The sequence below is a fragment of the Anas platyrhynchos genome, chromosome 6 (genome assembly GCF_047663525.1).
Source record: "Anas platyrhynchos isolate ZD024472 breed Pekin duck chromosome 6, IASCAAS_PekinDuck_T2T, whole genome shotgun sequence".
Classification (NCBI taxonomy): domain Eukaryota; kingdom Metazoa; phylum Chordata; class Aves; order Anseriformes; family Anatidae; genus Anas; species Anas platyrhynchos.
In genome coordinates this window covers 3,320,333-3,464,511 of record NC_092592.1, presented here as the reverse complement: position 1 = coordinate 3,464,511, position 144,179 = coordinate 3,320,333, and the positions used below count along the sequence as shown (strand labels likewise).

The window sequence follows — 144,179 nt, the reverse complement described above, 5'->3', positions numbered from 1 at the left end:
GTAAACACACTAGTCCTTCTCTGAGAATGTGTTGGGAACAGCCCTGAGCAGGAAGCACCTCTCCTATGAAGACAGGCTGAGGGAGTTGGGGTTGTTGAGCCTAAAGAAGAGAAGGGTCTGGGGGGACCTTACAGTGGCCTTCCATTACCTAAATGGGGCCTACAGTAAAGCTGGGAAGAGACTCTTTATCAGGCAGTACAGTGAAGGGGACACGGGGTAATGGTTTCAAATTTAAAAAAAAAGGTACATTTAGATTAGGTACTAGGAAGAAATTATTTATTCTAATGGTGGTGAGGCACTGGAACAGGTTGCTCTAAGAAGCTGTGGATGGGATGCCCCTGGAAGTGCCCAAGACCAGGTTGGATGGGGCTTTGAGCAACCTAGTCCAGCAGAGGGTATCCCAGCCCATGGTAGGGGATCAAACATGATGATCTTTAAGGTCCCTTCCAATACAAACCATTCTATGTTGATAAGACAGGTGGAAAATTTAACCCCTTAACTAATACTCTTAAGCGTTGAGTTTGGCTCCTAAATTCACTAGGAGAATATGGGAACAAACAAACAAACAGACAGAGAGACAAACAAACAAAAAAAAACAAAACCAAACAAACAAAAAAACCCTTTGAACAGTCTTTCTTGCCATTTCACTTTAGCTGCAGTGACTCTGAATCTAAGCATAGTCCTGTAAGAGTTAGGAGGAGGTGGGAAGGAATAAATAAAGGAGCAATAAACAAGATAGCACTTTACCCTGAAATTAATTCAGATCCTATGAAAGAACAACCTTCATGTGACAGACTTCTGGGTGCCATAAAAAGGTGGTTGTTAGAATATTACAACAAATTTCCATAAGACTAGAAGCTTTGTGCTATCTCATTAACATGGCTAAAAAAGTAAATATCAGTCCTGCAGAGGTTTTAAAAAATATTAAACAACAATAACAAGGAAGCTATGTTTCAAAAGAAAAAGCCAACCTTTTTTTTTTTTTTTCTGTGAAACAGATGCTAAGCTTTCCAACAAAATTTACTCAAAGAAAACAACCTTTTTGTTTTGAAAATTAATGTATTAAATGCTCTTTTAAGGTTTTAGAAAATAAATACTTAGTGATCAACAACATATTTCCAACATATGGCTTAATTAAATCAAATTGATTTGTAATCTTACAAAGATACTAAGGAATAAAACTAGCTCCTTAGCATTTAGAAAGGTCGCTCTTTTTTCCCCTGATTAAAACTCATAATTAAATTACAGCAGCTATGTTTTTCATCAAGGAAGTAGTTAAATTACTAATTTTATATAAATACATTACATGCTAGCTCAATAAATTAGAAAGAACAAGGATAATCCGGTTAGAATCCAATTCAGAGGAAACTGTGGGCGGATGGCCATTTACATGAGAAAGCACAGGATAAATAAGGTTCATAAATTATTCACAGCTCACCAACAAAATTTAGGGCATCAAATCTTTTTAGAAATTAAATGAGAACTGCTGGCAGAGTGATTCAATTTATTCCCCCTGAAGGGAGAGAAAAAATAATTTCCAATCTTCTAATAATTCTGATTTCTTTATTTTGTCAAAATTACCCTAAAAAGGAACCAGTGACACATCACACTGTCACCAGTACTGGTATTAACCGTCTTGCTACAGTTCCGATGTTTCAAGGCAGATAACATAAGATTTTTTTGATTAAGTCTTTCATTTAATTAATGAATAAAAATGGCTGGTATTCCATTTTCTGTGTGAGTTACTCACATTAAATGGAATTTGGCCAATTCAAAAGCCAAATTTTTTTTGCAGCTTTAGAAAACTGCTGGTAGTGAAGTAACAGTCTGCAACCCTGTCAGAAAAGCAGTCTGTGGTGTGCATCAGAACATTCTAACAAGCTGGTTTTTAAGCTGTTCCTAAATCTTCCTCTGTTCAGGATCTGAATCTACCACTATTATACTATGTGAAAAGTTCCAAATTTAGGTGTTATCTTAAAACAGAGTAGGGCTTTTCACCTCCAGAATCTTTTTTTTTTCTTCTTTCAAAAGACGAAGAGCAAGACTTTGCTCTCCCTCCTTCCAGCTAAGCTAAGGTTCTTGCTTCTTGTGCCGCAATAAAAGTTATGATGTAATCCTTATTTTTCCACATATACTATCAAGGCTTTATTAAATTAAATCTTATGATTAATATGGCAGTTACAGAAAGGAAGCTGCTGTCATCATACAAGGAAGCATTTCCAGAACCATTACTCTCTTCCTCCCTGCCCTGCCTTCTTTAAGCCTTTTCCTTCTTCATGCCCACACTGTTTACAGAATCTGTCTTCAATGGCTAGTTAAAGCCAAGAAATATCTAAAAGGGAACGAATTGTACCTGCTTCTTCAATGCCTGAAGAAGGTGCAAAGTTCTGCAAAATCTGTGAAGTGTGAAGTATAGGAAGGTATTTGAAGCACAAAATCTGTCATGAAAATGAAACAGGCTGAAAAGGCTTTGCTATTTTGAGGCACCTCACAGGACTAGTCAGATTAGTGAGTTAGTTCTGCACAGAAGCCGTTTGATTTGTTTAGAATGTAGTAATTTCTTACCGTATTTACAGTACCCCCAAACCATGTATCTCTTCTCTTTCTTTTAGGAGGTAAATAATGGACAGAGAAAAATGGCTTCTCCTTTCCCGTACAAACTAAGCCTGGGCCATAAAAACAAAAACAACCACAGATTTTACAAGTTTCTGAAGTTGTGTATTTTTAATGTATTTGTTGTATCTGCACATACGGATTCAGTATTTATGTACTTGCAGACTGTTATGGTTTAATTTGACACTTCTCATCTTTCAAGTGGAAAATTTTTAATGATGTGTAAAAGTCAAACATAAAATTGTGAACAGGATGGGTTTTTTGTTGTTTGCTTTTTTGTTGTTGTTTGTTTGTTTTTGCAATCATTTTTAAGCATGTTTCTTGAAAGAATCTTCCCTTAGTCCTACCCATACTTAAAAAGGTTTTTCTATTTGTCAGTGTTTGCTTCATTTAAACAAGCTGGTACCTTGATTTTCTAGTGCACTTCAGCACACTGAAGTCATTCTGACTTCAAAAACTAATCTACCTGCCTGTCTATTTCATGAGTAATTAGTTACCAACTACTTTTATTAAGAAGCAAAACAAAACAAAACAAAATGTAATGTGTGCAATGAAGTGACCTGGATTGTTTTCTGATAGATAATCTATGCAAGTAGATTGAGGACAGTATCTACCCTAGACCTCCACTGTAGAAGAGCAAACTTGGCTAAGATACAGGCCTATGGCACCAGGTTTCATATTGGTCTATGCAGATTATGAGGTATTTTATCCTACAGAAATAAATTACTGTTCTAAATCTTCAGAGTACAGAAGAACAGATCGGAGTGCAGTTTTGTTACATTCAACAATAAGCAGCCCCATATCATTTTAGAGCATCTAACAAGTTTTTCCACCCTCAGCCTTTGACAAAGATTTCATTTTACAGACTTTTTACCTGTTGAAATCTTTTGGATACAGAACCAATGACTTGATTGATTCTTCTACTGATTTCTTGTGTAAGTTCATCCTTTGTATAACAGGAATAAAAAAAGATGAAGCACATAAGAATTCAGCCTCACCTTCACAACCAAAGTAGATTGTTTGCTGACTCTCAATGTCCAATCTGGACTGTGTGGATATTTGCCAGGCTAGACTTAAACAGCAGAATATGAAACGTCATAAACTCATATTCTGTTTCAATTTTTCCTCTTCTCAAAAGACTGACAGCAGAAGGTGGTCAAAATAATGGTATTTAACATGATCGAATGATTGCATCTGAACTTCCCAGCTAACCTTCTAAAGGGGCTAGTGCAATCTTTGGTTTGGGGCAGAATACAGAAAAAATAAATAAATTTTATTGAAAATTATCAGTGCACTTATGCTGCAGTCACTAACCTTTCAGATAACTGAAAACCCTTTCCAAATTGTGGAAACTACGTTAAAATACTTGAAGTCTTCACGGATTCTTGCCTGCTAGCTGTCTTAATCTCTGCTAATACAACTGTATACTTCTATACTACTAGCCCTGCTATGGAATGTGACAAATTAGTATTTTAATTTGGGACAGTCACAATAGCAGCTTCCACTGGCTATATGTATATTTGGTAATCATCATTTTCAACTCAGATAACAAGAACTGGAAAAAGAGTCAACCGCTCTGAGCAACCATATATTCATGATATGTCCATCCCTGGAGATATTAAAACTTGACTGGACAATTCACTTAACAAGCCAATCTAAACTGATCTGGCTTTGAATATGACAGTTAACAAGATGTCTTTCAGAGACCAAATTATATAATTCTGATTTCTGTTTTGTACAAGTCCAAGCAAACATTCCCAGCAAAGACATAATTTTTTCCACTTACAGGTTTGGTACTATAGAAATGGACTGTAGGAGCACACATATTGATGTGATGGAAATATAGAAGTTCCTGCATTGTGCCTTGAATTGGTGTTACAGCAAGACCACAGGGACAGACTCTGAAGAGTTGAAGACTTCTAACAGTATATAAAGGCAGTTCTCAGTGCTTTTGTATTCTAACATATGATGTTTGGATAGATATTATTTCCTCTCTTCATTTTCAAAATGCATCATTTTTCTCTACTCCTGCACAGAATTTGATACAACATGGATTTTAAGATATTTTATCTGCTGTATCCCAAACAAAAATTAATTTATTCTTTTCCATGGGTAGAGAAGGAAGGAGATGACACTGGCCTAAAGCACTTGACTTTGCCCTGCATCATGTAATATTTCAAAATGATGCAATAGGAATTTTCTTCAGATGGAATCATTCTGTCATCAATGGTCTTAGCCTCAGATGTATCATAGCATCTATCTTCAGTTCTCAAAAATGTCCATGTAATCTCAATGGAACAATGATCCTTGAATCACAGAATAGCAGGTGAGACTGGATACAAAAGAGCCTTTCAGCTTGTGCTCACCAAAAATGTTATGACTATATTTCACAAAGCCATCTTCATCACTTCTTTCCTATTATGTCCATCTCTAGCCTCTACCACGCCCACAACTCTTCCTCTTACTACCACAAACTCCGTTTTGAAGCCAGCCTATTCTATCTGATCACAACTGATAAGCACTGGCTGTTGATACTTGTCTCAGCTCAGCACAATGAGAAGCCAATGACAAGATAAAAACAGATCTGTTCGAGAAGCAACTCAGATGATCTTCCAGTGGTACAAACTACAACTAAATATACACTCTTCCTTCAGCTGGAAAGACAAAATATATGAGCCAACCCTTGACAATCATAAACATGAGCTTTGAACTCGGCAACCAACACTACCCTATTAGCTTGCATATCAAACACATTTCCAGGGGTTCATAGACAGAGATCAGAAAGCCAGTCTAATAAATATAGTTCTTGCCTTTGAAGTTGGAAGTGTTGAGGCCTACTTTGATTTATTTTTGCTAACAGAAACTGCACACATAGTTGAAAGGGAATAGTTAAATAGTCAATAGCTGTGATTTTGCCATAGCACACACTCGTTCAAGTTATGGCCTATTTTATGCTACTACCGGTTCAAAATAATTTAAATAGCTCTGACTAATTTAAACAAAGCAACAATAACACAGGCAAAAAAAAAAGCCCTCTCAGATGCCATTAGTATTTATGTAAGGTATCCTTCAGCTAGTGTATGTATTTTGATAAATAGATTCTTCATTTAGTTAAAAGAAATATTAGGGTACCCCAGTAAAACAATCCAAAAGTGAAACCATGAATTTGCAAAGTTGCTTTAGAATTTGACATTTCTGCTATTGGATTTCAAAACATATGTGGTATTTGACAACAATAAAACAAAATTAAAAGACCTTATAGTATACTGGGAATTACGCACTTATGATTGTATATATTCTAGAAAACAGCTTTATTTGTTGTTTTCATAACTACATACATTTATAAAACAACAGCAGAGAATCAGGAGGTAAGTACTGATATAAATATTTAGGTGTATCTCTTTAAATACAAAGCAATTAGCCTTGATAATAATTTTGTTCTTCTGTCATATGTGAAATGTTGACTAAGATAATGGATGTCATTCCCATATGAATCATTATACTTACATATTTACAGAGGAGAAAGTTTCTTTGTTTTAGAGATAAAAACACTAAATTGTGATCCTACTTGCTTAGTCTTTGCGTTGAATTTAATCGGAAAATTTTGTCTGACAATTCCAGATATTTAATACACATACAGCTGAGGAGCAAAAAAGTAAATAAACAAACAAACAAAAATCTGTAAGATCACTAGAACTACTAGTATAATACACAAAACAAAAAGTTTAAATATAGTTTTAGGATGAACAAGTAGATGTTTTAAATGAGTACATTTGGATGTCGGCATTCACACTGATCAGTTTAAAATGGCTTCTGTCAGAGAGGTAGAGATAATTGAGCTTTCTTTAGCTGGCAATCTTGAATCTGAGTATTAGTCACTTTTTCATTTCCAAAGTCATTCTTAGGGAGAAAAAAAAATGTTTTTTTTTTTATTTATATATTCAGCTGTTCGAGACATTTATGCATTAATATAGAAATTAATGCGTTAATATGGAAAAAGCATTATGTTTCAGACTGAATATGTGTATGGAGAAAAAGAAATAGGAAGTTTTTATGATTAGAATAATCAGCTACAATGAAAATAAAATCTGTAACTAAAAGAAACCAGCAGAAATCTTTGAAAATTGCTACGTAAACTGGTCTGGATGGATAAGTCTGTATGCACAATTAGCAAGAGGGCAAAGTTCTGATATGGACATTTACTGACTTGCTTCATGGAAACGCTTCTTCTGAAGAAGAAGCCAGCATACTCTCTTGTGTTAGAAAGGGCCAACTGCAGTGGGCTGTTTGACACCTATAGCAGTAACACTTTGGTATAAACATAAGCCATCAAGCCAATAGCAACAAAAAAAGTTAAAAATTCACAGGAGATAGTATATGCAACCAGTGCTTTGATGTGAATTTTTAGTTTTAAGGCCACAGTAGCTGATAAAATGTTAACAACAGAGCTATATGATACAGCTTGTAGAGTAACCTGGATAGGAATAATCATATTTTATGACACCTCTCCATCCCCACTACCTCTGGAATATTGGGTAATCCAGAAAGTATTAAGAGACCCATTTGAATTTCCTCTCTGTCACAGTGAAAATCACAAGGTACTAATAAATATTATATCACAGCCACCCACTATAAGTGTTACTATAACCCAAGGCACTGTATGTCCTTCTCTACTAGCACCATAAATAACAGATTATGACACTCTAGGGAAGGTGGGTGGTTATTTTCAGTTATAAGCAGGATCCATGTTCAAAGAACAGATTACAGATAATTATGTGTGCATTTATCTCTATTAATTATTCATTAATAATTATGCATGTTTATGTCTCCTGTCAGCTCAGCCAGCAAATCACTGTTTTGAAGACAGTCTCATCATAAGACAGCTGGAAGCAAAATGAAGGCTTACACTCCATCTTTCAATAAACAGACACTATGCATTTTGTAGAACCTAGATATCTTCTAAATCAAAGTGTGTTCTACCTTACTAAAGTTTCACCTTCACCTTGTAAAATGCAAAAAGCTGAAACAGGAATACGACCAAAAACTTATATGCTTTCCTGATATTTAAAAAATAAAACATCAACATACATGTATATGCAAAATAATAACTACCAAACAAACAAACAAACAAAAACACTTATTATGAATATTTGAAAGGGTCAAGCCAAAGAATTACTAGAACTTGACAAAACAGTAACAGTCCACAGTCACTTTACTGCAGAGTACTGAATTTCTTTTTAGATATCACTGAAAAGGAATGAAAAGGAATGAAGGGTACATCTGTCTTTTTCCTGTTGGAAAGAACAGAATTTTTTTTGAGCCATAATTACTAGAAATGAGCAACAAAAAGGGAACAGGTCCTTCATATCACTCCCACAGTCATCTATGCCACAGAACCACAAGTTCCAAGTCTGTGCTTACCAGCAGTAGCTGTAATGATAATCAGCCTCAGAATATTGCTGTGTCAGGACAGAACTGAAAATACGATGATTCATCAAATCATGAAAAAGTTCACTGCTCTGTCAAGAGAATGTCACAAGATTTCACTGTTACATACTTTCCCATCTACTTCAATTATAATGTACATTTTAAAAATAATCTAGTTTATATTAATTAATACTAATTAAATATAAACACTTTACCAAATCAGAGCTATTGCTAGATAAATTTATTACATAAAATAAAGTGTAGGCACTTTGTAGGTACTGAAATCTCTAAATCTTGTTAACAGTATGCACTGAGCATGTATGGTGAATGTGTAACAGGAAACTCTGTACCACAGCATGCCAGAAGATGAAGCATCTTATCTGCACAGTCCCTTCTCAGGACACTTCCCCAGCTGGCTCCAAAGGCAGAGTTGCTCATGGAACTGCCACCTAGGCTGGCCATGACAAGGTGCATGTGGAAAGATAATTGGGAAGTCCCAACATGCTAGTCTTGTGATTTCACCACTGAATTAGACAGTGAGAATCTGCTCTACAATTGTGCACTTCAAGCTTTATCTTTTAAAACTAATCTGAATGAGGTAGGCTTTTGTTTTTATATTACCCCATCAGCTGAAAAGAGTTTGATTCTATCATGCTGTCCTAACTTGGAAAACCTTACCTCTGCAGTCATTTACACAGAATAAGCAGATTCACTCTGCACAGACATCAACTGACATGATAGTTCAGTCTCATTTCTCAACTTTTTTTGCTGGAAACAGTCTCTTTGTACTGTTGAAGAAAATTCCCCTGGAATATACTACTCAATTTTATTCAAATGTACTGTTACTTTTCAAGCATTTCCAGATAAACATACCTTCATTTTAAAAACAGCAACATAGTAACACAGAACACACAAAAGAGGAAGCCGGTGCGTAAAGGACAGATGCCTTCGGTTATAAACCGAAATGATAAAGTTATGGGAAAAAAAAATCCAACTTGCAATGCTCTCTTCTTTACTCCACACCAATACATGTATAACTAATTAAAAGGGAAATTTATTATTTCTGTAGCTTCATTTCTTCTACTCTGTTACCACAGAATTTTGTTTTACTTCTGTTATTAACAAAAATGCTTAAGAATAGCAGTATTTATTATACAAATACTGTTGCTTAGTGCATTTTCTAATACATTTACATTAATTAGGAGGAATTTATGCTTGCACAGAAAATTCTTTTTCTTTTTCTTCATTTTCTCCTTTTTCTTCATTTCCAGGAAGTTTCTTGATCTTTGATTTAAAGTCAAAATCTTAAAAGTTTTGGCTCTCCTCATCAAATCATCATCATCATCTAGAAGAAACTGAGAACCATAGCTTGCTTTAGTTTTTTGAAAACATTTTGGGGAAGGAATGGAATAACAATCATTAAATATTTGTAGTCATCAATATAAAAATAAGCTTTGTTTCTGCTTCATTTCTCTCAGTCATTCTTCACGAATCTTCACCCATCACCACCACAACTAATACTTCATACTAACAGCATCTGCTTAGCATATTCTTTTCTATAAACTTCTTGTGGAAAGCTTTACCTGAACCTTGTTATGTAACTTAACATCAACTTTTCCTCACAAGTCCATTTAATGACATTATTACTTGCAGTCTTGGAAGCAGAAGGCAATCTAATCCTTGTCTTTCGGTTCTACGCAGTATTTTCCCCAGTGAACAACTAGTCTGAGTACAACGATTTACAAATACTGAGCTAGTGTCTTCCTACACCTCCCAATTTGTCTCAGAAACTATCCTTTCTGAAGGTCTTATTGCCTGGCATAGGACGCTGGTGCAATTGCTAGGCCATCCCTTGTGAAAGCAGTAACTAATGCTCTTCTTTTAAGAAACGCAGCATTCCTCTGAGTTAATAAATACAACTTACCTTGCCTGAAATTCCCTTCTTTTAACTATTCTTGCCATCTTCTCCCAAGTCTGTAAAGCAACAGAGGCCATAAGTGAAGGAAGAAGAGGATAAAACATGGATGGAAACACAAATGGCAGTCACACACTGTGCAAGCAGAGATGCACTTTTCACACTGTGGGAGGCCTCAGTAGCTGTTCAAACAGCAGGGTCTGAGTAAATCTCAGCTAGTCTGCCATGAAGAGAGTTATTACTCCCATTTCCAGGGAATTATAGGCTACCTGGTATAAGAGACTAAGAAGCAAAAGAGGATGATGTCTCGAACTCTCAGCAGAAAAGGTTGTAGCCACATTTTAAATTGGCTTAGAAAAGAGCATCCTGCAAAAGCAGGAGAGCACTGTTCCAGGGCCAGCCTCCTGGAAACCATCTGAGACATCTCTGCAGCTGTGGTCCTGGCAGTGGGCAGAAGGGAAGGCCTTAGCAACACCTTTCTCCAAAGACCTTTCTAAAAGGTTCTGCACATGCAAAGTAATGGCTACTGGCTTATTAATGTGGTTATAGCTTGTTTTGTGATTACCTGAAATACATGAATACGGATATGCATGAGATTTTATGCCAGACCTCCACAAATCCACAAATGAGTTCACTGTGAACTTCTACAGAAGAATTTTTTTTCTTCTAATAGAGAAAATAGTTTACTAAAAATAAATTTAACTGGAAAATACATTACGCTTCTGAAGATCTAGCATGTTGGAACTTTGGATTTCCTGTCAAATGTCATTGAAGCATGAAACAGTAAGATTTGAATCCTGTTTTAATTGAAAATATTGCTACAATTTCAACCAGGAAGCTGCTAACAAAGCTTTCATAATAAAGATTTTAAAACAAAATTGTTTGTTTCTAAACTCTACACATGCACTCAGTTTTATTTTGACTGAAAATGTAATTATATTCTTAAAGGCAAGAATTATATTCTCTTAAAACTGAGACTACTGCTGAATTATGCCAGTTATACAGCCATTTCAAATTCATATTGAGCTTTTTTTTTTAAGAGAAAATAAATACTTCCAAACAATCCTTTGCTTCAGAAAATATAAGCATCCTTTCATGATAAATTTGTGTGTGTGTGCATGTACAAACACGTATCTGCATGAAAAAATAATTCTTCCCACAGTACTTGTCTTCAAGAATCTCACTGATCAATCCCTTATTCTATCATCCCTTATTCTATCATGGCAGCAACTAGGAATTAGTTTTGTGCCTTGCAGTAGATGGCACCTTTTGTGTTAATCATGCTACAAAGCTTAAATTTTATAGCTAATAACTAAAATTCAACAATGTGAGGGATATGCTAAAGGCCACTTCAAACTTCAGAATAGCAAATCTATTTTCTGCTCATGGTTAAGTGTATTTACATTTCTGGAGGCCTGAATAAAGAGGTCCTATTTACACAAAGGGTCAGCCATTCTTGAATTCTGCATATTGAATGGCATATTTTCTTTTGTCACTCATGGTATGGGTACAGGACAAACAACTCAAGTTCAGGATTTCTACAGATATTCTTTACTTTTTGCAATGTGGAGGTGTGTCATTTCTCTGTTGTTAATGTTTTTAATTCAACAACCTTCTTAGCAAAGAGGGAGTTGTTACATAAAATACAAGGACAGCAGTAACATGAAACTACTTAAATTTACAACTGAATTATGTTGTGATATTATTGCACACAGACATGAATTCAAGCAAGAAAATGAAACATTTAATAAAGCAAGATGAATAAAAAATAAAAATAAAAATAAAAATAAAAATAAAAATAAAAATAAAAATAAAAATAAAAATAAAAATAAAAATAAAAATAAAAATAAAAATAAAATTTGCAACTTGTCATGACCACACTTGCACTTCCTCTCAAATCACTTTTGAAACCTGTTTTCATAACTTAACCAAGACTCTAATCTTGACTTCCAAAGCTTGAAGTCATTTTAAAAAATAACCAACAAATCAAACAATGAACAAACAATTCACAAGAATCAACTCACTTAGTTTGCTACACTGTCCTGGGTTCAAATGATATGACTGAGTTTGGGGAATTACACATCCAATATTGGTATACTACAATTTGAACTTTTGAATTTTTTGAATTTTTGATTTTTTTTCGTTTATTATTATTATTATTATTATTATTCCTATGGCTTCACAAAGATGGAAACAATTTCGTTTCAAGGGAAAAAAAAAAGTTTTTCTAGTTAGAAAACATTCTGGTTTAGGCCACTTACTTATTCACATTACACTAAAAGGGACCTCAGCATTTCACATGCTTCATTTCTCAGCACTATGACAGGAAAAGCTGTATCTCTAGATAGTCCTGACAATGATATTTCTAGAATTCTGGTAGGAAAAACTCTAAAAACTCATGGACACATGTAGCCCATTCCTGTATGATTCCATTACTTTTATATATATATTTTTTTCTCCTGAAGTGTTGTCTGAAGTTCTTTCTTTCAGTTTATATCTGTTACATATCTTAAAATACATTGCCCAAATCTGAAATGGACACCTTTCTCTGTGTAGCAGACTTTTTTATGGTCAAATATCTATGTTTCTAAATATTCAGAGTTTTTCTAAACTTCTTGGACTAAGCAGCTGCAATTCATTCACTTGTACCTAGCAGATAAAGATTTCTAGATCTCTGATCATGTTCATTTGTAGCTTTTGAGACACTGGGGATCAACTATCTGGGGGCTTGGCCAGAGTAATTCAGTTAAAATTCAAAGCTGAACTTTGAAAAAAAGCAATGCTGAGCACTTCCATTACCAGGGCTATAGCCCTGTTCATTCATCAGAGAAACAAATTTGCTAAACATTCCTTCTCTCAGTTAGTTTTTTTCTCTAGTTAGTTTGTTATTAAGCAGATAAATAAACAAATCTAATTCTTGTATATTATTCTAGCACTGGCAATTAAATAATTTCTTTCACATTTTTGTGTTTTGTTTTGTGTTTTTTTTTTGTTGTTGTTGTTGTTGCTGTTCTCAAAATCATGTTATTTTAAGTACATTCCATTTGTTCTATTTTTCCTATTTTTGTCACTTTGTTGACTTCTTGATTAGACAAGTCTGTCGCTAAAAATGAAGTTCTCAAGCCATCCACCTTTCTTGTTCTTGCTGTACAAAAGTTGACCTACAGTCTGCAGTATCGAATGTTTTATTTTCTACTTTCTAGTTAGGGATTAAATTCTAGACCTCCTGCTCTTAAATTATCTCTGAACAGAATGATCACTCTGGCGTTATTCTCATACAGCACATTTCTGAGTTCCTTGAAATCACCTGTAACCCCTGATGACTCTCATGGAAAAGCATGTTTATGTGTTAAAATATGTATGCTCAGAGACAGCTAGATAAAGAAGCGCACTTTATCATGCAACCTTAAATCTGTGTGTGTGTGGTGGTTCTACTGTGCTAGGCAGCCAAACACCACAACCGCTCTCTCACCCCACCCCCCCAATACAGTGTGCAACAGTGTTATCCACCTTTTCTAGGATGCATAACTTACGAGCATCACCTGCTATTAACAAGTAAGCAAACACTTTCAAGCTTGACATTTCTTACAAATTGCTATAATTGTCTCATACGCAGAAACAGAGCAAAACCTGCCTCAGTTGTTCTGTTCATGCTCTCTAATACAACAAAACAAACTAACCAAGCATTTAATTTTACCATTTAACAAATACACTACTTACAAACACAGAGACCACAATACTGGCTTGTGAAATCAAACCCGATCTCCTGCTTGATTATTTACGTTTCAAAATCTGTCTTCCCTACTGAGACTCTACAGAGAGGTTCAAGTCATTGCAAGTTCTAGTGGAGACAATTGCCTATTCATTTGAAACCACATAAGCATATTTCATCTATACAGCTAAAAAAAACCCACCCATGAGATGGTAAGGTCTTGCGGTTTTATTACAGGGCTGCCTATGAATCAGTCGCTATACAGACAAAAAAGTTTCAAAAGTCTTTTATTATCTCTGAATCAGAAGTGATCCAAGAATCAGCATTTTCTCATTTATCTTCCTTCACTGAACATAATCAGGAATCCTCACTGATCAACAGAATTATTTTGCATAGGTTGGCACATCTGGAAAAAATGGACTGCATCACTCTTCATGCTGATAAATATTTTAAATTACAAACAAACTTTGATTATCATACTTATCCACTTATCCAAAGCATAGAGAAGCATAACTAGAAACATGGGAAAATGATATGCATAAAAGCAACAGACAAATGCAGCAAGCATAATTTAGGTGATTTAAAATGTAAGGATTTGGACCTAAGAAATATTCTGCCAAAAGTCTGTAAAATTTGGTTTTATTATTTACTGAACTATAAAATACAAAGTTTAGAAATGTAAATTTTGCACAGTGCAGATGACACACGATGTGAAAGTAAGCAAGTCACTATCACATTCCTTCAGAGACTGATGACGTCTAGTTGCATGATAAATGTGCCTTAGGGAGGCTGTGGTAAGCTCTCATAGGACTAACACGAAGATCAGTGTTTGCCTTGTGGCGAGCAGGTGTTGGAATAATTCGTTAAGTTTTCCTTTAAGAGCACTGTGTAAAAACAATAAGGCTATGCAAAGGAATAGTAAATGTTGTGAAATAAAAGGAAGCTGATTATGCTAGGTGAAAGGCCACAATCTCCTTTAAGCACCTGCAAGAACAACTGCAAAAATGCTGATGTTTATAAAGTAGCCTGCTGGGACTATAATGAAGATGTCAAAACCTCAGGCGGGCAGCCTTTCTTTAGTCCCCTTAAACCATCTGTGGATAATGTGTGGAGGGGGGGATGATCTCACAAACCATGTAATCACAAATTTCGTGTCTTTTAGTCTCTTAAAACAAATATAAAAACAAAGATCAAAGCCACCATCTAGACTGTGCTGATTGACTTTTTGAAGAACAGCCCAAAGCTAGCATAAGCAAGCACTCAGAGTTCTAAACAATCAGTATCAAAAAAGACTAAACAAGAACATGTTTATCTACCAAATATCTTCTTGTATCCTTTTTCTGTTTAAATCTTCAGCCAGCTGGACATTCAATTTATTGAAAGCATGCCTTCATTTACTAAGAACATGAGTATATTCTTATGGATATGAAAATATATATTTATAGACAAAGTAGAGAGAAAATACATATTAAGCTGTACATAAAATGAGGCAAATGGCTGAGAAAATATCTACTCAGGCAATGCATCAGCTGGTTATCTTTATTTTTTCTTTTTTTTCTTTCTTTTTTTTTTTTTTAAATGGGAAGTTTTTATTACAACTTATTACATAGCTTGTAAAGTAATGTAAAATCTCTGATGTAAAGTCTTATATTTCATATTGAAATGCAAAGAACCTGGAATTAAAACTACCACTTAAAGATGATATTTTTATGGAAACTTGAATCCTATCACTGTTTTTGATTCGAAGTGTTCTGAATCATTATTTCTCATAATTACATGCAAATTAACATCTCATATGAACACATGGATTTCTATTTTATTTCATTAAGAGACAGAAAATAGCAATCACAAACAAAAAGTAACTGAACTCTTTCCAAAGTCTGAAAGTCTACAGACAAAATTTGCTTTGGTCTTTCAATAACCCAAGCACTTGCCCAAATTTTTAATCTTTCTGGATCCTGCTTCTCTGCAAGTCTTCCAATGTTTTTGCTAGACATAGCCTGATTTCATATGGCAATAAATATTTAAAACAAGAACAGACTCAAAAGCACAGATTTCCTGCAACAGACACCGAGATTTAACTCTTAGTTTTTCACTAATCCAGGAGCTCCAATCGTCAAAAATAATTTACAGCCTTTTTTGTCTTGGTCCCTCATTAGCTATGCTAAATGTCCTTGGCATCAAGAAATGAAGTAGCCATTTGCTCACTGTAGTATCCTTTGAATGGCTGTAAACCAGTAACATCAGGAAAGGTACTGCTTTGCCTCATTAGATTTATTGAACTAGCAGGGAACCATTCTGTTGCATGACTGAAGTCACTATTTGACTAAGTAAACATTTAATGTATTTTAACTATTATATTTAACTAACTATTTAACTAAGCTGTTTCATGCCTACTCACAGCTTACAACTATTGCAACTATATATTTCAGCCATTTTCCTTTTTTTTCCATAACTGCCTCTGATTTTCTTCAGTCTAAACAAGACAAACTATAAAAAGGTCTTGCTCTGCCAAACTGCCAACCTGCATTGGTAATTTACATATTAATAATTACATACATAAAAGAGTAAAGCATTACTTAGCACAATTCATTAACAAAAAGCAGTTTGCATGTTGCCAGAGTTGAACATCACACAAGAATTGCAAGACCTGTCGCCTTTACATTAATATGCAATGCAGGACTTCAGCAGGTGCTCTACCTCCTGAAATCATTTTCATGAACAATTCGTCATGAAAAGTACTCTGATGGAAATATAATTTGCAATAGAGACCAGTGAAAAAATCAGATGTTGTCTCTGGCAACTGTACCAAAATTTCCAGTCACTTGTATGGGTCAAAAAAAAAATTAAATCCAGTTCCATACCCTCACGTCAAATAAAAAGATAAACTTATTAAGTACTGTCCATAAGGATATGAGTGTTTTTATCTGCTTTTCATGAAAAACAAAGAAAGAAAAACACACGCACCCTATCCCAAAGTATCACCTCTCCTAAGGCTTGAAATTTGCTTTTAATTGAAGTTTTAACACATCTGTGCTCCATTCCTACCTCATCTCTGTGTGCCAATGGTGTCCATACAGAAATACATACTTCATAAGAGAAAAAGAAAGATGATGACAGTTCCCTTGATCAATTTTTAGCAGGCTCCTCTAGGCAGCTGTAGCTTTAATCCCAGAGTCAGAAATTAAGACTAAATCTGTGAAGCAGTGCATTAAACAAATTTCACCCACTATGAGGGTGGTGAGGCAGTGGCACAGGCTGCCCAGAGGAGCTGTGGGTGCCCCATTCCTGGCAGTGCCCAAGGCCAGGCTGGATGGGACTTTGAGCAACCTGGTCTGGTGGGAGGTGTCCCTGCCCATGGCAGAAGGGGTGGAACCAGGTGGTTTTAAGGGCCCTTCCAATCCAAACCATTCTGTGATTCTATGAATTGTTGGAACTGTACTGTAGCATTCCAGCCAAGCTTTGTGTACTGGGTACACATGGTAAGGGTTTGGCTGCAGGGGTGAGCAGAGCCCAGCAGCTGCCTCGTGTCAGAGCAGAGCTAGCTCCGGCCGGCTCCAAAAGGTTCTGGCTGCTGGCCAGAGCTGAGCCAGAAAGTTTAAATCACGAATTTAATCTTTCCACTTACCACAGCAAACTTCTACGTATGTCACCTGTTGGTTGCTTAGATCTCTTCCTGATGCACAATAGCGCAAGGCTCAATTTTAAAAAGTCCCTTATTAGGAAACCAGGATGAATGTGACAAGGAGGGAACAGTTTATCACTTCATTCTTTCTCTAACTATCTCCCATTCTTCACTTCTAGGGCAGGACGCTCAATTCACTATAAGCAGTAAAAAAAAAAAAAAAAAAAGGCAACAGGCTGTAGCCACCAGGAAAAAAACAGCTCTGATGGAAAGCCTTTAAGGTAAATCATTAGCTCCTAGACCTTTTTAAGTCCAGTCAACTGATCTCGTCATAAAATGAAGATGAAAGACATGGTCAATACAAATTCAGAAAATGGTAGAACAATCTGTTTCTTCAGACACAGAACGTCTGCATCCAGCTAGTTTGCAAGTAATCCGATGTGCACAGGAGGATCAGGTGGAGCAGTCAGTTTACTGCAATACTACTTTTCTCAACTTATAACTTTGTAAGTGCCTTGTTTTATCTCTGCTTGTCAAGCCTTTTGTACCAGGTATGTTTTTGTACCGTGCCTTCTGCCTATTCAGGAGAAAGCAGAATGATAAGGACAATATGCTTGCTTGCCTACTGCATGCTACAGTAGACAAATCATGGAAACCTTAAACATGGAAGTTAAAATTTTCATGAACGTCTTAAAAACAATAATAGGAAACTTCTTTAATAGTTGCTATGATCAATCTAAGCACAACTTTTAATTTCCAGACCACTTGTTTTCAATTTTTCATTTCTAGACTATGTCTTTCTAACTGTGGGATGGGAAGTGGACAATAAAATTAAAAAGAATCATGGATGGATTGAAGATAAATTAATACTGATGAAGATATATTTGTATTAACAGGCTGTGAGCTGTGTCTATTTTCAGATTAAAGTTTGCTATAAAAATACGAAGCCAGCATAAGTTTAAAGCCTTCAAATATATTTTGGGTATTTGCATAATTACACTTGCAAATTAAAATTCCACTATTAAATACATATATATACAAGCACACCTTTTTATTACTTTTTTTTTTTTAATGGATCGGCACTGGACATTTTCTGTAACAAATCTTTAAATGACGTTTAGATGTAGAGCTTAGTGATATGGTTTAGTGGAGGACTTGTTAGTGTTAGGTCAGAGGTTGGAATAGGTGATACTGGAGTCCTCTTCCAACCTAGATGATTCTGTGATTTTGTAAAATATGAATGACCGTGATTTTACCACACTTATTACAAACAATTAAATATCATGCCAAGTTTATTACATCAAGGCACATATCTTTGTTGAAGAAGATAACCACAATGCAATTTTAACATTTAAATGATAGTACCCAGCACCTCAATTAACCTAGTGCTCATGGCACTGAAAGGAAAAAAAAAAGACGAACTCCATATGCATCTGCACATTTCTTAGCAAACAGCAAATTAATTCTGAGTGAGCAGTTTTGAAGTTAGATACATCATGCATTTGTGTCTCTTGGTAAGAAGTCAGTTTCTCTCGTATGCACGGTTGAGCTACAAAATAAGGAATTACCAAGCACCTGACCTGTTGTATGTCCACACAGATATGGAAATCAAGCTGAATTGTTTGCAGTTTCTATCTTTTCTAGAAACCCTAACAGAACGCAATGAGGATAACACAGGTTTAATTCCTATTTTCCAGACAAATGGCAGTCCTCCCTCTAACATAGTCTATACTTACGGGTTTAGCTTTAGACAAGTGTACTTCAGAGAACTGAAAGGATTGGCCATCTTAATGGTAACAAAGGAATTTCTCAGAATTACTGACCACAGAGATTCATAGGAGCAAAGAGTAAGAAAAGATTTTGTAAAGGTTTGTGTACTCTAGGAGACCACAATCTCTTTGTCCCCTCCCCTCCCCCACCGCTATAGCCAGAATTGCAAATGGCTCTGTAAATGTCATGGAGAGCTTTTCTGAAATCAATTCTAATAGCTTTGAATATAACTATAATCAGATTTTGTTTAAAGCTCTTGATATGTTCTTTGCACAGGATGGCTATCGGGCACATATAATTGAACATTATATAATAAAGAAAAAATACATTGGCTTTTTGTTCTAGGCACTAGTTTCCATGGACTACTTCTCATTGTATATTACCATTTTCATAAAAGCAGCTCCAAACAGTTGCAAAGACTTATATATGTAGTCATTTTTTTGCAACGCCCACAAGCTTTAACATTTCAGTTGTTCAGAATCTTACTGGCCTATGCCCCTTTCCCCAACAAAGGAAATAAGGGCACAAAAATAATTTCTCTTCTTGTTTTCTAATGTCTTAGAACAACACATATTCTACCTACACCTGAAGAGGCAACAAGTCACCAAATTTCAGGAAGCATAAAGCATTTAAGCAGGGAAGTCATGCATACACTATTTGGCATGTGTGAAAACCATTCAATTTCAAACATTCTTATCTGTATGGAGAATTTAGGCACTTCAGCAATTCCATGCAAATGGTCCAATACTGCTTTCACCATGTTCTCTCTTAAATAATGTTAACCTCATTCATCTCCAGAATCACAAAATTGGTGCAGTTTACTAAAATTTTGAATGAATTCTCCACCTATTTCCAACACTTGCTTGGAAACAGAGCTGAGAGTGACACCTTACCAAATATGTTTCATTTAGAAAAGATTAGAAGACAAAACGTAAGTTTACTGCAAGGAAGTACATAAATTTTAAATTAGTTAGAAATATTAGTACACACAAAAAGCAATATACTATTTTGAATAAATTCCTGGTGCATTACTAAGTAACTTTAGGTAAAATAATGTTTATCTAAGAGAAACACGGAATTGCTTTACAGGCAAGGAGTAACCTAAAGAGGGGAGGCTTAGTTTAGATATAAAGAAGAAGTTATTTGCTCTGAGGGTGGAGAGGTACAGCAACAGGTTGCCCAGAGAAGCTGTGGATGCACTTACCCACAGAGAAGATGTGGAACACTTCCCCACCCCTGGAAGTATTCAAGGCCAGGCTGGATGGGTCCTTGGGCAACCTGGTCCTTGGGCACCAGGGAGGTGTCCCTGCCCTTGTCAGGGGGCTTGGAACTCAATTATCTTTAAGGTACCTTCCAAACCAAACCATTCTATGATTCTGGGATTCTCACATCCTCTTTCCTTACTACCCTTTTGGAAGTCAGTACTCTTCAGACAGCTGCAGGCCCTCTTTCAACTTACATTTCTGGGAACAAAAACAAATTTTCATGTTGAATTTATGTCTCACTTTTGAGTATTTGGGCTCCTCAGTGTTGTATTTGTAAATATTTCATTTCTCTGAGTTTGCCCTTTAAAAACCAAGGGCATTAAAGATCTCTTCCTGTTTACCCATTTAAGTTAAAGCAAATCAATGAAGAATCATAGGATCTAAAGTTCTTTTGTTTTTTCCTAAATTTTTTCTTAATCCTCAATATCAGATTTGTCATGGCAAAGAAATCAATGAAGATACTGGTTGAATGTCAGTACCTAGGCTCTTGGATTATTACTACCCTTTTTTTCCCCATAATCCATATTTAGAAAGCTAAAATGTCATATATGACTAGAGTGAACACTCCTATCTACTTTTTTCCCTTTAATACTGTTAGAGAGATCTACAGTTTCCAAAAACTACCTCATCAGAAATTCCTTAGTATCTCTTCCAGACTTCACTGACTCAAGAAACAATGTTATTGACCACACATCTTAGCTTCCTTTCTATTTTCTCTGAACATCATCTTAATTTTTGTAATTACTTTCGTTAGTTAACCTATAGAGCTGGGGTTCAAGCAGATCAAGTTCCTATGTCTAGACATATGTTCCTATGTCTATGAGACTTCCCCCATTCCACACGAACACCTCTATAGTGGCATGCTGACCACAACTAATTAATAATCAAATCCATTCTTCAATGGAGTTACATATCTGGTTATCCCTATTTATCAGTATTTATATCTTCCTTTTTCCCTTGCCATTTCTCCTATTACTCTTTTGCTATTTTTACTACATTTGCCATTTTCTTTTTTTAAGTCTTCTTAAGTACTAAGTTAGTTTAAAAGAATTCATTACTTCTTCCGAAGTCTCATTTTTGACACTTTCTTTTACTATTTTTCCACTCTCAATTTGAAGATTACACGATTGCAGTGGAATCTATCCATCATGAAGAGCTTGATTTCGTTGAATGTTACCTTGTAGTCAGGTATTCTAAATGAATCTTGAAGTGATTTTTGTTTCTTTTTTAACTTTTATTTATTTATTTATTTATTAAGGGGATTAAAATAATTTCACCCATATAGCCCCAGCACCTTTCCTAATCTTGGGCAATTACTCGTTAGAGCAAATAATTGTCATTTGTTCCAAGTACCAGTCTTTGCTAGTAGTGACATTGTTACCAGCTTACCGTCCCCCTCCATACTAGACACCCAAAATTTTCTTTTTAAGTGAAAGAATGTCCTTCTAGAGAATGGAAGTTTTTACCCTGACATCTTTTAAGGCACTGATCCTTTATTTCCGTCTTACTATTCTAATCTTACTAATTACTATTTAACCCCCAAACTACTCTTTCCCATTATGTTTTTGTTTGTTTGTTTGTTTTTTTAACATAATTTGCAAATTGCTTTCAGCAAAGCATTAAAGATAATGTTATTTCATTAATTTAAAATTAGTCAAGGTGATTCTCATGATATTTTCTGTTGTTCTTATGCACAAATTGCAAAACACAACTTTTATTAGCCTCACACTGAATTACTTAATTACAGGATGAAATCATATTCAGTAATAACAACTAAAGCACTTAGCCGTGTTCAAGAATGAAGTGAAAATCATTTAGATTCTTGCAAGTGGGTTCTCAGAGTTCCAATACATTTTTAAAGATACTTTTATATCACATAAAACGCATTCTTTTATATGATAGGACAATCCATAACAGAAGAAAATGAAGATCTTCATCCACTACAGCACTCTTTACTCTGAAAGAGAATGTCATGCTATAACCATTACAAAGAATTTCATTATTCTCTCAACCACAGCAGCCACCCAGTGGCTACTCTTTTTAATACTCAGACACGCATAAAACCAGGAATTTAGGAGATGGTCAGAACCTGCAATTTTCAGTGATAGCCTCTTGCATTAAATATTCCTTTTATGTGAAAGAGGAAATAAAGCCATCAACGTTTTTTCTTTGGAAGCAGACTCTACACAAACATTCAGAAGAAGAGGAAGAAGAAAAAAACAAAGATATGGATGTAAATGTTGTGAGGCTCTTTTGTCATTACTGTTTATATATATATATATATATATATAAACATATATATAAACATATATATATATATATATAGTGTCTGCTTTTCTTTAAATAAGAGACTGTTAATAAGAAGATATATTGTTAATAAAGTTTTAATAGGAAAATATTTCTGTGTGATAGGCTATTTTTTTTCTTTAAACTATAAATCTAGAGAGAAAAAAAAAAGTTATTAAATGGAAAAAAAGTTATTAATGGATGTTAAAAGTATCAAGAAATTTAGACCAACAGCACTGACAGATGTTTCTGAACTACATTATAACTCGTTATGAAAGTTTTGCAACAGTTCTCAATCTTGCAGGAACATAAGAGAATTTATTTCATGCCTTATTTAAGTGTCTTTTTGCGTAGGTGCCAGAAAATGGCTTCATATCCAAAAGCTTGCCTGTTTTTTTTTAACTGTATTGGTCTAGCTAAAAATGTTACTCTCCCTGCCATTTTTGCCTTGAAGATATCCGTAAACCTTCACAGTTTCAATATTAGTGATTATTAGACACTTTAATATTTATAAAGCAATTATATACAGCCAAAGAGGAACTTAAATAATAAAATTCATTTAAGATGACAAGAAGCATGAAGTTCTTCATCCACACTTATGATCTTCCAAATACTCTACTTGAAACCACTTCTTTCCATTTTCTAAGTTCCAAGTTTAACAAAATCTGTGTACATAATGTTTCAATAATGAGGAAAACCTCTATAAAATTCAAAAACTATAACAAATATAAATTATTATCAATGAATAATGCATGTTACTACCAGACAAGAAGTGACAGACGATTACAAAGAAAAGAACCAATACACTTTGTTGTAAATGGCATCGGTTTCTGCTGTGCATACCTAAGTATGTTGGAAGATATATACTTATTGTTACAGGAGTTCCCTCCAGCAATCTTAATATTTGGAAACTGCTATGGTGCACTCTCATTTCAATTGAATGAATGCCATTCTTTGATATTCCTGTATAAGAAACAGAATCAGGAATGATTCTTTGAAATATAAACTTGTGTAATAATTTTGCATTCTTTCACGTTATTACTAGCCTCTACAACTGTATTACTTGTGCTTTCAGTAAACTGATAAAAATTTTTGCCATTTCATCTATAATGATAATGATCTCTAGGAAACAAAATACATAATTAAAAAATCATAAGCTGACCTTCAATGTATGTTTGACCAAAGTCTGGAATTTCTCTTTGAACTGAATCTGATAATTGTGTTCTGTGCTAGAGACGATCACGTACAGTCAGGACTATGCTGCAGCTTCCTTGACACAAAGCTACACAGTCAGTGTCACCAGTCTTCCATACATGTGTAGGACAAGCCCACTTTCTGCATCAAGCTGAGTGAAGGTCTACATGAAGTCTTCTAGCAGCACCTACAGATACCTGGTTTTTTTTTGTTTGTTTTGTTTTGTTTTTCTCTCAGAGATAGCCACTTCTTTTTGTCACATTTTCTGCTTACTTAAATTTCTTTTTCTTCTCCATCATTATTAGTCCCCAACTTCAAGATGACCCATTTATTTCTGCCCATTTTTCTTTGTAGAGGGTTCAGAACCTCTAACTGAGAACCCAGGAATCAAACATTTTGACACATCTACTTGTTGGTTTGACACCTGGAATTTGATATATAAGTTCAGGTTGAGGAACTGGTATGTTCTCCAAAGCAGACTGCAGGCAACACACAAAAAGTTAATGGAAATATGTAATTTCTTCATACATCATCCCTTCTCATGGAGGAAAGTAGTTACTAACTCATCTTTGTTCAACTCCTTAACCTGAAACTATTTGCTCTCAATAATTTATATTTGACTTTAATTACGTTTCAGTTCTAAGTTCCAATGAATTCTGATAGACCATATTACTGAAAACATTTGCTTAGTGTTTGCATCATTTAACCAAGGCTAGGGTCAATAAATATTAGCTAGCAGTAGGCCTACAGTCCTAATTTTTATTTTTTTTAAAATTCCTTCTTCTGGACTACAGTACCACCTGAAGCTATGACTTCAGTTTTTCCACTGCAACATGCTTAGCCACTGACAGACTAGGCTGTTGTATGGATAATACCCTTGCCAGAATTTTAAACCCTGCCCAGTGAGATTCAATTTTTATTGGACATTGGAATTAATAATGAAATCAGTTCTTAACTGAATTTAGCAAATCCCAAAGACCTTAAATTCTCTAATACTTGATTTTTTATTTTCCACTTGGAGTTTCTGAAACAAAATGAGAATAATATTAATAAAGTAGTGGAAGTAAACAAAACCAAGCATTAATATTGGATTAATATTAATGATCCAATTAATGGAGCAGTTTGTCATTCACTGATGGATCATCAGATTAGCCATAAAACATGCAACATGTTACAAAGAAGGGTTCAACATATCCACTATTTAGAATAAACAACTGATGCAGTGTATGCCTCTGTACCTGATGTACGTAGTGTATAAGTGAATGAGAAATTTGGAAGAAGCAATAAAGTAGAGTGAGCCAGAGCACAAGACGGTATGAGAGATGAAGAGGGACAATGTGACTGTGTAAGAAAAAGACTTGGGCAAGCACACAAGACTAAGCATGAAGAAGCACGTGTGAGAAAGACAGAGCAAGAGAGCACGTGCCCATGACTGAACACAAAGGAGCATACAGAAGACTGACGAACAGCAAGTGAAAGGGCAAGAGTCAAGACAATGAGAGACAGCAAGTGAGCCAGAGGTAAAATGAAGAGAGTGCGTAACAGAGGGCACACGGGGGAAGGGGTGCACACCCAATGATGGCATGAGAGCACAACAGAGATACAGAGCACAAGGTCTCTTCTCTGGTATCTCTTTTAAAAATCAGCACATTATAGCATCCAGATATTTTCTCATATTAGGAAAAATCAGGCAATGTTACCCACATGAGTGATCACCACTCAAACACTGTAACTTCACATAGCATTTGGCATGAAAGGCAAATTACTGGTTTGGAAGGTGGGGGGGTTAAATCTGACAGGGAGCTAACACACACACAAGTGAAAGAGGAACTCTTCACACGCTACTTTCGTGTACAAACAAGAATTTCATCACAGTGGAGCAAAAACATATAGTAGCAATAGCACAGGTGTCCTATGATCAGCAATATCAACAATAAAACCACAATCTTACCAAAGACAGGAGAGAATATTTAAGGTTTTAAAAACAGAGTCAAAAGTTAGTAATTATTAAAAAAAAAATGACTCACCCACTCACCTAGTGCATTTTAAATTGGAGAGCAAAGTTAGGAGAAAGACAGCAGCTGTCTCTTTCACCAATTACCTGCCAGTGCTAAAGTACTACATTTGCATCCACAAAATGCAATGCAAAACTAAATTTTACTGCATTAAGAGAACTGCTTAGTCTATCGCTTCACAGTTCAGAGAAAACATAGAAGACCCAGAACAGAATCTTGATGCACTTCTGTTTTAAAATGCAAGTCCTGACAACCTGACAATGTTTCATGTAGCCCCTTTATCTCAAAAAATATATAATAATAATAAAAATTAAAATTAAAAATCTCTCTCTCATATGAAACTTGGGCTATCCCAGAATGTATTGTTTCATTTCCAGCACACATGAAATGTAACAAGATATTGCACTTTGGTTGCCTTTTAAAAACAGAAGCACAGCAGAACTCAACATTATCCATAATCCTTTCATTCACATATTTCCTCTCACCTCTTTCATTTTTTAATCAGAGAATTGAATTATTATTGGCCTTAAAAGGCTGATACTTTACCACATCTTGCAAAGTACAAAAGCAACTTTACCTTTTCCCTGCTGCAGCCTGCCTTTTGTTCTTCTTAATCTTTAGATTAGTCATTTTTAAAATCTTCTCCACTGTGAAATCAAATGAATACAATTAGATAACATTTCATTTACTGGGGCTAGCATCCTTTATTATATTAACATCATGCTCAAATTTTTATTCTAAAGTTTATTTTAAAAAATCCATTATTTCTAATGATAAAAGAACATAAAGTGAAGGCATCCAGTATCTACCACACTGTGTTGGGTTTATGAGGCAAGGTTTTGGCAGAGATTGCCCTCCAGACTGTGGAGAAGACCACCGTGAAGCAGTCCTCCTGCAGACCACGGAGGCCCCTGCAGCAGTTGGTTGTGCTCTGAAAAATGCTGCTGCCCATGGAGAGCCCACACAGGTGTTTTTTTGGCAGAACTGTGGCCCAAGTTGGGCCCATGCCTGAGCAGTCTGCTGCTGGAGGACTGCACCCCACTGGAGCGTTCTTGAAGAATGGCAGCCAGGGAGAAAGGGGAACTTGTTAGGAGGAAGGAGTGACAGAGGCTACCTGTTACGAAGAGACCACAACCTCCACTGCCAGCCTCTCACACCATTCAGGGCTCAGGGTGCTGAGGTGGAAGAGTTGGGAGTGAAGTTGAGCCTGGGAAGAAGGAGCAGGTGAGGGGCAGCTGTTTTTGTTTTGTTTCTCACCACGCTTCTCTATTTTTACTTGACAATAAACTATAATAAATTTCCCCTAGTCAAGGGTTTTTTGGCCATGATGGTAACTGGTGATTTCCATGTTCTTATCACAGGTTAGGAGCTTTTCCACCCTGCCCTGTCAAGGACAGGGTGTGGGAGGCTGGAGGAGGCTAGGTGGGCACCTGGCAGTTGCCACGGTCAAGCTGTTTTACTGGTAAATAATATTCATGGTGTATTTGGGTGACCCCTGAAGAGACACTCCAGAATACAGACCCAGGTCTGTATTTCCATGAAAAATACATGCCAAAACAAGCTCATTTTAAAAATCTTACCCCCTTTGCAGAAACATACCTGTCTCTAAAGGGAAAGAGGAAAAAGAGAAAGAATTAAATGAAGCATTTGCCCTGCCAATAACCATTATTTATTAATGGCAACACCTCACACATAGTCTGAATTAATCATATTGCTTACAGAGTTTGCATTTACTGCAAGGTAAGTTTTAAATTTTTATAGATGGTTAAAATATAAATGTATCCTAAATTCTCAGAAAGTTGCAAGCATAGAGGAGTAATGACTCTAAATTTCTTTACGAGCATTACATGGGCAAAAATATATGCTGGGTTTTGACTGCGGATTGGATTCTCGTTAGAGAGAATACTTTTCTTCTTATTTTTTTTTTTTTTTTTTTTTTGAGCAGAATAATAAGGGTGTATTCTTATAGCTCCCTTTCTACCTCTACAATTACTTTAAAATGTTGTGAAGACTCAGCTTCTCAGCACAAGCTAAATAGGCAGTTCTTTGCCAAGATCCCTGTCCATTGTGCATTCATGAAAGCAAACATGAATGCCATTGATCCCAGCAGGAAGGCTTGCAGGCTTGACACACTCTGTGCCAAAGCAAGGGCTCTAATTAGTGATCCTTCCAGCTGGACAGTAAAGGCCTTACCCTTCCTTAGGGAATAATAAGACAGGCAGTGTCTGAAGTCCCCAAGTAAGCTTTATAGAATAGGGAGCATGCAGAGAACTGCATTAAAGGCACTAAACCAGCCGACACAGGTGACCGAACAGTGAACTGTGCACTTGGCAATGAACAGAAAAATGCCTGCTACACAAGCATCATCCGGTCTTTGGTTCCTCCTGTTTGCCTGAATTACTGTCAGAATTCAAAGGACTGTAATGGATGGCACAACTATTTAAAAGAAAGCAATAGATTTGTTGCAACAGTGATAGTTTTGAATATCTTTGTGAGGAATGTTTTAACAATTCCAATTTGTGTCCATAAATTCGTGTACATAAATTTGTGTCCATAAAGAACAATTCTGTTTGAATCCTGTCTGCCTCTGGGCCCTGCACTGGCAGTTTAATTCTTGAACCACAGATGCAGTGTGTCCCAGTCTCCCCCTCATTCCAGTCAATTTATCACGTCTTCAGAAAACACTCCTTAAAATTTATGAACCTGTTTGCTTTTGTTATTCTGGACTTCTATTTCTAACAGTTACAGCCTTTTTTCCTGTCTTCTTCGAGATTAACTTAACACTGCTATAGATGTGTCTGTGAACGGCTGGGGAAGAATGTTTTAATTACTCGTGAAGCGTCAAATAAGAAAGCTGTTTGTGTTTGATGTCTGGGAGTTTCAGAACAACTGATAACAACTAGTGACTGTTATGAGATCCTTGGTATCTGGCCAGGGGGGCCAAGAGATTAAGAGGAAGAAAAAAGAAGCTGAAGGACGGTTGGGAGACAAGACCTGTGGAGAGTGTACAGAGAGTGTTCCATAAACTTGGAATAGTGCCGAGTAAGTACAAAGGGTGAGAGGAAGACTCCGAGCCTTCAGCATGAAAGACCCCTAGAGACCCCCAGGGGAGACTGATGCGCATGCTCCAGTAGGAGGAACTGGACCCCGGAAGCTAATTATAATAATCTATTTTTTTAGAAGTAGTAATGAATATGTATTAGTCTAGGTGCATAAAAATCAGCTGCTTGATGTAACTGGTGTGCGTCCTGGTGGAGCGGAGACTCCCGGTGCACCCAGCGCTGTTTGCTTACCTCTATTCCTTTATATTCTTTTAATAAATCCTATTTTTTTATTTAATCCTAAATTTAATCCTGAGCCATTTATAACAATCTTCAAACCTTTTCTTCAAAAACAATGCTTGTTGACAATATAACATACCAATTCATAACATCACCATTCTTTGCAGAATAATGATAAAAAACTCATTAGCAGTAACAGGCTTTGAAAAATAGGCAGCATGTGTAATTTCGGCACTTCAAAACTGTTTGCAATAAAGGCACTTTTAATTATATTTCTTTATAAAGAAAAATTATCTAAAGGATTAAAAATAGAAAGTCCTTTCATAGTAAAGATTACTAGCACTAGACTGCGAACACTGTAACCAGAGAAAAGCACTTGTACATATATGCAAAGTGTACATCTAGGTTTCTGTATATAAAAGATCTTATACAACTTCTTTTATTGCATTGCTGCTTCAGAATTCTGACAACCACAATATTCAAAACGAGAGTTTCACTGAAAAAGCAGGATCTACTGAAAACAGTGGCTTATTTAAACATACTTTACATATAAGCGCATGAAATGTATAAAGAAGCATTGACATCTTGAAAGATTACAATGCCAAAAATTGCGTGAAGCTACAGTAGAAAAAAAATCCAAATGGTATATGCATATCCATTGTATACATCAATTATCTATTAACAAATTCCCAACGTAGATAAATTCCTCCTCTGTTAAAAAATAAAAATAAAAAAATCATAAGTTAACACTTTTAAAAATAAATTAGAACGTACAAGTTTACACCCTTCTAATCCAACCACATTTGCTTTTTGAAAGCAAATGCAAATTCTAAAAGTGAAATATTAAAAGTATTTAAAAACGAAAATTTTTCACTTAGAATTATTATCCTACCTTGAGAACTGCAGTTTCTTTAGCCAAGCAAAATGCTTGGTCCTTCTGATGTTTGTTCCATTTTCACATCAAGTGGATATTAATTTTAACTACTAGCTTTCACTGAGAATCTTTCATTCTTGAAGAGAAATAAGAAAATTACTTATTGAAAACAAACAAGTCTCATTTCAAGATAGCAGCTTTTAGCCAATAGTTTTCTGATTTTCTACCTTTTGTTTAATACTGGTTATTCTTACTTGCCTGAAAGACTGCTACATTTCTCTTATCAGCAACATTATTATATTTTTTCTAAAACTAAGATTGAAAAAAGAGAGGAAGAAAGGCTGTAAACAAAAAGCTGTAGAATACAAAGGCAGTTAAAAGTTGGCTTCACAGCTCCTCAAAATAAATACTGAAGGATTATGATTCTGTAACCACAATCAGGATCTTTTTTACATCAAAGCTAGAGAAAAAGTAATGATATTAGTGCTTTGGACTCTAAATGGAACATACTGTTATTGCTGGGCAATAACTGTCCTTGTGCTGAGTGACAAAAAAAAAAGGGGAAAAGGCGCACTTCCCCTCCCACATTCCCTGTATATCTCTAAAAATAAAGGACAGGTGAATATTCAAGGTGAAAATCAATATAATTTTTAAGATAGCCAGGAAGCCTTTAAATTACCTGAAGCACATTCTGTGCTCATTTAAAGAACATTCTGTATGCAGGCTGTAGTAAGAAAAGTATCTGTAGAATTAAGCAAAAGATCAATGAACAAATTTTCAGTGTACCACAAACACAAAGAATTCATAATGTAATAGTTATAAAACAATTGACTTTATGATTGTTTAATATTATCACAGGCTCATAGAGATGTATATTCAACGTATTATAAGGTTGCATTAAAGAAGGTCACATTAAAGTGAGGACAATAGCTCTGAATCTCAAAGGATTTGGTCTAAGAATGTATTGGAAAACGAGAGATTCATAATAGTTTTTTCAGCCTGTTTTAGCATGTTTTCTAATAGCATGAAGTCTTATGACATATTTAAAGTCAGTTTAAAGCTTATTTTTCTTCATTAAGACAATAAAGTGTGTTTTTCCTACATTCATGCTATCTATAGCACTTTGGTTTGCACTTCCGGATGCAGCCCAGCTAGTATGCATTTTCTTCTACATTCACTAATGAGGTGGTACAAAAATAAAAATAAAAATCAGGGAATAAATTAGGAGACTAAAATGCAACCTACAGTGAGATGCAATCTACAGGTGGAAAAACATAAAAATTGAGAAGTATGTCAGCGTAAATTCATAGAATCATAGAATATCCTGAGTTGGAAGGGACCCTTAAGGATCATCAAGTCCAACTCTTGACACCGCACAGGTCTACCCAAAAGTTCAGACCATGTGACTAAGTGCACAGTCCAATCTCTTCTTAAATTCAATCAGGCTCGGTGCAGTGACCACTTCCCTGGGGAGCCTGTTCCAGAGTGCAACCACCCTCTCTGTGAAGAACCCCCTCCTGATGTCAAGCCTAAACTTCCCCTGCCTCAGCTTAACCCCGTTCCCGCGGGTCCTGTCGCTGGTGTTAATGGAGAAAAGGTCTCCTGCCTCTCGACACCCCCTTACTAGGAAGTTGTAGACTGCGATGAGGTCGATTGTTAATTGATTGTTAATTGATTGTTATGCTCTGGTAAAAGACGTATTCAAGTGGAGAGAATATCTGTCCAGGCTTGGAGTCAATCATATGCAGTCAGTAGAACCTGGCTCAAATAACAAAACCAGTTTCTGACACTAGGTCCTTACTGCTTCAAAAATGAGCAGCTAGGTTCATTTGATGCTAGACACTGCCCCTCTGGTAGTCTACCCAGGGCCTAGAAGGGACATACCTGCAATCTCTAATGACCTAATAGGTGGGCTGGCAGGAAACTGGCCATCCAGAAAATGACAGGTCCAAGTTTGAGGTTTGATAGGAAGGTTTTGAGAGCTCTCGCTTTGTCACAGCCTGCCAGTTTTCTATGCCCAGGAGAGAGCTCTACTCTTTTTCTTCTCATGGTTTTATTCTCCATCTGAACACATAGAAACTGGCTTCAAAGTCTCAATTCTCCCCACACTGTGATCAAATAAATGAAGTAGTATCGAGGCTCATTCTGATCTCTCCACTCTAATTTATGTACCAGAGCTCTCTAAATGGCATCTGACAGACAAACTCCCTCTGCACCCATGTCTCTGGCTGGACAGCAATTCAAATTCAAATTCAAATAATAATAATAATAATAATAATAATAATAATAATAATAATAATAATAATAATAAAGCTCTCTGTCTTTCCTTCCTTTTTTGAAAACTAAGCAGTTATCACAATGACAAAGAAAAATGACTGCCCTCCTTAAGACATATGCAAACAACAGATGATTGATGATTATAGAATTTGGCTTACAGAACCTTAGTAACCAGTCAGAAGAACTGCCAATGGCATATACATGTATACAATTTTACCACATGGCATCAACTTGTACCCACCTCTGACTGCCACACACCTTAAGTTAGCACCACTCAGTCTGCAGGAAGGGGCTGTTACCTGCCTTTAATGTTAAATGTTTAATGTCTAAAAAACACACTACTGTGTATAGAACTTGTTGGAAGTCTCTCACCAAACATAAGAAACTTAACTAGCTTAGCAAACGAGCCAACCTTTCAGACTTTATGTTTATCCCTACTACTGAGAGCAGTACCACCACGATGAGGCAGAGCTGAGAAGCCTGCATGTGTGGAAAGAAACCTCACTAATGTACTGCACGAGCGCTAAGCTTTACATACTGCTCAACGTGAGCATTAAAATAATGGTGTGCTTTGCAAGCCCTATAGTTTTTAACAAATAAAAGAATCTGAAAAGCTGAATTAGTAAGTATTTTAGGAAAGACTTAAGTGTTAAATATTCTGTATCACTGAATTAAAGCTGAAAGGTTCCCATGTTATCCACTCTAAAAATATCCACTACCCTGCTTTACAGCCTTTTGGAGGCTGTTTTCAGCTACGATGGGGGAATAGACCCCAGCTAGACCTCACACGTATCGGACAAGCCTCAACTCCAATGCAAACGGAGCTGTCTGACCACCAACTAAGGCTCATGAGGTGACTAAACACTTCCTTGACAAGTGCCAAATGCTGATCTAAAATTCCAGATATAAACATGTAGGTAACATAGAGCCACCACTGTGGGCTCTTTATACATACAGCAATTAATTTTATTTATTTATTTATTTATTTTTTTTTTTACTAATTCAGACACCTTAGCAATTACCTAAACTATAACGCTCCCACAATCTATTCCCTTTAGGTTTATTACTAATTTTCATTTGAAACGGAACACCTGAAGCAATAAAACTGCTAAGCATTCATATCTATCTTGAGAACAGTAGTTTCCTAAAACTACTATGACAGAGCCCACTATATGAACTGCACTGTTCAAACCTTACACTAACCTACAGCTTTTGGGGATTTATAAAACTCCTTGCAGAAGAGAATGTGCAGCATTTGTACACTTGGCATGGATTCTGCTATTCATTAGAAAAACTTTATAAACACTGAGTTTTTTCTGACACCACAATGATCATTCATGTACATACACATACACATGCATGCATATAAAATGGGTGAAACCTATAATGCTTAAAAATACAAAAAATTGAATGTACTTATGTGTATTCTTCATGATGTCAGCCAGGTCCTTAGAAGTATACTGACCAGTCAAAAATAACAGTATTTTTTACAGTGCTTATTAACAGTTCCATCAGTACAGACTTCTAGAGAAGTTTCATGGTTAAACTTCTGACTTTAAGATCACATTTTGTTTTTTGCTTTTTTGTTTGTTTGTTTGAACTGTTCGTCTGTTCATGTTGAAATTTAAGATCTGATTTCACAAATTCAACTTTCCAGATGCCTTAAGAGCCAAGAATTAAATTCTGGATAGCCTTACTGTCCACTATATTATGCATATATTGAAACAGCCAGCCTCTTAATTAGCTGATTATACAGGGAGTTAACATCCCCTTTTTTTGCATGGAGTTACCTCATTTGGATACTCACGTTGCAGTCACATATTCCTCATGTTTCTAGCAGAAATACTTTATAGACTAGTCCATATAGGCAGCTTATAAGAAGGACTACACGAGGACCTACATGAGAAACCAGAAAATAATTTCTCTGCCATGCCATCTTGCAGGACGGAGGGGGAAGGAACCACCACCAAAAAACACTTCAGTTTCATCTCCTGTTTTCTAAAACACTGCCGCCCCCCAGAGGCAGCGGTTCGCGAGCTGCAGCTCTGTCAGCTAAAATTTGCAAAATTCGAGCAAAATTTGAGCGCCTGAGAAACATTGCTGGGCGTTTTCGCGTTAACCGGTGCAGACAGAGGTAACCGTGATAACATATAATGGAAAACCAGCCTCCGTGAGCAACATCACACCGCAGGTTAGACATGATTTGTTCCCAGGTATTGCTACCTAACCACACACGGATGGGATGGCTGCAGCTGTATTTCTGCCTCTTTGGGCCCCGGTATTAGTTATGGCAATAACGGGGTGTCACGGCGAAGAAACGTGTCCGCCCCGGGACTCGAACCCGCCACCCCCGGGTCTGGAACCGCCCCGCCCCGCCCCACTGCCCTCTGCGTGCGCACCGAGCGGGGCTGCCAGGCGCATGCGCACTGGGAGCCTCCACCCCCCCACACACACACCCACCCTCATGGCCGTGGGCGGTGGCCGCGCATGCGCAGTTGCAGCCGGGGGCAGCGCTCTGGGTATCTGGTGCCGTGGGTGGTGTTCCCACTGGATCGGTCTGGGCAGATACACATGCAACCCCATTAACTCTTTTAGAGTAGAGCGAGGGGTTAAGCCATCACCTTAAGGCTTATTCTGTCTCGATTCGTAGAGGCTTGTTTTGTCTCTATTTTGAGTTGTAAGTGACTTTGCTACCGGCTCGGTATGCGAAGATACTTCGGAGGACACGCGTCTCTATGTAGCTGCCAGGACCCAAAACAGGCTCCGCCGGTAGGGCGAGGTAGGGGAGAGGGGGGCGTGCGCATGCGCGGTGCGTCCGCGTGAGGCCGGCCAGCCCTGTGAGGGGGGTGCGGGCGCGGCCGCCATGGGGAAGCTGAACGTGGCCGTGCTGCGGTACCTCAGCGGGCAGCACTTCAGGGTGCTCACCGCGGTGAGACGGGACGGGACGGGGACAGGGGAAGGGAAAAGGGAAGGGAAAAGGGAAGGGAAGGCAAGGCAAGGCAAGGCAAGGCAAGGCGCAGCTCCCCCCCCTCCCTTCCCCTCCCGTCCCCTCCCCGCTGATGCCGCCGACCGTTCCCTCTCGCCCCCCGGCAGGTGGAGATGGGCACGAAGAACCACGAGATCGTGCCTGGCAGCCTGGTGGCGCCCATCGCCAGCCTGAAGCACGGCGGCTGCAACAAGGTGCTGCGGGAGCTGGCCAAGCACAAGCTCCTGGCCTACGAGCGGACCAAAAGTGAGTGTGGGGCCTGCGCTGGGAGCCTCCTCCCGGCCCTCCCGGTTCTTCAGCGCCGCAGAAGTGCGGTAGCTTGGTCATTCGGGTATCCGGGGCGTTTGTGAGCCCCGTCTCGCCTTGGGGCTAGCTGGGGAATGTGAACTCCTTCAGCAACAAATGGTGTTGGTGATTTCTGAAATTCATGGATTCGTTCGTCCAAATTCGTGGATAAAATAAATAATTGTTAGCTAAGGTAGTATTTAAGTTCACATAGGGATCAGCCCAAATGTGTTACAGTCTTACAGCAGACAAACTGGAGCAGACTGCAAAAGCCTTATACCTTCAGCCAGTCAGGAACGGTCACTAAAGTAGTATTTATTCTGTCCCATTCTGTTAGTAGCGTTGGATTTCCTTTAGTCTTGCACTTGCATCTGGCTTTGCAAGCACAATGTGGGAGTCTTCATGAAATTCATCTCCTTTTTGTCTCCGTTTTTCAGACCATTAAGGTTTGGTTTAGGTCTTTGAAACAATCCTGAATCCTTGCCGTGTCTCCTAAGTAATCATCTTTCAAAGTAATCCTATGCAATTTGAACCATTGTCACTGCCTGTGTTACCAAGGGGCTAACAAAATGTCTACTTTTTATCCAGTTAGTTTTCAAAAGGCTTGCACGAATTTAAACTTACTGTCAAGTTGGGTTGATACTAGCCAACAGTGAAAATACTATTTGAGTGTTGTGTACCATAAGCAGGAAAAAAAAAAAAGAGAGACCAAAATGAAACTTCTTTTAAAAGAAACACATGCATAATATGGAATGAAATGTTGTGTAATTTATTTTTTCCTAGCTGTCCAGGGCTATCGGTTAACTAATGCAGGATATGATTACCTTGCCTTGAGAACTCTGTCTTCCCGGCAAGTCGTCAGTTCTGTTGGAAACCAGATGGGTGTTGGCAAAGAATCAGGTAATTTAAAAAAGTGTTTTCAGTATATAATTTTTTTTTTAGAAGAAATGGGTCTGTATTTTTGTTAATTTGTTGGAAACTTGGTGAATTTACCTTTGGATAGTCATATCAGTTAATCTGTCAAACACCAAAATTTATGGTCACTTCAAGTTCTGTGTGAGTCTTGACTACATCTGATTTTTTTCACAAGTGTTGTTCCACTTTGACCATTTTGTACAATTCTTGGATGGTTCCTTAAAAGGTATTTTGCAAACAGGTGACAGTTGTCTTGTGACTTGCAAAGAATTTTGAAGCCTTCTGTCAAAAAGATTAACATCAAATGTTTCATCCCACCTAAAAAAAAAAAAAGTAATATACAGTCCAAACTATTGGAGTGCTATCTTGGTTTCTCATGCTCATATGTTGATTGTAATTTGGCACAGCATGTCTTTTGTCATTAAAAAATGACGAAAAAAAAAAAGAGGATTATTGGGGACAAATGGTAAAAATGAAACATAGCCAATTGCTAACACTGTTTTAAAGTAAGAGGTACCTTGAGTTTTCTGTCCAGTCAAGAGAAGTCTTTTCTAGTGTGCCATTAAGTTACTTCTTATCCCCTAGTCTGAAATATGTTTCAGATCAGATGGATGGTTCAACCAGATGATCTTGGAGGTCTTTTCCAACCGTAATGATTCTATGATATTCTACTAGTGGAGCAGCATAATCTCTTCACCAATGACTTCTTCTTGTTCAGATTTGTAATACATAATATACAAATTTGGTTGTCTTTTCTGTTAAAAGAAGTGTAGTAGACTTTGCTATTCCAGAAATAGCAGTTACAAGAAGTCAAGCAACCGATTTCTCACTGCACTGTTGCATTATATACCTGTCAGATACCATTTATTTCTCAGATCTGTGCTGCTGTTTTTTCTCCTAGATATTTATATTGTTGCAAATGAAGACGAGCAGCAGTTTGCAATGAAATTGCACAGGCTTGGAAGAACTTCCTTTCGCAGCCTGAAAAATAAGCGTGACTACCATAAGCACAGGCACAAAATGTCATGGCTGTATTTATCCCGGCTAGCAGCAATGAAAGAGTTTGCCTACATGAAGGTAGGTGGTTGTTTGCACCATATTAACAACGATGTAATAGTCTGGAATGTACTTCTCAGATTATCTTCTCATCACTTCATATTTGCAGTATATGTTAGGATGTATGCTTTTTATTTGTTTTTTTTTAGTGGACTTAAAGTATACATTTCAGAGAATGACAGTGCTGATGCCTTTTGTATACTTTCAAGTGACAAAATCAAACTTTGCCATGGAAGTCGTATGGAACTGAAGCAATTTCCATAAAATTTCAGGTGAAGCTGTCCAGTCATCTGAGTCTTAATAAAGGCAGTGAATAAACTATCGCCATTTCACTTAACCTTGTCTTAGGAAAGACTATATGCTAGGGAAAATTTGTGAAGTATCTACTAGTATTTTAGTCTTGTCTATTTGGATCACTTCCACAAACATAATTACAGAGTATTTGTTAGGTCTGTAAGCGATGAGTTTCAAACTGGGAGGAGAGCACACTGAGAGCAGCCCTGCAGAGAAGGACTTGGATGTTCTGGTGGATGAAAAGCTTGACATAAGCCAGAAGTATTTGTTTGCATCCCTGAAGGCCAGCAGCCTCCTGAGCTGCATCAACAGAGGAGTGGCCAGCAGGTGGAGAGAGGTGATTGTCTCCCTCTGCTCTGCCCTTGTGAGGCCCCACTTGGAGTGCTGCATCCAGGTTTGGGGCCCCCAGCACAAGAAGTATGTGGAGCTGTTAGAGTGGGCCCAGAGGAGGACCACAAAGGTGATCGGAGGGGTGAAGCACCTCTCCTGTGAAGAAAAGCTGAGAGTCAGGGTTATTTAGCTTGGAGAAGAGAAGGCTTAAGGGAATGCTAATAGCAGCCTGCAGTACTTAAGGGGGCCTACTGGTAAGCTGGGGAGGGACTCTTTCAGGGAGTGTTGTGATAGGACAAGGAGTAACAGTTTTAAATTAAAATAATGGTAGATTGAGATTAGATACTAGGAGGAAATCCTGTGCTCAAGATGGTGAGGCACTGGCATAGGCTGCCCAGAGAAGCTGTGGATGCCCCATCCCTGGAGGTGTTCAAGGCCAGGATGGATGGGGCTTTCAGCAGCCTGGTCTGGTGGAGGTGTCCCTGCCCATGGCAGAAGGGGTGGAACCAGGTGGTCTTTAAGGTTCCTTCCAACCTGAGCCATTCTGTGAATCAAGTGAATGATTTGGTAAATACGGTTAGAGGAAGCTAACAGAGCTACAAAATACTATGGCCTACCTTTAGTTAATCTTTAATGTAGTGTAATACTGGATATTAATATTTAAGAAGAAACTTTTGCCTTACTGAGACTGAGTGTGAATTACCTGACCAGGCCAAACTGTATTTACAAGAACTGTTGAACCTTTTTCTAACGCCCTATTCCCAATTATCTGCTGGTGGTTTCTTAAGCTAACAGACCAGGTACGATTCTGCTGTTTTTCTATCCCGTTGTGTTTTCCTGCCACCTGCAGGATAACTAAACTCTGGAAAATACAGAAGCATAGTTAGTAGTGAAAGTTCAGATTGCTCTTCCTCCTTAAGCACATGATTTGACTTTTACAGTTAGCAGTTGAATAATGTGTAGGATGCTGCTTCCGCAATGGTGCTTAACTGCTTATCTTATATTTGTAGTTTGTCATGTATGTAATGTTTTCTTAATGGTTATCTTTTATTTTTTCAATATGTTGTCTCTTTCCAGGCTTTGTATGACAGAGGATTTCCTCTTCCAAAACCTGTAGACTACAACAGGCATGCAGTTATTATGGAACTCCTTGATGGCTACCCTTAGTAAGTTTGGAAGCTTGAAGTCTGTTTTACAGAAGCCCTAACAACGATAGGTTCAGTAAGACAGCAGGGATGACGTTTTTCCTTATCGTGTGAGTCAGTTCTGATCATGCTGAATAAAGCATGAATAAAGTCAGGCCCAGAACGGCTAGGGTTCTGCTTCATTATATTTGGAGAAATTGGTGAGAGAAGGAAAACTAAAAAGATACTCTCTTTGTCCAAAAAGACTGGTGGAAATGGACTTTTTTTTTTTTTTTAAGTACGGAATACATCAGAGGAGCAATGTGATACAGAGGTTAGTGCTACAACCATTTTCTACACAGAAATTTTATGTTCTATATGTTATCTATTCAATGATATTCAATATTGATATATTCAGTATATCAAATATTCAGTATTGAGTTGTGTATCCTCCACGTTCTGAGCTCCAGTTCATGATCCATGTTGTGGTAAAGATTCAGGTAGGATTACAACTTGTACAGTTGCCATTGTAGAACTTCTGTGTTGATTTTTTTGGGGGGTGTTTGTTTTTTGTTTGTTTTATTTTTTATTTTATGTGTTTGTGTGCATTGAACGCTGTTTTTTGCTCAAGGAAGATTACTTTTCTTCAGTTTTTCAACATCCAGAAACATGAAAAAATGTTGAATTTTGTATGTGAATGAATGGCTTGTTTTGTTTCCATAGCAGAATGCAAAATAGCTATTTGATACTCTATATAATGTACAGTAACAAAGGTTCAGTGTAATTAATCCCAAAGTATACAGTTGAAGAGTTACATTGAAGAAGTGCCTTTTAAGACTTTATTCTATCCCGTTTCCCCGCCTTTGTTAAATAGTTCCACATCTGTCCTGTAGACAGAAAGCTTTAAAGTTACATGTGGGCATTGCAGGTGAGGCTTACCATGCTATCCCAGTTCTGCAATTTTAACTAAGCATTTCCTGAAGGAGATGCTGTACTAGATGAGAAATTATTTCAGGTGATCAGCATCTCAGAAGATACCAGTTTAGATGACTTCCAAATTCAAAGAACAAATGATATGTTTTATGATACAGACCTCTGGCTATAAGAAATGTCACCAATTAATTTTGCTGTTAATATGAAAATATTCAACAGCAGCCTATTACAGAGCTGCTTGAATTCCATTGTGTTTTGTTTGTATGTGCAACTGATACGTTCTCATAACACTACAGTGTTGCATTCAGGCCAAAATATATCACAAATTAGCTGTAAATGACGGCTTCTTGACAGCTCCTGGTATAATAAGACAGCTGCCTATTTATTCTGCTTGTAAAAATAAGGTGATGTCTATTCTGCGCACTTTTGGGGCAAAACATATACTTTGCTTTTATTCTGGAGTTTATGCTGGAGTATATTCTGGAGTGCTTTAAGCTTTTTTTTTTGTTTTTTTTTTTTTTTTTTTGTTTTTTTTTTTTTTGCTTTGCCTTATCCCCAGCTTAGTCTTGAAAACACTTTTTTGTGAGACATTTGAATGGCATTTGAATACAAGAAGACCTAAGTTACCTAAAACAATCCAGACATAAAAATTCGCTGATCCATTGTTTAAATTAGGCAGCATAACCATCGTGTTTGATAGGAGTACAAGAGACAAAGGGCTTTAGTTAAAACGAGGGATTTAACCTGGAGATAGGAGAAGCTTTCTCCCCATGAGGGCAGTGTGGTGGAGATTGCACAGTATGTTTCCATCCCTGGAAACTTTCAAGCCCGCATTGGTAGAGCTCTGATTAGTCTCATCTAATCTCAGAATTGACATAGCTATGAGCAGAGTATTGGACTAGTAACCTCTGGAGATCCCTTACGACTCAAATCGTGACCCTGTCATTCTCTCAGATGTAACTCATATGCCTTGTCTATATTTTTAAATTAATTCCTTCAGGGTTCAGGATATTTTCTTTTTTATTTAACTTTCCAGATGCCAAGTACACCACATCGAAGACCCTGCTGCTGTCTACGGTGAATTAATGGATCTAATTGTAAAACTTGGCAATCATGGTTTGATTCATGGGGATTTCAATGAATTTAATCTCATACTGGATAATGATGATCATGTCACTATGATTGATTTCCCTCAGATGATATCAACATCACATCCAAATGCTGAATGGTACGTACAAATGATGTATGCAAAATAAACCAGTTAAGTGCTGATAACAACAAATAGTCAACCATGATTTGTTTTCATAAGCCTGCTTCAAATTCTTTTTCTACTGTTTTCACCATACATTACAAATGCAATTTGTTTCATGAATGAGTAGAAATCTCCTTAGGATAAATGTGTAATTAATTGCTTCTCAGTTAATATTATTTCTTTCAATTAAGAAATGAATAGAAATAATCTGCATTTATGTATGTATACCTACACGTGTACTTTCTCACTTCGAGTCACTGATGGTTATTAATATTCAAATAAAAGGCAAGAAAGTAGAGTAAAAGTTTGTCATACCAGTAGACTTAATTTCCTTGATTATTGCATTTTTACAATTCTGTATTTTTTAAACAGGTATTTTGACAGGGATGTTAACTGCATTAAGGAGTTTTTTAAGAAACGCTTCAACCATGAGAGTGAGCTCTTCCCATCATTCCAAGATATCAGGTAAAAAATGCCAGCTGACTCGTAATTCCCCCATGTTATGGTAGTTACGTTGGTTTTCTGAGAAAAATGGATGCCTCTGAGAGATGATTTTAGAAGTGAACAGGGGGAAAAAGAGCCAATTTGAAATATTTTTGTCATTCTTACAGTAAAAAGGATCCATACTGTCTTCACTGGCAGTTACTAAAAGTGGTTTCCAAAAACTGAAGCACGTCTTAAAATCTGCTGTCTCCTTTGTCTTACCTCTTGCAGCTAGGGGAAAGAGATACATCCAAATGCCGTAAATGTTACGGTGACGCAGAATTAGTTTCTCTGACTCTTAAAACCATATCTAACAGTCCTGGGGGATCAAGTATTAACTTAGTTTTTAATTTTAAATTTAATTTTCAAAATGCTAGTACATGTGGTGACCGCCTCTTCAAATATTATCTTCAAAATTTTCCTACTGTAGTTTGTCCCTTTTGAAAAGCAAACAATTTTCTCACATATTTTAAGAGCAAAGCTGATTCAGTTAAAAGGGTTTTATATCACTCTGAGCCCTTTCTCAAAGGGGAATTGTCTGTGTGTGTGTCAACATGTCCTTCATCGTTCTGTTTGCACAAGCATAATTTAAGTATTATATTTGTTAAAATCAAATTGTTTGCTTTCAGTAAGTGCTGATTATGAAGATGGAATCATCTTGTATGAAAGTCTGGTTCTGTCAGGCTACATTCTGCTAACTACCCAAAGCCCTGCACTGTAATATGTTACCTATGTTCCAATGGAGTATACTCTTTTTGTTAATAGCATGGTAATTATAGTCTAACTTGATAGTATTTTTAATCCAAAATACAGCATAATGATTTGATATATTAAAAGAAAGCTCACTTCTATTTCTTTCAGGAGAGAGAGTTCTCTTGACATAGAGATTGCTGCCAGTGGTTATACAAAGGAAATGCAGGAAGATGATGAGCTGCTTTTCCCAGAGTGCTCTGATGAGGATGATCATACAACAGAGGAGAGGGAATTTGTAGAAGATGCTGAAAGTAACGCCAACTTCCTCAGCCAAGATAAAGAAAACAATGCAGACTTCATATGTGAAGTGGTTTCTGAAAGCAGAACCTCTGAAGACTTGTTATCACAGTGAAGATGCTGAAGCCACAGAAAGTAGTGAAAATTCACAAGGACTGAGTATGTCAGAGTTGAGTTCAGCCTTGGAAAAGGTTGAAGGGCAGCCTGTGCTTTCGAAGTCCAGTGAAGATGCATAGAGTTGTGCACTTGGTTTTTCTGAGCACAAAAGAATACCTGACAATGCTGCTGAAAATCAGACAGAGGGCAGCAGTGGTAAGGACGATGAATGCCCTGATCTGGTTGACTTGTCAACTTTAAATAAGGAATTGAGACCTTACAGGTAAATACTTATATTTACTGTCTAGTGGTGTGGTGAAATTTTCTTCTTTTTTCTTTATTTCTAGTAATAGTGTGAGTAAAAATTAGGACACAAAGATCCCTTTTATTTAAAACCTAGCCAGAATCACTCAAGAGATTCCACAAATTTATTGGTCGTGTTTAGCTAATACAGACTGCTGGGCATACAGAAGTGGTTAAATTGCAGCTACTTTAAAGGGCTGATTCGTTGTGAAATGCAGCTCATATATTCGTTTGAGTGACTACGCTCAATGAGCATCTGAGACAAGTTTTCTTAGCTTTCAGAAACGCTCAGGGATTATCCTGAGAGTCTTTCAGTCTTACTCCTTTCCACCTGCATAGAATCCTTTAGGTTGGGAAAGACCTTCACCATCATCCAACGACCAACCTCACCACCACGTAAAGTGGTTAAACCGGAACAGAACCTCTTTCAAACAGCACTACAGCTTCAACTACAGACAAGGGACAAATACTTACTCCATCCACCCAACACAATTAGTTATTTAGATACATTCTTAAGATGTTTTGAATTAATACATTTCAGTAAATTCAAGTAGATTTACACGCTGTGAGAAAGACACCAATACCCATTTAACAACTTGCCAAAATCTCAAACTTCCAGCTTCTGCAGTTAAATGCCAACAAGCTGTTTCAAGGTTAAGCAAACCCCCAAACCTTAAAAAGAAGTAAAACAAATACCTTTGGTGACTGTGTTGTCTTCTTCATTGGTCTTCGTTTTGGGGCACGTTTTTTAACGGCCTTTGCCTGTGGTCTTGCAACACCCAATTTTACCACTTCTGCCCAAGATTTCGCAACTACGAAGCAAAACAGACACAATAACCTTAACTGGCAGCTGTGTAAACAGGACTTCACAGCTATTTATGATTCCAAAGGATTTGCTGTAGTCAGAAATCACAATTTCAAGCTGAATCTTAACGAGTGTCCAAGCATCCAGTACGAGCGTCCAAGCATCCAGTACAAGTGTCCAAGCATCCAGTACGTTTCTACAACAAAAAGCATCATACAGTTCCAGAATCTGTGCTAAGTGCTGACCTCACTCTGTCCTCACTCTCTGCTGGAGTTCAAAAAGCATTTGGACAGTGCTCTCAGACATGTGGTCTGATTTTCTGGGCGGTCATTTAAGGACCCAGGAGTTAAACTTGATGATCATTGTGGGTTCCTTCCAATTCAGGATATTCTGCGATTCTGTGAAATATTTTCCTCATTACAAATTTGCCATAAGCCTTTCAGTCTTGCACTTTATTGTACCTGAATTTTTCCTTAACAGAATGTAAGGTTTAACAGCAAAAAAATGTTTTTTTTTTTTGTTTGTTTTTGTTTTTTTTTGTTTGTTTGTTTGTTTTTTGTTTTTTTTTTAAGTGAAACATATCCAGGATTAACCAGGAAGGCCTGTGATTTTATCTCACCATATAATAGGACTATCACTGAGACACTGCACACAGACACTGCACACAGCATGTTATTCACAACTTTAAAATGATTCTACAAAAAACGAAGATAGCAAAGAATAATAAATTGCCAGATGAATGTTGATATTGATGGGAAATTTTAAATTTGACTTTGAAAGAGTCAAATTGATATAATTTGTTTTCATAAATTAAAGACATCTCTTCTTTAAGTGTTTTCATAAAGATTAAATTTTCAAGAACCAGATTCCCTCTCAATTTTTCCAGTGGTATCAAAACTATTTTGACCAACATTTGAATTTGAATGTTCAACAATTAAAATATTTGTGTCTCAATGGTTATCATCCATGATGTCTGCCATACACCCAACACTTACAGGCAGTCCAGTCTACAACTGACAGTGTGTGAACTGGCTAGGGAAAAAGGCATAAAGAAACTAAGCTGAATACAGGTAAAATGCATGTTTTCACCAACAAAAATTATTGAACTGAAATTGTATCAGTTATATACTACTCCAAATTGAGGGACTTGGAGGATCAATACCGCAATTAACCTAACAAACAGAACCTTACTTAATGACTTTAATTCACGTGAAAGATTCACCCCACTGCCATTCCTCCCTCATTCTGTCCTCCTGGTGAGGCCAGGAGTGTCCCGAGAGCACATAGAAGTGTGCCCAAAGGGAATTGCTGATTTTGGAGGCACAAGGTGCCTATGGGGCCAGGTCGGGAGCTGGGCTGGGATGAGCTCCATCAGGCAGCCGGACCAGGCCCGTTTCCAGCGTGGCGGACGAGCAGCCTTTGCCCTGAAACTCAAAAGTCAAACTCTGTCGCTGACTTCCCTTATTAAAATGGGAGCGTGGTTGAGAGGGGCCATCTCTTGCCTGGGGATGCCAGTCTTTCCCTGTAGTTAATGGAAAGAAGGAGGCTTCTCTAGAGGGCGAAGGCGAGCTGAAACCTCAGCTGGAGTGCCCTGGAGGTACTGCTGTGTCTCCACTGCCTACACAGGGATCTTGGGAGGCAGGTCTCCGGGTGATCAAATTAGTCTTTGTGTCTGCCTCATTCCCTAATTGTCAGTAGATATCCCAACTAGTGAACAATGTACAGCATAACAAAGGAGGCACACATATAAAAAGGAGCAGAATTAGCCTGCGCTAATTGGTGGGCCTGACTTTGCTGACAGGAACCAGGCAGTTAAGAGGAGGGCTAGGAAGTAATTCACTAACTAAAATACACCTCAGAACACAGTAGTAAAATGATTTTATCTTGGTAATTTGACAGACTGGAACAGCAACAGATGAAAGTTTTTCATTTGTTTGTTTGTTTTAACCTGGCCCAGCTACCAGGTCAGACTGCTAGAAGTCTCGGCTGTTGATGTAAATGAGTTGAAGGCTTTGACTTGAAACTTGTTCTCGGTGGGTCCGATTAAAGTGAATTTGGCCCTCGTTTTACATGTGATTTCTGACAAAATGATCTGTCTGACCCTCCTACAGGGTGTTATCATTGTCCTTTATTTAAAAATAGGTCATTTGGAGCTTTATGTACGTACGCAAAATATTAATTACAAAATTCACACAACTTCCACAGTTGGCTGGCTTGCAGAATATTTCTCTCAAACAAAACCAAGGATTTAAAACTTTGCCTTACTTTGCCTTAGTAAATGTGCTTTTAGCTTGTTAAGAAAAGCCCAATCTTTAAATATAATTTAAAGCTCTAATTAGTTGATTTTAGGCAATTTTTTTTTGACATTTTAATGGCAAGGATACCTGGATTTTTTCTGGTATTCATGAAGATATTTGATAAAAAGGTAGATGCAACTCTCTCTGAAAATAGCAAAAAAACAAGTTCATGGGATCTTTTCTAAGCCATACAGTAGCCATTTAGATTTTCTTATATGCTTTCATAGCTATCCAGGAGCCTGGTAAAGGCTCTTAATTGCAGAACTTCCCAATTTCTACTCCACTAGCACTTCTTTAACTAGGTCTTTTCCTCCAAAATACGATCCTGTCACTGAAGGAAATAATACTGAGGAAATGAAATATGGAAGTTAAATATTAACTTTTTTTTCCCTTTTTAGAGAAAAAAAAAAAATATATATATACTTTTCAGATGGCTGCAAGTCTGAGCAGTCCTTTCATCTCCCACTCTCAATGGCAAAAGATGCATTTCTAGAAATGGCACGCAAGTTTTATGGTTAATAAAATAGTTTATTGCGCCATTATTGTTAAGAAGTTTTTCTTGCAATGGAAAAGCATTCAGGTACACACTAAAACAACACCAATCCCACAGAATATTGTGTTTGTTCAAGCATTCAAACTTGATTAAACTTCTCTTTCAAAGTACTGCTGCATCACAGTTCAGTGAGCCCAAATCTCTCCTAATGCTTGGACACTTCTGATAAAGGATTTGTGTCAGGAACGTGTTTTAAAGTGCTGTTCTGAAGTCGGAATAGTTCTAGACAGAGATATTCAACTTCCTGCTAGGGAGAGGTGCTCAAATTAAGCATAAGAAGGTACTTGTATCTACCCTGAGTACCATAAAAAGCTATCAGATGACCCAATATAACTGACAGTTAAAATTCTACTTCTACATCACCTTCTTCCAGTGTATTGCCTCCCCAAATTTGAGCCCTTCAAGTGCACATACAAGCGCAAGTCACAAGCCTCAGAATATTCACTAACTGATTTTTGGAGATGCAAGTAACCCCAAAGGCTTTTTTTTTTTTTTTTTTTTTTTTTTAAAGAAGGGTGCAAGTTCCACCTGTTTCAGTTTTATTTTGTTTGTTTGTTTTCTTTTGTTTTTTCTTCCTCCCCTGAGGACAAACCATAAATTCTATCCTAAAGAAGCAAGAAAGGAAGCTGAAATAAGAATCTATGGAGATGACATCCTCAAAGATCATCAATTACCTGATATCTTTTAATCTTTGAGAATTGGCTCCATCAGATCTCAGCCTTTGGGAAATTATCGAACCTGACAGTGTTTACAACTCAGCATCAAGGTTAACAGCTACAATCACACTGTTCTCTCCAAATAGCATTGCACCTTAGTGTCAAGTCAGGAGAGGAATGCCATGGAAAGATACAAATTAAAAGATGGAAAATTCAAACCAATACAGGTTTTCTTGTAATTAAGCAGCTGATCTTGTTATCAAGAAACTTTTTTGAGCTATGAACTCACAGTAGTCAGAAAGGATATTGGATATGAAAGAGAAAGTCAAGAGTAAATGACATATCTCTATATAAACTATACCATTGATTACAGTACAGGTTTGAAATATTAAAATCTAATGTCAGGATTATTTTTTTATTTTTTTATTTTTGGAAGATTGCTTAGAAAATATGAATACCGAGTTAACTAAACGCTCAGCCTTACAGCGAATATTTTAGTTACCCATTTTAATAAAATGTGACCAGGCTCTTAAACAAAAATAGAATAATAAAAAATAATAATAAAATGGACTGCATATTTACTATCTTACTGTATCCATGTAAAATGTTATTTAAAATTTTATTTAAAAGCCTTTCTGGAGAGTATATATTATACCATTACTGAAAATTATATTATCTTTACATACTTGCAGGTATTTATGGAATGTTCTTGTTTCTTTTGGACAGATAAAATATATATATATGTTTTTGCCTTTCAAAATATAGTTTTCAAATATATTGAACCCAAAAAAAGTCTGATGCACTGTCAGGCACCTCAATTTCTTATACGTCTCCCTAGTTTGGTATAAAGGAAACAGTCTGCTGATGAAAAGAAAGGCAGCTGTGATATTCTTTCTTATGTTTATTTTACCTGGCCATGGATATTCACCACCACTCTTCACCAACATTATTTAGTACTCATTCTCTACTGTTCTACTGTCTAAATATCTCTCTCCTCCTTAAAATATATTTATAAATGTAAAAATATATAGACACATACAGAGAAAACTATGAATCCAAATAAAGTCATGAGTAACTGTAAACATATTTTTATGAATCCCTGAAAGCTACATTTATTATATAAAACAAACAAACAAACAAACGAAAACACAAACACAGAATTAAAGTCAACTTTATTTTATTTACTATTGTCAAACAAAAACTTTCTAGGGCAAGACATTAAAAGAAGTGAGGCATATATAGAAACTGAATTACATTCTTTCAAAATCCATAGTCAAAACATCCTTGTTCAATGGACACATAGCACATTATGTGGTGTACAAAAGTGTTACTGCAGATAAAGACATTATGGCGACATCTGCCTGGCACTTTAACACCTCCTTATATTAAAAATTACATACACCTTATATTAAAAATTACATACACTTCCAATGCTAAGGATCAGCTGTTTCTCCACCTTATGTTTTCAGTCTATGCCTCTTGAAAAATGCAGAAATATTTCTTTAAGTGAAAGCCAAACAGTATTTGGAAATAAATAAATAAATACATAAGTAAATGAAGTCTTTGCTATGATCACTTACAGTTCATACCTGGGGACAGAAAAGGACACTGTAAAGTCACATCCCAAAGGTAAATAAATCAAGGTAGTGATGGAGTTATAAATACCTCCACATAGGATATTTTACAATTTGTATTGAAAATAAGCATTACAGAATTTCTGAGTTTCTCTTAAATTATTTTTGTGTCACTTTCTTTCGGAAGTTCTGCATAGGTACCCTTGTTTTTCCCTTGAATATTTACCTAGCACAAGACTCAGAATATTTTAGCTTGAGACTCAGACCATTTTAGAAGATATTTTCGTGTAATAAAAGAATTGCAATTTGCATTCTTTAAGGACACCACCACCTTCCAGAAACACATTAAATGAAGCAGAATGAAATCGAAGTAGGGCAGTTTGGGAATTATTTTCAGCTGTGTTGCAGCTCTGAAGGGCTCTTTCAAGTTAGGCATTCAATTTAGGCAAAAATACCTGGCTTCTTGTAGAGTTTATAACCTAAAGGCTATTGATTTGGCAGTATCAAAGTCGGTGAAGATTCCTGGAAGGAGCTGAGTGTCGGTGTACACTCAGGAGATGACCAATGACACAAGACATGGGATGACAACCGCACATTTATATTTGCCATCAAAATTTTTGAGAAAATAGTTAACTTGAGACTCCTAGCTATACTTGAGAGCAAATTGCAAGATATTTATGCGTACTATGTTACAGAAAATAATCCTATGACACATTTTTCCTTGTGGGGCTGTGAGTCTCACGAGATGAAGGTTGACCACCTTCTGTCCCCCTGAACTACTGTAATGGTACAGATCTGGTCAACATGCCTAGGGATGGATACCATTCTTTACTCATGTTTAGCTTGTACTAAATAGTAATATAAAAGTAGAAAATAAATTAGTTCACTGCCACAGAGATATCAAATGTATATCAAGTATTAATTATGCATTTAGTATGTTCAGAAATTGGTAACTCAGCTCTGAAAAATATATATAAGTGTATAACTTTGATAACTTTATATGCATACTTTACATATACATAGAAAGTCACAAACTAGGAGCAAACAAAAAATGAGATATCAGACAGAATCACTGGAGACAAAAATATATATATTAATTAGAATCAGAAAATATGCCTGTGTTCAGCTCTATTTCTCAATAAGGCTATAACGTTTGCATATGTGTGGTTCACTGGAGCTTGTTCTCACTGTAGGTGTGTTGGTAGGACTTTGCTTTCCTCTGAGATTCTACAACTAAAGTAGGTTATTTTTTCCCATTCTGTGTTAAACAGATGCATAATTTACTTCAAACCACTGTTACCATTGCTCCCCAAAATGATGTGCATAGGCTGCTGATCTTTAAAACTTGTTAAAATACATGTATATACATATATATATACATGTATATCAGTTTACTAGTTTTGAAGAGACAGACTTCAAAACAAATCAGAGACACCAAATACTTGAGTTTAAAATCCTGTATAAAACCTTTAACGTGACCTGTAGAATTACCAATTCTGCTGCATGAAAGTCACAGATACTGTCTTAAAACAAGAGTGTGGACTCTTTCTGCTGGTGTCAGTTAGGACGAGACTGGTTTTTAGAATAAAAGCAAGGACAAAACTAACAATCATCTTTAGAAGGGAATTTCTTGCACTGCCCCAAAAGGCCATTAGGACCTCTTTTGCTAAGCGAGGCCCCATTTCTGTAGTATCTCAGCAGACAGAGTCAGCTGCTCTTTATGGACTATTATTTACTTATTAATTAGATATTTCAAGTCAATTTACTTAGTCTGGGCATTAGCTGCTCAACAGAAAACAACCACAGAGCAGTTCCTTTCCTGTGGATCGCAGCCCCAATTAATAAGCCCGAGTGGCTGCATGGGGAGCAAGCTCAGGCCCTGTGTGGCAGTGGGGTTAAGCAGTCACAGCCCAGCTTCTGGCACGCTTCGTTAGCCCCCGCTCATCAGCAGACACGTGCTGACCACAGCTGAAGTGGTGGGATGTGTGATACCCTAACGCAGTGTGCCAGGTGCTATGAAAAATGATTTGCTCCTAGCGGCGCTATCTAGTTAAGGGTGTTCTCTCAGTTCTTTTGAAGTGGTTTGTGAAAAGGAGCCGAGAATCCCCCCTCCTGCTTCTTTCAAGAACTTTGTTTGGAAAAAAAAAGAATATTGCCCTGTTAGGAAAGCCTTAATTAGGTTTTATCCAATGAGTCAAGAGTAACATTTATGCAGAACAGCTTTTGTGTGGTGAATGTCTTGTTTGCACAACCTGTGACACTCAACAAACCCAAACAAAATGCCCCTTTGCTCATCTCGCTGACGAGCTCTTCACTTTGCACAGCTTGGCACAGAGGCCAAGATGCCCTCTTATATCCTAGTTGCAGCTACTGAATGGAAAACAAGGCAGCTCCTTCAATGCAGTGATGGAAACTTGGCAAGTGTTCTTCCTCTACCCTCACAACTCCGTGCCTCTGCCCAAGGCTTTCATCTCCTCTGGTATGGAGGCCGCCTCACTATCGAACACGTACTAGCTAAATTAGGGAAGATGGAATGATCCCTTATCATTAAGGCTGTGTGTGATGCAATTAAAATGGAGCATTTTCTCACAGCACAAGAGTTCAGCCCTGTTCTCATTCTGAAAAAAAAAATAAAATAAAAAATAAAAATTGGGGTGTGCCTTAGGACTTTGATTTGTTAGAAATTACTGCCTTGAATAATTATGGGATGATATTAAAGACTGAAATGACAGAGAAAGAGCAACTTAGAGGCACTTGCTTCTCTTACATAACTGCAAGAACAAAAAATACAGGTTGGAACACGGAAGACAGCAAGGCTGTGAAGCTGACCTAGAAGGGTACTTATATCATGAGCTTCCAGAGGTCAAAGCGCTGCTGTTATTTCCTCTTTCTACCCACATTGCATAGGGAAAGCTACTAAGCCAAATGACAAATTGATCCCAAGCACATCACCTTCAAGGGGTTACAAATGCCAAGCTGCTTTGTCCTGTTTCTCTTCTGAATCTGTTGGTGGCTATCACCAGGTTTCTTTGGAAAACAACCAAACCAACCAAAAGGGATACTTCTAAGCAGCAGCCAGTAGGGGCCGACACAGGATTAGGTTCGTGAAGATGGCTTTGTGAAGTCTCCCTGTTGCAGTTAAGGAGACTGAGTCACAAACAGAGCAGGAGAAAATGAGTGCAAGGAAACTGGAGTTGTTCAACATGCAAGGACTTCATATAGATCCAGTAAAATCGGTAAAATTCTGTAAAACTCCAAGGTCACTAGTCTAGACCTACTGCTTGAGTTGTTGCTGAGACAAGAAGCATGAAGCTACATGTCCTGGAATTTGGGATGATCATAAATCCTGCACCACAGACCCAATTAAACATCTTGGGTGAAGATACTCCTCTCATTTCAGAGGCTGCAACCTAAGCTGGTGGAAGCAACCCCTCACTCCTCTTGTGGTAACACTTTGAAAACACGGATTTCACAAATCAGAACTTGCCCAAAGGGCCATTCATCTTCTCCAAAAGAAGCCCTAAGAAAAACATCAGAAAATAAACTCTATCTGTCCTTCCATAGAAATCTATTACTCCTCCTAGACTATATGAAAATGTAGGTTCTTAACTGGGGTCTTAAAAATGCATAGATACCTGAGCTGAATTTTTTTTTTTTTTTTTTTTTGCATTTAATAGAGGAACAGAAAGCTACCACCCTTTGAGATGTGTGCACGCCAACATTATCCACAGGCCGCAGACACTGACCTCTAGAAAATATTCTCCAAACCACATTCAGTACTCCACATCAGCTGCAGCTCTGAAAAGGGCAACATCGCAACCTCATATGCTCACTGCTCCTCTTCCCAGTGCTCACCTCCCTTTACAAGCACTGCACAGCGTGGCCATGTTTACAAGAGAACTGCCTGAATTTCAGAGGCACCCACATTACACTTCCAAAAATTATGGCATTTGGCTAAAAAAATTAAATATGGTTGTAAGAGGACAGTAGTAATTACATCTTTAATTATTCCTAAGAACACAAAACACTTAAGTCCTAAATTGTTTACAAATTTAACGGCTTACAAACCCGTACTTCTCAGTAAATTTTTTTTTTTTTTTAAATAGCATTTTCATTCATAGTAGTTCTACTAATAAATCTATAGTTTTTAAAAGAATATTTACAGAACTTTAATGAAAAAATAAGACTTAAGCACATAAAATTTAAGCAGAAAATAGCTTACAATTACACTGGCAGTAAAGTAACATGGCTTCCTGGCTACTGTACTCATTACCATAAAAAAGGGGATAAATACGAGCATAAAAGATTTATTTTTCTACCTGCCATTCTGCACAAGCATCGCATGGTATAGGAACCACTATATGTATCTACTAAAACAGGCGGCATCATATCTGTAAACATATTAAGAAAAGTACTTAGATAATATCATCAGCGATAGCTTTACAAAATCTGAACTTAAAATCTGAGTGTAAGTCAAGTCACATTAAAAATTCCAATGTCATTTACAGAATCATTCTAAAAACTGGCTCTTTAACTGTTAAGACTATTTTCTTGTTCTTGCACTTGCTCTTGTGCTTGATCTTGTTGTCCTGTTCGTCCCTCCAGCAGTCTGAGTTGTCTTCACATTGCCTTCAAGTTTTTCTTCAGTTTTGTTTCTTTTCCCTTTTTTGGGTGATCCGTTTTCATCATTCTCTATTCGTAGACAGAAATATTAAATGGAAATTTATATCATAAATCAAGCATTTTATAGAAAGTCAATCTTCAGTTCCATTGTTTTTGAAGGGAGATGTCCCTAATGACTACGTTCCAAAGCTTACATCTATGAGTTCAACAAACCAGTTACAAAACCCACACTTCTGCACATCCAATATCCTTTAAAATAGGTCCCCAAGGACATACAGCTATTTCTGAAAGTAGGTTAACATTAATGAGAGCACCAAAACCAATTAGCTATTATTTTAGCTAAAAATTCTTCTACTGATATGTAAAACTAAAACATATCTAACACTGAAGAAAAAAACAGCAAAAATGAATGTACAGCAACTAATTTATTGTCCAGCTAGAACTGCAAAGTCAGGCTTGTAGTTGTAACAAACACACTGGACGCTTCTGGAAGAATCCACATGGCACAGACCAGTGAAGCTGCTCCAAGAGATGAGCATCGACCCAAGCACCACCACTAAAATCCATGTGGGGAAAAAGGACCTCCCCCCAAAAGAAACTATTCAGACCGGTAGAAAAGCACTGGGAGAGATCAGTCCTTTGGGAGGTGCATGTAGCAGTGTCAAGAAGTGAAAACTAGCAGAAGTGTGAAGTCAATAAACCAAGAGGGGAACCTGCCACAATAGATGTACGTGTTACGTTTGGATAAGCACATGTAACAGATAAAGAGATGAAGAGAAATGAAACGAGAGCATGGCCAAATCACAATAGGATTAATGCACATAACCTGCCAGAAAATTCTTTGTGCATCTGTAAAGATTCATTACTTCCATTTTATTATATTTATTTGACGATAATTTCTTATTACAACGTGGTATCTTTAAAATTTTATCACATCCAGCTGAAAGGTTTAGGGAATATTTCAAGTGTCTGAAGCTAGAGCTCTATTGGCTTGGGGAAAATAAAACTGAAAAACAGGAAAAGTGAGAGACATGTGGAACTTCTGCTGTCATTTGAGCTCAAATACAGCTCCAAGTCCTTCTAGCACCAACTTCATTACAGCACGGATAAGTTGTACAAGCTACCCAAAACCTGGACATACAAAAGCAGGAGCTTAGATGGTATTTAGGAGAAAACAAGCACAGACAATGGGTGCTACAAATGTAATTATCATGCTATGCTCATAACCACCTGTAAGTTAGTTAATTGCTGTTATTTAACCTGCAAGTTACGGATTGAGACAGCAGAAGAGCATGAGAGCATTTGAATAACTCAGCAGAAGAGGAATACAGCTGTCAGATGCCATACAATCAATCCATTCTGCTTTGGAGAAACATCTGGTTTGTACAGGATAACCTACCCCCTTCTTTACTTACCACTCTTTGCTACATTAAAGACCCACTCTCTATTTACATTAGACTATGGCAGCCAACAGTAATAACCTGTACAAAATTCTAGACTTAGCTATATGTAGAAAATAGAAATATTTTTTTTTCCTCACCTGATTTTGATTTTTTAGGTGGTACATCATCTGCTGGCAACAGACATTTTCTTCTGCGAGAAGTGGAAGTTGTCTGTTGGGTAGGGTTAACCTCTTTTCCTTTTCCAGACTGATTACTTTCTTCAGAACCAGTGGGTATCAAACACTGCATTTCCGAAATGTTGCCGTTTTCAGGCAAGTTGCCATTGTCACGAAGAGAAGTAGCTGCCTCTGGTTTGAATTGTACATTTTTCCTCTTATTTCTCAGTTGCCTTTGTTTTTCCTGGGATGAGTTATTTTCCAGAGCTGTACCTTCACCTTCCTTAAGGATTCCGTTTTGACCTCTGTCTTCAGGCAAGACAAGCTTTTCCCTGAGAAAGGTTGAACTAGTTTCTTCAGATTTGGAAGGAACTATTTTCCTTCTGCCTGCCTTCGATGGATTTTCTTTTCCTGATTGGGTTACTTCCAAAAGTATACCCTGTTGCTCTTTGGGAGTTTCATTCTTACCATCTTCTGGCAAACCTTGAAGTGAACTAGAACTAACAGCCAGTGAAGTGATACTACACTTTTTCCCTGAGTACCCTTTTGAAAGGTCAATTTTTTCTTCGGAAGAGGGTTTTTCAGAAATCATTTGTTTAGCTTTCCTATGATTATTATTTCTGCTACTTTCTTTTGATAAGTTACGTTTTCCCCGAGCAGGAGTAGAACTTGTGGCTTCTAATAATATGGCAGCTTCATTCCTTCTGCCTCTTTTTGGTTGATCTTTTAGACTTGAAACAACTGCTCCTAACGGAACATTTTGATCTTTAAGAGCCTCTTCTTTACCATTATCTGCTGGCAAACCACGTTTTCTTCTAAGAGAAATGGAATTAGTTGTGTGTGACACTGGAGGAGTTTCTTTCCTTCTGCCCCTTCCTAATGGCTTTGCTTTTGCACAGGACACCGATTCCAAAAGCACGTTTTGTTCTTCATTAGTACTCTCCTCTTTGTCATCAGTTTCTGACAAGCCACGTTTTCTCCGGAGAGAAGCTGAACTTTTTGCCTCTGCTGCTAGATCAATCTCTTTTCTTTTGTCCCTTGCTGATGCATTTGCTTTTGCCTGCAAAGTGCTATCTCCCAATGCTGGATTTTGATCTTCTTTCACAGTCATCTTTTTATCATCACCTTCTAGCAAGCCACGTTTTTCTCTGATAGAAAGAGAACTCACCGTTTGTGATGCTACAGCAACCTCTCGCCGCCTTCGTCCTCTCAGCGGAACTTCTTCTGTTGAAGAGGGAATAGCTTCCAAAGCTGGATCTTGATCTTTTGTAGAAGTCTCATCTTTACTATGATCTTTAATTAAGGTTTCTTTTTTCGTAAAGGTAGAACAAGCTGCTTGTGGAATGGAATCAGCTTGCCTTCTTCTGCTCCTCCTTACTTCTAAAGGATTTTCTGAAGCCTCACGTTGATCATGTTTGCAAGCCATTCCTTCCTCATTCCCAGGTAAATTCCTTTCTTCTCCTAGAGCTTCGGAACTGGCTTCTTCAAGTTTAAAATTAACTCTTCTTCCTCTAAGTCTTCTACGTGTAATTCTATTATTTGGTGTTCGATTCTCTTGCAGGATTTCAGTTTGCTTTGGTTCATTTGCTTCCTGCTCATTTCTTGTCTGCTTTTGATGTCTATGAGCAATGCCATCACTGTTTAGAGCAGTTACCAATGTGTCAGCTGTGTTGTTCTGGTCTTTCATTACTTGGTGTGCCTGCTTGACACAACTAGAGGCTGAAGACTCTTTGGGAGAAGATTCCTGTGTTTCTGACTTACATTTAAGCATAAGATCTAGGCTGTTTACATCCTGGGCAAATTCATCAGCCTTCTTCTCTGAAGAGTCTTTTTTCCCTCTCCTGCTTCTAGTTCTGTTTGCTTCTTGTTTGAATTCCAAGTTGAGAACAGTTACTGGCATTTTATCTGTCTCTCCAGAAGGTGATTCTGACTTTAATCTTTGAGATGCCTTTGTAGTATTTTCCTGAGCATTTTCCGCTTCATCTCCCAGAGATACTTTCCTCTCATTTTTGGTGGGTGATTTTGTTTCCGTAATGGTTTCATTTGAAGTCTCCTTGGCTTTCTGAACATTCTGTGTATTTTCAAGTGCCATCCCGCACATGTCTGGTTTTACTTCTGTTGGTTGTTTTCTAGCATTTCTTGAAGACTTACCTCTTTTTTCTGTTACCTTTACTTCAAGTTCAGTTCTGTTTCCAGATGCTTCTGTGGGGGCAGTCTCAGAAGTCTGCTCATCACCTTGTAGTAATTTTGCTGATTGGTGTTTACGAAGTTTCCTTGTCGTCCCATGAAGTTCCTCTGAAGGAGCTTGTTCAACCTGTTCATTCCTAGCTCTTCTTTGTCTTTTGGGTGGAAGCAGTGCTTCTGTGTTTTCTATTTTTTTCATTCCTCTAGACCTCTTCTGATGCAATAGAAGAATTTCTTCTCTGTCTTCTACACTACCTTTGTCAGATGCGTTTTCAGATTTTTTTAAATCTGTTTGCAGTTGGTGATTTTCATCCTGAGTGCTACTAGATACGCCTTCTGTCTTTCTGCTTTGATCATCTTCAGTTACAGATGTGCTACTGATATCATACTCCTGCAAAGCCTGTTTCCTATTTGCAGGATCTTTTTGTAGCACTGAAGAATCTTTTTCAGAAGACTCAAGATCCTCACTAGGATGTTTTAACTCCTTAGGTTCCTTAGTTTTACCTCTTCTTGGTCTTCGAGTATCAACCTGCGTTTCCACAAGTGAAACGGTTTCAACTGTTTTCTCAACAGGATGCTTTGAAACAATTTCTTTTTCCATGCAAAGATTTGTTCTCCTTCCTCTTCCTGTATTTTTAGCTACTGAAGTTGAAGTACTGATCTCTCCCATCTCTTCTTGGATGCTCTTTTTCTCCAGACCTTGCAATTCTTTTGAATTTAAATCCTTTTCACACTGCTTTGTTGAAGGTGGATGTACAGTCTTCCTTGGTCTGCCCCTTGTTAGTCTCTGGGTAGAGTGGTCTTCGCTAGTTGACAACTTTTGTTGAGAATCTTTATCTTGTGAAGTATTTCCTTTGTCTTCTAAAACAGTTTTATTCCCCCCTACAAAGTTTGTCATATAGAAAAGAGCACAATCAAAAGTTACACATTACTATGCCCGATCAAAGTATCTCTTGAGTTTTCATTTTCCCAGTAAAGCGGTCTTGCTCTAATGAATCATATTTTATTTTAAAAAGTAACAGGGATTTAAACAGACTCCTAGAATAAAACCCAGTTTAGTACACAGAGTTATTTGTTTTATTTGACAGGTAGCACTCAAGCTTTAAGATATATTTTGAAAGTCTTTGCAAATAAAGGTGATTTTAAGTGGATACCTTAGCAACAGGTGATTTTTTGTTTGTTTGTTTTTTACACTGGTATGTTTGGAGATGCCACCGTTATTACATCAAACTACTACACCATTTTTTAAACACCAATAGAATGCCAACACTGGTTTGTGTTACAGATTACTGCTCAAATTCCCTGAGATATTTGCTCCTTCCATACTATATAATTTGGAATTTTTACAACACGTTGAAACTTCCTAACAACACACACAGTCCTGCATATTCATTATTACTCTAGTTAAAATAAAAGTGTTTGTACTTACCATACTCACGACTGCCATTAGTACAAGCAGTTACAGCATCTTCCTGCTTAGGATCCATAACATTTTCTGACCTGACCTAAGGAAATAAGCAATAATCAATACTTTTGTGTGTGTCTGACAGGACAAGAAATAGTTAACTAATAGAAAATTGGGAGTGAAACAGTTGAAAAAAGTCCTGCCAAATACTTTATGAGAAAATGAAGCCAACTTCGTTTGCTAACTGCATCATATATTTGGTACTACCACAAAATTGAACTTAATACTTGTTATCTGAGCTAGTGTAGCAGTTTTTACAGTGAAAGACAACACAGTAGAGTTTTAAAAAGCATTCAGTAAACGGGCTGAACATTGTCTAGTAAGATTAGAAAAAGAGGGTTATTGAATCTAAATCATTTGAATGTTTTGAAGTGTTTTATTGTAGTTCTACACAGACCAGCAATACTCATTTTAATCTATGGATCTGGGAGTCAACAAAAATCGAGGCTAATAAAATACACCAATGACAAGAGTGATGAAGGTGCGAATTGTAAGGTCAAAATGGTAACCCAGAGCAGCCTCAGCAGCCATTTAGGTAGGGTTCCTCTAAACAAAGTACATCCTAATACAAGCAAACAGAGTAGAATTGGTGTCCATTCAGCAAGCAGTGAATGAAAGCCTTATGGGCATGAAGAGCAATCAACTGACTACGTGGTAACACCAAATTTTGGCAAAAGCTCAGTGCTCTTGGATGTTTAAAGAAAAAAAGTGTTTTGAATTTAATCTACAAGCTATGAAGAAGCTGTACAAAAAAAAAACAAACATGCATATATCCCACTTATGAAAAGGAAGGCACAGAAAGAACTCCATTGTAGTCTGTAAGTAATTTAAGGGTGCTTTAAACATAACAGAAACAAATGACTAGAAAAAAAGTGCTCCTTCAAATTTGTACTCAGCTGCATCTTCTGGTTTTTACCCATTCACACCTGGACAAAGCTACCAAGGAAAACACAGGTTGTCAACTTCACTGTTTTCAAATAAACATCAGGTGCTCTTCCAGAAGGTATTTTGTCAGCCACAGGTCTTGTGCATGAGATATTTTAATGAAAATACAATGATATAAAACATGTCTTATTAGATGGCCTAAGAGTTCACTTCAACCACAGGCTCCAAGCTTAAATAAACTCTTTCCAAAAGCTAAAGAAAATATTTTACCTTTGTTTCCTCTGACTTCTGCTTGGCAGTCTTCATAAGCTGCTTGATGCCCGACAGGACCTCTACAAGTCCTGGCTTCTTCTCTGGGGTTTTTAATGGCTGCTTGATGGCTGATCCAACGTTGACTGACTCCAACTTCTCATCTGGTGTTTTCCTTTTACTTTCCAATTTCACCTGAGAGGCTTGTTTCTCTGCACTTAATGATACGCTGTCCACATCAAGATCTTCTTCCAGCATAGCTATTTCTTCTGGAATTCTGGAGTACATTATTTCAAATATAGACTTTGGAGATTCCTCCTCTCTCATCAAATCTGAGATGTCATGACAATCCAGTATCTCTCCTGAAGAATCTGGAGTATTTAATGGTGACACCATCATCTCTCCTGAAATAAACAGTAGGTTTATCTAATTTGGCAAACAAACTAAGCAGGAAATCCAAACATTCCAATCGCTGTATAACTAAGTAAAAAATGGATTCAATCAGCCAAAGCTTTCTACAAGCTAAATCCAAAACTGTGTTTCAGCAATTGGTTTGGTAATTAGCAAGAAGGCAATTAGCTCCTACAAGGCACAGCATACGTTAAAAAAATTAAGCCTAAAAAACCTTGATGATTTTTTATTTAATCTGATAAAAATCATTAGTATTACTACTCTGAATATTGGATAATTCATTCTTGATTTTGGTTGGTGATTCACTAGATGCTCACTTTTGCTAAATTCTTAGTAAAACAGAATTTAAAGAATTCTAAGTTATTCAGGAACACGACTGATATGCAAAGTCATATGCAAAAGACAGAAAAAAAAAAAGCTAAGGATCATCTTAACACAAATCTTCCTAATCTGACATTTTTCTTAAGTAGAATCTTTGCAAAATTCTACAGCATAACCACTCCCTGCCGTAAGATTTTGTCATTGAATCTAGATGTATCCCCTGACAATTGATTAAAGGATTGCCATGCTTCAACACAAGGTTTGCCTGAAACAATACTTCAGCATTTAGAAGTTCGATATAAAACTGAATGAATAAAAAAATAACACCTACCAAAAAAAATAACTGGAACTACTGGAAAATGTCCTCCAATACATGATAAAAAAAAAATCAATGGTTGCAAGATGCTTTATCTCTACACTAAGTCTGCCTAGCATTAGGCTATGCACTATCAGTGAGTTGCAGACACAGCTACCCCAAAGTATACTTTAATAATTTCTTTCCAATTAACAACCATACCAGATTCTTCAGGAGTACGCAGTTCAGAAGTGTCCATTGTCGTGCACGGTGGTGTAAGATCACTGTCACGAACAGTGCTTGAAGGTGATGTTTTTCCACTCGTATTTTCTGGAGTTTTAAACATCTCAGCCAGCCCTATAAATTATATTCAGAAAAATGAGCACTTGTTTCGGAAAAAAAAAAAAAAAAAAGTGCACAGTTGGCAGAACCAGTAACAGGTTTTAAAAATCTCACAACGTACCTGTGAAGCTTTCATCCATATTCAAGTTTTGTTTCAAGATTGGATTTTTCACCACTTTAAGGACCTGTCCAGCTATTCTACCAGTGGTAGAGTGCGCTCTGCCTACAACTACTGTAGCAGGAGATTCTGCATGACCTGTGCTAAAATGACCTTTTATTTTTCTTTCTGGAGGAAAAAAAGGAAATAAATAAATAAATAAATAAATAAATAAATAAAAATTAGGACACAAAGATCCCTTTTATTTAAAACCTAGCCAGAATCACTCAAGAGATTCCACAAATTTATTGGTCGTGTTTAGCTAATACAGACTGCTGGGCATACAGAAGTGGTTAAATTGCAGCTACTTTAAAGGGCTGATTCGTTGTGAAATGCAGCTCATATATTCGTTTAAGATTTGAGTGACTACGCTCAATGAGCATCTGAGACAAGTTTTCTTAGCTTTCAGAAACGCTCAGGGATTATCCTGAGAGTCTTTCAGTCTTACTCCTTTCCACCTGCATAGAATCCTTTAGGTTGGGAAAGACCTTCACCATCATCCAACGACCAACCTCACCACCACGTAAAGTGGTTAAACCGGAACAGAACCTCTTTCAAACAGCACTACAGCTTCAACTACAGACAAGGGACAAATACTTACTCCATCCACCCAACACAATTAGTTATTTAGATACATTCTTAAGATGTTTTGAATTAATACATTTCAGTAAATTCAAGTAGATTTACACGCTGTGAGAAAGACACCAATACCCATTTAACATCTTGCCAAAATCTCAAACTTCCAGCTTCTGCAGTTAAATGCCAACAAGCTGTTTCAAGGTTAAGCAAACCCCCAAACCTTAAAAAGAAGTAAAACAAATACCTTTGGTGACTGTGTTGTCTTCTTCATTGGTCTTCGTTTTGGGGCACGTTTTTTAACGGCCTTTGCCTGTGGTCTTGCAACACCCAATTTTACCACTTCTGCCCAAGATTTCGCAACTACGAAGCAAAACAGACACAATAACCTTAACTGGCAGCTGTGTAAACAGGACTTCACAGCTATTTATGATTCCAAAGGATTTGCTGTAGTCAGAAATCACAATTTCAAGCTGAATCTTAACGAGTGTCCAAGCATCCAGTACGAGCGTCCAAGCATCCACTACGAGCGTCCAAGCATCCAGTACAAGTGTCCAAGCATCCAGTACGTTTCTACAACAAAAAGCGTCATACAGTTCCAGAATCTGTGCTAAGTGCTGACCTCACTCTGTCCTCACTCTCTGCTCGAGTTCAAAAAGCATTTGGACAGTGCTCTCAGACATGTGGTCTGATTTTCTGGGCGGTCATTTAAGGACCCAGGAGTTAAACTTGATGATCATTGTGGGTTCCTTCCAATTCAGGATATTCTGCGATTCTGTGAAATATTTTCCTCATTACAAATTTGCCATAAGCCTTTCAGTCTTGCACTTTATTTTACCTGAATTTTTCCTTAACAGAATGTAAGGTTTAACAGCAAAAAAATGTTTGTTTTTTTTTTTTTGTTTGTTTTTTTGCTTTTTTGCTTCTTTTTTTGTATGTTTGTGTGTTTTTTGTTTTTTTTTTTTTAAGTGAAACATATCCAGGATTAACCAGGAAGGCCTGTGATTTTATCTCACCATATAATAGGACTATCACTGAGACACTGCACACAGACACTGCACACAGCATGTTATTCACAACTTTAAAATGATTCTACAAAAAACGAAGATAGCAAAGAATAATAAATTGCCAGATGAATGTTGATATTGATGGGAAATTTTAAATTTGACTTTGAAAGAGTCAAATTGATATAATTTGTTTTCATAAATTACAGACATCTCATCTTTAAGTGTTTTCATAAAGATTAAATTTTCAAGAACCAGATTCCCTCTCAATTTTTCCAGTGGTATCAAAACTATTTTGACCAACATTTGAATTTGAATGTTCAACAATTAAAATATTTGTGTCTCAATGGTTATCATCCATGATGTCTGCCATACACCCAACACTTACAGGCAGTCCAGTCTACAACTGACAGTGTGTGAACTGGCTAGGGAAAAAGGCATAAAGAAACTAAGCTGAATACAGGTAAAATGCATGTTTTCACCAACAAAAATTATTGAACTGAAATTGTATCAGTTATATACTACTCCAAATTGAGGGACTTGGAGGATCAATACCGCAATTAACCTAACAAACAGAACCTTAATTCTACCATTTTTCAGTTTCTGAGTATTAGGATTTGCGTTCTAAATACCTTGTTATAAATCTAGTTGCTAAAGCGATGGATAAGTGTGAGAACATAAAATTTTGCAATTCTCAGATGATTCAAAAAAAAAAAAATCCCACAAACCATCAGAATATACACCGATCATTTGGTGGTCTCAGAATAAAACTAATAATAGGACTACTTCAGTTTTGTAGCTGTTTTTTAAAGCAGTAGAAATCATATTAAAATTAACTGCTGAAACAAACCTAGTAAGTTGGCAGTAGAGGCACCGCTTCTTCTTTTTGAACTGATAACTGCTACAGCACCACTCCTCCTCTTCATGGGAGTCTTCATACTACGTCGTGAACTTCTTGTTAAGTTGTTAGGTGTTGCCATTGAGGTTTTATCATCTTGGCTAACACCATTAGATTTAGGTGTTTTCTCTAGGGCACCATTTTTCTCCCCTGTATTCATATCTTTTGCAACACCGTTCTGCTCTTCTGCAATTGGTGATGGTGTTGTGATGTGCGAAACAGAGAAACGCCCTTTTGTGTAAGGTGCTGGAGAGCCTGTAGGAAGCTGCGGTGTTGCTTTTCCAGAGTCAGGGGAAGAGGCAGCTGGGGGCGTCTGGGCTGGCAATTTTTCTGGTGACATTTTTTCTTTTTGCAAACATACAGAAAGTTCTTGGTAGAAAAAAAAATAACAAAAAATTACTGTGCAAAGCTAAACTACAAGTGTTCTTTTCTATCTCTGAAAGTAAATGCAATAGTATAAAATAGCATCAGATCAGTTGAAAAAGTCTTAGATGTTACTCTCTAAGAAGAAAGCAAATTGGCAACAACTTTTAAATTTCAAAAGCCTCCAATGGCCTGTGCAAATCCAACTGAACAAATTAACTTTGTTACTCTAGTTTATTCAAAACAGTCTTATTCCCATAAAGTGCACTACAGGCTTTCACTAGCTTAAATCAGCAGCTGAATGTTTTCAGACTTCTGGCCAAGCCACACGGCCATAGCTTGCATAGTCTGGCAACAAACTACTCTTTCTAGATTGCGTCTCTTTTCTGCTATTTATGATTAACTGGTGCCAGTAGATTCTGCTGTTAAGCACAAGCACACAAACATACTCCAAAACATGCATGAGAACAAGCAAAAACGTGTGATGAAATAAAGCACACCCCCTGGATAAAGAGAGGTAGACGAACAATAAGCTGCACATCCTCCTTTGGAGGAAAAAGTTTAAAAACGCTGATTAAAAAATACCATTATAATTCCCAGTCAATATGTCCACTTCCTAACATACATCTTTATTATTCATTTTGAATTCATTTTTAGAAGTCTTTGAATTTACAAGTTCTGTTCGTATCACTTAGCTTAGCGACTCGATTAGCCTCAGCATTTATTTACCTGGACTGCAAAGTGCTTCAGCCCCTGAGCCTTTTTCAGCACTGCGCGTGGGGAGCCTCCAAACGGTAAGCTCAGCCTTGCAGGAATCGCACCTCGTTTAAGGGGTGAGTTGGGAGGCAAACTTTTGTCAAAGAGTTCCGGACTTAGATGACCACCAAAAGACAATCTTTTTCGCTTGCCTAAAGGCTGAGGTAACAGATCACCGCTCTTCCTCTTCTGAGACACTCTTTTTGTGTTACCTAAACAAAAAATAGCAATAATTGAATATATCTCCACAAATCAAAGAATCCAGGAAGTCACCATTTTAACCAGCACAGGAAACAAGGCTTACTTGGGCATTTTAAAGGCAGAAACATATTAGAAAGTAACTCATTTACATTCAATTGGAGAAAATTTTATAGAAATTACTGGTTATTTTTAGGGTCATATATATAAAAACATGATGTTACAGAACCAACGTATCAGCAATTAATTATATATTTAAATGGAAAAATTCTCACGAAAATTAAGAGATTTTCTCCAATTAAGTGCCAACAAGGCGCGAAATCTATTTACCTGATTCTTCTTCAGCCAACAGGTCAGAAACATTCATTTCTGCAACAGCCTCATTGTCTTCCAGTACACTAGCACTTCCCAAAGACCTTTTTGATGATGATCTCCGAGGTCTTAGAACACAAGTATCTTCCAAATCTGATTTCTGATTACACCCATTGGTGGCCAGATCTTGTTGAGTTCCACTGTCCTGTCTGTCTACAGTCTTATTGTCGTGTTCTTCAACTGCATTTGTCTCCAGTGCTTTCTCAGTTCGCAGTTCAGAGGTTCTCGGCCTACCCCTTTTTCTTCCAGAGCCAGATTTCTGACTAGCAGGAGATGCCAGTTCTGATGTTATCTCTCCTGAAGTTGGTGTCTCTGAATGGATGCTTTTGTTTACAAATTCTTTACTTTGTCTGACATTTCTTCTGGGACTCTTGGAATTAGAAGCAGGAGACTCAGAATCTCTCTTTTTTGAATCTACATTTGTCTGATCACAGATTTCTTTCAGCACTTCTACTTTCCCCGATTTTCTTGGTGTATGTTGTTTACTGTTTCGTCTCTGGTTTATGCATTTATTTTCTGCCAAAGGCTGTTGTTGGAGGCTATCATTTCTGCACACTGAATCTTCCCTTTGAATTTCAGCTGAAATTTCTGAAAAAGATTTGTGTTCCAACAACACATCTCCTCGAGCTGTCGGAGTACCAATATTTACAGAATCCACCCCAGTAGCTTCGTTGGTAGGTGACATGAAACAATATCGAGGACTCTTCCTTCTGGGGGTTGGTGTAGACATAACATGTTTGTCTACTTCAGAAACGTTTGTCATGTTTGTTGTCTGCGCTATTTTCTCTGCTGTTATTGCAGAGTTGTAGATTTTCACCTCATCTGCATAACCCAAGCGTTCTATGGAGCATGGCTGCAGCAGACATGCTGCATTTCTGTCATTCTCCTTACTGGGTTTGGGTGTTTTGGCTGGAACTTCAGTGCCTTTAGATTTACCTGGTGTACTTTCTTCCTTATGATCTTGCAAGTTACTTCTCCTGAGAATACTTTTTGTCATCTCCTTTGAAACAGAAGTTCGCGGACTTCTGGTAAAACATTTCTTGGTAGCACTTCCTACCATTGAGATTTGATTAAGTTCTGAACTAATTACTTCTTGTTTCATTTTATATTCTTCATTATTTTCACTTGTGCCAATTTCTTTTTCTTCAGTAGGGCTTACATGATCACAACTTGATGCGATTTGAGCACTTGGTTCCTGCAGGGCACCCTTACCACCTTCTTTTCCAGCTTTTTCAGGTACATTTCCTCCTTGCAGAGTTTTTTTCACTTTAATCTCATGTTTCAGCATTTCATAGAGTTTACTAAAGGGAGACATTTCAGTTTGCTTTCTAGTAGATTGTTTTATCTTATATGAAGATTTAGGTGTTTGTAGCTTAACTGGTAAGGCTTTGGACATATTTTCCTCTGTACTTTGTTTATTTTCATCAGCATTTTGTTCTTTGCACTCAGAATGATCTACAGCGTAAGCAAAGCAAAAACAAAGTTATGTAAAAAAAGCAGAAACATAAGTAAAGTTCCTTAAATACAGATGAGAATTCCCTCCTTTCCTCTACCAAGGCTAGCAACCAGGCTCCAGGATATGGGACTGTACACAAAGCTCTGTTTACAATAACAATTCTCTCATAATAAAAACATTAGTTGTGAAATGTTTAATAAATTTTAAGTTGCAATCTGGACCTTATCCCACATTCAGATAAGGCAATTTGTATTTCATGCTGCTGTTTTTCTTCGGTGGCTTATATACCTATCTTTCACGGCTGCCACAAGACAAATCTGTGAACACAGAACTAAACAATCACTGAGATCGGCTTACCACAATTCAGTCAGTTTTCTGTCTTGCATTTACCCAGGTGCTGTATTGTTCTAACTGTACCAATGCTTCTCTAGGGTAAAGCAAGACAATAAAACAGAGCTAGCACTTCCCAAATGAGACAGAGCAAGTGACCGCACGCATGCTGGAGGCCTGAAGTAACATGCTTCACTTCACATTTTCCACGCAGAGAGCAGTCAGCTAGCAGGGTTCATCCAAGAAGTTGCCTTTCGAAACCACAAGAAGCTGAGCCCTTGTGAACATTTACACATCCACAGTCTCAACACTGCCATATACCAGCATGAACATCTACTAAAACAAATGCTGACATGTCCACTTCTCTTAGATGCAACGGGAAATACATGTAAAGATGGAGAGACTAACAGACAAGGAAAAAGCACACTGATCAACTTTTGGAAAAGGAGATGGGGGTTAGGAAGGAGATCTTTAAACGTGATCTTTTGGGGTTTCAGCAAAACGTTCAATACTGTTTCTCAAAAAGTGTTACTGCCCGTTTGTCAGAATGCAACAATGTGTTTTCCCCTGGCATGGGTAAATCACAGCATTTAAGTACAATGCAGTAGTACACTGACACAGGAATGTGTACTGTGCTCAGTTTGAAAAATCTTTAAATATATTTATTTTGCTCTTTTCAACCTTGTTTTTCCTCCATATGCTAAGAATTAAAATTAAGGAGGAAGATGAACACAAACCCCCTATAATACAGGTACCAACCTGAAGATCTTTTAGATCCTGAAGTTTGCTTATGTAATAACTCCACTTCTGCCACCTGCTGAACATGAAGAACCTGTAAATTTGTACAACGTTACAGCAGAGCAACAAATATTTATTTAGCTTTCTACTGAACATTGGAAAACGCTAGATTTATAAATGTGTAAGCATTGCATACTGAACAGGTTTAAAAGCACTCAAATTAAAACCGAGTATTTCACCACTTAAGAACACTAACCGATACTCTACACAGCAAGAGCTCAAGTCTTGTTTTATTATTATTAGCTCTAAAAGCAGCTGTAGCATATGAACATGTACAAGCACATTCTAAGCTCACTTTTGTACCAGACCTAGTGGAAGAATTTTATTTAAATAAGAGAAACAGAACGTACAAAAATCTTCAATAGCCACAGTACTCGCTAAGTAGCAATATCCCCTTGAAGGGTTAAAACATTGTTGGGAATTAAAAAAAGAAACAAGTGCAAATCAATTATTAAAAGATAAACTTAGTTTGATATTTATAAATTCCAACAATTTACTAGCCCATAAAACAACATACTTTTGGAGGAAAAAAATGCTCAGGTTCTAGGGCAAACATCCCCATTTAAAAGTAATAGATCTATTAACAGAAACTGATAACTCTAAAAATAATATATTGAGTTTAAAAAAGATATGAGTTCATTTGCATTTTCAAACGGAAAGCTAGCCTACGATTGAAAAAATATTCCTCATTTAAAAAAAAGCAGACAAAACCCACAACAAAACAGGGAAATAGAATTCATCCTTATCAATACTGATACCAATGTATTTAGAAGTAAGCCTGTCACCACAAATTTACCTGCCGCGTTTCATCTTTTGGAGATCTGGAACGCCTTTTTCTTGGAGTTGATTGGAGAGGATATTCAAACCTGGATGAAATATTTTAAAAGTAAAAACAAGCATTTTTTTGGTTAAATAGCTGATAACTAAATTCGCATTATTAAGATAAATGACCTAGAAAGAGTTGTCCCACTCCCAGCAATACCAACATATTGCTTTAAAGTACTTTCACTACATCAAAATATTCTCTTCTCCTAGAAATGTGTTTGTCCTTGAAACAAAATCAAAATGATCTCTCCAGACAATTCTATCTTTATTGATTTAGCTTAATATAATACATAAAAGTAATAAAAAAAATCTTTAAGCCGTCTTGCCTTCTGGAGAAGCTCTATAAGACATTGTAAAGAGATACAAAATAAACTAAATTATCTTTCTGAAAATGGTAAAATGATGTTTTAGGTTTTCCCATTCATCTACTGCTATCTCCTGTATCTTCATCCGGCAGGTAGAGACCGTCCACAGAGTTCCCCACACTGTTTGGCTGCAGAACATGTTCTAGGATCAAGGCATTGTCTGTCAGAGACAGTTTGTCACTGGCACTTACCTGAAAGAACGATCAATAATAGTTAACACATCTCCGTGCTTCAGAGGTACAGGTTGCTGAAAACAGCTACCGTTCAGCTGCGTAGGATTTACTGTACTTAAATTTGTCAAGATTGCCTAGAAATAAAACAAAAATTTCAGTAGCCCGATGAGATGCAACAATGCAATACAAATGTCATTAAAATATGCATATCTTACCTCCTCGTTTTCATTTACTTCAATTTTACAATGTTCTTTTGAGACCTGAGGCAACTGGATACGGATGTCACATTCTGTTCTCCTAGAGGTGAAAATATAATTGGAGTTTACAGACATGCAGAGAAGACAAAAAATCTCACTGCTGTAGAATTTGGTGCTTTGACATCCCAAATTTCAGCTAATAATTTGGATGACTGTACACAGAAGAACAAAGGGACAAGAAAATACATTGAATGAAATACTTAACGTGATGTCTATCGCACCAAAAGAGTTTGGAACACTAGGAAAAAGCCAGAAAGTTATTGCTACCACAGGGAAACCTTTTCTCCACCAAAGAAAAAAGTGAATGTGATCAGCAGTTTAAATTCCACCACTTTTCTCTGGACACATACATTTAATACATGCCAACAGACCTAAGGCAAGAGAGCAGTCACTAAGTTCTCCAGGTAAGAAACAGGGGGAATGCTGTACTTGGTGCTAATTTCTGTGATGAAAAGTGGTGGAAAAAACAGCACTGCAGTAAAAAGGATTGAAAGAGAAACGCGGAGTCTAAAGCTTGGATTCTAAGTCACATTATAAGCAAAATACACTCTGTCCAAAATCTGTCCTAGTGCTAACAATACAGAGATCAAAAAAAACAGTGTCTGAGTGGCTGAGAAGCAGCCTTTTCATCCGCCAGTAAAGCCAATTATTATAGGACTGGCTCCAGTGTGAAGCCGCAGATTACCATTAGTGGCCAAAATTGTTAGAATGCAGGCTTGCCCTGCCTAACCCACCAGGGAGCGTTGAACTCATTCACCTTAATTGGCTAAAAGAGTTGAGATCCTGAAGACAATTAAGTCTGAAAAAAAATGCAGGACATTAGGCAATGAACGGGAAGAAATGAACCACCTAAGGCTTTCAACTGTGACAAAAAAATATCAGGAGCTTATGTTTCTGTAATGCCAGAGAATCCATACTGGAAAAAAGGTAAAATAACCAAAAATCTGTTCATGACAAGCCTAAAAAGACATTAAAACTGATTATCATCTGCCTGGGCAGCTCTGCTGAAGCCAAAGAAGAGTATTATTGACACTGCAGTGCTTCCCACAGACTGGCACTACGGGATCTGATGCAGGACTGGATAATTAGTTAAGATATTAATCAATCAATCAGAGAAGTGCTGAGCAAACCCAGTTCAAGAGAAGTAAAAACATTTATCAATTCTTGATACTAGCTTGTGCATTTCATTACTGAGGCCTTGGAGAACCAAAAAAATAATTAAAAAAAAATTAAAAAAATAAAAATAAATGCAAAAGAGCACTGGTATGAGCACAGTTGAATGCAAGCCACTTTCCCTTCTGCACTGGTTGGTTCTCTAGGACCTGCCCGCAGATAAGAGTGCCACCACTTGCTAATTGGACACACGTCACATGTAGATTACTTGCAATCTCATAGCTCTAGCGGATCTCTTTGACAGAAACTTTGGGGAAAAAAAAAGAACTTTTTTTTAAACAAGGAAAGGTCAAAAAGCGATGACAAACAGTAAGTTCCGCTCAAGTAATGTGAGTCCAATACCACTTTTCCTACCTTGAACAGCATTCACAAATACAAACAGTTCTTTCTTGCAAGTAAATATTAAAAAGATTCTGTCTGCAGGAACTATCATTAATGTTATTTCAATGCATCCGAGTACTCGACACATTCTCACCTTCCAAATAAACAAGAACTTGCAGTGAGTGGAAAGTGAATTCCATCGGTCCCATTGCGTTTAATTACAATTATTTTCCCGAAGAGCGGCATCTTCCAACATAAGAAGTCTTACCTATGTGAGAATGTCAAAATTACTCATCCAAGTCATGATTTATTCTCATAAATATGTAAAGCAACGTAACCCTTTTTTAATGCCGTTCAAAACACTCCTAAAGTACAGCACAAGAGCCTTGTGCCTGTGCCACGTGAACGAAGTGCCATTTCCATGTGTTTCCCTGCACCTGGGAACTATCCACCACGAGCATTGGTTGAAATCGTGCACAGGAGCGCGGGCACTACACGTTTGGAGGAAACAACGCTTATAACAGCGGTAAGAGCAGTCATCACGTGCTCACACAAACTTAGCAATACCGCTTTGACGTATGCCATAGCTGCTTGGTATCCATCAGAGCCTGCAAAGAGGCAGCACCACTCACACAATGGTTCATTCCATGAGCGATTTAAAGCTATTTTCAGGCAAGCAGTCACTCCTGCTCACCTACACCTGGTGCGTTACCTTCCTCTCATCTACTGGGACGTTCTCGGACTTGGCTTTCAAGCAAAGCTGCCTTTGAAGCAAACCTGGAGAAGCCGTGACTGCGGCTGGAGCTATTTATCTGCAGCTCCCTGTCAGTGCCAGCTCTCACACCCGCAGAGGTTTCACAGAAATCCCGCTGCAGGCTGGGTCTCAGAAGCGACTGCGTCCCCTGGGCTCTCAGGGAGCTCCCTCCTCCAGGAGGAGGCTGAAGCACCCGTCATTACCACAGGATCAGGGTCCCGAGCGTTGCGTTAAATACAAACCTGACCAAACCACGACATTTCTCACCCCTTGGCCCGTCAGCAAAGGAAGGACCGAAGGGGAAAGGCCTGGCAGGAGCCCCGCGGTGCCGGCTCCCTGAGGGGCTCCCACAGACACACACAGCGTGTGACAGCACTGACAGCGCCCCTCCGCCAGCAAACCCTTGGGTGTGCCTGTGCACGGTGCAGCGCCACATGTTGTTCATTTGAAAGCAGGCCCTACAACAACACCTATAACCCGCGCATGGGATTAAAGCCCAGCACCCCCACGCCACAAGCACCGTAAGGGCAGCACCACGGAGCGATCCCAGCCCGCTCTCAGCATCCTCCCCGGCACTCCGCTTCCCCCAGCAATAACCGCGTGTGGTTTTAAAGCTTATTCCCAACGCCAGCAGCCCCCCGCCCCCCCTCACCCCGTCCCGTCCCGGCGCTCACCCCCTCAGCGCGGTGCCGGCTCCCTCCTGCTGCCGCCGCCGCTCCCCGCGGCGCCCCCCTCCCGTCCCTCCCGTCCCTCCCGCCCTTGCCGCGCGCGCCAGCGCCGCCTCCGCCCGCTCGTATCCCTCCGCCGCGCCGCTCCAGGCACCTGAGGCACCGGAGACACCGGGAGCTGCCGGAGCCGCCCCGGGGGGACACGGCCCCACACACCCAGCCCCGGTCGAGCCGCCTCGAGGCCCCTCGGCTCTATCCAGCGCCGCTCGGCGGACGGACTCTTTTAGCCCGGGAGGCCCCAGTTGGGCAGCAGCTCGCTAAAAGCTTCCTAAACTAACGCAGACAGCCGAGGCTGGCTTCTGAGCCGCTCCTCCCCTAATTCAAATTGGTTTTGGTTTTGTTTTCTTCATCATAAAAACAGGGCGCTTCGAAGGGGTAACAGTAGGGGGAGCGCGGAAGGAAGCAGCAGTAAAAGTGTTGAAAATAAAATCAGCGCTTTAAGTCTGTTGTCGTCATCTAAGTAGTTACCTGCTGTTACCTACAAAAATTTATTCCCTGACAGGAATTGAGTACTAAGGCTTAAAGTTGAGACTCTCAAGAACTCAAAACAAAGCCCATGCTGCTCTGTATGTGAAGATTTAAAAAAAAAAAACAAAAAAAAAAACACTGGTGAGGAGCCAGGGTGACTCAGGCCTTGACCAGAAGGCCTTGACTGCATAAAAGTAGAAAGCTGATACGAGAGAAAATTGTCATCACCACATCCAACATCACGGCCATCCACATTCTTGGCCAAGTCTACGCTTGATATCTATCATTTAAGCAAAAATTGACTTCCAGTCAATGAGATAATATGGTATGAAAAATGACAAGAAACCCTGATCTGAAAATAGGCAAGCAGAAGATGCCTTTGAACCCTTTAAATGTAGACTCGGGTCAGAAACATTTTTAGACTGGAAGGACTCCACCTCAGCCCTTCGTGACATAGAGAAGATTATTTTTAAAATGCTCTTTAAAACATTTAAGCACAGATGAAAATTAACTACATTAAGACACATAACTTCCATCATTATGCTCAATTCTTTCTTCATTTTGCACATTTTTACCAGTGGCCTGCAGTTACAAAGCGCAGGCCCCAACTACCTCACGTTTCATTCTCCAGCCTCCTCCACGCAGTACATAAAGCCAATTTAAAAGCAAGTCATGTATTTGCTCTCTGCTGATTCTCTCTGAGGCTTAAGGGAGTCACAAAAGAGTTTGGACTTCTATAAAAGGGATTAGAGAGTACGGCTCTCTTCCCCTCCATGAAACAGAACAGGAAAGTTCTTAGAAATGAGGGAGTAGAGGTAGGCCAGGCAGCAGATGGAGATGCAGGTGACTTAATGCTCCTCCTGCTCTTTGGGCATTGGTTAGCCTGGCTGCTCGAAACCTCATTTTCAGGCTGTGGTTTCACAACAAATGAAAGCCAACCTGACCTTTACCTACTGCCAGAGTTAAACAGAGTTGAGGTATTTAAAATAAGCACGAAAGAAACAAAGTACGCCTAAAAGTTCTGAATAATTAGACAGAGAGAACAAGTTACTCTTACGGACAAAATCAAAAATACTTCAAAAACTTGGCATTGCTCGTCGGTCGAGGGAAATGATTGCCCTGTTCTGCTCTGCCCTGGAGTGGCCTCACCTCGAGCACTGTGCGCGGTTCTGGGCACCACAGCACAAAAAGGACATTAAACTGTTGGGAGAGTGTCCAGAGAATGTGTGACTCCAACCATGTCTTCTACCAGCTGATGTTTCAATTTCGGATTTTTCTGGATTAAATTAACTCTTGTCACATCTTTTACTACCTCCTTGTTTTCTACTGGAGTCTCCGGCAATTTCTGCAAGGCATTTTCATCTGTAGTAGGTTCCAATTTTTGCTGTGGGGCCCTTGTGAGCTGCTTGATGCCTGACAGGAAATCAGTAGGCTCTACAGGCTCTGGCTTCTGCTTGGCGGTCTTCATGAGCTGCTTGATGCCCGACAGGACCTCTACAGGTTCTGGCTTCTTCTTTGGGGTTTTTCATAGCTGTTTGATGCCTGATGCAACGTTGACTGACTCCAACTTCTGATCTGGAGTTTTGTGACTCCAGTGGAGTGACATGCTATCCACATCAAGATCTTCTTCCAGCATAGCTATTCGTCCTTCTGGAATTCTGGAGGACATTATTTCAAATATAGACTTTGGAGATTCCTTCTCTCTCATCAAATCTGAGATGTCTTGACAATCCAGTATTTCTCCTGAAGAATCTGGAGTATTTAATGGTGACACCATCATCTCTCCTGAAATAAACAGTAGGTTTATCTAATTTGGCAAACAAACTAAGCAGGAAATCCAAACATTCCAATCGCTGTATAACTAAGTAAAAAATGGATTCAATCAGCCAAAGCTTTCTACAAGCTAAATCCAAAACTGTGTTTCAGCAATTGGTTTGGTAATTAGCAAGAAGGCAATTAGCTCCTACAAGGCACAGCATACGTTAAAAAAATTAAGCCTAAAAAACCTTGATGATTTTTTATTTAATCTGATAAAAATCATTAGTATTACTACTCTGAATATTGGATAATTCATTCTTGATTTTGGTTGGTGATTCACTAGATGCTCACTTTTGCTAAATTCTTAGTAAAACAGAATTTAAAGAATTCTGAGTTATTCAGGAACACGACTGATATGCAAAGTCATATGCAAAAGACAGAAAAAAAAAGCGAAGGATCATCTTAACACAAATCTTCCTAATCTGACATTTTTCTTAAGTAGAATCTTTGCAAAATTCTACAGCATAACCACTCCCTGCCATAAGATTTTGTCATTGAATCTAGATGTATCCCCTGACAATTGATTAAAGGATTGCCATGCTTCAACACAAGGTTTGCCTGAAACAATACTTCAGCATTTAGAAGTTCGATATAAAACTGAATGAATAAAAAAATAACACCTACCAAAAAAAATAACTGGAACTACTGGAAAATGTCCTCCAATACATGATAAAAAAAAAATCAATGGTTGCAAGATGCTTTATCTTTACACTAAGTCTGCCTAGCATTAGGCTATGCACTATCAGTGAGTTGCAGACACAGCTACCCCAAAGTATACTTTAATAATTTCTTTCCAATTAACAACCATACCAGATTCTTCAGGAGTACGCAGTTCAGAAATGTCCATTGTGGTGCACGGTGGTGTAAGATCACTGTCACGAACAGTGCTTGAAGGTGATGTTTTTCCACTCGTATTTTCTGGAGTTTTAAACATCTCAGCCAGCCCTATAAATTATATTCAGAAAAATGAGCACTTGTTTCGGAAAAAAAAAAAAAAAAGTGCACAGTTGGCAGAACCAGTAACAGGTTTTAAAAATCTCACGACGTACCTGTGAAGCTTTCATCCATATTCAAGTTTTGTTTCGAGATTGGATTTTTCACCACTTTAGGGACCTGTCCAGCTATTCTACCAGTGGTAGAGTGCGCTCTGCCTACAACTACTGTAGCAGGAGATTCTGCATGACCTGTGCTAAAATGACCTTTTATTTTTCTTTCTGGAGGAAAAAAAGGAAAAAAATAAATAAAAATTAGGACACAAAGATCCCTTTTATTTAAAACCTAGCCAGAATCACTCAAGAGATTCCACAAATTTATTGGTCGTGTTTAGCTATTGAATTTGAATGTTCAACAATTAAAATATTTGTGTCTCAATGGTTATCATCCATGATGTCTGCCATACACCCAACACTTACAGGCAGTCCAGTCTACAACTGACAGTGTGTGAACTGGCTAGGGAAAAAGGCATAAAGAAACTAAGCTGAATACAGGTAAAATGCATGTTTTCACCAACAAAAATTATTGAACTGAAATTGTATCAGTTATATACTACTCCAAATTGAGGGACTTGGAGGATCAATACCGCAATTAACCTAACAAACAGAACCTTACTTAATGACTTTAATTCACGTGAAAGATTCACCCCACTGCCATTCCTCCCTCATTCTGTCCTCCTGGTGAGGCCAGGAGTGTCCCGAGAGCACATAGAAGTGTGCCCAAAGGGAATTGCTGATTTTGGAGGCACAAGGTGCCTATGGGGCCAGGTCGGGAGCTGGGCTGGGATGAGCTCCATCAGGCAGCCGGACCAGGCCCGTTTCCAGCGTGGCGGACGAGCAGCCTTTGCCCTGAAACTCAAAAGTCAAACTCTGTCGCTGACTTCCCTTATTAAAATGGGAGCGTGGTTGAGAGGGGCCATCTCTTGCCTGGGGATGCCAGTCTTTCCCTGTAGTTAATGGAAAGAAGGAGGCTTCTCTAGAGGGCGAAGGCGAGCTGAAACCTCAGCTGGAGTGCCCTGGAGGTACTGCTGTGTCTCCACTGCCTACACAGGGATCTTGGGAGGCAGGTCTCCGGGTGATCAAATTAGTCTTTGTGTCTGCCTCATTCCCTAATTGTCAGTAGATATCCCAACTAGTGAACAATGTACAGCATAACAAAGGAGGCACACATATAAAAAGGAGCAGAATTAGCCTGCGCTAATTGGTGGGCCTGACTTTGCTGACAGGAACCAGGCAGTTAAGAGGAGGGCTAGGAAGTAATTCACTAACTAAAATACACCTCAGAACACAGTAGTAAAATGATTTTATCTTGGTAATTTGACAGACTGGAACAGCAACAGATGAAAGTTTTTCATTTGTTTGTTTTAACCTGGCCCAGCTACCAGGTCAGACTGCTAGAAGTCTCGGCTGTTGATGTAAATGAGTTGAAGGCTTTGACTTGAAACTTGTTCTCGGTGGGTCCGATTAAAGTGAATTTGGCCCTCGTTTTACATGTGATTTCTGACAAAATGATCTGTCTGACCCTCCTACAGGGTGTTATCATTGTCCTTTATTTAAAAATAGGTCATTTGGAGCTTTATGTACGTACGCAAAATATTAATTACAAAATTCACACAACTTCCACAGTTGGCTGGCTTGCAGAATATTTCTCTCAAACAAAACCAAGGATTTAAAACTTTGCCTTACTTTGCCTTAGTAAATGTGCTTTTAGCTTGTTAAGAAAAGCCCAATCTTTAAATATAATTTAAAGCTCTAATTAGTTGATTTTAGGCAATTTTTTTTTGACATTTTAATGGCAAGGATACCTGGATTTTTTCTGGTATTCATGAAGATATTTGATAAAAAGGTAGATGCAACTCTCTCTGAAAATAGCAAAAAAACAAGTTCATGGGATCTTTTCTAAGCCATACAGTAGCCATTTAGATTTTCTTATATGCTTTCATAGCTATCCAGGAGCCTGGTAAAGGCTCTTAATTGCAGAACTTCCCAATTTCTACTCCACTAGCACTTCTTTAACTAGGTCTTTTCCTCCAAAATACGATCCTGTCACTGAAGGAAATAATACTGAGGAAATGAAATATGGAAGTTAAATATTAACTTTTTTTTCCCTTTTTAGAGAAAAAAAAAATATATATATATATATATATATATATATACTTTTCAGATGGCTGCAAGTCTGAGCAGTCCTTTCATCTCCCACTCTCAATGCAAAAGATGCATTTCTAGAAATGGCACGCAAGTTTTATGGTTAATAAAATAGTTTATTGCGCCATTATTGTTAAGAAGTTTTTCTTGCAATGGAAAAGCATTCAGGTACACACTAAAACAACACCAATCCCACAGAATATGGTGTTTGTTCAAGCATTCAAACTTGATTAAACTTCTCTTTCAAAGTACTGCTGCATCACAGTTCAGTGAGCCCAAATCTCTCCTAATGCTTGGACACTTCTGATAAAGGATTTGTGTCAGGAACGTGTTTTAAAGTGCTGTTCTGAAGTCGGAATAGTTCTAGACAGAGATATTCAACTTCCTGCTAGGGAGAGGTGCTCAAATTAAGCATAAGAAGGTACTTGTATCTACCCTGAGTACCATAAAAAGCTATCAGATGACCCAATATAACTGACAGTTAAAATTCTACTTCTACATCACCTTCTTCCAGTGTATTGCCTCCCCAAATTCGAGCCTTTCAAGTGCACATACAAGCGCAAGTCACAAGCCTCAGAATATTCACTAACTGATTTTTGGAGATGCAAGTAACCCCAAAGGCTTTTTTTTTTTTTTTTTTTTTTAAAAGAAGGGTGCAAGTTCCACCTGTTTCAGTTTTATTTTGTTTGTTTGTTTTCTTTTGTTTTTTCTTCCTCCCCTGAGGACAAACCATAAATTCTATCCTAAAGAAGCAAGAAAGGAAGCTGAAATAAGAATCTATGGAGATGACATCCTCAAAGATCATCAATTACCTGATATCTTTTAATCTTTGAGAATTGGCTCCATCAGATCTCAGCCTTTGGGAAATTATCGAACCTGATAGTGTTTACAACTCAGCATCAAGGTTAACAACTACAATCACACTGTTCTCTCCAAATAGCATTGCACCTTAGTGTCAAGTCAGGAGAGGAATGCCATGGAAAGATACAAATTAAAAGACGGAAAATTCAAACCAATACAGGTTTTCTTGTAATTAAGCAGCTGATCTTGTTATCAAGAAACTTTTTTGAGCTATGAACTCACAGTAGTCAGAAAGGATATTGGATATGAAAGAGAAAGTCAAGAGTAAATGACATATCTCTATATAAACTATACCATTGATTACAGTACAGGTTTGAAATATTAAAATCTAATGTCAGGATTATTTTTTTATTTTTTTATTTTTGGAAGATTGCTTAGAAAATATGAATACCGAGTTAACTAAACGCTCAGCCTTACAGCGAATATTTTAGTTACCCATTTTAATAAAATGTGACCAGGCTCTTAAACAAAAATAGAATAATAAAAAATAATAATAAAATGGACTGCATATTTACTATCTTACTGTATCCATGTAAAATGTTATTTAAAATTTTATTTAAAAGCCTTTCTGGAGAGTATATATTATACCATTACTGAAAATTATATTATCTTTACATACTTGCAGGTATTTATGGAATGTTCTTGTTTCTTTTGGACAGATAAAATATATATATATGTTTTTGCCTTTCAAAATACAGTTTTCAAATATATTGAACCCAAAAAAAGTCTGATGCACTGTCAGGCACCTCAATTTCTTATACGTCTCCCTAGTTTGGTATAAAGGAAACAGTCTGCTGATGAAAAGAAAGGCAGCTGTGATATTCTTTCTTATGTTTATTTTACCTGGCCATGGATATTCACCACCACTCTTCACCAACATTATTTAGTACTCATTCTCTACTGTTCTACTGTCTAAATATCTCTCTCCTCCTTAAAATATATTTATAAATGTAAAAATATATAGACACATACAGAGAAAACTATGAATCCAAATAAAGCCATGAGTAACTGTAAACATATTTTTATGAATTCCTGGAAGCTACATTTATTATATAAAACAAACAAACAAACAAAAACACAAACACAGAATTAAAGTCAACTTTATTTTATTTACTATTGTCAAACAAAAACTTTCTAGGGCAAGACATTAAAAGAAGTGAGGCATATATAGAAACTTAATTACATTCTTTCAAAATCCATAGTCAAAACATCCTAGTTCAATGGACACATAGCACATTATGTGGTGTACAAAAGTTTTACTGCAGATAAAGACATTATGGCGACATCTGCCTGGCACTTTAACACCTCCTTATATTAAAAATTACATACACCTTATATTAAAAATTACATACACTTCCAATGCTAAGGATCAGCTGTTTCTCCACCTTATGTTTTCAGTCTATGCCTCTTGAAAAATGCAGAAATATTTCTTTAAGTGAAAGCCAAACAGTATTTGGAAATAAATAAATAAATACATAAGTAAATGAAGTCTTTGCTATGATCACTTACAGTTCATACCTGGGGACAGAAAAGGACACTGTAAAGTCACATCCCAAAGGTAAATAAATCAAGGTAGTGATGGAGTTATAAATACCTCCACATAGGATATTTTACAATTTGTATTGAAAATAAGCATTACAGAATTTCTGAGTTTCTCTTAAATTATTTTTGTGTCACTTTCTTTCAGAAGTTCTGCATAGGTACCCTTGTTTTTCCCTTGAATATTTACCTAGCATAAGACTCAGAATATTTTAGCTTGAGACTCAGACCATTTTAGAAGATATTTTCGTGTAATAAAAGAATTGCAATTTGCATTCTTTAAGGACACCACCACCTTCCAGAAACACATTAAATGAAGCAGAATGAAATCGAAGTAGGGCAGTTTGGGAATTATTGTCAGCTGTGTTGCAGCTCTGAAGGGCTCTTTCAAGTTAGGCATTCAATTTAGGCAAAAATACCTGGCTTCTTGTAGAGTTTATAACCTAAAGGCTATTGATTTGGCAGTATCAAAGTCGGTGAAGATTCCTGGAAGGAGCTGAGTGTCGGTGTACACTCAGGAGATGACCAATGACACAAGACATGGGATGACAACCGCACATTTATATTTGCCATCAAAATTTTTGAGAAAATAGTTAACTTGAGACTCCTAGCTATACTTGAGAGCAAATTGCAAGATATTTATGCGTACTATGTTACAGAAAATAATCCTATGACACATTTTTCCTTGTGGGGCTGTGAGTCTCACGAGATGAAGGTTGACCACCTTCTGTCCCCCTGAACTACTGTAATGGTACAGATCTGGTCAACATGCCTAGGGATGGATACCATTTTTTATTTACTCATGTTTAGCTTGTACTAAATAGTAATATAAAAGTAGAAAATAAATTAATTCACTGCCACAGAGATATTAAATGTATATCAAGTATTAATTATGCATTTAGTATGTTCAGAAATTGGTAACTCAGCTCTGAAAAATATATATAAGTGTATAACTTTGATAACTTTATATGCATACTTTACATATACATAGAAAGTCACAAACTAGGAGCAAACAAAAAATGAGATATCAGACAGAATCACTGGAGACAAAAATATATATATTAATTAGAATCAGAAAATATGCCTGTGTTCAGCTCTATTTCTCAATAAGGCTATAACGTTTGCATACGTATGGTTCCCTGGAGCTTGTTCTCACTGTAGGTGTGTTGGTAGGACTTTGCTTTCCTCTGAGATTCTACAACTAAAGTAGGTTATTTTTTCCCATTCTGTGTTAAACAGACACATAATTTACTTCAAACCACTGTTACCATTGCTCCCCGAAATGATGTGCATAGGCTGCTGATCTTTAAAACTTGTTAAAATACATGTATATACATATATATATACATGTATATCAGTTTACTAGTTTTGAAGAGACAGACTTCAAAACAAATCAGAGACACCAAATACTTGAGTTTAAAATCCTGTATAAAACCTTTAACGTGACCTGTAGAATTACCAATTCTGCTGCATGAAAGTCACAGATACTGTCTTAAAACAAGAGTGTGGACTCTTTCTGCTGGTGTCAGTTAGGACGAGGCTGGTTTTTAGAATAAAAGCAAGGACAAAACTAACAATCATCTTTAGAAGGGAATTTCTTGCACTGCCCCAAAAGGCCATTAGGACCTCTTTTGCTAAGCGAGGCCCCATTTCTGTAGTATCTCAGCAGACAGAGTCAGCTGCTCTTTATGGACTATTATTTACTTATTAATTAGATATTTCAAGTCAATTTACTTAGTCTGGGCATTAGCTGCTCAACAGAAAACAACCACAGAGCAGTTACTTTCCTGTGGATCGCAGCCCCGATTAATAAGCCCGAGTGGCTGAATGGGGAGCAAGCTCAGGCCCTGTGTGGCAGTGGGGTTAAGCAGTCACAGCCCAGCTCCTGGCACGCTTCGTTAGCCCCCGCTCATCAGCAGTCACGTGCTGACCACAGCTGAAGTGGTGGGATGTGTGATACCCTAACGCAGTGTGCCAGGTGCTATGAAAAATGATTTGCTCCTAGCGGCGCTATCTAGTTAAGGGTGTTCTCTCAGTTCTTTTGAAGTGGTTTGTGAAAAGGAGCCGAGAATCCCCCCTCCTGCTTCTTTCAAGAACTTTGTTTGGAAAAAAAAAGAATATTGCCCTGTTAGGAAAGCCTTAATTAGGTTTTATCCAATGAGTCAAGAGTAACATTTATGCAGAACAGCTTTTGTGTGGTGAATGTCTTGTTTGCACAACCTGTGACACTCAACAAACCCAAACAAAATGCCCCTTTGCTCATCTCGCTGACGAGCTCTTCACTTTGCACAGCTTGGCACAGAGGCCAAGATGCCCTCTTATATCCTAGTTGCAGCTACTGAATGGAAAACAAGGCAGCTCCTTCAATGCAGTGATGGAAACTTGGCAAGTGTTCTTCCTCTACCCTCACAACTCCGTGCCTCTGCCCAAGGCTTTCATCTCCTCTGGTATGGAGGCCGCCTCACTATCGAACACGTACTAGCTAAATTAGGGAAGATGGAATGATCCCTTATCATTAAGGCTGTGTGTAATGCAATTAAAATGGAGCATTTTCTCACAGCACAAGAGTTCAGCCCTGTTCTCATTCTGAAAAAAAAAAATAAAATAAAAAATAAAAATTGGGGTGTGCCTTAGGACTTTGATTTGTTAGAAATTACTGCCTTGAATAATTATGGGATGATATTAAAGACTGAAATGACAGAGAAAGAGCAACTTAGAGGCACTTGCTTCTCTTACATAACTGCAAGAACAAAAAATACAGGTTGGAACACGGAAGACAGCAAGGCTGTGAAGCTGACCTAGAAGGGTACTTATATCATGAGCTTCCAGAGGTCAAAGCGCTGCTGTTATTTCCTCTTTCTACCCACATTGCATAGGGAAAGCTACTAAGCCAAATGACAAATTGATCCCAAGCACATCACCTTCAAGGGGTTACAAATGCCAAGCTGCTTTGTCCTGTTTCTCTTCTGAATCTGTTGGTGGCTATCACCAGGTTTCTTTGGAAAACAACCAAACCAACCAAAAGGGATACTTCTAAGCAGCAGCCAGTAGGGGCCGACACAGGATTAGGTTCGTGAAGATGGCTTTGTGAAGTCTCCCTGTTGCAGTTAAGGAGACTGAGTCACAAACAGAGCAGGAGAAAATGAGTGCAAGGAAACTGGAGTTGTTCAACATGCAAGGACTTCATATAGATCCAGTAAAATCGGTAAAATTCTGTAAAACTCCAAGGTCACTAGTCTAGACCTACTGCTTGAGTTGTTGCTGAGACAAGAAGCATGAAGCTACATGTCCTGGAATTTGGGATGATCATAAATCCTGCACCACAGACCCAATTAAACATCTTGGGTGAAGATACTCCTCTCATTTCAGAGGCTGCAACCTAAGCTGGTGGAAGCAACCCCTCACTCCTCTTGTGGTAACACTTTGAAAACACGGATTTCACAAATCAGAACTTGCCCAAAGGGCCATTCATCTTCTCCAAAAGAAGCCCTAAGAAAAACATCAGAAAATAAACTCTATCTGTCCTTCCATAGAAATCTATTACTCCTCCTAGACTATATGAAAATGTAGGTTCTTAACTGGGGTCTTAAAAATGCATAGATACCTGAGCTGAATTTTTTTTTTTTTTTTTTTTTTTTTTTGCATTTCATAGAGGAACAGAAAGCTGCCACCCTTTGAGATGTGTGCACGCCAACATTATCCACAGGCCGCAGACACTGACCTCTAGAAAATATTCTCCAAACCACATTCAGTACTCCACATCAGCTGCAGCTCTGAAAAGGGCAACATCGCAACCTCATACGCTCACTGCTCCTCTTCCCAGTGCTCACCTCCCTTTACAAGCACTGCACAGCGTGGCCATGTTTACAAGAGAATTGCCTGAATTTCAGAGGCACCCACATTACACTTCCAAAAATTATGGCATTTGGCTAAAAAAATTAAATATGGTTGTAAGAGGACAGTAGTAATTACATCTTTAATTATTCCTAAGAACACAAAACACTTAAGTCCTAAATTGTTTACAAATTTAACGGCTTACAAACCCGTACTTCTCAGTAATTTTTTTTTTTTTTTTAAATAGCATTTTCATTCATAGTAGTTCTACTAATAAATCTATAGTTTTTAAAAGAATATTTACAGAACTTTAATGAAAAAATAAGACTTAAGCACATAAAATTTAAGCAGAAAATAGCTTACAATTACACTGGCAGTAAAGTAACATGGCTTCCTGGCTACTGTACTCATTACCATAAAAAAGGGGATAAATACGAGCATAAAAGATTTATTTTTCTACCTGCCATTCTGCACAAGCATCGCATGGTATAGGAACCACTATATGTATCTACTAAAACAGGCGGCATCATATCTGTAAACATATTAAGAAAAGTACTTAGATAATATCATCAGCGATAGCTTTACAAAATCTGAACTTAAAATCTGAGTGTAAGTCAAGTCACATTAAAAATTCCAATGTCATTTACAGAATCATTCTAAAAACTGGCTCTTTAACTGTTAAGACTATTTTCTTGTTCTTGCACTTGCTCTTGTGCTTGATCTTGTTGTCCTGTTCGTCCCTCCAGCAGTCTGAGTTGTCTTCACATTGCCTTCAAGTTTTTCTTCAGTTTTGTTTCTTTTCCCTTTTTTGGGTGATCCGTTTTCATCATTCTCTATTCGTAGACAGAAATATTAAATGGAAATTTATATCATAAATCAAGCATTTTATAGAAAGTCAATCTTCAGTTCCATTGTTTTTGAAGGGAGATGTCCCTAATGACTACGTTCCAAAGCTTACATCTATGAGTTCAACAAACCAGTTACAAAACCCACACTTCTGCACATCCAATATCCTTTAAAATAGGTCCCCAAGGACATACAGCTATTTCTGAAAGTAGGTTAACATTAATGAGAGCACCAAAACCAATTAGCTATTATTTTAGCTAAAAATTCTTCTACTGGTATGTAAAACTAAAACATATCTAACACTGAAGAAAAAAACAGCAAAAATGAATGTACAGCAACTAATTTATTGTCCAGCTAGAACTGCAAAGTCAGGCTTGTAGTTGTAACAAACACACTGGACGCTTCTGGAAGAATCCACATGGCACAGACCAGTGAAGCTGCTCCAAGAGATGAGCATCGACCCAAGCACCACCACTAAAATCCATGTGGGGAAAAAGGACCTCCCCCCAAAAGAAACTATTCAGACCGGTAGAAAAGCACTGGGAGAGATCAGTCCTTTGGGAGGTGCATGTAGCAGTGTCAAGAAGTGAAAACTAGCAGAAGTGTGAAGTCAATAAACCAAGAGGGGAACCTGCCACAATAGATGTACGTGTTACGTTTGGATAAGCACACGTAACAGATAAAGAGATGAAGAGAAATGAAACGAGAGCATGGCCAAATCACAATAGGATTAATGCACATAACCTGCCAGAAAATTCTTTGTGCATCTGTAAAGATTCATTACTTCCATTTTATTATATTTATTTGACGATAATTTCTTATTACAACGTGGTATCTTTAAAATTTTATCACATCCAGCTGAAAGGTTTAGGGAATATTTCAAGTGTCTGAAGCTAGAGCTCTATTGGCTTGGGGAAAATAAAACTGAAAAACAGGAAAAGTGAGAGACATGTGGAACTTCTGCTGTCATTTGAGCTCAAATACAGCTCCAAGTCCTTCTAGCACCAACTTCATTACAGCACGGATAAGTTGTACAAGCTACCCAAAACCTGGACATACAAAAGCAGGAGCTTAGATGGTATTTAGGAGAAAACAAGCACAGACAATGGGTGCTACAAATGTAATTATCATGCTATGCTCATAACCACCTGTAAGTTAGTTAATTGCTGTTATTTAACCTGCAAGTTACGGATTGAGACAGCAGAAGAGCATGAGAGCATTTGAATAACTCAGCAGAAGAGGAATACAGCTGTCAGATGCCATACAATCAATCCATTCTGCTTTGGAGAAACATCTGGTTTGTACAGGATAACCTAGCCCCTTCTTTACTTACCACTCTTTGCTACATTAAAGACCCACTCTCTATTTACATTAGACTATGGCAGCCAACAGTAATAACCTGTACAAAATTCTAGACTTAGCTATATGTAGAAAATAGAAATATTTTTTTTTCGTCACCTGATTTTGATTTTTTAGGTGGTACATCATCTGCTGGCAACAGACATTTTCTTCTGCGAGAAGTGGAAGATGTCTGTTGGGTAGGGTTAACCTCTTTTCCTTTTCCAGACTGATTACTTTCTTCAGAACCAGTGGGTATCAAACACTGCATTTCCGAAATGTTGCCGTTTTCAGGCAAGTTGCCATTGTCACGAAGAGAAGTAGCTGCCTCTGGTTTGAATTGTACATTTTTCCTCTTATTTCTCAGTTGCCTTTGTTTTTCCTGGGATGAGTTATTTTCCAGAGCTGTACCTTCACCTTCCTTAAGGATTCCGTTTTGACCTCTGTCTTCAGGCAAGACAAGCTTTTCCCTGAGAAAGGTTGAACTAGTTTCTTCAGATTTGGAAGGAACTATTTTCCTTCTGCCTGCCTTCGATGGATTTTCTTTTCCTGATTGGGTTACTTCCAAAAGTATACCCTGTTGCTCTTTGGGAGTTTCATTCTTACCATCTTCTGGCAAACCTTGAAGTGAACTAGAACTAACAGCCAGTGAAGTGATACTACACTTTTTCCCTGAGTACCCTTTTGAAAGGTCAATTTTTTCTTCGGAAGAGGGTTTTTCAGAAATCATTTGTTTAGCTTTCCTATGATTATTATTTCTGCTACTTTCTTTTGATAAGTTACGTTTTCCCCGAGCAGGAGTAGAACTTGTGGCTTCTAATAATATGGCAGCTTCATTCCTTCTGCCTCTTTTTGGTTGATCTTTTAGACTTGAAACAACTGCTCCTAACGGAACATTTTGATCTTTAAGAGCCTCTTCTTTACCATTATCTGCTGGCAAACCACGTTTTCTTCTAAGAGAAATGGAATTAGTTGTGTGTGACACTGGAGGAGTTTCTTTCCTTCTGCCCCTTCCTAATGGCTTTGCTTTTGCACAGGACACCGATTCCAAAAGCACGTTTTGTTCTTCATTAGTACTCTCCTCTTTGTCATCAGTTTCTGACAAGCCACGTTTTCTCCGGAGAGAAGCTGAACTTTTTGCCTCTGCTGCTAGATCAATCTCTTTTCTTTTGTCCCTTGCTGATGCATTTGCTTTTGCCTGCAAAGTGCTATCTCCCAATGCTGGATTTTGATCTTCTTTCACAGTCATCTTTTTATCATCACCTTCTAGCAAGCCACGTTTTTCTCTGATAGAAAGAGAACTCACCGTTTGTGATGCTACAGCAACCTCTCGCCGCCTTCGTCCTCTCAGCGGAACTTCTTCTGTTGAAGAGGGAATAGCTTCCAAAGCTGGATCTTGATCTTTTGTAGAAGTCTCATCTTTACTATGATCTTTAATTAAGGTTTCTTTTTTCGTAAAGGTAGAACAAGCTGCTTGTGGAATGGAATCAGCTTGCCTTCTTCTGCTCCTCCTTACTTCTAAAGGATTTTCTGAAGCCTCACGTTGATCATGTTTGCAAGCCATTCCTTCCTCATTCCCAGGTAAATTCCTTTCTTCTCCTAGAGCTTCGGAACTGGCTTCTTCAAGTTTAAAATTAACTCTTCTTCCTCTAAGTCTTCTACGTGTAATTCTATTATTTGGTGTTCGATTCTCTTGCAGGATTTCAGTTTGCTTTGGTTCATTTGCTTCCTGCTCATTTCTTGTCTGCTTTTGATGTCTATGAGCAATGCCATCACTGTTTAGAGCAGTTACCAATGTGTCAGCTGTGTTGTTCTGGTCTTTCATTACTTGGTGTGCCTGCTTGACACAACTAGAGGCTGAAGACTCTTTGGGAGAAGATTCCTCTGTTTCTGACTTACATTTAAGCATAAGATCTAGGCTGTTTACATCCTGGGCAAATTCATCAGCCTTCTTCTCTGAAGAGTCTTTTTTCCCTCTCCTGCTTCTAGTTCTGTTTGCTTCTTGTTTGAATTCCAAGTTGAGAACAGTTACTGGCATTTTATCTGTCTCTCCAGAAGGTGATTCTGACTTTAATCTTTGAGATGCCTTTGTAGTATTTTCCTGAGCATTTTCCGCTTCATCTCCCAGAGATACTTTCCTCTCATTTTTGGTGGGTGATTTTGTTTCCGTAATGGTTTCATTTGAAGTCTCCTTGGCTTTCTGAACATTCTGTGTATTTTCAAGTGCCATCCCGCACATGTCTGGTTTTACTTCTGTTGGTTGTTTTCTAGCATTTCTTGAAGACTTACCTCTTTTTTCTGTTACCTTTACTTCAAGTTCAGTTCTGTTTCCAGATGCTTCTGTGGGGGCAGTCTCAGAAGTCTGCTCATCACCTTGTAGTAATTTTGCTGATTGGTGTTTACGAAGTTTCCTTGTCGTCCCATGAAGTTCCTCTGAAGGAGCTTGTTCAACCTGTTCATTCCTAGCTCTTCTTTGTCTTTTGGGTGGAAGCAGTGCTTCTGTGTTTTCTATTTTTTTCATTCCTCTAGACCTCTTCTGATGCAATAGAAGAATTTCTTCTCTGTCTTCTACACTACCTTTGTCAGATGCGTTTTCAGATTTTTTTAAATCTGTTTGCAGTTGGTGATTTTCATCCTGAGTGCTACTAGATACGCCTTCTGTCTTTCTGCTTTGATCATCTTCAGTTACAGATGTGCTACTGATATCATACTCCTGCAAAGCCTGTTTCCTATTTGCAGGATCTTTTTGTAGCACTGAAGAATCTTTTTCAGGAGACTCAAGATCCTCACTAGGATGTTTTAACTCCTTAGGTTCCTTAGTTTTACCTCTTCTTGGTCTTCGAGTATCAACCTGCGTTTCCACAAGTGAAACGGTTTCAACTGTTTTCTCAACAGGATGCTTTGAAACAATTTCTTTTTCCATGCAAAGATTTGTTCTCCTTCCTCTTCCTGTATTTTTAGCTACTGAAGTTGAAGTACTGATCTCTCCCATCTCTTCTTGGATGCTCTTTTTCTCCAGACCTTGCAATTCTTTTGAATTTAAATCCTTTTCACACTGCTTTGTTGAAGGTGGATGTACAGTCTTCCTTGGTCTGCCCCTTGTTAGTCTCTGGGTAGAGTGGTCTTCGCTAGTTGACAACTTTTGTTGAGAATCTTTATCTTGTGAAGTATTTCCTTTGTCTTCTAAAACAGTTTTATTCCCCCCTACAAAGTTTGTCATATAGAAAAGAGCACAATCAAAAGTTACACATTACTATGCCCGATCAAAGTATCTCTTGAGTTTTCATTTTCCCAGTAAAGTGGTCTTGCTCAAATGAATTTATTTAATTTTAAAAAGTAACAGGGATTTAAACAGACTCCTAGAATAAAACCCAGTTTAGTACACAGAGTTATTTGTTTTATTTGACAGGTAGCACTCAAGCTTTAAGATATATTTTGAAAGTCTTTGCAAATAAAGGTGATTTTAAGTGGATACCTTAGCAACAGGTGATTTTTTGTTTGTTTGTTTTTTACACTGGTATGTTTGGAGATGCCACCGTTATTACATCAAACTACTACACCATTTTTTAAACACCAATAGAATGCCAACACTGGTTTGTGTTACAGATTACTGCTCAAATTCCCTGAGATATTTGCTCCTTCCATACTATATAATTTGGAATTTTTACAACACGTTGAAACTTCCTAACAACACACACAGTCCTGCATATTCATTATTACTCTAGTTAAAATAAAAGCGTTTGTACTTACCATACTCACGACTGCCATTAGTACAAGCAGTTACAGCATCTTCCTGCTTAGGATCCATAACATTTTCTGACCTGACCTAAGGAAATAAGCAATAATCAATACTTTTGTGTGTGTCTGACAGGACAAGAAATAGTTAACTAATAGAAAATTGGGAGTGAAACAGTTGAAAAAAGTCCTGCCAAATACTTTATGAGAAAATGAAGCCAACTTCGTTTGCTAACTGCATCATATATTTGGTACTACCACAAAATTGAACTTAATACTTGTTATCTGAGCTAGTGTAGCAGTTTTTACAGTGAAAGACAACACAGTAGAGTTTTAAAAAGCATTCAGTAAACGGGCTGAACATTGTCTAGTAAGATTAGAAAAAGAGGGTTATTGAATCTAAATCATTTGAATGTTTTGAAGTGTTTTATTGTAGTTCTACACAGACCAGCAATACTCATTTTAATCTATGGATCTGGGAGTCAACAAAAATCGAGGCTAATAAAATACACCAATGACAAGAGTGATGAAGGTGCGAATTGTAAGGTCAAAATGGTAACCCAGAGCAGCCTCAGCAGCCATTTAGGTAGGGTTCCTCTAAACAAAGTACATCCTAATACAAGCAAACAGAGTAGAATTGGTGTCCATTCAGCAAGCAGTGAATGAAAGCCTTATGGGCATGAAGAGCAATCAACTGACTACGTGGTAACACCAAATTTTGGCAAAAGCTCAGTGCTCTTGGATGTTTAAAGAAAAAAAGTGTTTTGAATTTAATCTACAAGCTATGAAGAAGCTGTACAAAAAAAAACCAAACATGCATATATCCCACTTATGAAAAGGAAGGCACAGAAAGAACTCCATTGTAGTCTGTAAGTAATTTAAGGGTGCTTTAAACATAACAGAAACAAATGACTAGAAAAAAAGTGCTCCTTCAAATTTGTACTCAGCTGCATCTTCTGGTTTTTACCCATTCACACCTGGACAAAGCTACCAAGGAAAACACAGGTTGTCAACTTCACTGTTTTCAAATAAACATCAGGTGCTCTTCCAGAAGGTATTTTGTCAGCCACAGGTCTTGTGCATGAGATATTTTAATGAAAATACAATGATATAAAACATGTCTTATTAGATGGCCTAAGAGTTCACTTCAACCACAGGCTCCAAGCTTAAATAAACTCTTTCCAAAAGCTAAAGAAAATATTTTACCTTTGTTTCCTCTGACTTCTGCTTGGCAGTCTTCATAAGCTGCTTGATGCCCGACAGGACCTCTACAAGTCCTGGCTTCTTCTCTGGGGTTTTTAATGGCTGCTTGATGGCTGATCCAACGTTGACTGACTCCAACTTCTCATCTGGTGTTTTCCTTTTACTTTCCAATTTCACCTGAGAGGCTTGTTTCTCTGCACTTAATGATACGCTGTCCACATCAAGATCTTCTTCCAGCATAGCTATTCCTTCTGGAATTCTGGAGTACATTATTTCAAATATAGACTTTGGAGATTCCTCCTCTCTCATCAAATCTGAGATGTCATGACAATCCAGTATCTCTCCTGAAGAATCTGGAGTATTTAATGGTGACACCATCATCTCTCCTGAAATAAACAGTAGGTTTATCTAATTTGGCAAACAAACTAAGCAGGAAATCCAAACATTCCAATCGCTGTATAACTAAGTAAAAAATGGATTCAATCAGCCAAAGCTTTCTACAAGCTAAATCCAAAACTGTGTTTCAGCAATTGGTTTGGTAATTAGCAAGAAGGCAATTAGCTCCTACAAGGCACAGCATACGTTAAAAAAATTAAGCCTAAAAAACCTTGATGATTTTTTATTTAATCTGATAAAAATCATTAGTATTACTACTCTGAATATTGGATAATTCATTCTTGATTTTGGTTGGTGATTCACTAGATGCTCACTTTTGCTAAATTCTTAGTAAAACAGAATTTAAAGAATTCTGAGTTATTCAGGAACACGACTGATATGCAAAGTCATATGCAAAAGACAGAAAAAAAAAGCGAAGGATCATCTTAACACAAATCTTCCTAATCTGACATTTTTCTTAAGTAGAATCTTTGCAAAATTCTACAGCATAACCACTCCCTGCCGTAAGATTTTGTCATTGAATCTAGATGTATCCCCTGACAATTGATTAAAGGATTGCCATGCTTCAACACAAGGTTTGCCTGAAACAATACTTCAGCATTTAGAAGTTCGATATAAAACTGAATGAATAAAAAAATAACACCTACCAAAAAAAATAACTGGAACTACTGGAAAATGTCCTCCAATACATGATAAAAAAAAAATCAATGGTTGCAAGATGCTTTATCTCTACACTAAGTCTGCCTAGCATTAGGCTATGCACTATCAGTGAGTTGCAGACACAGCTACCCCAAAGTATACTTTAATAATTTCTTTCCAATTAACAACCATACCAGATTCTTCAGGAGTACGCAGTTCAGAAGTGTCCATTGTCGTGCACGGTGGTGTAAGATCACTGTCACGAACAGTACTTGAAGGTGATGTTTTTCCACTCGTATTTTCTGGAGTTTTAAACATCTCAGCCAGCCCTATAAATTATATTCAGAAAAATGAGCACTTGTTTCGGAAAAAAAAAAAAAAAAAAGTGCACAGTTGGCAGAACCAGTAACAGGTTTTAAAAATCTCACAACGTAGCTGTGAAGCTTTCATCCATATTCAAGTTTTGTTTCAAGATTGGATTTTTCACCACTTTAAGGACCTGTCCAGCTATTCTACCAGTGGTAGAGTGCGCTCTGCCTACAACTACTGTAGCAGGAGATTCTGCATGACCTGTGCTAAAATGACCTTTTATTTTTCTTTCTGGAGGAAAAAAAGGAAAAAAATAAATAAATAAATAAATAAATAAAAATTAGGACACAAAGATCCCTTTTATTTAAAACCTAGCCAGAATCACTCAAGAGATTCCACAAATTTATTGGTCGTGTTTAGCTAATACAGACTGCTGGGCATACAGAAGTGGTTAAATTGCAGCTACTTTAAAGGGCTGATTCGTTGTGAAATGCAGCTCATATATTCGTTTAAGATTTGAGTGACTACGCTCAATGAGCATCTGAGACAAGTTTTCTTAGCTTTCAGAAACACTCAGGGATTATCCTGAGAGTCTTTCAGTCTTACTCCTTTCCACCTGCATAGAATCCTTTAGGTTGGGAAAGACCTTCACCATCATCCAACGACCAACCTCACCACCACGTAAAGTGGTTAAACCGGAACAGAACCTCTTTCAAACAGCACTACAGCTTCAACTACAGACAAGGGACAAATACTTACTCCATCCACCCAACACAATTAGTTATTTAGATACATTCTTAAGATGTTTTGAATTAATACATTTCAGTAAATTCAAGTAGATTTACACGCTGTGAGAAAGACACCAATACCCATTTAACATCTTGCCAAAATCTCAAACTTCCAGCTTCTGCAGTTAAATGCCAACAAGCTGTTTCAAGGTTAAGCAAACCCCCAAACCTTAAAAAGAAGTAAAACAAATACCTTTGGTGACTGTGTTGTCTTCTTCATTGGTCTTTGTTTTGGGGCACGTTTTTTAACGGCCTTTGCCTGTGGTCTTGCAACACCCAATTTTACCACTTCTGCCCAAGATTTCGCAACTACGAAGCAAAACAGACACGATAACCTTAACTGGCAGCTGTGTAAACAGGACTTCACAGCTATTTATGATTCCAAAGGATTTGCTGTAGTCAGAAATCACAATTTCAAGCTGAATCTTAACGAGTGTCCAAGCATCCAGTACGAGCGTCCAAGCATCCAGTACAAGTGTCCAAGCATCCAGTACGTTTCTACAACAAAAAGCGTCATACAGTTCCAGAATCTGTGCTAAGTGCTGACCTCACTCTGTCCTCACTCTCTGCTGGAGTTCAAAAAGCATTTGGACAGTGCTCTCAGACATGTGGTCTGATTTTCTGGGCGGTCATTTAAGGACCCAGGAGTTAAACTTGATGATCATTGTGGGTTCCTTCCAATTCAGGATATTCTGCGATTCTGTGAAATATTTTCCTCATTACAAATTTGCCATAAGCCTTTCAGTCTTGCACTTTATTTTACCTGAATTTTTCCTTAACAGAATGTAAGGTTTAACAGCAAAAAAATGTTTTTTTTTTTTTTTTTTTGTTTTTTTGTTTTTTTGTTTTTTTGCTTTTTTTTTTTTTTTTTTTGTTTTGTTTGTTTGTTTTTTGTTTGTTTTAAGTGAAACATATCCAGGATTAACCAGGAAGGCCTGTGATTTTATCTCACCATATAATAGGACTATCACTGAGACACTGCACACAGACACTGCACACAGCATGTTATTCACAACTTTAAAATGATTCTACAAAAAACGAAGATAGCAAAGAATAATAAATTGCCAGATGAATGTTGATATTGATGGGAAATTTTAAATTTGACTTTGAAAGAGTCAAATTGATATAATTTGTTTTCATAAATTAAAGACATCTCATCTTTAAGTGTTTTCATAAAGATTAAATTTTCAAGAACCAGATTCCCTCTCAATTTTTCCAGTGGTATCAAAACTATTTTGACCAACATTTGAATTTGAATGTTCAACAATTAAAATATTTGTGTCTCAATGGTTATCATCCATGATGTCTGCCATACACCCAACACTTACAGGCAGTCCAGTCTACAACTGACAGTGTGTGAACTGGCTAGGGAAAAAGGCATAAAGAAACTAAGCTGAATACAGGTAAAATGCATGTTTTCACCAACAAAAATTATTGAACTGAAATTGTATCAGTTATATACTACTCCAAATTGAGGGACTTGGAGGATCAATACCGCAATTAACCTAACAAACAGAACCTTACTTAATGACTTTAATTCACGTGAAAGATTCACCCCACTGCCATTCCTCCCTCATTCTGTCCTCCTGGTGAGGCCAGGAGTGTCCCGAGAGCACATAGAAGTGTGCCCAAAGGGAATTGCTGATTTTGGAGGCACAAGGTGCCTATGGGGCCAGGTCGGGAGCTGGGCTGGGATGAGCTCCATCAGGCAGCCGGACCAGGCCCGTTTCCAGCGTGGCGGACGAGCAGCCTTTGCCCTGAAACTCAAAAGTCAAACTCTGTCGCTGACTTCCCTTATTAAAATGGGAGCGTGGTTGAGAGGGGCCATCTCTTGCCTGGGGATGCCAGTCTTTCCCTGTAGTTAATGGAAAGAAGGAGGCTTCTCTAGAGGGCGAAGGCGAGCTGAAACCTCAGCTGGAGTGCCCTGGAGGTACTGCTGTGTCTCCACTGCCTACACAGGGATCTTGGGAGGCAGGTCTCCGGGTGATCAAATTAGTCTTTGTGTCTGCCTCATTCCCTAATTGTCAGTAGATATCCCAACTAGTGAACAATGTACAGCATAACAAAGGAGGCACACATATAAAAAGGAGCAGAATTAGCCTGCGCTAATTGGTGGGCCTGACTTTGCTGACAGGAACCAGGCAGTTAAGAGGAGGGCTAGGAAGTAATTCACTAACTAAAATACACCTCAGAACACAGTAGTAAAATGATTTTATCTTGGTAATTTGACAGACTGGAACAGCAACAGATGAAAGTTTTTCATTTGTTTGTTTTAACCTGGCCCAGCTACCAGGTCAGACTGCTAGAAGTCTCGGCTGTTGATGTAAATGAGTTGAAGGCTTTGACTTGAAACTTGTTCTCGGTGGGTCCGATTAAAGTGAATTTGGCCCTCGTTTTACATGTGATTTCTGACAAAATGATCTGTCTGACCCTCCTACAGGGTGTTATCATTGTCCTTTATTTAAAAATAGGTCATTTGGAGCTTTATGTACGTACACAAAATATTAATTACAAAATTCACACAACTTCCACAGTTGGCTGGCTTGCAGAATATTTCTCTCAAACAAAACCAAGGATTTAAAACTTTGCCTTACTTTGCCTTAGTAAATGTGCTTTTAGCTTGTTAAGAAAAGCCCAATCTTTAAATATAATTTAAAGCTCTAATTAGTTGATTTTAGGCAATTTTTTTTTGACATTTTAATGGCAAGGATACCTGGATTTTTTCTGGTATTCATGAAGATATTTGATAAAAAGGTAGATGCAACTCTCTCTGAAAATAGCAAAAAAACAAGTTCATGGGATCTTTTCTAAGCCATACAGTAGCCATTTAGATTTTCTTATATGCTTTCATAGCTATCCAGGAGCCTGGTAAAGGCTCTTAATTGCAGAACTTCCCAATTTCTACTCCACTAGCACTTCTTTAACTAGGTCTTTTCCTCCAAAATACAATCCTGTCACTGAAGGAAATAATACTGAGGAAATGAAATATGGAAGTTAAATATTAACTTTTTTTTCCCTTTTTAGAGAAAAAAAAAAAAAATATATATATATATATATATATATACTTTTCAGATGGCTGCAAGTCTGAGCAGTCCTTTCATCTCCCACTCTCAATGCAAAAGATGCATTTCTAGAAATGGCACGCAAGTTTTATGGTTAATAAAATAGTTTATTGCGCCATTATTGTTAAGAAGTTTTTCTTGCAATGGAAAAGCATTCAGGTACACACTAAAACAACACCAATCCCACAGAATATGGTGTTTGTTCAAGCATTCAAACTTGATTAAACTTCTCTTTCAAAGTACTGCTGCATCACAGTTCAGTGAGCCCAAATCTCTCCTAATGCTTGGACACTTCTGATAAAGGATTTGTGTCAGGAACGTGTTTTAAAGTGCTGTTCTGAAGTCGGAATAGTTCTAGACAGAGATATTCAACTTCCTGCTAGGGAGAGGTGCTCAAATTAAGCATAAGAAGGTACTTGTATCTACCCTGAGTACCATAAAAAGCTATCAGATGACCCAATATAACTGACAGTTAAAATTCTACTTCTACATCACCTTCTTCCAGTGTATTGCCTCCCCAAATTCGAGCCCTTCAAGTGCACATACAAGCGCAAGTCACAAGCCTCAGAATATTCACTAACTGATTTTTGGAGATGCAAGTAACCCCAAAGGCTTTTTTTTTTTTTTTTTTTTTTTTAAAAGAAGGGTGCAAGTTCCACCTGTTTCAGTTTTATTTTGTTTGTTTGTTTTCTTTTGTTTTTTCTTCCTCCCCTGAGGACAAACCATAAATTCTATCCTAAAGAAGCAAGAAAGGAAGCTGAAATAAGAATCTATGGAGATGACATCCTCAAAGATCATCAATTACCTGATATCTTTTAATCTTTGAGAATTGGCTCCATCAGATCTCAGCCTTTGGGAAATTATCGAACCTGATAGTGTTTACAACTCAGCATCAAGGTTAACAACTACAATCACACTGTTCTCTCCAAATAGCATTGCACCTTAGTGTCAAGTCAGGAGAGGAATGCCATGGAAAGATACAAATTAAAAGATGGAAAATTCAAACCAATACAGGTTTTCTTGTAATTAAGCAGCTGATCTTGTTATCAAGAAACTTTTTTGAGCTATGAACTCACAGTAGTCAGAAAGGATATTGGATATGAAAGAGAAAGTCAAGAGTAAATGACATATCTCTATATAAACTATATCATTGATTACAGTACAGGTTTGAAATATTAAAATCTAATGTCAGGATTATTTTTTTATTTTTTTATTTTTGGAAGATTGCGTAGAAAATATGAATACCGAGTTAACTAAACGCTCAGCCTTACAGCGAATATTTTAGTTACCCATTTTAATAAAATGTGACCAGGCTCTTAAACAAAAATAGAATAATAAAAAATAATAATAAAATGGACTGCATATTTACTATCTTACTGTATCCATGTAAAATGTTATTTAAAATTTTATTTAAAAGCCTTTCTGGAGAGTATATATTATACCATTACTGAAAATTATATTATCTTTACATACTTGCAGGTATTTATGGAATGTTCTTGTTTCTTTTGGACAGATAAAATATATATATATGTTTTTGCCTTTCAAAATATAGTTTTCAAATATATTGAACCCAAAAAAAGTCTGATGCACTGTCAGGCACCTCAATTTCTTATACGTCTCCCTAGTTTGGTATAAAGGAAACAGTCTGCTGATGAAAAGAAAGGCAACTGTGATATTCTTTCTTATGTTTATTTTACCTGGCCATGGATATTCACCACCACTCTTCACCAACATTATTTAGTACTCATTCTCTACTGTTCTACTGTCTAAATATCTCTCTCCTCCTTAAAATATATTTATAAATGTAAAAATATATAGACACATACAGAGAAAACTATGAATCCAAATAAAGCCATGAGTAACTGTAAACATATTTTTATGAATTCCTGGAAGCTACATTTATTATATAAAACAAACAAACAAACAAACGAAAACACAAACACAGAATTAAAGTCAACTTTATTTTATTTACTATTGTCAAACAAAAACTTTCTAGGGCAAGACATTAAAAGAAGTGAGGCATATATAGAAACTTAATTACATTCTTTCAAAATCCATAGTCAAAACATCCTAGTTCAATGGACAAGTAGCACATTATGTGGTGTACAAAAGTGTTACTGCAGATAAAGACATTATGGCGACATCTGCCTGGCACTTTAACACCTCCTTATATTAAAAATTACATACACCTTATATTAAAAATTACATACACTTCCAATGCTAAGGATCAGCTGTTTCTCCACCTTATGTTTTCAGTCTATGCCTCTTGAAAAATGCAGAAATATTTCTTTAAGTGAAAGCCAAACAGTATTTGGAAATAAATAAATAAATACATAAGTAAATGAAGTCTTTGCTATGATCACTTACAGTTCATACCTGGGGACAGAAAAGGACACTGTAAAGTCACATCCCAAAGGTAAATAAATCAAGGTAGTGATGGAGTTATAAATACCTCCACATAGGATATTTTACAATTTGTATTGAAAATAAGCATTACAGAATTTCTGAGTTTCTCTTAAATTATTTTTGTGTCACTTTCTTTCAGAAGTTCTGCATAGGTACCCTTGTTTTTCCCTTGAATATTTACCTAGCATAAGACTCAGAATATTTTAGCTTGAGACTCAGACCATTTTAGAAGATATTTTCGTGTAATAAAAGAATTGCAATTTGCATTCTTTAAGGACACCACCACCTTCCAGAAACACATTAAATGAAGCAGAATGAAATCGAAGTAGGGCAGTTTGGGAATTATTTTCAGCTGTGTTGCAGCTCTGAAGGGCTCTTTCAAGTTAGGCATTCAATTTAGGCAAAAATACCTGGCTTCTTGTAGAGTTTATAACCTAAAGGCTATTGATTTGGCAGTATCAAAGTCGGTGAAGATTCCTGGAAGGAGCTGAGTGTCGGTGTACACTCAGGAGATGACCAATGACACAAGACATGGGATGACAATCGCACATTTATATTTGCCATCAAAATTTTTGAGAAAATAGTTAACTTGAGACTCCTAGCTATACTTGAGAGCAAATTGCAAGATATTTATGCGTACTATGTTACAGAAAATAATCCTATGACACATTTTTCCTTGTGGGGCTGTGAGTCTCACGAGATGAAGGTTGACCACCTTCTGTCCCCCTGAACTACTGTAATGGTACAGATCTGGTCGACACGTCACCATTTGCCTAGGGATGGATACCACTTTTTCTTTACTCATGTTTAGCTTGTACTAAATAGTAATATAAAAGTAGAAAATAAATTAGTTCACTGCCACAGAGATATCAAATGTATATCAAGTATTAATTATGCGTTTAGTATGTTCAGAAATTGGTAACTCAGCTCTGAAAAATATATATAAGTGTATAACTTTGATAACTTTATATGCATACTTTACATATACATAGAAAGTCACAAACTAGGAGCAAACAAAAAATGAGATATCAGACAGAATCACTGGAGACAAAAATATATATATTAATTAGAATCAGAAAATATGCCTGTGTTCAGCTCTATTTCTCAATAAGGCTATAACGTTTGCATACGTATGGTTCACTGGAGCTTGTTCTCACTGTAGGTGTGTTGGTAGGACTTTGCTTTCCTCTGAGATTCTACAACTAAAGTAGGTTATTTTTTCCCATTCTGTGTTAAACAGACACATAATTTACTTCAAACCACTGTTACCATTGCTCCCCGAAATGATGTGCATAGGCTGCTGATCTTTAAAACTTGTTAAAATACATGTATATACATATATATATACATGTATATCAGTTTACTAGTTTTGAAGAGACAGACTTCAAAACAAATCAGAGACACCAAATACTTGAGTTTAAAATCCTGTATAAAACCTTTAACGTGACCTGTAGAATTACCAATTCTGCTGCATGAAAGTCACAGATACTGTCTTAAAACAAGAGTGTGGACTCTTTCTGCTGGTGTCAGTTAGGACGAGGCTGGTTTTTAGAATAAAAGCAAGGACAAAACTAACAATCATCTTTAGAAGGGAATTTCTTGCACTGCCCCAAAAGGCCATTAGGACCTCTTTTGCTAAGCGAGGCCCCATTTCTGTAGTATCTCAGCAGACAGAGTCAGCTGCTCTTTATGGACTATTATTTACTTATTAATTAGATATTTCAAGTCAATTTACTTAGTCTGGGCATTAGCTGCTCAACAGAAAACAACCACAGAGCAGTTACTTTCCTGTGGATCGCAGCCCCAATTAATAAGCCCGAGTGGCTGAATGGGGAGCAAGCTCAGGCCCTGTGTGGCAGTGGGGTTAAGCAGTCACAGCCCAGCTCCTGGCACGCTTCGTTAGCCCCCGCTCATCAGCAGTCACGTGCTGACCACAGCTGAAGTGGTGGGATGTGTGATACCCTAACGCAGTGTGCCAGGTGCTATGAAAAATGATTTGCTCCTAGCGGCGCTATCTAGTTAAGGGTGTTCTCTCAGTTCTTTTGAAGTGGTTTGTGAAAAGGAGCCGAGAATCCCCCCTCCTGCTTCTTTCAAGAACTTTGTTTGGAAAAAAAAAGAATATTGCCCTGTTAGGAAAGCCTTAATTAGGTTTTATCCAATGAGTCAAGAGTAACATTTATGCAGAACAGCTTTTGTGTGGTGAATGTCTTGTTTGCACAACCTGTGACACTCAACAAACCCAAACAAAATGCCCCTTTGCTCATCTCGCTGACGAGCTCTTCACTTTGCACAGCTTGGCACAGAGGCCAAGATGCCCTCTTATATCCTAGTTGCAGCTACTGAATGGAAAACAAGGCAGCTCCTTCAATGCAGTGATGGAAACTTGGCAAGTGTTCTTCCTCTACCCTCACAACTCCGTGCCTCTGCCCAAGGCTTTCATCTCCTCTGGTATGGAGGCCGCCTCACTATCGAACACGTACTAGCTAAATTAGGGAAGATGGAATGATCCCTTATCATTAAGGCTGTGTGTAATGCAATTAAAATGGAGCATTTTCTCACAGCACAAGAGTTCAGCCCTGTTCTCATTCTGAAAAAAAAAAATAAAATAAAAAATAAAAATTGGGGTGTGCCTTAGGACTTTGATTTGTTAGAAATTACTGCCTTGAATAATTATGGGATGATATTAAAGACTGAAATGACAGAGAAAGAGCAACTTAGAGGCACTTGCTTCTCTTACATAACTGCAAGAACAAAAAATACAGGTTGGAACACGGAAGACAGCAAGGCTGTGAAGCTGACCTAGAAGGGTACTTATATCATGAGCTTCCAGAGGTCAAAGCGCTGCTGTTATTTCCTCTTTCTACCCACATTGCATAGGGAAAGCTACTAAGCCAAATGACAAATTGATCCCAAGCACATCACCTTCAAGGGGTTACAAATGCCAAGCTGCTTTGTCCTGTTTCTCTTCTGAATCTGTTGGTGGCTATCACCAGGTTTCTTTGGAAAACAACCAAACCAACCAAAAGGGATACTTCTAAGCAGCAGCCAGTAGGGGCCGACACAGGATTAGGTTCGTGAAGATGGCTTTGTGAAGTCTCCCTGTTGCAGTTAAGGAGACTGAGTCACAAACAGAGCAGGAGAAAATGAGTGCAAGGAAACTGGAGTTGTTCAACATGCAAGGACTTCATATAGATCCAGTAAAATCGGTAAAATTCTGTAAAACTCCAAGGTCACTAGTCTAGACCTACTGCTTGAGTTGTTGCTGAGACAAGAAGCATGAAGCTACATGTCCTGGAATTTGGGATGATCATAAATCCTGCACCACAGACCCAATTAAACATCTTGGGTGAAGATACTCCTCTCATTTCAGAGGCTGCAACCTAAGCTGGTGGAAGCAACCCCTCACTCCTCTTGTGGTAACACTTTGAAAACACGGATTTCACAAATCAGAACTTGCCCAAAGGGCCATTCATCTTCTCCAAAAGAAGCCCTAAGAAAAACATCAGAAAATAAACTCTATCTGTCCTTCCATAGAAATCTATTACTCCTCCTAGACTATATGAAAATGTAGGTTCTTAACTGGGGTCTTAAAAATGCATAGATACCTGAGCTGAATTTTTTTTTTTTTTTTTTTTTTTTTTTTGCATTTCATAGAGGAACAGAAAGCTACCACCCTTTGAGATGTGTGCACGCCAACATTATCCACAGGCCGCAGACACTGACCTCTAGAAAATATTCTCCAAACCACATTCAGTACTCCACATCAGCTGCAGCTCTGAAAAGGGCAACATCGCAACCTCATACGCTCACTGCTCCTCTTCCCAGTGCTCACCTCCCTTTACAAGCACTGCACAGCGTGGCCATGTTTACAAGAGAATTGCCTGAATTTCAGAGGCACCCACATTACACTTCCAAAAATTATGGCATTTGGCTAAAAAAATTAAATATGGTTGTAAGAGGACAGTAGTAATTACATCTTTAATTATTCCTAAGAACACAAAACACTTAAGTCCTAAATTGTTTACAAATTTAACGGCTTACAAACCCGTACTTCTCAGTAATTTTTTTTTTTTTTTTTAAATAGCATTTTCATTCATAGTAGTTCTACTAATAAATCTATAGTTTTTAAAAGAATATTTACAGAACTTTAATGAAAAAATAAGACTTAAGCACATAAAATTTAAGCAGAAAATAGCTTACAATTACACTGGCAGTAAAGTAACATGGCTTCCTGGCTACTGTACTCATTACCATAAAAAAGGGGATAAATACGAGCATAAAAGATTTATTTTTCTACCTGCCATTCTGCACAAGCATCGCATGGTATAGGAACCACTATATGTATCTACTAAAACAGGCGGCATCATATCTGTAAACATATTAAGAAAAGTACTTAGATAATATCATCAGCGATAGCTTTACAAAATCTGAACTTAAAATCTGAGTGTAAGTCAAGTCACATTAAAAATTCCAATGTCATTTACAGAATCATTCTAAAAACTGGCTCTTTAACTGTTAAGACTATTTTCTTGTTCTTGCACTTGCTCTTGTGCTTGATCTTGTTGTCCTGTTCGTCCCTCCAGCAGTCTGAGTTGTCTTCACATTGCCTTCAAGTTTTTCTTCAGTTTTGTTTCTTTTCCCTTTTTTGGGTGATCCGTTTTCATCATTCTCTATTCGTAGACAGAAATATTAAATGGAAATTTATATCATAAATCAAGCATTTTATAGAAAGTCAATCTGGAAAGTGAAACTCACCCAAAACCTGGACATACAAAAGCAGGAGCTTAGATGGTATTTAGGAGAAAACAAGCACAGACAATGGGTGCTACAAATGTAATTATCATGCTATGCTCATAACCACCTGTAAGTTAGTTAATTGCTGTTATTTAACCTGCAAGTTACGGGTTGAGACAGCAGAAGAGCATGAGAGCATTTGAATAACTCAGCAGAAGAGGAATACAGCTGTCAGATGCCATACAATCAATCCATTCTGCTTTGGAGAAACATCTGGTTTGTACAGGATAACCTAGCCCCTTCTTTACTTACCACTCTTTGCTACATTAAAGACCCACTCTCTATTTACATTAGACTATGGCAGCCAACAGTAATAACCTGTACAAAATTCTAGACTTAGCTATATGTAGAAAATAGAAATATTTTTTTTTCCTCACCTGATTTTGATTTTTTAGGTGGTACATCATCTGCTGGCAACAGACATTTTCTTCTGCGAGAAGTGGAAGTTGTCTGTTGGGTAGGGTTAACCTCTTTTCCTTTTCCAGACTGATTACTTTCTTCAGAACCAGTGGGTATCAAACACTGCATTTCCGAAATGTTGCCGTTTTCAGGCAAGTTGCCATTGTCACGAAGAGAAGTAGCTGCCTCTGGTTTGAATTGTACATTTTTCCTCTTATTTCTCAGTTGCCTTTGTTTTTCCTGGGATGAGTTATTTTCCAGAGCTGTACCTTCACCTTCCTTAAGGATTCCGTTTTGACCTCTGTCTTCAGGCAAGACAAGCTTTTCCCCGAGAAAGGTTGAACTAGTTTCTTCAGATTTGGAAGGAACTATTTTCCTTCTGCCTGCCTTCGATGGATTTTCTTTTCCTGATTGGGTTACTTCCAAAAGTATACCCTGTTGCTCTTTGGGAGTTTCATTCTTACCATCTTCTGGCAAACCTTGAAGTGAACTAGAACTAACAGCCACTGAAGTGATACTACACTTTTTCCCTGAGTACCCTTTTGAAAGGTCAATTTTTTCTTCGGAAGAGGGTTTTTCAGAAATCATTTGTTTAGCTTTCCTATGATTATTATTTCTGCTACTTTCTTTTGATAAGTTACGTTTTCCCCGAGCAGGAGTAGAACTTGTGGCTTCTAATAATATGGCAGCTTCATTCCTTCTGCCTCTTTTTGGTTGATCTTTTAGACTTGAAACAACTGCTCCTAACGGAACATTTTGATCTTTAAGAGCCTCTTCTTTACCATTATCTGCTGGCAAACCACGTTTTCTTCTAAGAGAAATGGAATTAGTTGTGTGTGACACTGGAGGAGTTTCTTTCCTTCTGCCCCTTCCTAATGGCTTTGCTTTTGCACAGGACACCGATTCCAAAAGCACGTTTTGTTCTTCATTAGTACTCTCCTCTTTGTCATCAGTTTCTGACAAGCCACGTTTTCTCCGGAGAGAAGCTGAACTTTTTGCCTCTGCTGCTAGATCAATCTCTTTTCTTTTGTCCCTTGCTGATGCATTTGCTTTTGCCTGCAAAGTGCTATCTCCCAATGCTGGATTTTGATCTTCTTTCACAGTCATCTTTTTATCATCACCTTCTAGCAAGCCACGTTTTTCTCTGATAGAAAGAGAACTCACCGTTTGTGATGCTACAGCAACCTCTCGCCGCCTTCGTCCTCTCAGCGGAACTTCTTCTGTTGAAGAGGGAATAGCTTCCAAAGCTGGATCTTGATCTTTTGTAGAAGTCTCATCTTTACTATGATCTTTAATTAAGGTTTCTTTTTTCGTAAAGGTAGAACAAGCTGCTTGTGGAATGGAATCAGCTTGCCTTCTTCTGCTCCTCCTTACTTCTAAAGGATTTTCTGAAGCCTCACGTTGATCATGTTTGCAAGCCATTCCTTCCTCATTCCCAGGTAAATTCCTTTCTTCTCCTAGAGCTTCGGAACTGGCTTCTTCAAGTTTAAAATTAACTCTTCTTCCTCTAAGTCTTCTACGTGTAATTCTATTATTTGGTGTTCGATTCTCTTGCAGGATTTCAGTTTGCTTTGGTTCATTTGCTTCCTGCTCATTTCTTGTCTGCTTTTGATGTCTATGAGCAATGCCATCACTGTTTAGAGCAGTTACCAATGTGTCAGCTGTGTTGTTCTGGTCTTTCATTACTTGGTGTGCCTGCTTGACACAACTAGAGGCTGAAGACTCTTTGGGAGAAGATTCCTCTGTTTCTGACTTACATTTAAGCATAAGATCTAGGCTGTTTACATCCTGGGCAAATTCATCAGCCTTCTTCTCTGAAGAGTCTTTTTTCCCTCTCCTGCTTCTAGTTCTGTTTGCTTCTTGTTTGAATTCCAAGTTGAGAACAGTTACTGGCATTTTATCTGTCTCTCCAGAAGGTGATTCTGACTTTAATCTTTGAGATGCCTTTGTAGTATTTTCCTGAGCATTTTCCGCTTCATCTCCCAGAGATACTTTCCTCTCATTTTTGGTGGGTGATTTTGTTTCCGTAATGGTTTCATTTGAAGTCTCCTTGGCTTTCTGAACATTCTGTGTATTTTCAAGTGCCATCCCGCACATGTCTGGTTTTACTTCTGTTGGTTGTTTTCTAGCATTTCTTGAAGACTTACCTCTTTTTTCTGTTACCTTTACTTCAAGTTCAGTTCTGTTTCCAGATGCTTCTGTGGGGGCAGTCTCAGAAGTCTGCTCATCACCTTGTAGTAATTTTGCTGATTGGTGTTTACGAAGTTTCCTTGTCGTCCCATGAAGTTCCTCTGAAGGAGCTTGTTCAACCTGTTCATTCCTAGCTCTTCTTTGTCTTTTGGGTGGAAGCAGTGCTTCTGTGTTTTCTATTTTTTTCATTCCTCTAGACCTCTTCTGATGCAATAGAAGAATTTCTTCTCTGTCTTCTACACTACCTTTGTCAGATGCGTTTTCAGATTTTTTTAAATCTGTTTGCAGTTGGTGATTTTCATCCTGAGTGCTACTAGATACGCCTTCTGTCTTTCTGCTTTGATCATCTTCAGTTACAGATGTGCTACTGATATCATACTCCTGCAAAGCCTGTTTCCTATTTGCAGGATCTTTTTGTAGCACTGAAGAATCTTTTTCAGAAGACTCAAGATCCTCACTAGGATGTTTTAACTCCTTAGGTTCCTTAGTTTTACCTCTTCTTGGTCTTCGAGTATCAACCTGCGTTTCCACAAGTGAAACGGTTTCAACTGTTTTCTCAACAGGATGCTTTGAAACAATTTCTTTTTCCATGCAAAGATTTGTTCTCCTTCCTCTTCCTGTATTTTTAGCTACTGAAGTTGAAGTACTGATCTCTCCCATCTCTTCTTGGATGCTCTTTTTCTCCAGACCTTGCAATTCTTTTGAATTTAAATCCTTTTCACACTGCTTTGTTGAAGGTGGATGTACAGTCTTCCTTGGTCTGCCCCTTGTTAGTCTCTGGGTAGAGTGGTCTTTGCTAGTTGACAACTTTTGTTGAGAATCTTTATCTTGTGAAGTATTTCCTTTGTCTTCTAAAACAGTTTTATTCCCCCCTACAAAGTTTGTCATATAGAAAAGAGCACAATCAAAAGTTACACATTACTATGCCCGATCAAAGTATCTCTTGAGTTTTCATTTTCCCAGTAAAGTGGTCTTGCTCAAATGAATTTATTTAATTTTAAAAAGTAACAGGGATTTAAACAGACTCCTAGAATAAAACCCAGTTTAGTACACAGAGTTATTTGTTTTATTTGACAGGTAGCACTCAAGCTTTAAGATATATTTTGAAAGTCTTTGCAAATAAAGGTGATTTTAAGTGGATACCTTAGCAACAGGTGATTTTTTGTTTGTTTGTTTTTTACACTGGTATGTTTGGAGATGCCACCGTTATTACATCAAACTACTACACCATTTTTTAAACACCAATAGAATGCCAACACTGGTTTGTGTTACAGATTACTGCTCAAATTCCCTGAGATATTTGCTCCTTCCATACTATATAATTTGGAATTTTTACAACACGTTGAAACTTCCTAACAACACACACAGTCCTGCATATTCATTATTACTCTAGTTAAAATAAAAGCGTTTGTACTTACCATACTCACGACTGCCATTAGTACAAGCAGTTACAGCATCTTCCTGCTTAGGATCCATAACATTTTCTGACCTGACCTAAGGAAATAAGCAATAATCAATACTTTTGTGTGTGTCTGACAGGACAAGAAATAGTTAACTAATAGAAAATTGGGAGTGAAACAGTTGAAAAAAGTCCTGCCAAATACTTTATGAGAAAATGAAGCCAACTTCGTTTGCTAACTGCATCATATATTTGGTACTACCACAAAATTGAACTTAATACTTGTTATCTGAGCTAGTGTAGCAGTTTTTACAGTGAAAGACAACACAGTAGAGTTTTAAAAAGCATTCAGTAAACGGGCTGAACATTGTCTAGTAAGATTAGAAAAAGAGGGTTATTGAATCTAAATCATTTGAATGTTTTGAAGTGTTTTATTGTAGTTCTACACAGACCAGCAATACTCATTTTAATCTATGGATCTGGGAGTCAACAAAAATCGAGGCTAATAAAATACACCAATGACAAGAGTGATGAAGGTGCGAATTGTAAGGTCAAAATGGTAACCCAGAGCAGCCTCAGCAGCCATTTAGGTAGGGTTCCTCTAAACAAAGTACATCCTAATACAAGCAAACAGAGTAGAATTGGTGTCCATTCAGCAAGCAGTGAATGAAAGCCTTATGGGCATGAAGAGCAATCAACTGACTACGTGGTAACACCAAATTTTGGCAAAAGCTCAGTGCTCTTGGATGTTTAAAGAAAAAAAGTGTTTTGAATTTAATCTACAAGCTATGAAGAAGCTGTACAAAAAAAAACCAAACATGCATATATCCCACTTATGAAAAGGAAGGCACAGAAAGAACTCCATTGTAGTCTGTAAGTAATTTAAGGGTGCTTTAAACATAACAGAAACAAATGACTAGAAAAAAAGTGCTCCTTCAAATTTGTACTCAGCTGCATCTTCTGGTTTTTACCCATTCACACCTGGACAAAGCTACCAAGGAAAACACAGGTTGTCAACTTCACTGTTTTCAAATAAACATCAGGTGCTCTTCCAGAAGGTATTTTGTCAGCCACAGGTCTTGTGCATGAGATATTTTAATGAAAATACAATGATATAAAACATGTCTTATTAGATGGCCTAAGAGTTCACTTCAACCACAGGCTCCAAGCTTAAATAAACTCTTTCCAAAAGCTAAAGAAAATATTTTACCTTTTTTTCCTCTGACTTCTGCTTGGCAGTCTTCATAAGCTGCTTGATGCCCGACAGGACCTCTACAAGTCCTGGCTTCTTCTCTGGGGTTTTTAATGGCTGCTTGATGGCTGATCCAACGTTGACTGACTCCAACTTCTCATCTGGTGTTTTCCTTTTACTTTCCAATTTCACCTGAGAGGCTTGTTTCTCTGCACTTAATGATACGCTGTCCACATCAAGATCTTCTTCCAGCATAGCTATTCCTTCTGGAATTCTGGAGTACATTATTTCAAATATAGACTTTGGAGATTCCTCCTCTCTCATCAAATCTGAGATGTCATGACAATCCAGTATCTCTCCTGAAGAATCTGGAGTATTTAATGGTGACACCATCATCTCTCCTGAAATAAACAGTAGGTTTATCTAATTTGGCAAACAAACTAAGCAGGAAATCCAAACATTCCAATCGCTGTATAACTAAGTAAAAAATGGATTCAATCAGCCAAAGCTTTCTACAAGCTAAATCCAAAACTGTGTTTCAGCAATTGGTTTGGTAATTAGCAAGAAGGCAATTAGCTCCTACAAGGCACAGCATACGTTAAAAAAATTAAGCCTAAAAAACCTTGATGATTTTTTATTTAATCTGATAAAAATCATTAGTATTACTACTCTGAATATTGGATAATTCATTCTTGATTTTGGTTGGTGATTCACTAGATGCTCACTTTTGCTAAATTCTTAGTAAAACAGAATTTAAAGAATTCTAAGTTATTCAGGAACACGACTGATATGCAAAGTCATATGCAAAAGACAGAAAAAAAAAAAGCTAAGGATCATCTTAACACAAATCTTCCTAATCTGACATTTTTCTTAAGTAGAATCTTTGCAAAATTCTACAGCATAACCACTCCCTGCCGTAAGATTTTGTCATTGAATCTAGATGTATCCCCTGACAATTGATTAAAGGATTGCCATGCTTCAACACAAGGTTTGCCTGAAACAATACTTCAGCATTTAGAAGTTCGATATAAAACTGAATGAATAAAAAAATAACACCTACCAAAAAAAATAACTGGAACTACTGGAAAATGTCCTCCAATACATGATAAAAAAAAAATCAATGGTTGCAAGATGCTTTATCTCTACACTAAGTCTGCCTAGCATTAGGCTATGCACTATCAGTGAGTTGCAGACACAGCTACCCCAAAGTATACTTTAATAATTTCTTTCCAATTAACAACCATACCAGATTCTTCAGGAGTACGCAGTTCAGAAGTGTCCATTGTCGTGCACGGTGGTGTAAGATCACTGTCACGAACAGTGCTTGAAGGTGATGTTTTTCCACTCGTATTTTCTGGAGTTTTAAACATCTCAGCCAGCCCTATAAATTATATTCAGAAAAATGAGCACTTGTTTCGGAAAAAAAAAAAAAAAAAAGTGCACAGTTGGCAGAACCAGTAACAGGTTTTAAAAATCTCACAACGTACCTGTGAAGCTTTCATCCATATTCAAGTTTTGTTTCGAGATTGGATTTTTCACCACTTTAAGGACCTGTCCAGCTATTCTACCAGTGGTAGAGTGCGCTCTGCCTACAACTACTGTAGCAGGAGATTCTGCATGACCTGTGCTAAAATGACCTTTTATTTTTCTTTCTGGAGGAAAAAAAGGAAAAAAAAAAAAAAATAAATAAATAAAAATTAGGACACAAAGATCCCTTTTATTTAAAACCTAGCCAGAATCACTCAAGAGATTCCACAAATTTATTGGTTGTGTTTAGCTAATACAGACTGCTGGGCATACAGAAGTGGTTAAATTGCAGCTACTTTAAAGGGCTGATTCGTTGTGAAATGCAGCTCATATATTCGTTTAAGATTTGAGTGACTACGCTCAATGAGCATCTGAGACAAGTTTTCTTAGCTTTCAGAAACGCTCAGGGATTATCCTGAGAGTCTTTCAGTCTTACTCCTTTCCACCTGCATAGAATCCTTTAGGTTGGGAAAGACCTTCACCATCATCCAACGACCAACCTCACCACCACGTAAAGTGGTTAAACCGGAACAGAACCTCTTTCAAACAGCACTACAGCTTCAACTACAGACAAGGGACAAATACTTACTCCATCCACCCAACACAATTAGTTATTTAGATACATTCTTAAGATGTTTTGAATTAATACATTTCAGTAAATTCAAGTAGATTTACACGCTGTGAGAAAGACACCAATACCCATTTAACATCTTGCCAAAATCTCAAACTTCCAGCTTCTGCAGTTAAATGCCAACAAGCTGTTTCAAGGTTAAGCAAACCCCCAAACCTTAAAAAGAAGTAAAACAAATACCTTTGGTGACTGTGTTGTCTTCTTCATTGGTCTTCGTTTTGGGGCACGTTTTTTAACGGCCTTTGCCTGTGGTCTTGCAACACCCAATTTTACCACTTCTGCCCAAGATTTCGCAACTACGAAGCAAAACAGACACGATAACCTTAACTGGCAGCTGTGTAAACAGGACTTCACAGCTATTTATGATTCCAAAGGATTTGCTGTAGTCAGAAATCACAATTTCAAGCTGAATCTTAACGAGTGTCCAAGCATCCAGTACGAGCGTCCAAGCATCCAGTACAAGTGTCCAAGCATCCAGTACGTTTCTACAACAAAAAGCGTCATACAGTTCCAGAATCTGTGCTAAGTGCTGACCTCACTCTGTCCTCACTCTCTGCTGGAGTTCAAAAAGCATTTGGACAGTGCTCTCAGACATGTGGTCTGATTTTCTGGGCGGTCATTTAAGGACCCAGGAGTTAAACTTGATGATCATTGTGGGTTCCTTCCAATTCAGGATATTCTGCGATTCTGTGAAATATTTTCCTCATTACAAATTTGCCATAAGCCTTTCAGTCTTGCACTTTATTTTACCTGAATTTTTCCTTAACAGAATGTAAGGTTTAACAGCAAAAAAATGTTTTTTTTTTTTTTTTGTTTTTTTGTTTTTTTGTTTTTTTGTTTTTTTGCTTTTTTTTTTTTTTTTTTGTTTTGTTTGTTTGTTTTTTGTTTGTTTTAAGTGAAACATATCCAGGATTAACCAGGAAGGCCTGTGATTTTATCTCACCATATAATAGGACTATCACTGAGACACTGCACACAGACACTGCACACAGCATGTTATTCACAACTTTAAAATGATTCTACAAAAAACGAAGATAGCAAAGAATAATAAATTGCCAGATGAATGTTGATATTGATGGGAAATTTTAAATTTGACTTTGAAAGAGTCAAATTGATATAATTTGTTTTCATAAATTAAAGACATCTCATCTTTAAGTGTTTTCATAAAGATTAAATTTTCAAGAACCAGATTCCCTCTCAATTTTTCCAGTGGTATCAAAACTATTTTGACCAACATTTGAATTTGAATGTTCAACTATTAAAATATTTGTGTCTCAATGGTTATCATCCATGATGTCTGCCATACACCCAACACTTACAGGCAGTCCAGTCTACAACTGACAGTGTGTGAACTGGCTAGGGAAAAAGGCATAAAGAAACTAAGCTGAATACAGGTAAAATGCATGTTTTCACCAACAAAAATTATTGAACTGAAATTGTATCAGTTATATACTACTCCAAATTGAGGGACTTGGAGGATCAATACCGCAATTAACCTAACAAACAGAACCTTACTTAATGACTTTAATTCACGTGAAAGGTTCACCCCACTGCCATTCCTCCCTCATTCTGTCCTCCTGGTGAGGCCAGGAGTGTCCCGAGAGCACATAGAAGTGTGCCCAAAGGGAATTGCTGATTTTGGAGGCACAAGGTGCCTATGGGGCCAGGTCGGGAGCTGGGCTGGGATGAGCTCCATCAGGCAGCCGGACCAGGCCCGTTTCCAGCGTGGCGGACGAGCAGCCTTTGCCCTGAAACTCAAAAGTCAAACTCTGTCGCTGACTTCCCTTATTAAAATGGGAGCGTGGTTGAGAGGGGCCATCTCTTGCCTGGGGATGCCAGTCTTTCCCTGTAGTTAATGGAAAGAAGGAGGCTTCTCTAGAGGGCGAAGGCGAGCTGAAACCTCAGCTGGAGTGCCCTGGAGGTACTGCTGTGTCTCCACTGCCTACACAGGGATCTTGGGAGGCAGGTCTCCGGGTGATCAAATTAGTCTTTGTGTCTGCCTCATTCCCTAATTGTCAGTAGATATCCCAACTAGTGAACAATGTACAGCATAACAAAGGAGGCACACATATAAAAAGGAGCAGAATTAGCCTGCGCTAATTGGTGGGCCTGACTTTGCTGACAGGAACCAGGCAGTTAAGAGGAGGGCTAGGAAGTAATTCACTAACTAAAATACACCTCAGAACACAGTAGTAAAATGATTTTATCTTGGTAATTTGACAGACTGGAACAGCAACAGATGAAAGTTTTTCATTTGTTTGTTTTAACCTGGCCCAGCTACCAGGTCAGACTGCTAGAAGTCTCGGCTGTTGATGTAAATGAGTTGAAGGCTTTGACTTGAAACTTGTTCTCGGTGGGTCCGATTAAAGTGAATTTGGCCCTCGTTTTACATGTGATTTCTGACAAAATGATCTGTCTGACCCTCCTACAGGGTGTTATCATTGTCCTTTATTTAAAAATAGGTCATTTGGAGCTTTATGTACGTACACAAAATATTAATTACAAAATTCACACAACTTCCACAGTTGGCTGGCTTGCAGAATATTTCTCTCAAACAAAACCAAGGATTTAAAACTTTGCCTTACTTTGCCTTAGTAAATGTGCTTTTAGCTTGTTAAGAAAAGCCCAATCTTTAAATATAATTTAAAGCTCTAATTAGTTGATTTTAGGCAATTTTTTTTTGACATTTTAATGGCAAGGATACCTGGATTTTTTCTGGTATTCATGAAGATATTTGATAAAAAGGTAGATGCAACTCTCTCTGAAAATAGCAAAAAAACAAGTTCATGGGATCTTTTCTAAGCCATACAGTAGCCATTTAGATTTTCTTATATGCTTTCATAGCTATCCAGGAGCCTGGTAAAGGCTCTTAATTGCAGAACTTCCCAATTTCTACTCCACTAGCACTTCTTTAACTAGGTCTTTTCCTCCAAAATACAATCCTGTCACTGAAGGAAATAATACTGAGGAAATGAAATATGGAAGTTAAATATTAACTTTTTTTTCCCTTTTTAGAGAAAAAAAAAAAAAATATATATATATATATATATATATACTTTTCAGATGGCTGCAAGTCTGAGCAGTCCTTTCATCTCCCACTCTCAATGCAAAAGATGCATTTCTAGAAATGGCACGCAAGTTTTATGGTTAATAAAATAGTTTATTGCGCCATTATTGTTAAGAAGTTTTTCTTGCAATGGAAAAGCATTCAGGTACACACTAAAACAACACCAATCCCACAGAATATGGTGTTTGTTCAAGCATTCAAACTTGATTAAACTTCTCTTTCAAAGTACTGCTGCATCACAGTTCAGTGAGCCCAAATCTCTCCTAATGCTTGGACACTTCTGATAAAGGATTTGTGTCAGGAACGTGTTTTAAAGTGCTGTTCTGAAGTCGGAATAGTTCTAGACAGAGATATTCAACTTCCTGCTAGGGAGAGGTGCTCAAATTAAGCATAAGAAGGTACTTGTATCTACCCTGAGTACCATAAAAAGCTATCAGATGACCCAATATAACTGACAGTTAAAATTCTACTTCTACATCACCTTCTTCCAGTGTATTGCCTCCCCAAATTCGAGCCTTTCAAGTGCACATACAAGCGCAAGTCACAAGCCTCAGAATATTCACTAACTGAGTTTTGGAGATGCAAGTAACCCCAAAGGCTTTTTTTTTTTTTTTTTTTTTTTTAAAAGAAGGGTGCAAGTTCCACCTGTTTCAGTTTTATTTTGTTTGTTTGTTTTCTTTTGTTTTTTCTTCCTCCCCTGAGGACAAACCATAAATTCTATCCTAAAGAAGCAAGAAAGGAAGCTGAAATAAGAATCTATGGAGATGACATCCTCAAAGATCATCAATTACCTGATATCTTTTAATCTTTGAGAATTGGCTCCATCAGATCTCAGCCTTTGGGAAATTATCGAACCTGATAGTGTTTACAACTCAGCATCAAGGTTAACAACTACAATCACACTGTTCTCTCCAAATAGCATTGCACCTTAGTGTCAAGTCAGGAGAGGAATGCCATGGAAAGATACAAATTAAAAGATGGAAAATTCAAACCAATACAGGTTTTCTTGTAATTAAGCAGCTGATCTTGTTATCAAGAAACTTTTTTGAGCTATGAACTCACAGTAGTCAGAAAGGATATTGGATATGAAAGAGAAAGTCAAGAGTAAATAACATATCTATATATAAACTATACCATTGATTACAGTACAGGTTTGAAATATTAAAATCTAATGTCAGGATTATTTTTTTTTTTTTTTGGAAGATTGCTTAGAAAATATGAATACCGAGTTAACTAAATGCTCAGCCTTACAGCGAATATTTTAGTTACCCATTTTAATAAAATGTGACCAGGCTCTTAAACAAAAATAGAATAATAAAAAATAATAATAAAATGGACTGCATATTTACTATCTTACTGTATCCATGTAAAATGTTATTTAAAATTTTATTTAAAAGCCTTTCTAGAGAGTATATATTATACCATTACTGAAAATTATATTAGAAAGGCAGCTGTGATATTCTTTCTTATGTTTATTTTACCTGGCCATGGATATTCACCACCACTCTTCACCAACATTATTTAGTACTCATTCTCTACTGTTCTACTGTCTAAATATCTCTCTCCTCCTTAAAATATATTTATAAATGTAAAAATATATAGACACATACAGAGAAAACTATGAATCCAAATAAAGCCATGAGTAACTGTAAACATATTTTTATGAATTCCTGGAAGCTACATTTATTATATAAAACAAACAAACAAACAAAAACACAAACACAGAATTAAAGTCAACTTTATTTTATTTACTATTGTCAAACAAAAACTTTCTAGGGCAAGACATTAAAAGAAGTGAGGCATATATAGAAACTGAATTACATTCTTTCAAAATCCATAGTCAAAACATCCTAGTTCAATGGACACATAGCACATTATGTGGTGTACAAAAGTGTTACTGCAGATAAAGACATTATGGCGACATCTGCCTGGCACTTTAACACCTCCTTATATTAAAAATTACATACACTTCCAATGCTAAGGATCAGCTGTTTCTCCACCTTATGTTTTCAGTCTTTGCCTCTTGAAAAATGCAGAAATACTTCTTTAAGTGAAAGCCAAACAGTATTTGGAAATAAATAAATAAATACATAAGTAAATGAAGTCTTTGCTATGATCACTTACAGTTCATACCTGGGGACAGAAAAGGACACTGTAAAGTCACATCCCAAAGGTAAATAAATCAAGGTAGTGATAGAGTTATAAATATCTCCACATAGGATATTTTACAATTTATATTGAAAATAAGCATTACAGAATTTCTGAGTTTCTCTTAAATTATTTTTGTGTCACTTTCTTTCAGAAGTTCTGCATAGGTACCCTTGTTTTTCCCTTGAATATTTACCTAGCATAAGACTCAGAATATTTTAGCTTGAGACTCAGACCATTTTAGAAGATATTTTCGTGTAATAAAAGAATTGCAATTTGCATTCTTTAAGGACACCACCACCTTCCAGAAACACATTGAATGAAGCAGAATGAAATCGAAGTAGGGCAGTTTGGGAATTATTTTCAGCTGTGTTGCAGCTCTGAAGGGCTCTTTCAAGTTAGGCATTCAATTTAGGCAAAAATACCTGGCTTCTTGTAGAGTTTATAACCTAAAGGCTATTGATTTGGCAGTATCAAAGTCGGTGAAGATTTCTGGAAGGAGCTGAGTGTCGGTGTACACTCAGGAGATGACCAATGACACAAGACATGGGATGACAACCGCACATTTATATTTGCCATCAAAATTTTTGAGAAAATAGTTAACTTGAGACTCCTAGCTATACTTGAGAGCAAATTGCAAGATATTTATGCGTACTATGTTACAGAAAATAATCCTATGACACATTTTTCCTTGTGGGGCTGTGAGTCTCACGAGATGAAGGTTGACCACCTTCTGTCCCCCTGAACTACTGTAATGGTACAGATCTGGTCGACACGTCACCATTTGCCTAGGGATGGATACCACTTTTTCTTTACTCATGTTTAGCTTGTACTAAATAGTAATATAAAAGTAGAAAATAAATTAGTTCACTGCCACAGAGATATCAAATGTATATCAAGTATTAATTATGCATTTAGTATGTTCAGAAATTGGTAACTCAGCTCTGAAAAATATATATAAGTGTATAACTTTGATAACTTTATATGCATACTTTACATATACATAGAAAGTCACAAACTAGGAGCAAACAAAAAATGAGATATCAGACAGAATCACTGGAGACAAAAATATATATATTAATTAGAATCAGAAAATATGCCTGTGTTCAGCTCTATTTCTCAATAAGGCTATAACGTTTGCATACGTATGGTTCCCTGGAGCTTGTTCTCACTGTAGGTGTGTTGGTAGGACTTTGCTTTCCTCTGAGATTCTACAACTAAAGTAGGTTATTTTTTCCCATTCTGTGTTAAACAGACTCATAATTTACTTCAAACCACTGTTACCATTGCTCCCCGAAATGATGTGCATAGGCTGCTGATCTTTAAAACTTGTTAAAATACATGTATATACATATATATATACATGTATAACAGTTTACTAGTTTTGAAGAGACAGACTTCAAAACAAAACAGAGACACCAAATACTTGAGTTTAAAATCCTGTATAAAACCTTTAACGTGACCTGTAGAATTACCAATTCTGCTGCATGAAAGTCACAGATACTGTCTTAAAACAAGAGTGTGGACTCTTTCTGCTGGTGTCAGTTAGGACGAGACTGGTTTTTAGAATAAAAGCAAGGACAAAACTAACAATCATCTTTAGAAGGGAATTTCTTGCACTGCCCCAAAAGGCCATTAGGACCTCTTTTGCTAAGCGAGGCCCCATTTCTGTAGTATCTCAGCAGACAGAGTCAGCTGCTCTTTATGGACTATTATTTACTTATTAATTAGATATTTCAAGTCAATTTACTTAGTCTGAGCATTAGCTGCTCAACAGAAAACAACCACAGAGCAGTTACTTTCCTGTGGATCGCAGCCCCAATTAATAAGCCCGAGTGGCTGCATGGGGAGCAAGCTCAGGCCCTGTGTGGCAGTGGGGTTAAGCAGTCACAGCCCAGCTTCTGGCACGCTTCGTTAGCCCCTGCTCATCAGCAGACACGTGCTGACCACAGCTGAAGTGGTGGGATGTGTGATACCCTAACGCAGTGTGCCAGGTGCTATGAAAAATGATTTGCTCCTAGCGGCGCTATCTAGTTAAGGGTGTTCTCTCAGTTCTTTTGAAGTGGTTTGTGAAAAGGAGATGAGAATCCCCCCTCCTGCTTCTTTCAAGAACTTTGTTTGGAAAAAAAAAGAATATTGCCCTGTTAGGAAAGCCTTAATTAGGTTTTATCCAATGAGTCAAGAGTAACATTTATGCAGAACAGCTTTTGTGTGGTGAATGTCTTGTTTGCACAACCTGTGACACTCAACAAACCCAAACAAAATGCCCCTTTGCTCATCTCGCTGACGAGCTCTTCACTTTGCACAGCTTGGCACAGAGGCCAAGATGCCCTCTTATATCCTAGTTGCAGCTACTGAATGGAAAACAAGGCAGCTCCTTCAATGCAGTGATGGAAACTTGGCAAGTGTTCTTCCTCTACCCTCACAACTCCGTGCCTCTGCCCAAGGCTTTCATCTCCTCTGGTATGGAGGCCGCCTCACTATCGAACACGTACTAGCTAAATTAGGGAAGATGGAATGATCCCTTATCATTAAGGCTGTGTGTGATGCAATTAAAATGGAGCATTTTCTCACAGCACAAGAGTTCAGCCCTGTTCTCATTCTGAAAAAAAAAAATAAAATAAAAAATAAAAATTGGGGTGTGCCTTAGGACTTTGATTTGTTAGAAATTACTGCCTTGAATAATTATGGGATGATATTAAAGACTGAAATGACAGAGAAAGAGCAACTTAGAGGCACTTGCTTCTCTTACATAACTGCAAGAACAAAAAATACAGGTTGGAACACGGAAGACAGCAAGGCTGTGAAGCTGACCTAGAAGGGTACTTATATCATGAGCTTCCAGAGGTCAAAGCGCTGCTGTTATTTCCTCTTTCTACCCACATTGCATAGGGAAAGCTACTAAGCCAAATGACAAATTGATCCCAAGCACATCACCTTCAAGGGGTTACAAATGCCAAGCTGCTTTGTCCTGTTTCTCTTCTGAATCTGTTGGTGGCTATCACCAGGTTTCTTTGGAAAACAACCAAACCAACCAAAAGGGATACTTCTAAGCAGCAGCCAGTAGGGGCCGATACAGGATTAGGTTCGTGAAGATGGCTTTGTGAAGTCTCCCTGTTGCAGTTAAGGAGACTGAGTCACAAACAGAGCAGGAGAAAATGAGTGCAAGGAAACTGGAGTTGTTCAACATGCAAGGACTTCATATAGATCCAGTAAAATCGGTAAAATTCTGTAAAACTCCAAGGTCACTAGTCTAGACCTACTGCTTGAGTTGTTGCTGAGACAAGAAGCATGAAGCTACATGTCCTGGAATTTGGGATGATCATAAATCCTGCACCACAGACCCAACTAAACATTTTGGGTGAAGATACTCCTCTCATTTCAGAGGCTGCAACCTAAGCTGGTGGAAGCAACCCCTCACTCCTCTTGTGGTAACACTTTGAAAACACGGATTTCACAAATCAGAACTTGCCCAAAGGGCCATTCATCTTCTCCAAAAGAAGCCCTAAGAAAAACATCAGAAAATAAACTCTATCTGTCCTTCCATAGAAATCTATTACTCCTCCTAGACTATATGAAAATGTAGGTTCTTAACTGGGGTCTTAAAAATGCATAGATACCTGAGCTGAATTTTTTTATTTATTTATATATTTTTTTGCATTTCATAGAGGAACAGAAAGCTACCACCCTTTGAGATGTGTGCACGCCAACATTATCCACAGGCCGCAGACACTGACCTCTAGAAAATATTCTCCAAACCACATTCAGTACTCCACATCAGCTGCAGCTCTGAAAAGGGCAACATCGCAACCTCATACGCTCACTGCTCCTCTTCCCAGTGCTCACCTCCCTTTACAAGCACTGCACAGCGTGGCCATGTTTACAAGAGAATTGCCTGAATTTCAGAGGCACCCACATTACACTTCCAAAAATTATGGCATTTGGCTAAAAAAAATTAAATATGGTTGTAAGAGGACAGTAGTAATTACATCTTTAATTATTCCTAAGAACACAAAACACTTAAGTCCTAAATTGTTTACAAATTTAATGGCTTACAAACCCGTACTTCTCAGTAAAATTATTATTTTTTTTTAAAATAGCATTTTCATTCATAGTAGTTCTACTAATAAATCTATAGTTTTTAGAAGAATATTTACAGAACTTTAATGAAAAAATAAGACTTAAGCACATAAAATTTAAGCAGAAAATAGCTTACAATTACACTGGCAGTAAAGTAACATGGCTTCCTGGCTACTGTACTCATTACCATAAAAAAGGGGATAAATACGAGCATAAAAGATTTATTTTTCTACCTGCCATTCTGCACAAGCATCGCATGGTATAGGAACCACTATATGTATCTACTAAAACAGGCGGCATCATATCTGTAAACATATTAAGAAAAGTACTTAGATAATATCATCAGCGATAGCTTTACAAAATCTGAACTTAAAATCTGAGTGTAAGTCAAGTCACATTAAAAATTCCAATGTCATTTACAGAATCATTCTAAAAACTGGCTCTTTAACTGTTAAGACTATTTTCTTGTTCTTGCACTTGCTCTTGTGCTTGATCTTGTTGTCCTGTTCGTCCCTCCAGCAGTCTGAGTTGTCTTCACATTGCCTTCAAGTTTTTCTTCAGTTTTGTTTCTTTTCCCTTTTTTGGGTGATCCGTTTTCATCATTCTCTATTCGTAGACAGAAATATTAAATGGAAATTTATATCATAAATCAAGCATTTTATAGAAAGTCAATCTGGAAAGTGAAACTCACCCAAAACCTGGACATACAAAAGCAGGAGCTTAGATGGTATTTAGGAGAAAACAAGCACAGACAATGGGTGCTACAAATGTAATTATCATGCTATGCTCATAACCACCTGTAAGTTAGTTAATTGCTGTTATTTAACCTGCAAGTTACGGGTTGAGACAGCAGAAGAGCATGAGAGCATTTGAATAACTCAGCAGAAGAGGAATACAGCTGTCAGATGCCATACAATCAATCCATTCTGCTTTGGAGAAACATCTGGTTTGTACAGGATAACCTAGCCCCTTCTTTACTTACCACTCTTTGCTACATTAAAGACCCACTCTCTATTTACATTAGACTATGGCAGCCAACAGTAATAACCTGTACAAAATTCTAGACTTAGCTATATGTAGAAAATAGAAATATTTTTTTTTCCTCACCTGATTTTGATTTTTTAGGTGGTACATCATCTGCTGGCAACAGACATTTTCTTCTGCGAGAAGTGGAAGTTGTCTGTTGGGTAGGGTTAACCTCTTTTCCTTTTCCAGACTGATTACTTTCTTCAGAACCAGTGGGTATCAAACACTGCATTTCCGAAATGTTGCCGTTTTCAGGCAAGTTGCCATTGTCACGAAGAGAAGTAGCTGCCTCTGGTTTGAATTGTACATTTTTCCTCTTATTTCTCAGTTGCCTTTGTTTTTCCTGGGATGAGTTATTTTCCAGAGCTGTACCTTCACCTTCCTTAAGGATTCCGTTTTGACCTCTGTCTTCAGGCAAGACAAGCTTTTCCCTGAGAAAGGTTGAACTAGTTTCTTCAGATTTGGAAGGAACTATTTTCCTTCTGCCTGCCTTCGATGGATTTTCTTTTCCTGATTGGGTTACTTCCAAAAGTATACCCTGTTGCTCTTTGGGAGTTTCATTCTTACCATCTTCTGGCAAACCTTGAAGTGAACTAGAACTAACAGCCAGTGAAGTGATACTACACTTTTTCCCTGAGTACCCTTTTGAAAGGTCAATTTTTTCTTCGGAAGAGGGTTTTTCAGAAATCATTTGTTTAGCTTTCCTATGATTATTATTTCTGCTACTTTCTTTTGATAAGTTACGTTTTCCCCGAGCAGGAGTAGAACTTGTGGCTTCTAATAATATGGCAGCTTCATTCCTTCTGCCTCTTTTTGGTTGATCTTTTAGACTTGAAACAACTGCTCCTAACGGAACATTTTGATCTTTAAGAGCCTCTTCTTTACCATTATCTGCTGGCAAACCACGTTTTCTTCTAAGAGAAATGGAATTAGTTGTGTGTGACACTGGAGGAGTTTCTTTCCTTCTGCCCCTTCCTAATGGCTTTGCTTTTGCACAGGACACCGATTCCAAAAGCACGTTTTGTTCTTCATTAGTACTCTCCTCTTTGTCATCAGTTTCTGACAAGCCACGTTTTCTCCGGAGAGAAGCTGAACTTTTTGCCTCTGCTGCTAGATCAATCTCTTTTCTTTTGTCCCTTGCTGATGCATTTGCTTTTGCCTGCAAAGTGCTATCTCCCAATGCTGGATTTTGATCTTCTTTCACAGTCATCTTTTTATCATCACCTTCTAGCAAGCCACGTTTTTCTCTGATAGAAAGAGAACTCACCGTTTGTGATGCTACAGCAACCTCTCGCCGCCTTCGTCCTCTCAGCGGAACTTCTTCTGTTGAAGAGGGAATAGCTTCCAAAGCTGGATCTTGATCTTTTGTAGAAGTCTCATCTTTACTATGATCTTTAATTAAGGTTTCTTTTTTCGTAAAGGTAGAACAAGCTGCTTGTGGAATGGAATCAGCTTGCCTTCTTCTGCTCCTCCTTACTTCTAAAGGATTTTCTGAAGCCTCACGTTGATCATGTTTGCAAGCCATTCCTTCCTCATTCCCAGGTAAATTCCTTTCTTCTCCTAGAGCTTCGGAACTGGCTTCTTCAAGTTTAAAATTAACTCTTCTTCCTCTAAGTCTTCTACGTGTAATTCTATTATTTGGTGTTCGATTCTCTTGCAGGATTTCAGTTTGCTTTGGTTCATTTGCTTCCTGCTCATTTCTTGTCTGCTTTTGATGTCTATGAGCAATGCCATCACTGTTTAGAGCAGTTACCAATGTGTCAGCTGTGTTGTTCTGGTCTTTCATTACTTGGTGTGCCTGCTTGACACAACTAGAGGCTGAAGACTCTTTGGGAGAAGATTCCTCTGTTTCTGACTTACATTTAAGCATAAGATCTAGGCTGTTTACATCCTGGGCAAATTCATCAGCCTTCTTCTCTGAAGAGTCTTTTTTCCCTCTCCTGCTTCTAGTTCTGTTTGCTTCTTGTTTGAATTCCAAGTTGAGAACAGTTACTGGCATTTTATCTGTCTCTCCAGAAGGTGATTCTGACTTTAATCTTTGAGATGCCTTTGTAGTATTTTCCTGAGCATTTTCCGCTTCATCTCCCAGAGATACTTTCCTCTCATTTTTGGTGGGTGATTTTGTTTCCGTAATGGTTTCATTTGAAGTCTCCTTGGCTTTCTGAACATTCTGTGTATTTTCAAGTGCCATCCCGCACATGTCTGGTTTTACTTCTGTTGGTTGTTTTCTAGCATTTCTTGAAGACTTACCTCTTTTTTCTGTTACCTTTACTTCAAGTTCAGTTCTGTTTCCAGATGCTTCTGTGGGGGCAGTCTCAGAAGTCTGCTCATCACCTTGTAGTAATTTTGCTGATTGGTGTTTACGAAGTTTCCTTGTCGTCCCATGAAGTTCCTCTGAAGGAGCTTGTTCAACCTGTTCATTCCTAGCTCTTCTTTGTCTTTTGGGTGGAAGCAGTGCTTCTGTGTTTTCTATTTTTTTCATTCCTCTAGACCTCTTCTGATGCAATAGAAGAATTTCTTCTCTGTCTTCTACACTACCTTTGTCAGATGCGTTTTCAGATTTTTTTAAATCTGTTTGCAGTTGGTGATTTTCATCCTGAGTGCTACTAGATACGCCTTCTGTCTTTCTGCTTTGATCATCTTCAGTTACAGATGTGCTACTGATATCATACTCCTGCAAAGCCTGTTTCCTATTTGCAGGATCTTTTTGTAGCACTGAAGAATCTTTTTCAGGAGACTCAAGATCCTCACTAGGATGTTTTAACTCCTTAGGTTCCTTAGTTTTACCTCTTCTTGGTCTTCGAGTATCAACCTGCGTTTCCACAAGTGAAACGGTTTCAACTGTTTTCTCAACAGGATGCTTTGAAACAATTTCTTTTTCCATGCAAAGATTTGTTCTCCTTCCTCTTCCTGTATTTTTAGCTACTGAAGTTGAAGTACTGATCTCTCCCATCTCTTCTTGGATGCTCTTTTTCTCCAGACCTTGCAATTCTTTTGAATTTAAATCCTTTTCACACTGCTTTGTTGAAGGTGGATGTACAGTCTTCCTTGGTCTGCCCCTTGTTAGTCTCTGGGTAGAGTGGTCTTTGCTAGTTGACAACTTTTGTTGAGAATCTTTATCTTGTGAAGTATTTCCTTTGTCTTCTAAAACAGTTTTATTCCCCCCTACAAAGTTTGTCATATAGAAAAGAGCACAATCAAAAGTTACACATTACTATGCCCGATCAAAGTATCTCTTGAGTTTTCATTTTCCCAGTAAAGTGGTCTTGCTCAAATGAATTTATTTAATTTTAAAAAGTAACAGGGATTTAAACAGACTCCTAGAATAAAACCCAGTTTAGTACACAGAGTTATTTGTTTTATTTGACAGGTAGCACTCAAGCTTTAAGATATATTTTGAAAGTCTTTGCAAATAAAGGTGATTTTAAGTGGATACCTTAGCAACAGGTGATTTTTTGTTTGTTTGTTTTTTACACTGGTATGTTTGGAGATGCCACCGTTATTACATCAAACTACTACACCATTTTTTAAACACCAATAGAATGCCAACACTGGTTTGTGTTACAGATTACTGCTCAAATTCCCTGAGATATTTGCTCCTTCCATACTATATAATTTGGAATTTTTACAACACGTTGAAACTTCCTAACAACACACACAGTCCTGCATATTCATTATTACTCTAGTTAAAATAAAAGCGTTTGTACTTACCATACTCACGACTGCCATTAGTACAAGCAGTTACAGCATCTTCCTGCTTAGGATCCATAACATTTTCTGACCTGACCTAAGGAAATAAGCAATAATCAATACTTTTGTGTGTGTCTGACAGGACAAGAAATAGTTAACTAATAGAAAATTGGGAGTGAAACAGTTGAAAAAAGTCCTGCCAAATACTTTATGAGAAAATGAAGCCAACTTCGTTTGCTAACTGCATCATATATTTGGTACTACCACAAAATTGAACTTAATACTTGTTATCTGAGCTAGTGTAGCAGTTTTTACAGTGAAAGACAACACAGTAGAGTTTTAAAAAGCATTCAGTAAACGGGCTGAACATTGTCTAGTAAGATTAGAAAAAGAGGGTTATTGAATCTAAATCATTTGAATGTTTTGAAGTGTTTTATTGTAGTTCTACACAGACCAGCAATACTCATTTTAATCTATGGATCTGGGAGTCAACAAAAATCGAGGCTAATAAAATACACCAATGACAAGAGTGATGAAGGTGCGAATTGTAAGGTCAAAATGGTAACCCAGAGCAGCCTCAGCAGCCATTTAGGTAGGGTTCCTCTAAACAAAGTACATCCTAATACAAGCAAACAGAGTAGAATTGGTGTCCATTCAGCAAGCAGTGAATGAAAGCCTTATGGGCATGAAGAGCAATCAACTGACTACGTGGTAACACCAAATTTTGGCAAAAGCTCAGTGCTCTTGGATGTTTAAAGAAAAAAAGTGTTTTGAATTTAATCTACAAGCTATGAAGAAGCTGTACAAAAAAAAACCAAACATGCATATATCCCACTTATGAAAAGGAAGGCACAGAAAGAACTCCATTGTAGTCTGTAAGTAATTTAAGGGTGCTTTAAACATAACAGAAACAAATGACTAGAAAAAAAGTGCTCCTTCAAATTTGTACTCAGCTGCATCTTCTGGTTTTTACCCATTCACACCTGGACAAAGCTACCAAGGAAAACACAGGTTGTCAACTTCACTGTTTTCAAATAAACATCAGGTGCTCTTCCAGAAGGTATTTTGTCAGCCACAGGTCTTGTGCATGAGATATTTTAATGAAAATACAATGATATAAAACATGTCTTATTAGATGGCCTAAGAGTTCACTTCAACCACAGGCTCCAAGCTTAAATAAACTCTTTCCAAAAGCTAAAGAAAATATTTTACCTTTGTTTCCTCTGACTTCTGCTTGGCAGTCTTCATAAGCTGCTTGATGCCCGACAGGACCTCTACAAGTCCTGGCTTCTTCTCTGGGGTTTTTAATGGCTGCTTGATGGCTGATCCAACGTTGACTGACTCCAACTTCTCATCTGGTGTTTTCCTTTTACTTTCCAATTTCACCTGAGAGGCTTGTTTCTCTGCACTTAATGATACGCTGTCCACATCAAGATCTTCTTCCAGCATAGCTATTCCTTCTGGAATTCTGGAGTACATTATTTCAAATATAGACTTTGGAGATTCCTCCTCTCTCATCAAATCTGAGATGTCATGACAATCCAGTATCTCTCCTGAAGAATCTGGAGTATTTAATGGTGACACCATCATCTCTCCTGAAATAAACAGTAGGTTTATCTAATTTGGCAAACAAACTAAGCAGGAAATCCAAACATTCCAATCGCTGTATAACTAAGTAAAAAATGGATTCAATCAGCCAAAGCTTTCTACAAGCTAAATCCAAAACTGTGTTTCAGCAATTGGTTTGGTAATTAGCAAGAAGGCAATTAGCTCCTACAAGGCACAGCATACGTTAAAAAAATTAAGCCTAAAAAACCTTGATGATTTTTTATTTAATCTGATAAAAATCATTAGTATTACTACTCTGAATATTGGATAATTCATTCTTGATTTTGGTTGGTGATTCACTAGATGCTCACTTTTGCTAAATTCTTAGTAAAACAGAATTTAAAGAATTCTGAGTTATTCAGGAACACGACTGATATGCAAAGTCATATGCAAAAGACAGAAAAAAAAAGCGAAGGATCATCTTAACACAAATCTTCCTAATCTGACATTTTTCTTAAGTAGAATCTTTGCAAAATTCTACAGCATAACCACTCCCTGCCGTAAGATTTTGTCATTGAATCTAGATGTATCCCCTGACAATTGATTAAAGGATTGCCATGCTTCAACACAAGGTTTGCCTGAAACAATACTTCAGCATTTAGAAGTTCGATATAAAACTGAATGAATAAAAAAATAACACCTACCAAAAAAAATAACTGGAACTACTGGAAAATGTCCTCCAATACATGATAAAAAAAAAATCAATGGTTGCAAGATGCTTTATCTCTACACTAAGTCTGCCTAGCATTAGGCTATGCACTATCAGTGAGTTGCAGACACAGCTACCCCAAAGTATACTTTAATAATTTCTTTCCAATTAACAACCATACCAGATTCTTCAGGAGTACGCAGTTCAGAAGTGTCCATTGTCGTGCACGGTGGTGTAAGATCACTGTCACGAACAGTACTTGAAGGTGATGTTTTTCCACTTGTATTTTCTGGAGTTTTAAACATCTCAGCCAGCCCTATAAATTATATTCAGAAAAATGAGCACTTGTTTCGGAAAAAAAAAAAAAAAAAAGTGCACAGTTGGCAGAACCAGTAACAGGTTTTAAAAATCTCACAACGTAGCTGTGAAGCTTTCATCCATATTCAAGTTTTGTTTCAAGATTGGATTTTTCACCACTTTAAGGACCTGTCCAGCTATTCTACCAGTGGTAGAGTGCGCTCTGCCTACAACTACTGTAGCAGGAGATTCTGCATGACCTGTGCTAAAATGACCTTTTATTTTTCTTTCTGGAGGAAAAAAAGGAAAAAAAAAAATAAATAAATAAATAAATAAAAATTAGGACACAAAGATCCCTTTTATTTAAAACCTAGCCAGAATCACTCAAGAGATTCCACAAATTTATTGGTCGTGTTTAGCTAATACAGACTGCTGGGCATACAGAAGTGGTTAAATTGCAGCTACTTTAAAGGGCTGATTCGTTGTGAAATGCAGCTCATATATTCGTTTAAGATTTGAGTGACTACGCTCAATGAGCATCTGAGACAAGTTTTCTTAGCTTTCAGAAATGCTCAGGGATTATCCTGAGAGTCTTTCAGTCTTACTCCTTTCCACCTGCATAGAATCCTTTAGGTTGGGAAAGACCTTCACCATCATCCAACGACCAACCTCACCACCACGTAAAGTGGTTAAACCGGAACAGAACCTCTTTCAAACAGCACTACAGCTTCAACTACAGACAAGGGACAAATACTTACTCCATCCACCCAACACAATTAGTTATTTAGATACATTCTTAAGATGTTTTGAATTAATACATTTCAGTAAATTCAAGTAGATTTACACGCTGTGAGAAAGACACCAATACCCATTTAACATCTTGCCAAAATCTCAAACTTCCAGCTTCTGCAGTTAAATGCCAACAAGCTGTTTCAAGGTTAAGCAAACCCCCAAACCTTAAAAAGAAGTAAAACAAATACCTTTGGTGACTGTGTTGTCTTCTTCATTGGTCTTTGTTTTGGGGCACGTTTTTTAACGGCCTTTGCCTGTGGTCTTGCAACACCCAATTTTACCACTTCTGCCCAAGATTTCGCAACTACGAAGCAAAACAGACACGATAACCTTAACTGGCAGCTGTGTAAACAGGACTTCACAGCTATTTATGATTCCAAAGGATTTGCTGTAGTCAGAAATCACAATTTCAAGCTGAATCTTAACGAGTGTCCAAGCATCCAGTACGAGCGTCCAAGCATCCAGTACAAGTGTCCAAGCATCCAGTACGTTTCTACAACAAAAAGCGTCATACAGTTCCAGAATCTGTGCTAAGTGCTGACCTCACTCTGTCCTCACTCTCTGCTGGAGTTCAAAAAGCATTTGGACAGTGCTCTCAGACATGTGGTCTGATTTTCTGGGCGGTCATTTAAGGACCCAGGAGTTAAACTTGATGATCATTGTGGGTTCCTTCCAATTCAGGATATTCTGCGATTCTGTGAAATATTTTCCTCATTACAAATTTGCCATAAGCCTTTCAGTCTTGCACTTTATTTTACCTGAATTTTTCCTTAACAGAATGTAAGGTTTAACAGCAAAAAAATGTTTTTTTTTGTTTTGTTTTTTTGTTTTTTTGTTTTTTTTGCTTTTTTTTTTTTTTTTTTTGTTTTGTTTGTTTGTTTTTTGTTTGTTTTAAGTGAAACATATCCAGGATTAACCAGGAAGGCCTGTGATTTTATCTCACCATATAATAGGACTATCACTGAGACACTGCACACAGACACTGCACACAGCATGTTATTCACAACTTTAAAATGATTCTACAAAAAACGAAGATAGCAAAGAATAATAAATTGCCAGATGAATGTTGATATTGATGGGAAATTTTAAATTTGACTTTGAAAGAGTCAAATTGATATAATTTGTTTTCATAAATTAAAGACATCTCATCTTTAAGTGTTTTCATAAAGATTAAATTTTCAAGAACCAGATTCCCTCTCAATTTTTCCAGTGGTATCAAAACTATTTTGACCAACATTTGAATTTGAATGTTCAACAATTAAAATATTTGTGTCTCAATGGTTATCATCCATGATGTCTGCCATACACCCAACACTTACAGGCAGTCCAGTCTACAACTGACAGTGTGTGAACTGGCTAGGGAAAAAGGCATAAAGAAACTAAGCTGAATACAGGTAAAATGCATGTTTTCACCAACAAAAATTATTGAACTGAAATTGTATCAGTTATATACTACTCCAAATTGAGGGACTTGGAGGATCAATACCGCAATTAACCTAACAAACAGAACCTTACTTAATGACTTTAATTCACGTGAAAGGTTCACCCCACTGCCATTCCTCCCTCATTCTGTCCTCCTGGTGAGGCCAGGAGTGTCCCGAGAGCACATAGAAGTGTGCCCAAAGGGAATTGCTGATTTTGGAGGCACAAGGTGCCTATGGGGCCAGGTCGGGAGCTGGGCTGGGATGAGCTCCATCAGGCAGCCGGACCAGGCCCGTTTCCAGCGTGGCGGACGAGCAGCCTTTGCCCTGAAACTCAAAAGTCAAACTCTGTCGCTGACTTCCCTTATTAAAATGGGAGCGTGGTTGAGAGGGGCCATCTCTTGCCTGGGGATGCCAGTCTTTCCCTGTAGTTAATGGAAAGAAGGAGGCTTCTCTAGAGGGCGAAGGCGAGCTGAAACCTCAGCTGGAGTGCCCTGGAGGTACTGCTGTGTCTCCACTGCCTACACAGGGATCTTGGGAGGCAGGTCTCCGGGTGATCAAATTAGTCTTTGTGTCTGCCTCATTCCCTAATTGTCAGTAGATATCCCAACTAGTGAACAATGTACAGCATAACAAAGGAGGCACACATATAAAAAGGAGCAGAATTAGCCTGCGCTAATTGGTGGGCCTGACTTTGCTGACAGGAACCAGGCAGTTAAGAGGAGGGCTAGGAAGTAATTCACTAACTAAAATACACCTCAGAACACAGTAGTAAAATGATTTTATCTTGGTAATTTGACAGACTGGAACAGCAACAGATGAAAGTTTTTCATTTGTTTGTTTGTTTTAACCTGGCCCAGCTACCAGGTCAGACTGCTAGAAGTCTCGGCTGTTGATGTAAATGAGTTGAAGGCTTTGACTTGAAACTTGTTCTCGGTGGGTCCGATTAAAGTGAATTTGGCCCTCGTTTTACATGTGATTTCTGACAAAATGATCTGTCTGACCCTCCTACAGGGTGTTATCATTGTCCTTTATTTAAAAATAGGTCATTTGGAGCTTTATGTACGTACACAAAATATTAATTACAAAATTCACACAACTTCCACAGTTGGCTGGCTTGCAGAATGTTTCTCTCAAACAAAACCAAGGATTTAAAACTTTGCCTTACTTTGCCTTAGTAAATGTGCTTTTAGCTTGTTAAGAAAAGCCCAATCTTTAAATATAATTTAAAGCTCTAATTAGTTGATTTTAGGCAATTTTTTTTTTTGACATTTTAATGGCAAGGATACCTGGATTTTTTCTGGTATTCATGAAGATATTTGATAAAAAGGTAGATGCAACTCTCTCTGAAAATAGCAAAAAAACAAGTTCATGGGATCTTTTCTAAGCCATACAGTAGCCATTTAGATTTTCTTATATGCTTTCATAGCTATCCAGGAGCCTGGTAAAGGCTCTTAATTGCAGAACTTCCCAATTTCTACTCCACTAGCACTTCTTTAACTAGGTCTTTTCCTCCAAAATACGATCCTGTCACTGAAGGAAATAATACTGAGGAAATGAAATATGGAAGTTAAATATTAACTTTTTTTCCCTTTTTAGAGAAAATATATATATATATATATATATATATACTTTTCAGATGGCTGCAAGCCTGAGCAGTCCTTTCATCTCCCACTCTCAATGGCAAAAGATGCATTTCTAGAAATGGCACGCAAGTTTTATGGTTAATAAAATAGTTTATTGCGCCATTATTGTTAAGAAGTTTTTCTTGCAATGGAAAAGCATTCAGGTACACACTAAAACAACACCAATCCCACAGAATATTGTGTTTGTTCAAGCATTCAAACTTGATTAAACTTCTCTTTCAAAGTACTGCTGCATCACAGTTCAGTGAGCCCAAATCTCTCCTAATGCTTGGACACTTCTGATAAAGGATTTGTGTCAGGAACGTGTTTTAAAGTGCTGTTCTGAAGTCGGAATAGTTCTAGACAGAGATATTCAACTTCCTGCTAGGGAGAGGTGCTCAAATTAAGCATAAGAAGGTACTTGTATCTACCCTGAGTACCATAAAAAGCTATCAGATGACCCAATATAACTGACAGTTAAAATTCTACTTCTACATCACCTTCTTCCAGTGTATTGCCTCCCCAAATTTGAGCCTTTCAAGTGCACATACAAGCGCAAGTCACAAGCCTCAGAATATTCACTAACTGAGTTTTGGAGATGCAAGTAACCCCAAAGGCTTTTTTTTTTTTTTTTTTTTTTTAAAGAAGGGTGCAAGTTCCACCTGTTTCAGTTTTATTTTGTTTGTTTGTTTTCTTTTGTTTTTTCTTCCTCCCCTGAGGACAAACCATAAATTCTATCCTAAAGAAGCAAGAAAGGAAGCTGAAATAAGAATCTATGGAGATGACATCCTCAAAGATCATCAATTACCTGATATCTTTTAATCTTTGAGAATTGGCTCCATCAGATCTCAGCCTTTGGGAAATTATCGAACCTGACAGTGTTTACAACTCAGCATCAAGGTTAACAACTACAATCACACTGTTCTCTCAAAATAGCATTGCACCTTAGTGTCAAGTCAGGAGAGGAATGCCATGGAAAGATACAAATTAAAAGATGGAAAATTCAAACCAATACAGGTTTTCTTGTAATTAAGCAGCTGATCTTGTTATCAAGAAACTTTTTTGAGCTATGAACTCACAGTAGTCAGAAAGGATATTGGATATGAAAGAGAAAGTCAAGAGTAAATGACATATCTCTATATAAACTATACCATTGATTACAGTACAGGTTTGAAATATTAAAATCTAATGTCAGGATTATTATTATTTTTTTTTTTTGGAAGATTGCTTAGAAAATATGAATACCGAGTTAACTAAACGCTCAGCCTTACAGCGAATATTTTAGTTACCCATTTTAATAAAATGTGACAAGGCTCTTAAACAAAAATAGAATAATAAAAAATAATAATAAAATGGACTGCATATTTACTATCTTACTGTATCCATGTAAAATGTTATTTAAAATTTTATTTAAAAGCCTTTCTAGAGAGTATATATTATACCATTACTGAAAATTATATTAGAAAGGCAGCTGTGATATTCTTTCTTATGTTTATTTTACCTGGCCATGGATATTCACCACCACTCTTCACCAACATTATTTAGTACTCATTCTCTACTGTTCTACTGTCTAAATATCTCTCTCCTCCTTAAAATATATTTATAAATGTAAAAATATATAGACACATACAGAGAAAACTATGAATCCAAATAAAGTCATGAGTAACTGTAAACATATTTTTATGAATTCCTGAAAGCTACATTTATTATATAAAACAAACAAACAAACAAACAAAAACACAAACACAGAATTAAAGTCAACTTTATTTTATTTACTATTGTCAAACAAAAACTTTCTAGGGCAAGACATTAAAAGAAGTGAGGCATATATAGAAACTTAATTACATTCTTTCAAAATCCATAGTCAAAACATCCTAGTTCAATGGACAAGTAGCACATTATGTGGTGTACAAAAGTGTTACTGCAGATAAAGACATTATGGCGACATCTGCCTGGCACTTTAACACCTCCTTATATTAAAAATTACATACACTTCCAATGCTAAGGATCAGCTGTTTCTCCACCTTATGTTTTCAGTCTTTGCCTCTTGAAAAATGCAGAAATACTTCTTTAAGTGAAAGCCAAACAGTATTTGGAAATAAATAAATAAATACATACGTAAATGAAGTCTTTGCTATGATCACTTACAGTTCATACCTGGGGACAGAAAAGGACACTGTAAAGTCACATCCCAAAGGTAGATAAATCAAGGTAGTGATAGAGTTATAAATATCTCCACATAGGATATTTTACAATTTATATTGAAAATAAGCATTACAGAATTTCTGAGTTTCTCTTAAATTATTTTTGTGTCACTTTCTTTCAGAAGTTCTGCATAGGTACCCTTGTTTTTCCCTTGAATATTTACCTAGCATAAGACTCAGAATATTTTAGCTTGAGACTCAGACCATTTTAGAAGATATTTTCGTGTAATAAAAGAATTGCAATTTGCATTCTTTAAGGACACCACCACCTTCCAGAAACACATTGAATGAAGCAGAATGAAATCGAAGTAGGGCAGTTTGGGAATTATTTTCAGCTGTGTTGCAGCTCTGAAGGGCTCTTTCAAGTTAGGCATTCAATTTAGGCAAAAATACCTGGCTTCTTGTAGAGTTTATAACCTAAAGGCTATTGATTTGGCAGTATCAAAGTCGGTGAAGATTCCTGGAAGGAGCTGAGTGTCGGTGTACACTCAGGAGATGACCAATGACACAAGACATGGGATGACAACCGCACATTTATATTTGCCATCAAAATTTTTGAGAAAATAGTTAACTTGAGACTCCTAGCTATACTTGAGAGCAAATTGCAAGATATTTATGCGTACTATGTTACAGAAAATAATCCTATGACACATTTTTCCTTGTGGGGCTGTGAGTCTCACGAGATGAAGGTTGACCACCTTCTGTCCCCCTGAACTACTGTAATGGTACAGATCTGGTCGACACGTCACCATTTGCCTAGGGATGGATACCACTTTTTCTTTACTCATGTTTAGCTTGTACTAAATAGTAATATAAAAGTAGAAAATAAATTAGTTCACTGCCACAGAGATATCAAATGTATATCAAGTATTAATTATGCATTTAGTATGTTCAGAAATTGGTAACTCAGCTCTGAAAAATATATATAAGCGTATAACTTTGATAACTTTATATGCATACTTTACATATACATAGAAAGTCACAAACTAGGAGCAAACAAAAAATGAGATATCAGACAGAATCACTGGAGACAAAAATATATATATTAATTAGAATCAGAAAATATGCCTGTGTTCAGCTCTATTTCTCAATAAAGTTATAACGTTTGCATACGTATGGTTCACTGGAGATTGTTCTCACTGTAGGTGTGTTGGTAGGACTTTGCTTTCCTCTGAGATTCTACAACTAAAGTAGGTTATTTTTTCCCATTCTGTGTTAAACAGACTCATAATTTACTTCAAACCACTGTTACCATTGCTCCCCGAAATGATGTGCATAGGCTGCTGATCTTTAAAACTTGTTAAAATACATGTATATACATATATATATACATGTATATCAGTTTACTAGTTTTGAAGAGACGGACTTCAAAACAAATCAGAGACACCAAGTACTTGAGTTTAAAATCCTGTATAAAACCTTTAACGTGACCTGTAGAATTACCAATTCTGCTGCATGAAAGTCACAGATACTGTCTTAAAACAAGAGTGTGGACTCTTTCTGCTGGTGTCAGTTAGGACGAGACTGGTTTTTAGAATAAAAGCAAGGACAAAACTAACAATCATCTTTAGAAGGGAATTTCTTGCACTGCCCCAAAAGGCCATTAGGACCTCTTTTGCTAAGCGAGGCCCCATTTCTGTAGTATCTCAGCAGACAGAGTCAGCTGCTCTTTATGGACTATTATTTACTTATTAATTAGATATTTCAAGTCAATTTACTTAGTCTGGGCATTAGCTGCTCAACAGAAAACAACCACAGAGCAGTTACTTTCCTGTGGATCGCAGCCCCGATTAATAAGCCCGAGTGGCTGAATGGGGAGCAAGCTCAGGCCCTGTGTGGCAGTGGGGTTAAGCAGTCACAGCCCAGCTCCTGGCACGCTTCGTTAGCCCCCGCTCATCAGCAGTCACGTGCTGACCACAGCTGAAGTGGTGGGATGTGTGATACCCTAACGCAGTGTGCCAGGTGCTATGAAAAATGATTTGCTCCTAGCGGCGCTATCTAGTTAAGGGTGTTCTCTCAGTTCTTTTGAAGTGGTTTGTGAAAAGGAGCCGAGAATCCCCCCTCCTGCTTCTTTCAAGAACTTTGTTTGGAAAAAAAAAGAATATTGCCCTGTTAGGAAAGCCTTAATTAGGTTTTATCCAATGAGTCAAGAGTAACATTTATGCAGAACAGCTTTTGTGTGGTGAATGTCTTGTTTGCACAACCTGTGACACTCAACAAACCCAAACAAAATGCCCCTTTGCTCATCTCGCTGACGAGCTCTTCACTTTGCACAGCTTGGCACAGAGGCCAAGATGCCCTCTTATATCCTAGTTGCAGCTACTGAATGGAAAACAAGGCAGCTCCTTCAATGCAGTGATGGAAACTTGGCAAGTGTTCTTCCTCTACCCTCACAACTCCGTGCCTCTGCCCAAGGCTTTCATCTCCTCTGGTATGGAGGCCGCCTCACTATCGAACACGTACTAGCTAAATTAGGGAAGATGGAATGATCCCTTATCATTAAGGCTGTGTGTAATGCAATTAAAATGGAGCATTTTCTCACAGCACAAGAGTTCAGCCCTGTTCTCATTCTGAAAAAAAAAAATAAAATAAAAAATAAAAATTGGGGTGTGCCTTAGGACTTTGATTTGTTAGAAATTACTGCCTTGAATAATTATGGGATGATATTAAAGACTGAAATGACAGAGAAAGAGCAACTTAGAGGCACTTGCTTCTCTTACATAACTGCAAGAACAAAAAATACAGGTTGGAACACGGAAGACAGCAAGGCTGTGAAGCTGACCTAGAAGGGTACTTATATCATGAGCTTCCAGAGGTCAAAGCGCTGCTGTTATTTCCTCTTTCTACCCACATTGCATAGGGAAAGCTACTAAGCCAAATGACAAATTGATCCCAAGCACATCACCTTCAAGGGGTTACAAATGCCAAGCTGCTTTGTCCTGTTTCTCTTCTGAATCTGTTGGTGGCTATCACCAGGTTTCTTTGGAAAACAACCAAACCAACCAAAAGGGATACTTCTAAGCAGCAGCCAGTAGGGGCCGATACAGGATTAGGTTCGTGAAGATGGCTTTGTGAAGTCTCCCTGTTGCAGTTAAGGAGACTGAGTCACAAACAGAGCAGGAGAAAATGAGTGCAAGGAAACTGGAGTTGTTCAACATGCAAGGACTTCATATAGATCCAGTAAAATCGGTAAAATTCTGTAAAACTCCAAGGTCACTAGTCTAGACCTACTGCTTGAGTTGTTGCTGAGACAAGAAGCATGAAGCTACATGTCCTGGAATTTGGGATGATCATAAATCCTGCACCACAGACCCAATTAAACATCTTGGGTGAAGATACTCCTCTCATTTCAGAGGCTGCAACCTAAGCTGGTGGAAGCAACCCCTCACTCCTCTTGTGGTAACACTTTGAAAACACGGATTTCACAAATCAGAACTTGCCCAAAGGGCCATTCATCTTCTCCAAAAGAAGCCCTAAGAAAAACATCAGAAAATAAACTCTATCTGTCCTTCCATAGAAATCTATTACTCCTCCTAGACTATATGAAAATGTAGGTTCTTAACTGGGGTCTTAAAAATGCATAGATACCTGAGCTGAATTTTTTTTTTTTTTTTTTTTTTTTTTTGCATTTCATAGAGGAACAGAAAGCTGCCACCCTTTGAGATGTGTGCACGCCAACATTATCCACAGGCCGCAGACACTGACCTCTAGAAAATATTCTCCAAACCACATTCAGTACTCCACATCAGCTGCAGCTCTGAAAAGGGCAACATCGCAACCTCATACGCTCACTGCTCCTCTTCCCAGTGCTCACCTCCCTTTACAAGCACTGCACAGCGTGGCCATGTTTACAAGAGAATTGCCTGAATTTCAGAGGCACCCACATTACACTTCCAAAAATTATGGCATTTGGCTAAAAAAATTAAATATGGTTGTAAGAGGACAGTAGTAATTACATCTTTAATTATTCCTAAGAACACAAAACACTTAAGTCCTAAATTGTTTACAAATTTAACGGCTTACAAACCCGTACTTCTCAGTAATTTTTTTTTTTTTTTTAAATAGCATTTTCATTCATAGTAGTTCTACTAATAAATCTATAGTTTTTAAAAGAATATTTACAGAACTTTAATGAAAAAATAAGACTTAAGCACATAAAATTTAAGCAGAAAATAGCTTACAATTACACTGGCAGTAAAGTAACATGGCTTCCTGGCTACTGTACTCATTACCATAAAAAAGGGGATAAATACGAGCATAAAAGATTTATTTTTCTACCTGCCATTCTGCACAAGCATCGCATGGTATAGGAACCACTATATGTATCTACTAAAACAGGCGGCATCATATCTGTAAACATATTAAGAAAAGTACTTAGATAATATCATCAGCGATAGCTTTACAAAATCTGAACTTAAAATCTGAGTGTAAGTCAAGTCACATTAAAAATTCCAATGTCATTTACAGAATCATTCTAAAAACTGGCTCTTTAACTGTTAAGACTATTTTCTTGTTCTTGCACTTGCTCTTGTGCTTGATCTTGTTGTCCTGTTCGTCCCTCCAGCAGTCTGAGTTGTCTTCACATTGCCTTCAAGTTTTTCTTCAGTTTTGTTTCTTTTCCCTTTTTTGGGTGATCCGTTTTCATCATTCTCTATTCGTAGACAGAAATATTAAATGGAAATTTATATCATAAATCAAGCATTTTATAGAAAGTCAATCTGGAAAGTGAAACTCACCCAAAACCTGGACATACAAAAGCAGGAGCTTAGATGGTATTTAGGAGAAAACAAGCACAGACAATGGGTGCTACAAATGTAATTATCATGCTATGCTCATAACCACCTGTAAGTTAGTTAATTGCTGTTATTTAACCTGCAAGTTACGGGTTGAGACAGCAGAAGAGCATGAGAGCATTTGAATAACTCAGCAGAAGAGGAATACAGCTGTCAGATGCCATACAATCAATCCATTCTGCTTTGGAGAAACATCTGGTTTGTACAGGATAACCTAGCCCCTTCTTTACTTACCACTCTTTGCTACATTAAAGACCCACTCTCTATTTACATTAGACTATGGCAGCCAACAGTAATAACCTGTACAAAATTCTAGACTTAGCTATATGTAGAAAATAGAAATATTTTTTTTTCCTCACCTGATTTTGATTTTTTAGGTGGTACATCATCTGCTGGCAACAGACATTTTCTTCTGCGAGAAGTGGAAGTTGTCTGTTGGGTAGGGTTAACCTCTTTTCCTTTTCCAGACTGATTACTTTCTTCAGAACCAGTGGGTATCAAACACTGCATTTCCGAAATGTTGCCGTTTTCAGGCAAGTTGCCATTGTCACGAAGAGAAGTAGCTGCCTCTGGTTTGAATTGTACATTTTTCCTCTTATTTCTCAGTTGCCTTTGTTTTTCCTGGGATGAGTTATTTTCCAGAGCTGTACCTTCACCTTCCTTAAGGATTCCGTTTTGACCTCTGTCTTCAGGCAAGACAAGCTTTTCCCTGAGAAAGGTTGAACTAGTTTCTTCAGATTTGGAAGGAACTATTTTCCTTCTGCCTGCCTTCGATGGATTTTCTTTTCCTGATTGGGTTACTTCCAAAAGTATACCCTGTTGCTCTTTGGGAGTTTCATTCTTACCATCTTCTGGCAAACCTTGAAGTGAACTAGAACTAACAGCCAGTGAAGTGATACTACACTTTTTCCCTGAGTACCCTTTTGAAAGGTCAATTTTTTCTTCGGAAGAGGGTTTTTCAGAAATCATTTGTTTAGCTTTCCTATGATTATTATTTCTGCTACTTTCTTTTGATAAGTTACGTTTTCCCCGAGCAGGAGTAGAACTTGTGGCTTCTAATAATATGGCAGCTTCATTCCTTCTGCCTCTTTTTGGTTGATCTTTTAGACTTGAAACAACTGCTCCTAACGGAACATTTTGATCTTTAAGAGCCTCTTCTTTACCATTATCTGCTGGCAAACCACGTTTTCTTCTAAGAGAAATGGAATTAGTTGTGTGTGACACTGGAGGAGTTTCTTTCCTTCTGCCCCTTCCTAATGGCTTTGCTTTTGCACAGGACACCGATTCCAAAAGCACGTTTTGTTCTTCATTAGTACTCTCCTCTTTGTCATCAGTTTCTGACAAGCCGCGTTTTCTCCGGAGAGAAGCTGAACTTTTTGCCTCTGCTGCTAGATCAATCTCTTTTCTTTTGTCCCTTGCTGATGCATTTGCTTTTGCCTGCAAAGTGCTATCTCCCAATGCTGGATTTTGATCTTCTTTCACAGTCATCTTTTTATCATCACCTTCTAGAAAGCCACGTTTTTCTCTGATAGAAAGAGAACTCACCGTTTGTGATGCTACAGCAACCTCTCGCCGCCTTCGTCCTCTCAGCAGAACTTCTTCTGTTGAAGAGGGAATAGCTTCCAAAGCTGGATCTTGATCTTTTGTAGAAGTCTCATCTTTACTATGATCTTTAATTAAGGTTTCTTTTTTCATAAAGGTAGAACAAGCTGCTTGTGGAATGGAATCAGCTTGCCTTCTTCTGCTCCTCCTTACTTCTATGGAAGATGTCTGCCATACACCCAACACTTACAGGCAGTCCAGTCTACAACTGACAGTGTGTGAACTGGCTAGGGAAAAAGGCATAAAGAAACTAAGCTGAATACAGGTAAAATGCATGTTTTCACCAACAAAAATTATTGAACTGAAATTGTATCAGTTATATACTACTCCAAATTGAGGGACTTGGAGGATCAATACCGCAATTAACCTAACAAACAGAACCTTACTTAATGACTTTAATTCACGTGAAAGATTCACCCCACTGCCATTCCTCCCTCATTCTGTCCTCCTGGTGAGGCCAGGAGTGTCCCGAGAGCACATAGAAGTGTGCCCAAAGGGAATTGCTGATTTTGGAGGCACAAGGTGCCTATGGGGCCAGGTCGGGAGCTGGGCTGGGATGAGCTCCATCAGGCAGCCGGACCAGGCCCGTTTCCAGCGTGGCGGACGAGCAGCCTTTGCCCTGAAACTCAAAAGTCAAACTCTGTCGCTGACTTCCCTTATTAAAATGGGAGCGTGGTTGAGAGGGGCCATCTCTTGCCTGGGGATGCCAGTCTTTCCCTGTAGTTAATGGAAAGAAGGAGGCTTCTCTAGAGGGCGAAGGCGAGCTGAAACCTCAGCTGGAGTGCCCTGGAGGTACTGCTGTGTCTCCACTGCCTACACAGGGATCTTGGGAGGCAGGTCTCCGGGTGATCAAATTAGTCTTTGTGTCTGCCTCATTCCCTAATTGTCAGTAGATATCCCAACTAGTGAACAATGTACAGCATAACAAAGGAGGCACACATATAAAAAGGAGCAGAATTAGCCTGCGCTAATTGGTGGGCCTGACTTTGCTGACAGGAACCAGGCAGTTAAGAGGAGGGCTAGGAAGTAATTCACTAACTAAAATACACCTCAGAACACAGTAGTAAAATGATTTTATCTTGGTAATTTGACAGACTGGAACAGCAACAGATGAAAGTTTTTCATTTGTTTGTTTGTTTTAACCTGGCCCAGCTACCAGGTCAGACTGCTAGAAGTCTCGGCTGTTGATGTAAATGAGTTGAAGGCTTTGACTTGAAACTTGTTCTCGGTGGGTCCGATTAAAGTGAATTTGGCCCTCGTTTTACATGTGATTTCTGACAAAATGATCTGTCTGACCCTCCTACAGGGTGTTATCATTGTCCTTTATTTAAAAATAGGTCATTTGGAGCTTTATGTACGTACACAAAATATTAATTACAAAATTCACACAACTTCCACAGTTGGCTGGCTTGCAGAATATTTCTCTCAAACAAAACCAAGGATTTAAAACTTTGCCTTACTTTGCCTTAGTAAATGTGCTTTTAGCTTGTTAAGAAAAGCCCAATCTTTAAATATAATTTAAAGCTCTAATTAGTTGATTTTAGGCAATTTTTTTTTGACATTTTAATGGCAAGGATACCTGGATTTTTTCTGGTATTCATGAAGATATTTGATAAAAAGGTAGATGCAACTCTCTCTGAAAATAGCAAAAAAACAAGTTCATGGGATCTTTTCTAAGCCATACAGTAGCCATTTAGATTTTCTTATATGCTTTCAAAGCTATCCAGGAGCCTGGTAAAGGCTCTTAATTGCAGAACTTCCCAATTTCTACTCCACTAGCACTTCTTTAACTAGGTCTTTTCCTCCAAAATACAATCCTGTCACTGAAGGAAATAATACTGAGGAAATGAAATATGGAAGTTAAATATTAACTTTTTTTTCCCTTTTTAGAGAAAAAAAATAAATATATATATATATATACTTTTCAGATGGCTGCAAGTCTGAGCAGTCCTTTCATCTCCCACTCTCAATGCAAAAGATGCATTTCTAGAAATGGCACGCAAGTTTTATGGTTAATAAAATAGTTTATTGCGCCATTATTGTTAAGAAGTTTTTCTTGCAATGGAAAAGCATTCAGGTACACACTAAAACAACACCAATCCCACAGAATATTGTGTTTGTTCAAGCATTCAAACTTGATTAAACTTCTCTTTCAAAGTACTGCTGCATCACAGTTCAGTGAGTCCAAATCTCTCCTAATGCTTGGACACTTCTGATAAAGGATTTGTGTCAGGAACGTGTTTTAAAGTGCTGTTCTGAAGTCGGAATAGTTCTAGACAGAGATATTCAACTTCCTGCTAGGGAGAGGTGCTCAAATTAAGCATAAGAAGGTACTTGTATCTACCCTGAGTACCATAAAAAGCTATCAGATGACCCAATATAACTGACAGTTAAAATTCTACTTCTACATCACCTTCTTCCAGTGTATTGCCTCCCCAAATTTGAGCCTTTCAAGTGCACATACAAGCGCAAGTCACAAGCCTCAGAATATTCACTAACTGAGTTTTGGAGATGCAAGTAACCCCAAAGGCTTTTTTTTTTTTTTTTTTTTTTTAAAGAAGGGTGCAAGTTCCACCTGTTTCAGTTTTATTTTGTTTGTTTGTTTTCTTTTGTTTTTTCTTCCTCCCCTGAGGACAAACCATAAATTCTATCCTAAAGAAGCAAGAAAGGAAGCTGAAATAAGAATCTATGGAGATGACATCCTCAAAGATCATCAATTACCTGATATCTTTTAATCTTTGAGAATTGGCTCCATCAGATCTCAGCCTTTGGGAAATTATCGAACCTGACAGTGTTTACAACTCAGCATCAAGGTTAACAACTACAATCACACTGTTCTCTCAAAATAGCATTGCACCTTAGTGTCAAGTCAGGAGAGGAATGCCATGGAAAGATACAAATTAAAAGATGGAAAATTCAAACCAATACAGGTTTTCTTGTAATTAAGCAGCTGATCTTGTTATCAAGAAACTTTTTTGAGCTATGAACTCACAGTAGTCAGAAAGGATATTGGATATGAAAGAGAAAGTCAAGAGTAAATGACATATCTCTATATAAACTATACCATTGATTACAGTACAGGTTTGAAATATTAAAATCTAATGTCAGGATTATTATTATTTTTTTTTTTTTTGGAAGAGTGCTTAGAAAATATGAATACCGAGTTAACTAAACGCTCAGCCTTACAGCGAATATTTTAGTTACCCATTTTAATAAAATGTGACCAGGCTCTTAAACAAAAATAGAATAATAAAAAATAATAATAAAATGGACTGCATATTTACTATCTTACTGTATCCATGTAAAATGTTATTTAAAATTTTATTTAAAAGCCTTTCTAGAGAGTATATATTATACCATTACTGAAAATTATATTAGAAAGGCAGCTGTGATATTCTTTCTTATTTTTATTTTACCTGGCCATGGATATTCACCACCACTCTTCACCAACATTATTTAGTACTCATTCTCTACTGTTCTACTGTCTAAATATCTCTCTCCTCCTTAAAATATATTTATAAATGTAAAAATATATAGACACATACAGAGAAAACTATGAATCCAAATAAAGCCATGAGTAACTGTAAACATATTTTTATGAATTCCTGAAAGCTACATTTATTATATAAAACAAACAAACAAA

The 144,179-nt window shown here is 37.6% G+C and overlaps 4 protein-coding genes and 1 long non-coding RNA gene across 8 annotated transcripts; 1 reads left to right on the top strand and 4 right to left on the bottom strand.

The window, feature by feature from the left end:
• Positions 1 to 5,770: 5,770 nt before the first annotated feature.
• Positions 5,771 to 34,595, bottom strand: LOC140002856 (uncharacterized). 2 transcript variants are annotated; one of them, XR_011810404.1, is made up of 8 exons: positions 34,478 to 34,595; positions 34,062 to 34,150; positions 30,657 to 30,719; positions 29,996 to 30,113; positions 26,400 to 26,469; positions 9,965 to 10,014; positions 8,035 to 9,395; positions 5,772 to 6,513 (listed from the first exon to the last, which is right to left on the bottom strand). It is a non-coding gene; the product is annotated as an uncharacterized lncRNA (long non-coding RNA). The 2 variants fall into 2 exon arrangements; XR_011810403.1 differs by having other exon boundaries at positions 5,771 to 6,513; positions 34,062 to 34,592.
• Positions 34,596 to 35,028: 433 nt separating this feature from the next.
• Positions 35,029 to 43,292, top strand: LOC113841589 (serine/threonine-protein kinase RIO2-like). Of its 3 annotated transcripts, XM_072040007.1 has the most exons (8): positions 35,029 to 35,183; positions 35,348 to 35,486; positions 36,309 to 36,425; positions 37,342 to 37,517; positions 39,198 to 39,286; positions 41,214 to 41,405; positions 41,802 to 41,894; positions 42,774 to 43,292. In XM_072040007.1, coding segments are annotated over exons 1-6 (588 nt in total). In that variant the 5' UTR covers positions 35,029 to 35,117; the 3' UTR covers positions 41,215 to 41,405; positions 41,802 to 41,894; positions 42,774 to 43,292. The 3 variants fall into 3 exon arrangements, with proteins under 3 accessions (XP_071896108.1, XP_071896110.1, XP_071896109.1); XM_072040009.1 differs by lacking the exons at positions 39,198 to 39,286; positions 41,214 to 41,405; positions 41,802 to 41,894; positions 42,774 to 43,292 and adding an exon at positions 37,646 to 39,191; XM_072040008.1 differs by lacking the exons at positions 35,029 to 35,183; positions 35,348 to 35,486; positions 36,309 to 36,425; positions 37,342 to 37,517; positions 39,198 to 39,286 and adding an exon at positions 39,293 to 39,578.
• A 10,437-nt stretch (positions 43,293 to 53,729) lies between these two features.
• LOC140002828 (uncharacterized) lies at positions 53,730 to 73,614 on the bottom strand. The gene is made up of 16 exons (XM_072040219.1): positions 73,118 to 73,614; positions 71,696 to 71,809; positions 70,006 to 70,087; positions 69,809 to 69,924; positions 69,224 to 69,293; positions 68,389 to 68,461; positions 65,802 to 67,298; positions 65,261 to 65,485; positions 64,107 to 64,538; positions 62,499 to 62,615; positions 61,641 to 61,811; positions 61,400 to 61,534; positions 60,172 to 60,554; positions 58,981 to 59,050; positions 55,350 to 58,412; positions 53,730 to 53,878 (listed from the first exon to the last, which is right to left on the bottom strand). Exons 2-16 carry the CDS (start codon positions 71,785 to 71,787, stop codon positions 53,730 to 53,732), a joined length of 6,675 nt encoding a protein of 2,224 aa, XP_071896320.1. The 5' UTR covers positions 71,788 to 71,809; positions 73,118 to 73,614.
• Positions 73,615 to 85,364: 11,750 nt separating this feature from the next.
• LOC140002827 (uncharacterized) lies at positions 85,365 to 106,683 on the bottom strand. Its single transcript, XM_072040218.1, has 11 exons — positions 106,353 to 106,683; positions 105,717 to 105,884; positions 104,865 to 105,155; positions 104,574 to 104,783; positions 94,127 to 94,243; positions 93,275 to 93,443; positions 93,032 to 93,168; positions 91,806 to 92,188; positions 90,615 to 90,684; positions 86,985 to 90,047; positions 85,365 to 85,513 (listed from the first exon to the last, which is right to left on the bottom strand). Exons 1-11 carry the CDS (start codon positions 106,681 to 106,683, stop codon positions 85,365 to 85,367), a joined length of 5,088 nt encoding a protein of 1,695 aa, XP_071896319.1.
• Positions 106,684 to 121,286: 14,603 nt separating this feature from the next.
• Positions 121,287 to 140,629, bottom strand: LOC140002826 (uncharacterized). Its single transcript, XM_072040217.1, has 10 exons — positions 140,437 to 140,629; positions 139,585 to 139,875; positions 139,294 to 139,503; positions 129,079 to 129,195; positions 128,227 to 128,395; positions 127,984 to 128,120; positions 126,758 to 127,140; positions 125,567 to 125,636; positions 121,937 to 124,999; positions 121,287 to 121,435 (listed from the first exon to the last, which is right to left on the bottom strand). The coding sequence occupies exons 1-10, from the start codon at positions 140,627 to 140,629 to the stop codon at positions 121,287 to 121,289; spliced, it is 4,782 nt and encodes a 1,593-aa protein (XP_071896318.1).
• Between the last annotated feature and the right edge of the window lie 3,550 nt (positions 140,630 to 144,179).

Bases quoted from the DNA above. Each gene is read 5' to 3' on its own strand.
- LOC113841589 (XM_072040007.1), top strand. From the start codon at position 35,118: ATGGGGAAGCTGAACGTGGCCGTGCTGCGGTACCTCAGCGGGCAGCAC. The intron at 35,487-36,308 runs GTGAGTGTGGGG...ATTTTTTCCTAG, and splicing joins GGCCTACGAGCGGACCAAAA to CTGTCCAGGGCTATCGGTTA. The intron at 36,426-37,341 runs GTAATTTAAAAA...TTTTTCTCCTAG, and splicing joins GGGTGTTGGCAAAGAATCAG to ATATTTATATTGTTGCAAAT.
- LOC140002828 (XM_072040219.1), bottom strand. From the start codon at position 71,787: ATGCCGCTCTTCGGGAAAATAATTGTAATTAAACGCAATGGGACCGAT. The intron at 60,555-61,399 runs GTATGGTTGTTA...TGTTTATTTCAG, and splicing joins GCGTACTCCTGAAGAATCTG to GAGAGATGATGGTGTCACCA. The intron at 58,413-58,980 runs GTAAGTACAAAC...AAACTGTTTTAG, and splicing joins TAATGGCAGTCGTGAGTATG to AAGACAAAGGAAATACTTCA.
- LOC140002827 (XM_072040218.1), bottom strand. From the start codon at position 106,683: ATGGCACTTGAAAATACACAGAATGTTCAGAAAGCCAAGGAGACTTCA. The intron at 93,444-94,126 runs TATTTGTTTTAC...TTCCTTTTTTTC, and splicing joins GACAACACAGTCACCAAAGG to CTCCAGAAAGAAAAATAAAA. The intron at 93,169-93,274 runs AGCTACGTTGTG...AATATAATTTAT, and splicing joins AATATGGATGAAAGCTTCAC to AGGGCTGGCTGAGATGTTTA.
- LOC140002826 (XM_072040217.1), bottom strand. From the start codon at position 140,629: ATGAAAAAAGAAACCTTAATTAAAGATCATAGTAAAGATGAGACTTCT. The intron at 139,504-139,584 runs GTACAGCTCTGG...AATTCAAACCAG, and splicing joins AATCCTTAAGGAAGGTGAAG to AGGCAGCTACTTCTCTTCGT. The intron at 128,396-129,078 runs TATTTGTTTTAC...TTCCTTTTTTTC, and splicing joins GACAACACAGTCACCAAAGG to CTCCAGAAAGAAAAATAAAA.